Raw genomic sequence first — 144,179 nt, forward strand, 5'->3', positions numbered from 1 at the left:
ACGACTAAAACTAAAATGGCATTTTAGTCTTAAGACTAAAATACGACTAAAACTAAAATGGCATTTTAGTCAAAAGACTATAACTAAAACTAAATCGAAATTTGCTGCCAAAAATTAACACTGGTGCATGCTCAAAGCATAAATAATAACATATTAGATTTTTCACTCCAGGACCAGCAGTGGTATATAATGAGTTTGGAAATTGTAGAGAAATGCTTAAATAATGCATTATAAATTACAATTGAACTACACCCATTCGATTATAGATGACTAAAATGAGTTTTAGTCGACTAAAATGTAGGGCGTTTTAGTCGACTAAAATAATACTGGAGTTTTAGTCGACTAAATACGACTAAAACTAAAACACTTGCAGAAGACTAAAATAGGACTAAAACTAAAATGCCATTTTAGTCCTAAGACTAAGACTAAAACTAAATTGAAATTTGCTGCCAAAATTAACACTGCTCTGTACTCCACACAGATGCAGAAGGATTTTACCACAAATCTGTATTTTTGAAGGGATGTAGAGAAGGGAGGGCTGCATATAAACAAGTAAAACGTATGTAGGAGAATTTGTTTAATCTCTGTGCATCACCTAAGGCCATTCACTTCACTGGGTATATGAGAGGGTTTACAACTACTTTAAGGAAAGGAAAAATAAGGAGCAGACAGCGCCGGTGGGGGTACTGCCTAAGAGCAGTGAAGTGACCGCTCTGTGCAGTATCCTTACACAGAGCAGGTAAATATAACATCCTTTTTTATTTTAATAACATTTTAATGAAATCTTTCTATCAGAACAGCAAATCAAGAAATAAGCTGATAGAGGTTTCAGCCTTACCCTACCTGTATGTTCTCAGCTTTAAGTGGTTCTACAAGGATCATAGCTGTAGATCCAGTGATGCTTCATGAAAAAGTGATCTGAACAGCTATATAGCTGTCCAATCACTTTTACAGGGGATGGAAGGTAGTGGCCTTCCCCTCCAACCACTGCCTTTAACTGGCTCTCCCTTTCCACCAGGAAGCCGGAGACTGATCTTTGTGGTCGGTTTGGCACACCATAGAGATGGAGGAACGTCCATTTACCATTTATTTATATAGTGTATGACACCTAGAAGCGACAAGGCGTTTGTCACTTCTTGGTTTGGTTTGATGTTTACAAGCCATTTCTGGCTTTCTAAAGCATCTGATCAAAATGACTTCAGTTGGATCAGATGCTTTCTAGGGCAGAGAAGAAATCTCAGTAGAAAGGACCTATCACTGCAGAGCTATCGCAAGGGATATATTGGTTATCCCTTGTGATAACGATAACTTTGATAGGGGGAGGGGGGGGAGCATTACCAAAAAAAATTAAATAAAAGTAAAAAAAAATCCCCGTCCCGCCTCCTGTTTTTTTTTTTTTTTATCAATGTTGGATGATTTTGCATCAACATGCAGAGATGTATACTGTTGTGTATTTTTGTAAAAGGTGAGAAAAGATAAATTTTAACAGACATTTAAAGACATTTAAAACTGAAGTTTATTTATTTTTCTTTGGTATATAGCCTCATTAGTTATGTGTATTAATGTGCATCTCATTCCCTTCAGGTGGCTGCTTCTGATAAAATGTTCCTGCAGTTCCTTTACAGCTGCCAGATAACTATCTCCATATACAATTGCTACACAAGCCATATTGTAATTAGGGATGCGCCAATACCAGTTTTTTAAGACCTATACTTTTTCTCAAATACTCGCTGATGGGCAATTACTGATAACTATTGTTAGTGTGATGTGACAGTTTTTTTAGACGAATGAAAAATTACTTTACACTTTGCCCAGGTTCACATAAATGCGTTTTGTTTACGCATCTGATTCGCATGACGTGAACCCCCCCCCCCCCCCCCAAGTGCGATTTCCAGTGTCATACACTTTAAGAATGCACACCTGAACTGCTGAACGAAATCGCATCAGACTCTTTTTAAAAAAAAAAAAGCACTGACCCGGCTTCCCACATATATGTGAATCTGGTCTGTGGACTTGAAGGCGTCAGTTTTTAGTATCGGAGCGTTTTTAATGAGTACAAGTACTCCTGCAAATGCTTAGTATTGGCAATGATACTGGTATTGGTGCAACAACGCTAATTGTAATTGTTATTAAAGTAGAACTATAGCCACTTTTTTTTTCTTTTATAATTTTAAATGGAGTAAAGGAGGGTTATAACCAATGTTCCCTCTAATTTACTGTGCTGAGCAAATAAAAAGATTTCTGAGTGCAAACTTTTAGACTGAGCAATGGGGGGGGCACGTCAATGCAGAGTGCCCGCAGCATTGCCCCCAGTCAATGCAGAGATGCCAGCATACCCCCCCCCCTTGAGACCCGTGCACTTAACTCACGGCAGCTTCTCTTCAGTCCCTGCGTCTCCTCAGTCCTCCCGCTTCCTCCTCGGACCTCGGCCAATGTCATGGGGTGGTTTGCCTTTCGGCCAATCAGAAAGTGGGAGGACCCGCTCCCTGATTGGCCAGGAGGAGGATCCGTGTGACAATAGCGAATTTTCATTCGCTATTGTCACACAATGGACGGGCTCTCGGGGCGCACTGCTTACTTCCTTCACCGTCTTCACGCGGCAGCGCAGTCTGAATTTGTGCTGCGCCGGACCGTCATTTAGACTGTTCTACCACGCATGTGCGCAGCTTAAAGGGAACATTGGTTATAACCTCTATCAGTTTTTTTTCCATCTGTGTCCCATTGGGGAGATTTCCCTTTTACCTCCTGTCCCAGAACCAAAACAGTACGAGGAAATCCTTGCAAATTACAGGTATCCCCCAGGTTACCTGAACTAGTTTCCCCATTGGAAGATTTCCCCTCTATTGCTTTTCTGGGAACAACACAGAATTTGGGATTTTCTTTTACTTTCACTTTCAATGATAATGGTAAACAGAAAATAGAGAAAATTAGCCTCCCTAATGGAGGCACAGACAGCAATAAAAACTGACAGGTGTTCTAATCCCTCTCCACTCTATCCAAAACTAATTTTTTTTTCCTTTGGCTGTCCTTTTTAAAAGGATCTTTCCTGTTTTCATTTTGCAGCGCTTTAATTTTCTGTAAAATTAAATGCAATATGGCAACCTGGAGGTGTCCCATACATCACTGGTGTATGGAACACCCCCAGAAATGTCATTCCTGCTTTTGTGACCGGCTCACTGATTTTCCCAGTTAGATTTTAGGGACCCTCTGCAACAAAAATTTCATTTTGGGCGAGATACTCCTAAAGGTTTAACAAGTAGGAATCTGAATGTAAATTGATCACCCAGAGGGTTTTTTTTTTTCCTCAAAAGAAGTGGAGTTACTCTTCGTGAACAAGTGGGGCAGATGCTCTCATTTTACCAGCTCAATACTGGGTACTTTCACCCCCTTCATTCCCAGACCAATATTCAGCTTTCAGTGCTCTCGCATTTTGAATGACAATTACTCAGTCATGCTACACTGCAAATGAAATATTTATCATTTTGTTCACACAAATATAGCTTTATTTTGCTGGTATTTAATCACCACTGGGTTTTTTATTTTTTGTGATAGCGAAAAAAAGAGCAAAAATTTTGAAAAACAAAACCAATATTTTCTACTTTGTTTCCAAAAAAATCCAGTAAAATCAAATTTCATCATAAATTTAGGCCAGAATGTATTCTGCCACATGTCCTTGGTAAAAATAAAAATCCTAGTAAGTGTATGATGATAGGTTTGTGTGAAAGTTTTATAGTATTTTTTTTTTTTTTTTATAGAGCTTACAAGCTAGGCTACGTATCATTGAAATTGATCAATCATGATGTACTGACTACCTATCTCAATTCTTGAGGCCTCCCCCCCTTAAAAGACCCATTTCTTGTAAAGAGTACAATCCAAGGTATTTAGTAAGAGGCATAGTGAGTTTATTGAAGTTGCATTTTGTTTGCTCACAATGGCTTAAGTAATGAAGATTTTTTTTTTCCCACAAAATTGTCATATTGGCAAGTTATTTCTTACACATGGCATAGATAAACTTAATGTGAAATAGATACGGTAAAATTAAAACCCGCGCTGCTGGTGCTAAAATAACTCAGTATTTGTGCAAAAATAAATTAATACAGCTGCTGTGCATCTAAGTAAATCTTAGAAACAATGGTGAAGTAAAATTAAAACAGCGCTAGTATTTCATATCGATATATATAACAATATTACTGGTGAATATACAAATGTAACACACATATATTTCCAAATAAATATAAAAATATATAAAATTCTTATATGTGTCCAATAAAGTGCAAGGTGATAAATATAAATAGAAACCAGCAATATGGTGCAAAAATTATATCAAACAGTCCTTAAATATTGTGTCCAAATAAAGTGCTCAGGTGCAGAAACCGATCGATCAAAGCTGTGCTCATGTGGGTGACCAGACCCTCTAGGTTCCCTACTCACCACAGATAAGAGTCTCACACTTGATTGAATCATAGATGGTTTTGGCAAACCAGCTTATGATGAGAATAATTCCAGGATAAGAGATGGCCTGTATGGGATCGCTTCCAATACGTCTCAGTTGTTTCCCAAATGAAAGAAAAAAGGGGGGGACCAATAGTGTAGTATGTTTTTCAATAATTTATTCCCCCAATGCATAAAAACATACTTAGTGTTAAAAGTAAAGGATCGCTTTGAATACAGATCAAACAGGCATAAGGAACGCCGCTATTGGCGTGCGTTCCACTGAGATCCAGGAAGCAAAACCGGAAGTGACAATGCGTTCCAAAAATATATTTGGATGAGAAATAAAATACTGAACGGAACGAGATCATGCATAACCACCCTATCACATATAGAATAGAAGATAGCGATAAGATATTCCCTGTATGATAAAGTTATTCATGTTTAGTATCTATTAAAGCCAAATGACATGCTGAGTTATAAACTAGCAGTTTAAAGAATGTAACCGTTGCATATTTCGAGATATGAATTATGTTATAAATCTGTCTATACGGGAGGTTCCTTGGTATTATCTAAAAACCTTAGGGCCGCCCATGGACACTGTGTTTGTTGGTCAGGGACCTCTGGTAACACCCCCTGTGGTCTCAGAGAAAAAGAGAGACAGATGGGGGTTAGACAGTTCTCATGGTAACATCTACGAAGAAACATCTATCATGTTTGAGGACCGATCACCCTGGCTCAGCTTCTGAAATCTGATAAATACTCAGGACATTGAATGCAAGTATTTTCATTTCTCAATTCTATCTTCATTTTCAAAATTGCTGAAATATGTCGCTATTTCTTTGAAACACTATTTTCTGTAACTATTTTATTTGCACCAATTTTAACCTTTTTATTAAACCTTATTTTGAAAAGTGTTAATCTTGTCCCTAAGCTCTTAATGCAAACTAGCAACGAACCTGCCTCTTGAAGAGTGCTACTGTATAGAATAAATCCTCTGAACATTCCTGTCTGTGGTGACAGCGCGTGTTGCCAATGATTATTGTAAAGTCATAATTGGTATTGCTAAAATTACGAGCGTCCGCTGGGCTCATAATAACGTGGTGGCGGCAGTGAAAGGGTAAATTGCTTAATTAGCCCGGTGACAATCGCTCTCAGCCTGCTGGCATCTAGATTGTGGTCCCGCAAGCTGGAAAATCTAAGTGCCGGGTGCAGCTGAGAGTGGCATTGTTACGCAAGTGACGGCAGGGTGTGAGATTGGTTGGTCCTTGGTCACGAGTTAGTGAGAAGGGCAGGGATCTGATACCCGCCACCGTCAGTGATATTTTTCCCTAAAACGTCTTTCAGGACAGCACCTTTAGAGAGATGGCTCCTCCCTCTCCTCAACAGGAAACACCCATCCACCAGATTTTAAAAGGAGGCATCTCCCACCATTCACCAGTTTTTGTGTTTCCTCCGGCCGAGGAACACCTCTGTGGGGAGTCTGGGCTCTTAAGGTGCTACCTGAGAGACCGGGCTTCCTACGTCCACCTTACCCTATATTGGATTGGAGACTTTTCATCCTCCCATTCACGCGACCGACTGCAGTGCATGGGCTCCTTCTTCCCCCTTCAGTGCTCTAGGCTGAGTCAGGACCCTGCAGAGCGCAACCCCTGGACGGCATTTCGGGCTGGCGGTACAGTACTTTTTTAACTCACCGCTACTTTTCAAATTTGCCGCCGCTTTCCCGGATCGAGTGACGCTCGTCTGCCCGGAAGTGAGGTTTCCGGGAGGGGCGGCGTTCGGCAGGGGGCGTGTGGCGTAATTTCCGCCTAAGCAGGGGAAGAGGGGAGGAGCAAGCTGGTGCCTATTCCGGTGCGCTTTTGGTCTCCAGAACCAGTACCGAAAGCCACGGTGATACCGCTGCCAAGCAAATGGATACAGCTTCAACAGCGAGTGGGACAGGCACAGGCACCAGTAAGGCCCAGGTAAGGGGTAACTTTGTTATTGCCTATCTTACTGTGGGGTCTCTCTCCATCCTTTTTTCTATCCCCCCGGTGGCTGGGGGCCTGTCAGGGCACATGGGGCTTTCCTTAATGTCTTCCTGTGCGCCTAGGTGGCCCTGAGAATCAGGCTGACTCATTAGAAAGAATGTGTATGTTTTTTCTTTCATGTCTTCCAGGCTAGAAGCTCTGAAGCAATTGTCAAGAGGAAATGCCCCTCATGCAAGGCAAAGTTGTCTGAACTCTGGAAAAAGACACTTTGCCAGGGATGTATTGATGCCTTAGTAAAAGAAGAAGCATCTGCAGTATGTGGCGATTTGGTCGCATCTGTAAGAAAGGAACTGGATGCTACCATTCAATCCTTTCGGTCATCCCTGCAGGATCCTACCCTGAGTCAGCCATCAGCCTCACATTCTTCTCAGGGATCACAATTGGTTCCTTCGGTAGAAACAGAAGGTCCTCCCACCCAAGGACACAATTCCCCCTCGCATTCCAAAGAAGATTCAGAGGAGGAAGGGGCACAAAGTAGGCCCTCTAAATATAAACTGTCATTGGAACAGGTGGATGGTCTCTTAAAGGCAGTTTATATCACCCTGGGTCTAGAGGAAGATGAGAAGGAACTATCCCTGCATAATAAAATGTATGCGGGCCTGGACGAGCCTAAGGGTCGTACCTTTCCAGTGCATAAGACCATCTCAGATGCTATCAAAAATGAGTGGGCTGATCCAGAGAGAAAAACCTTCTTCCCTAAAGCCTTTAAAAGGCGGTTTCCCTTTGATGAGGACCCAGGAGCCCCCTGGAATAAGGTGCCGAAGATTGATGCAGCCTTCTCCCAGGTTTCTAGGTCAACTGACCTAGAATTTGAAGACATGGGAGTCCTGAGGGATCCCATGGATAAGAAGATGGACCAGCAACTTAAGAGATCCTGGCAATCCATCATGGGGAATCTTAAGCCTGCCATGGCAGTTACTTGTGTTTCCAGGAATCTGGAGTACTGGCTTGGCCAGCTAAAGGCACACATTACAGCAGATTCCCCTAAGCAAGAAATTTTGGATTCTTTTTCCACTCTCTCCTCGGCTATAGCATTTATTGCAGATGCTTCAGCAGAGTCAGTGAAGATGACGGCAAGGTCTGCAGCATTAACCAATTCGGCCAGAAGAGCTCTTTGGTTAAAAACATGGCCTGGAGATTCAGCTTCCAAGAACAAGCTGTGTGGAATCCCGTTCCAAGGGGATCTCCTATTCGGTCCTGAGTTGGACTCTGTTCTAGATAGTACAGCGGACAAAAAGAGGTCTTTTCCCATTAAGAAAAAGCAGCCAGACCTCAGCCCAGGAAAGGAGGAGAAATTGGTCAACACAAAGGCCTAAAGGAAAAGGAAGTGTTCTCTTCCATCCTCCTGCGTCAATCAGCAAAACGCAATGACATGACATTGCCGGTGGGAGGAAGATTGAGGGAATTCCTCCCCTATTGGGCAGCCATGACAGAGAGCCAATATATTCTAGATATGCTGTCCCAAGGCTACAAGATAGAGTTTTCAGAGACACTGCCCGAAAGGTTCTTTGTCACAAACCTCCCAAGAGATGCAGCAAAAGCCCTGGCTATGATGGACCTACTAAAGGACCTAAGACGACAGGGAGTTGTCTGTCCAGTACCAGTGGAGGAACAACATCAAGGATTTTATTCCCACATATTTTTGATAAAGAATCCATCCGGGGATTTCCGTCTTATCCTAAATCTGAAACCACTGAACAGGTCAGTTCTGTACAAGAAGTTTTGGATGGACTCGATTCTTACAGTCAGAACTCTGTTAATCAAAGGATGATTTATGGCATCAATAGACTTAAGGGATGCTTACCTGCATATCCCTATAGCCCCTCAGTCGCAGAGATTCCTAAGGTTGGCGGTAAATCTAGGGAAGGAAATGCTTCACATTCAATTCAAAGCACTCCCTTTCGGCCTAACATCTGCCCCTCGTATTTTTACGAAAGTGATGGCAGAGTGTCTAGCGCCCCTCCGCCTTTAGGGAATCTCTGTGGTGCCATATTTGGACGACCTACTTTTCTTTGCCCCTTCCAAAGAAAAGCTTCAAGAGGATCTGCACAAAGCAAGAGGTCATCTAGAGTCTCTGGGCTGGATAGTGAATGTCCAGAAGTCGAACCTCACACCGGCTCAGCGGGTTCAGTTCCTAGGATTTCAGATATGCTCAGTGGAACAAAGAATCTTCTTGCCAGAAGACAAACAGGTCAAGATCCAGAATATGGTAGCAAGACTACAAACAAATCAGTGGTGGTCAATCAGAGAGATCATGTCAGTTCTGGGGAACTTGACTGCATCAATACCAGCCATCCAATGGGCAAGGCTTCATTTTCGACCACTGCAATATTTCCTCCTCAGAATCTGGGATCACAATCCAGAGACTTTGGATTTAAAGGTAAAAATCCCCACCAAGGTCAAGAGATCCCTCTGGTGGTGGAGGAACCAAATAATCTTGTCGCAGGGACTGGCCTGGGCCTTCCCGACAGACCAAAGATTAACAAAGGATGCCAGCAGAGGGGGGTGGGGAGCCCACTGGAACCAAAACCTGGCACAGGGGATTTGGTCTCAGACAGAGACAACAAAATCCTCAAATTGGAAGGAGTTGAAAGCAGTCGGCCTGTCTCTAGCTGCCTTTTCTCAAAACCTTCAGGGGACTCATGTACAAGTCCTTTTAGACAACGCCACTACAGTGGCATATCTAAACAAGCAAGGGGGCACAAGAAGCCATACCCTACAGCTTTTGGCAACAGAAATTCTGCAGTGGGCAGAAAGTCGGTTGCTTTCCTTGTCAGCAATCCACCTAAAAGGTACACTAAACAATGTGGCAAATTACTTAAGCAGGCAGAAGATCCGAGAAGCGGAGTGGATCTTAAATCCAGAAGTCTTTATGTTGATAATCAAGACTTGGGTAAGACCAGAAGTGGATCTGTTGGCAACAAAGGAAAATGCAAAGCTACCACTTTACTTCTCACTCCACAGAAACAACAACTCTCTGGGAGTGGATTCTCTAGCACATCCCTGGAAGTTCAGTTTGAGGGTATGCCTTCCCTCCCTTCCAACTTATTCCGCTGGTGTTGAGAAAGATCCAAACGGAAAGAGCCTCAGTGATCCTGATCACTCCATATTGGCCCAAAAGGGTCTGGTTTTCAACTGTCCTTCAACTGACAGCCAAACCTGCCTTTCAGCTCCCTCTTTGTCAGGACTTACTGCTTCAAGGTCCAGTCTATCATCCAGAAGTGGAAAAGCTAAAGCTCACCGCCTGGTATCTGAGGAGCAACTGCTAAAAAGGAAAGGACTTTCAGACGCAGTAATTGCTACTCTATTTTCCAGTAGGAAAAAAAGTCACTAGGGAGATATATATGCAAAGGTTTGGAAAACTTATAATATCTGGTGTGAATCAAAAGATCAAAATCGTTTCAATTTTGGAGTTTCTTCAGGAGGGGGCAGTAAAGGGTTTGGCAGTAAGTAACAAGTAGCAGCTTTGGGAGTATTACTAGAAAAGCCCATTTCCTCAGAATCTCTGATCATCAGATTCTTCAGGGCCCTTACCTGCTACAGACCAGCACCTATCAAGAATTTCCCCAAACGGGACTTGTCAGTAGTTCTTCAGGCCTTTACGCAGGAACCTTTTGAACCACTAGAAACAATTACACTAAGAAACCTTTCCCTCAAGACTGCTTTCTTGGTGGCAAGAAGAATTCGTGAACTGCATGCTTTATCGGTTATTGAACCCTTTTTGTCCATATATCTGGACAGGATAACTCTCAAGACGAATCCAGGGTTTCTCCCAAAAGTAGCTTCAACGAGAAACCGATCACAAGAAATTGTATTACCGACCTTCTGTCCTAATCCATCAGGAGATAAGGAAAGAAGTTTTCATTATCTAGATGTAAGAAGAGTTCTTATACACTACTTGGAGGTTACTAAAGAGTTTAGATCCTCAAATTCTCTTTTTGTTCTTTTTTCTGGCAACAAAAAAGGTTGCCAGGCATCAAAGGGATCAATTGCCAGATGGCTTAGATCTGCTATTTTAGAGGCTTGCTCCCAAATGAAATTGTCTCCCCCGCAGGGGATTAGAGCTCACTCTACTAGAGCGCTAGCCACTACATGGGCAGAGAAAGCTGGTGCCACTCCAGATCAGATCTGCAAAGCGGCTACGTGGTCAAGTTACTTTACGTTTGCACGACACTATAGGTTGGACCTTTTGGCAGCTGAGGATCAGGCTTTTGGCAGAAAGGTCCTTCAGGCTGTGGTCCCTCCCTAAACTAAGTAAGTCTCGATAATCCTCTCTAAGGTGCTGTCCTGAAAGACGTTTTAGGGAAAATTCAAGTTAAACTTACCGGTAACTTGTTTTCCAATAGTCTTTCAGGACAGCAGGAGTCCCGCCCTATTGTATAAAATTTTTTGCTGTGATTAACCATATCTGTTTGTGTTCCAGCATGGGCCGGAGGTACTCTTCTACAAACTGGTGAATGGTGGGAGAAGCCTCCTTTTTAAAATCTGGTGGATGGGTGTTTCCTGTTGAGGAGAGGGAGGAGCCATCTCTCTAAGGTGCTGTCCTGAAAGACTATTGGAAAACAAGTTACCGGTAAGTTTAACTTGAATTTTTTTTTCCACAAGTGTTTGGAAAATGTAGAAAGAAAATGAAACTTTTTCAGTGTTGTCAATTTTATAAGATATTTCTAACACATAGCATGTACATAGCAAAAATTACACCCCAAAATACATTCCTCTACTCCTCCTGAGTGTGGTGATACCCATGTGTGACACTTTTCCACAGCCTGGCCACATACAGATGCCCAACATCCAAGTAGCACCTAGGAGCATAAATTACACATTTAATTTCCTGAGTAACTATCACATTTTTGAAGGCCCTGTGACAAATGTTGATCACTGGGACAGATGTGACAGATGTTGATCATTGGGACAGATGTGTGACAGGGGTTTTTACAGTGTTGGGGACACTGTTGTGGACTCTAGCAGGGTGATCAGTGAGTAAAGAGCAGTAAAACAGCTCTATACTCACTGATCGCCGCCTCCCAGCACTGATCGGCTCTGTTTCTCACTAGGTGAGGAGAAGCAGAGCCGATAGCCATGACAATGGCTCTATTGACATCACATGACAGCTGTGATTGGACACAGCCATCATGTGATCAGGAGGGCCAATCACAGGACCCTCTTGCCGAATGGTGTTGCGCTATGTCCAGAGGGGACACAGGCACACTGAGGTTGCCCTCACCAGGCTGTATATGTGCATTGGGTGGGAGGAGGTTAACTCCACCTCCTCCATTCACAGAACTATGTGATAGCAGTAGGGTGAGTTTTATGATAGGAGTAGAGGACTGGAGGGAGCAGTCAGGTGTCAAAACTTTTTTTCAGTATCGGCTGTTTTTGTTAACTTTCATAACACCAGAGGACAACCACCCAATGCAATAGGCAGCTGTGAAGGAGCAACTGCAGAAAGATTTTCTTCTTCTTTTTTTTTTTTTTTTTTTGAAGCAACAACCTGTAATAAATAGGATACACACTATTACACACAAATACCCGCCTACAATAAAAATATAATGAAACCTCAGGTTTTTGTTAAAATAAAAATACTAAACATGTTATAGTTACCTCCTCAATGCAGTTGGTTTTGCACCGAGCAGCACAAATCCTCCCCTTCTTGGGTCCCTCTTCGGCTCTCCTAGCCCCTTCCTCCCTTTGAGTGCCCCCACAGCAAGCAGCTTGCTTTGGGGGCACCCGAGCTGAGTCACAGCTCTGTGTATCCATTCAGACAGGGAGCTTTGGTTCGGCTCTTCCCCACCCCCCATTGGCTAACTGACTTTGACAGCAACAGGAGCCAATGGCACCACTGCTGTCTTAGCCAATAAGGAGGGAAGATGGCTGAGACAGTCCTGGACATCGCTGGATCGAGAGGGATCTCACGTAAGCATTAGGGGGGGGGGGGGGGGGCTGCTGCACACAGGTTTTTTTATCCTAATGCATAGAATGTATTAAGATAAACCTTCTGACTTTACAAGCCCTTTAAAGTGATTGCAAAGTCTTCTGTTTTTTATTTTTAAAACTAATAAACATATTCTACTTACCTCCTCTGTGCAGTGGTTTTGCACAGGGCAGCCTGGATCCTCCTTCTCGGGTCCCTCTTCCCTGCTCCTGGAAACTCCCTCCTGACAAGTGCCCTCACAGCAAGCAGCTTGCTATGGGTGCACCCGAGCCAAGCTGCAGCTCCCTGTTTCCATTCAAACATGGAGCTTCTGTTCGGCCTCACCTCCTCTCTCTCCTAATGGCCAACTGAGTTTGATTGACAGCTACGGGAGCATTGACGCGGCTGCTGTGTCTCAGCCAATAAGGGGGGAGAGTCCCGGACAGCGGAGGGACTTGTGGACATCGCTGGACAGAGATGGAACTCAGGTAAGTATTAGGGGGGCTGCCGCACACAGAAGGCTTTTTATCTTAATGCATATAATGAATTGACATAAACCTTCTGCCTTTACAACTCCTTTAACACCAACTCCTCTTAAAATTGTGCATAGGCAGGCTAGATTGAAATCCACCTGTACTTTCAGAGCTATACTTCCTAAAATAAGCCCATACCAAGTACCTTGTGATTTATCACTTTGGCCTCATGCACACTGGACTTTTTTACAGCTGCTGTTTTTTTTTTTTTTTTTTTTTTCTGCAGCCAGTAAACTAAATGAATGTTTGGATGTACCTGCGCTAAGGAATTACCAAATTTATAGTTATCAAATCTGTGCACTACCGTAAAATTTTCAGGCTGCTGATAAAAGAACAAAAGGGTTCCTTACTAAATGTGTATAAAATATATCGGCGCTGCTGTCTGTGCAAATAAATAAATTGTGCTTCTATAATCCGTGTAAATGGTGTGACTGTGTAATAACTAAACATATATTGCACACGATGGCTTATAACATGCCAATTGCAATAATTTCCCCAATAAATACCATATATGATGATGTGCTATTCAATATAAAATATAAAGTGCCCTCTATATAAAATATATATACACACACACTCAAAAATAAATATAAAGTGACAAGTGCAAAAATTACAAAAAGTGTCACAGCTTGATAATGATATCCAATCTTATGCAATGTACTGTTCAAATGACAAATCAGTCTCTCTGTAAGCTGAAAAATGTCCACATGAAAGTACTTAATGAAATCTTAAATTGATTGTCCATCTTCCAGTACATGCTAGTAGTGAATAAAGTGCTCAAAAAATATCAGGTGCTCCCCTCTTTACCACACTCACCAAATCGTGGAGAAATGTAGGCACAAAAGGTGAACCAACATGCAGCAATACACAGGATTCTTCCTTCTCCTTCTGGGCTCCTCTACATCTATTCCTTATGCTCCCACATAGGTAATGCCATAAAGGAAAAATGCTCCCTTGTGTAGTAATTGAATCCTTCATTAATAACATAAATATCGCACTAACAAATAAAACCGCGTGATACACTTCTTCCTGGTTAGTGGTGGACGCCACACTCAGCTTGCGTTCCAACCACCGGATGCGGAAATTACGTCAGACGTAAGACTAGCAGCTTGACACGTTTCGCCCCTCTTACTGGGCGTCTTCTGAATCCCCAACTCCCCAGCATGTTATCCTATGTGTCAATGCACACATAGGCTGTTAACAGTTTTTGGCAGCAGCGTTTTCTGGCTGGAAAAAACCCCAGAACTAGAGGGTTTTAAGAGGCGTTTTTCAGCTGTAAAAATGCTCTAACTTTGATAAAAGCTTAAAAACACTGCAAAACGGCAAGAAGCATTGAAAAAACACAGCTAATCTGCTTTTAGCTACAAATTTGAGGCTTAAGCTTTTGTGGAAGTATAGTTTTGCTGAAAAAAGCTAAAAAACTCCTACAGCTTTCTACTGGTGTTTTTGATAACATCCAGTGTGCATAAGGCCTTTAGGTTACTTTGCTTTAGCAAGACTGTTCTACTTGTATTTTTATACAAGAAAGCTTTGTATGAGAAATGTATCCTGCTTGAGCCTCGATTCACACTAATGAGTTTTTTCATGCATTTTGCAGAAATACCTTTCTTTTTTTTAACATGGGTTCCTATGGAACATATTCACATCAATTCATTTTTGTGCCCCTGCGTTTTTGGAAAGGGTCGGGGACTTTTTTCATGCAAAATGCAGCGTTTTGCATGTAATAGACTTCAATGGACCTGCATCCAAAACGTATTGTGTTTTTACTGCGATTTTGCTGCAATTTGCGTTTTTGCAATTTTAAATCTGCTCAGCAACAAATTTTCCAAAAAAAAACAAACGCAAAACCGTGTTAAAAAGCACTACAGAAATGCTCAAAAGCAACATGCATAGGTGTGAATCAAGCCTAACACAGGATTAGAATCTGCTGTTTGCATAGGCGTTTTATAATGTCTATTTGTGGGGGAATGCTTTCTCAAACTTATGTGTTTAGATTGTACATTTTCAGTTTTTGTTTGCCTTACCTTGTAGTGGTGGATTTCAATGTTGTGGCTACAGTTTGCAGTGTCATGGCTGATTGATTCCCCATGTCCATCCATGGATCAAATTACCCTGTCCCTATTTCACCAGAAGGATTAGCAACTTATTGTTTCAGGTCATAGGCATGCCTTGCCATTTCTCAGTGGGGATCAGAAATGTTTTATGAAACAAACCCATTTGTCTCAGCATGGTGATTTCTGTTAATTGGTTTCACCGCCACCTAATCCAATCGAATCACCATTTCGTTTTCTCTATCATATTTTGATGGACACAGCTCCTGGCATGCATAACAATTGGGTTATACTGCCCCCTACAGAAGTAGTACACTAGGCAGAAGAAAATTCTGGGTACACCCATGGGCAGTCCCAGGTGGTATACTCCCTCTCTCTGCTATAACCACTCCTAGTTCCTTGCTGGGATCTTTGGTCCTGGCAACATTTTTTAGATAGTTTTTTTTTCTTCCTGGATTTTTCCTGTAAGATCTACAATCAACTGGGCGACGGGCTAGATAACGAACATCCAGTGGTCACCTCAGTCTGGCCAGCGAGTGCGCGCAGGGGCTGTTGGAGATTAAACACCCGCTGGCTCAATAATGAACAAGTCGCAGAAAATATGAAAGGGAAAATCACTCAATTCTGTAAGTTCAACGAAAGTGGGATAGCTCCACTGGTCACTCGGGATGCCTTTAACGCTAATATCCAGGGGGGGGGGGGGTGGTGGGGGGGAATACATGTCAGCTATTAAGTAGGGCTGAAACAACTAATCGACAACTAATCGACTATGAAAATAGTTGTCAACTATTTTCATAATCGGTTAGTTGGTCAGCCGATTAGTTGTCTTGCTTACAGAATGCATTATTTGTTTACATATCGGGGGAATACAGTGCAACGCACATATAGCTCCGTACACCATCCATACATGTATGTAGATGGCAGAGAACTTGTGAATGTGTGAGGAGCAATGCCTCATGGGAAATGTAGTCCTGGGCAAGAGAAGGAACCAAGTGATTCTAAAGGCAGAGGTTTTCTTTTTTAACCTTGCTATAAGGACATTATACAGTACTATACTTTGCTGCTCCCTATAGGGGCACTTTGAAGGCAGGAGGAGCCAGAAGCTTGCTTTTTTTGGTGGTATTTGATCACCTCTGCGGTATTTAGATTTTGCGCTATAAACAAAAAAAGTGAGAATTTTGAAAAAACGCCATATTTTTTACTTTCTTTTTTTTTTTTTGCACTATAAACAAAAGCAGAGCAACAATTTTAAAAAGAAAAAAAACAATATTTTTGACACTTTTGGGGGGACCAGTGACATTACTACAGTAATTAGTGCTAAAAATATGCACTGTTACTGTAATAATGACACTGGCAGGGAAGGGATTAACACTATGGGTGATCAAGGGGTTAAATGTTAGCCTAGGGAAGTGATTCTAACTGTGGGGGGGGGGGGGGCGTGGCTTCTGAAATTACCATAGAGACATGTGATCCTATATAGAAGGATCACATGAGCTCTGTGATCATTTCAGGGAGAAGGACGGTCGGCTGTGTTTACAACAGCCGACCCTCCTTGTTTCTCAGCGGGGAACAATCGCGGGTGTCAGGCGGCAATCGGAGCCGTCTGACACACGCATCGGCTTCCCCGCTGACGAGTGGGGGTGGGAGCACACTCGCCCCCTAGCCTCCTGAGAGTGAGCGACGTAGACCTACATCACTTTGCCCAGGAGCGGCTGCCTGCTGCAGTAAATCTGCGGTAGGCGGTCGTTAAGTGGTTAAGGGCTCTGTGCAGGGAAAGTCCGCATCTGAACCCAGAGCAGGTGGAGGCTGATAGACTAGAGGTGATATAAGGCATTACATTTAAAGTAAAACTACCACTATTGTGCATTATATTATTATATCCATGAAAAAAAAGTCTCAGCTTTTCGTACTACTTTAATATGAAAATGGTATTTTCCCCCCTTCATATAGCTTTATGTCTGACTCCCAGTTAAAATACCCTGCATATCCGACTTCTGGACATATTTATTATACACGTACACAGGATACAAGATATAATACTTTCACTGTTTCACAGTAGAAATTATAATTATAGAGCTATTTTTATTTTTTAACCCCATCATGACAGGTGATAAAAAAAGCCTGCTGCTGCTACTAAATGTCTTGTTTTTCAAAAAAAAAAAAAAATTATTGGAGTTTTCACTTCATTTTATAAATGTGTTACAAAGCAGCTTGATCTGAACTACAATACTTAGAAACAAATTTGCAACAACAGTGACAGAGAAGTGTATAGCAAAAACCCTCAATTATCCATGTAGGGACTGGGTGGAAAGGGGGGGAGGAAGAGAGAGAGAGAGAGAGAGAGAGAGAGAGAGGTTGTGGGAGGGTATTTTTTGGGGGGGGGTGTTGAGAAATTGACATTCGTAACAACTAAGACATTACATCCGGTGAGTATCTGCACTTCTTGACTAATGCAGGCCGCCTAGTCCAATCCAACAACCAACTTGTATGCTGGAGGGGAAATGCAAGTTTTGGAGTTAAGTCCGTATCAACGCCATTTTATAGGTAAAGATTTCATTCAATCATTAAAATGAAATGCAAATTTGGCAGGATATAGCTAATGGTGTTGGCCATGGATCAACCCTTGTTAGTGTTAAAGTCAACTGTGGGTTCTGCTGATGTTCCAATTGAAATTATGATATAATTGAGGTTTTAGTGAGAGCGCTTTTGTAGTAAATGAGTCCCATTTGAGCCACGTAGTAGCCGGAGGTGGTTAAAGCGGTAGTATCCCGCTTTTTGGCACTTTAACCTACAGGTAAGCCTATAATAAGGCTTACCTGCAGGTACAAATAATATCTCCTAAACCGGCACGGTTTAGGAGATATTTACAGTGCATGCAGCCGCTCGCGCGAGCGGCGCATGCGCTCTAAAGGTCCAGGGGGACCTTCAATTAACTTGCCGGGAGCTTGCCGGAAAAATCACTCCCGCGCGCATGCTCCGCCGGAGCCATCTCTTCTGGCCAATCACCGCGCCGGAGCCGTCGAACCCGGAAGAGACGGCGAGGGATCATGGCAGCGCCCGCAGCGATGTCCGGGGGTCCGTGTCGGGGCTTCGGTCTAAGGTAAGTAATACATAATGGGCTAGTATGCGATGCATACTAGCTCATTATGTCTTTGTCTTGCAGGTTTTTTTTTTTTTTTTTTTTTTTTTTTTTAGGGTTTACAACCGCTTTAAGGGTTAGATCTAGCTTCTTCCACATCAGTAACTGTAGATCATGTTTTACATCTTTGAAAGAAGGGGCAGAAGTTGCTGTCCAATTCTTGCGCTTTTTGTAAGGAAGAGAGATAAACATTCAGGTTTCCGAAGAGTAAAGAATGGATATCTTTGTGAGGTTTGAGGCCCATAACCCTGGCTACCAGAGTCTCCACCTGGCCCCAGAAGCGAGAAATAGGGCATGATCATAACTTGTAGAACAAAGATGGTCTGAATTCCTTACAGAGGGTGCAGAGTTGATGGTCGAGAGATTTAGACCATTCTAGATGTGAAATATGTGCTTGATGCATAATTTTGAACTGTTGTTCTCGCCAGAACTCGTTAGGCTCCATGTACACGGACGTTAGAAAAAACGTGCTGCAAAGCTAGTTCTGACGCCGGGAAAAAGCAGCTGTTAAACGTGCTTTCAGTAGCTTTTTCCATTTGCATTCTTGCACGTTTGGCCACGTTGCTTTTAGCAGCGTTTTTTCTGCCTCCATTCAAAATCAATGGTTCCCTGTGGGAGCCTATTTGAATGGAAGTCGCACTGCAAGTCGGATCAAGATGATCCGACTTGCGGCGCGACTTGCGCTGTGAGAATCTTGAGGGGGAACTCCACGCCAAAAATGGGGAAAAAAACTGCGTGGGGGTCCCCCCCCAGGTTCCAAACCAGGCCTTTCGGGTCTGGTATGGAATTTGAGGGTAGCCCCACGCTGAAAAAAACGGCGTGGGGTCCCTCCCAAAATCCATACCAGACCCTTATCCGAGCATGCAGCCAGGAAGGGGGAGGGGACGAGCGAGCGGCCCCACCCCCCGGACCATACCAGGCCACATGCCCTCAACATGGGGGGGTGTTGGTGCTTTGGGGCAGAGGGAGCTCTGCACCCCCCCACCCCAGAGCACCTTGCCCCCATGTTGATGAGGACAAGGGCCTCATCCCCACAACCTTGGCCGGTGGTTGTGGGGGTCTGCGGGCAGGGGGCTCATCGGAATCTGGAGACATTGTCGGAGGACCAGAGGAAGAAGAGAAGAGCCGAGGGCAAAAGAGCAGAAGACCAGAAGAGCGGAGAAGACCGGATGAAGATTTTAACAAACTTTCCAAAACGTCTCCTGTCATTTCCATACACTGCCTTTTATGGGGTGAATGGGTAGGGGTACAGTGTACCCCATACCCATTCACATAGGGGGGGGGTTCGGGATCTGGGGGGCCCCCTTGTTAAAGGGGGCTTCCAGATTCCGATGAGCCCCCTGCCCGCAGACCCCCCACAACCACCGGCCAGGGTTGTGGGGATAAGGCATTTGTCCTCATCAACATGGGGGCAAGGTGCTTTGGGGTGTGCAGAGCTCCTGTACAGACCAGCAACTAAAACCATGAATATACATAGTCGTACATCATTGAAAGGTGGGTAGGCAGATTTATAATGCCTTTAAAGGATAGGTTTTGTAACATGTTACATCCATATTCATATGTGCATCACGATTTGGAACAGTTACAATTTAATGTAAATCATATCTCTTTATGTGCACTTACCATTTCTTTGTCAGTTGTAGGGTTTCCTGCACTAAAAGTTGTGATAAATGCGAGAGAGGCTATTTTAGGAACAGCACAGTAGAGCAAGGTACCACATGCAAACTTCCATTTCTGCTACAGTCCAAAAAGTTTGTGGAGCTGTACTCCTTCTAAACCATGCACAGAGAAAACAAAGCGTAGACACGGGTAAATATTTGTTCAGGATGTATTATACTACATTTTGTATGGTGAGATTTTTCTTAATGTTTTTTTGCTAGTGTCTTTAGGTGGTGGATGATCTCTCTTTGCTGAGAAGAGGTTCTATCCTCTAATTCTATTTTCATACAAAGAAGTCCTTTCTCTACCTAGCTGTACTCTAGCCACTGCAGCTTTCACATGGGTGCGCTATTAGCAAAGGCAGCGTGGGTCTGGCCTCTGGCACTGGGCTCTGCATTTGGTGGGCACACTTGGTACTAGACATATGCCGGTTTTCGGTAATTCGATATATCGCGGTATTGCATAGCCACGGTATTGTTATTGTGGCATTTTTAAAATACCGAGTTTCTCTGTCAAGTCTGCCTGACTTGTGAATTGATACATTTCAGTGAGCTGGATGACTCATTCACTCACACAGCTAACCCCTTTCAGCATTAAGTCTCCTAACTATAAACAAAAATGATTACATTTGTATCTTTTCCTTCCCTCTGCCAGGGAGAAAGGAAGTTTAACCTCTTAAAGACTGGATCTTTTTCTGACACTTGTTGCTTGCAAGTTAAAATCAGTTTTTTTTTTTGCTAGAAAAGTACTTAGAACCCCCAAACATTTTATATATTTTTTTAGCAGAGACCCTACAGAAAAAAATGGCGATTGTTGTAATATTTTATGTCACACTGTATTTGCGCAGCAGTCTTTCAAACGCAATGATTAGACTTTAATGAATAAAAAAAAAAAAAAAAAACGTAACAGTAAAGTTATCCCAATTTTTTTTTTTTGTTACACAGAGAATCGTGAGAGAATCGTGATCTTTATTCCAAGCTAAAAAATCGTGATTCTCATTTTGGCCAGAATCGTGCAGCTCTAATAAATTATATATATATATATATATACACACACACACGCATAGCAGCCCACATTACATTATTATATAGCCATCAAGCAGTGTCTACAAAAAATGCAGAAAGCTTGCCAGAGCAGGAACTGCAGGTTAGTCGCAAAAGCAGGATGGATTTCAAGGCCACTGAATATTAAAAAAATGCTGCATGCACCTTTTTTCTGTGGAAAATGAGGGCATAGCAGCCCAAATCAGTGGGCTGCTATGCCTGTGCAAATGTGGGCCGCCAACCCGCATACATGTGAACCGCCAACCCGCATACATGTGAACCGCCAACCCGCATACATGTGAACCACCAGCCCGCATACATGTGAACCACCAGCCCGAATACATGTAAACCAGGCCTAAAGCAATAGTAAAGTCATTTATAAACAACACCTCCTTCAGGTTTAACCACTTCTTGACCACAAGGATTTGCCCTCTTAATGACCAGGCCATCGGATCGGAGCCGAGCGCCAGGACCAGTTATCACCAGTTAGGCCAGACACTGCTTGATGACCTATTTTAGGCTTGGTTCACAGAGTCTGTACTGACTGACTATATAATAATGTGTATAAGTGAACCAAAGCCCCTAAATTCAGCAATGAAATTGAAGTGAGGTGGAAATTTAATAATTTAAATTTAATAATAGAATACCGTGATAATACCGTATACCGTGGCAAAACCTTAATCAATTAATCGCAGCATGAAAATCTGATACCGTCACAAGCCTACTTGGTACAACAAAGTGCAGTTAGATGCAGGGTGCTCCACAGGTCGGGCAGTGGCAGTCCACAATGGTGTAACCCAGTCCCTGAAGACCCCTTCAGTGGAGGAAAAGGTGTATACCCTCAAGAATCTGAGAGTCCCCATCTGGTGGGTTTTTCCCTTGTTAGGAGCCAGTACCATGGATTGCTGAATCCGCATCTTTGCCTTTTTCCTCTGTGGCCGCCCTCTGAAACCTACCTCTCTCTCCCATCCCCTACCATTTCTGGGGCTAGTCTCTGGATTCTGAGTCAGGAGCAGTGCGTTGCAAGGCAGCGATGGGGAAAGGATAATAGCAAAGGTCAGGGGTACAGTAGCAATAGGGAATTTGCTGCTAGATGTCAGAGTGTTAAGCACCAGGTACTTTTAATCTCAACTACCTCTTGAGAAGTCTGAGCTATACATCGGTTAACATGGTTTCTATACAGTAGTTATTTGTAAAGGGGTAGCTTTCGATGACACTTCTTGACAAAGCGGGTAGTTGCATTGGAGAGACTTAGGGTTAGACCCGTTACTTCCCTTTCACGGAGGAGAAATAAATCGTTGGTCAGTTCGGTGAGCGTGGGTGGGGAAGTGTCCATCCAGTGCTTAAGTATCAAAGTCCGGGCTATCATAAGGCAGGATATCAGCCATGGCTTGTGGCTAAAGAAGAGTTTCCGAGATTGCTCAGACATGTTCAGGCTCGAGTGGGGTAGATTTCCAAACAAAAATAAATATCTTTTGGGAGCATCAGGTCTCTGTGTCTGGCCACATAACGTATAACTTTGTCCCAGAAGGAGGATATTGAGGGGCATAGCCAAAATTTGTGAAGTAAGGAGGGGTAGCGATCGTTGCATAACGTGCAGAAGTGGTGAGAGACATCTGAGGACCACCGTATATGAGGAATGTAGGCACTATGCAGGATTTTAAATGGTTGCTCTCTCCAAAATTCATTTGTGATATATTGGCGGGTGGTTAGGTATCCTGACAGGATGTGTTGCTGAGCGGTTTCCGAATGAAGCATCCTGTTCCAGGGTTTTGCTACCTGTTTGGAAAGCCCTTGGAAAATTTCTGTGTGGAGGGCTTTGTACAAGTGGGATATCTTGTGCTTGCCTTGTTGTAGCCAGGAGTCCAAGAGAGAAGATTGGAAACGGTGTTGAGAAGATTGGCAGATGGAGTCCACAAAACTGATACATTGCCGGAAGTATAGGTAGTGGCCAGTCGGGAGATTATATTTATCCGAGAACGCTGCAAATGAAGGAGGTTTGATCATTAAACAATTGTTCAAACTTAGTCACTCCCCGCTTTGACCATTCCCCATAAGCGGAGCACTGCTGGGCCTGTGGAAACATGGTATGATTGCAGAATGGCAAGTGTTTGGAAAGACGTTGGGGCATGCCCACACGCTTCCGCATCTCTCTCCATGCTAACACAGTATCCCTGAGCAACAGGTTATGGCGCAAGGTCAGAGGAAAGTCCCCGTTTCCACAGTGCAACAGTGCTGCCAAGTCATAAGGAGCGGCCATTTGTGTTTCGAGAGTGAAGTTAGTATACCTTGATTCACAGCTCAACCAATCCATACAACCCCTCAGGAGACAAATTATATTGTAAATGCTAGTATTTGGGAGGTCTAGACCCCCTTCACGTTTGGACAAATGCAGTTTGTGAAGTGATATTCTGGAGCGTTTCCCCTTCCAAATAAAAGAGGAGGCCGCTTTATGCAGTCTGTGTATATTGGTATGTTTGAGGAGGAGTGGGATTGTTTGGAGGGGTAGAGAAGTTTGGGGAAGGGGGCCATTTTGTATAAGTGACATCTGCCAATGAAGGACAGAGGCAGTCGCCCAATTTTTCAATTCTGCTATCATTTTATTGATGACTGGGGTGAAGTTCAGTTGGTACAGGGAAGATGGGAAACGCCCTATTTTTATCCCAAGGTATGTGATGTGTTGTCGAGTCCCCTTATACAATCGGAATGACTGCGAGATATGTCCTGCTATTACAACCTGTGCCTCGGGGGAATCATACATAGTCCTGATCAAGTGTAGGAAGGGACCAGAAAATCCTAAGTGTACTAGTACTTTATCTAACCATTGGATGTTGACATTGTCAAAAGCCTTTTCGGCGTCAAGGGTGATTATGGCGGCCTGATTGTTTGGATCCCCTTTCGACATTTCGAGCGCCACCAGGACCTTCCTAATATTGGATGTGGCTGATTGGCCTTTGGTAAAGCCCGATTGGGCCGGGTGTATGTGGGATGGCAATATGGATGTCAATCTGTCTGCCACTATTTTGGAGAGCAGCATGGAATCCACGTTCAGTAACAAAATGGGTCTATATGAACCTGGGTCTTTTGGGTCTTTTCCCTTCTTGTATATCAGTTTAACCACTTGCCGACCGCCGCACGACTATCTACGGCGGCAGTCAGCCCCTCACAGGCAAAGTGACGTAGGGCTACGTCACTAGCTTGTGAGGGTCTAGGGAGCGAGCGCGCGCGCCGCCGGAGGCGCGCTCCCACGTGGTCACGGACCCCCCCCCCCCCCCCCCCCGCGCGTGTGACCGGCGGACCCGATGTCCGCCGGCCACTCTGCGATCGGCGGGGGAGAGGGAGAAAGTCAGGCAGCTTGTGTAAACAAGCTGCCTGTCATTCTCCCCTCTGTATGAGAGATGATCATATGGATCTACTATGTAGATCCGTTGATCACTCTGCATACAGCTGAAGCCACAGCCAATCACAGTTAGAATCACGCCCCTAGGGACACACACAGCCCCTCCCTCTCAAATAAAGTTAACCCCTTCACTACCAGTGTATTTTTACAGTAACAGTGCATGTATATAGCACTGATTACTGTAGAAATGTCACTGGTAACCCCAAAAGTGTCAAAAATGTCAGTCAAGGGTCCGATCTGTCTGCCGCAATGTCGCAGTACCGCAAAAAAAAATCGCAGATCGCCGCCATTACGCGTTAAAAAAAAAAAAACAACAAAAATGACAAAAATCTTTACCTTAGTTAGTAAACGCAATAACTTTTGCGCAAACCAATCCAAATACGCTTTCTGCGATTTTTTTTTTTTTTTTTTTTTTTTTTTTACCAAACATAGGTAGCATAAAACAAATTGGCCGAAAATGTTAAAAAATTTTGATTTTTACATTTTTTTTTGGGGGGGGAATTTCATATAAAAAAAAAGGGAAAAATATTGCTATATTTGCAAAATTTACGCTCTTTTTTTGTTTATAGCGCGTGATCAAAAAATCGCACAGGTGATCAAATGCCACCAAAAGAAAGCTCTGTTTGTGGGAAAAAAAGGACGCCAAATTAGTTTAGGTACAGCGTCGCACGACCGCGCAATTGTCCGTTAAAATCACGCAGTGCCGAATCGCAAAATACACCCTGGTCAGGAAGGGGGTAAAATCTTCCGGGGCTTAAGTGGTTAATATGGGCTTGGTATCCCGTGGGCAGGTAGGGGTGTCCAGAAATAATGTGGTTAAATACTAGTTGTAGGGTAGGAGAGATGTCGTCTAATGCTAATTTGTAAAATTCTAAAGGTGTAACCATCTAGGCCAGGGGATTTCCCAAGTGACAAGCATTGGATTGATTGTTGTACTTCTAGAGTATTGGGAGCATTCAAGAGGGTCAGTTGGTCTTGGGAGATTTTAGGGAGATCAAACGAAGACAGCCATCGCGAAGCCGCTGCCTCGTCACATGACCCGTGGCCATATAAGGTGGTGTAGAAATTTTCAAATACCCTGTTAATTTCCAAAGGTGAGTCCACTAGCTGGCCATCAGTATATTTTAGTGAGGGCACGTGTAGGTACAAAGGGACCTCTGCATAGAGAGGCCATCAGTTTCCCAGGTTTATTTCCAAATGAGTGATATTTCCAGTCTAGGTGCGATTTGTAAAGGCGCTCCCTGGTCCCAGTCCACTCATCAAAGTCTGCCTTCGCTTTACGCCACAATTCTCTGTTAAGATGGGAATTGGTTTGATTCAGTTTGGCCTGGGCCCTCCTCAGAGGTGCTGGCAGCCAAGTAGGCTTTGGCTATATTCCTTTTATAAGTTGATGCATAAGATATGATGCGACCCTGAGGACCGCTTTCCAGCTTCCCACAGTAGAATGGGAGGGATGGAAGGGGTTGCATTATTTTTCATAATTTCATTCCATGTGTCTTTGACAAGCGAGGCGACCCCAGGTTCTTTGGCCAGGTAGGAAGGAAACCTCCAGTGTTTGAAGGAAGGGGCGTTGGCGTAGAGAGAAATATCAATTGAAGTGGGGCCATGGTCGCATATGGCTATATCGTGAATGTTGGGTGAGCTGGTGTAAGGGAGTAGTTTGTAATTGGAGAAGATATAGTCTATCCTTGTGAGTGTGTGGTGGGGGTGGGAGAAAAAAGAATTTCTCTTACGTCCTCCGACAGTCGCCGCCTCTTCATATTCGTCACATATGGGGTATTAGACTTTGCTCCGAAGGAGTAGCTAGGCAACAGAATATGTTAACAATAAAGCTTTTAACATATCCCACCCTCAAGGGGTGGTCCCCTCAGTCAATACCCTCCTACTTCCTGCAACCATATCTCAGTTTTAATGTCTAGCTTGTCAGGAGTGGCTGGCTCTCTCTGTGCTGGGACTTTCTGTCCCAGACTCTTTCTTCTTTTTAAAATTTTGTTTGAGTTTTCTCTCTACCTTTACTTAGCTGTTATTTTGTCAGCGTTAGTTAGTTCTTCGGATGAAGAGGATCATGCGGACTGGGTCTCGGGCTGATCCCCCTGGTCGCAGGTCGTGGGTCAGTGGCTTCCCAGTCTGCCATCGAGCGTTCAGCCAGGTAACGCTCCTGGCACAGTGAACGACCCATCCCTGTTCGGTGCAGGGATGATTGGTGAGGTGGCTACCTCACTGGACGCTGTGCGGTTTCTTAACCCCCCTTGTGTGCGTCTTGAATGCGACTCTCCCTGCCTCATGTGCAGCGGCTTGTTCGCCTGTGCGGGTCCCCCACGCCATGTGAGGTAAGTGTATTTATGTGGGGACCTGTCTGTCTGGGGGGGGTGTCAGTCTGGGACTGTGTAACCTGCCTCTATTCACACTGCTTGTCTCCCTATCTCTCGGCTGCATGCTGTGGGCTGCAAGGGGGGGGGGAGCTGTATGACACTGTGTGTGTCAGACTGGTCAGTGTGAGAAGCTGTGTGCTGTGGGGCATGTTTTTTTTGGCATGTTTGGGCATATACAGCGATCGCTGTGGCGATCTGACGTGTATTCTGATATTGGAATGTAATGTGTGTTTTAATGCACTGTGAAGCGGCGGTTTCGGCGCCAAACGACGCCATTTTGCCTACACTCGCTCCGGCCGCATGTTTTACATGCATGGCGGCCATTTTCTTGTAGCCTCCATAGGCTTACATAGAGCGCCCTGGCAGCATCACTTCCTCTTTCCAGGAACACCGATCGAGGCAGCAACAGCGGCGAGGGTCTCCTCAGGTTTTATCCTTCTGTTCTTGCTATCCATTGCCTGTGTTCAGTTTGCATATTCCCTGTGGGGGTCTCATTGTGCTTGAGTGTGGTGCGGTGGGCTGCGCTTGCCGCGCTTGCTTAAAAGGGGCAGTTAACCCTTTGTTGTCTGGCATTACAGGGGCAATGGATTCTCAGGAGGGCAAATTTCCTACAGTATTGGTGGAAAGCCAGGGGACCGCTGTTTCCCCCCCAGGGGGGGATTTAGCCACTATTGTGGCTGGCCTTGCTGCTCAGGTGCAAATGCTGGTGGCTGCTCAATCTACTAAAAGGCCCAGAGTTGCTCTTTCCTCTGATTCTGAGGGTGAAGGTGATGGGGCTGTTATGGCGGGGGCCTCCTTATCGGGGTCCCGCTCCTCTCTTGATCTAGTGGGGTCTGAGGTGGAGGCTGAAGTTGAGGGGGTTGATAATTCTCCCCCTGGCTCGCCTGAAGAGCTTGCAATCATGGATGAGTTGATTGCTTCCATTAAGCAAACGCTGCGTTTGCAGGACGAAGTGTGTCCCCCCGCTGCCTTGGCGGCTTATGGGACGCAGAGGAAACGCAGGACGCCGCAGGTTTTTCCCTGCAATGATGATTTTCAGCGCGCTGTTAAGGGTCAATGGCGCAATCTGCGCAAACCTTTTGCGGTACCAAGTAGATTCAAGCTGCGTTATCCTTTTTCGCCTTCCACTGATGAAAGGTGGTGTGTGCCTCCCCCAGTGGATCACGGAATTGCGGTTTTGAACAAAGCCACTGCGATTCCTGCAGAGGATTCCCCCTGTGTTCCGTGATGCCACGGATAGGAGACTGGAATCTCTTGCCCGTCATACTTATTCTGTTACGGGTTCTATGCTTAAGGCTCTGTTTGCTTCTCTCATGGCGGCCCAGGCGATCGCAAGTTGGATGCAGATGCTTAGGCGCGTCCTAGTGGCCGACTCGGCCTCGCCGGCGACCCTGGATATGGTGGATCAAATCCACCAGGGTGTCATGTATCTGTGTGATGCGGACCTGGACCTGGTTCCGTTGGCTGCACGTGTGCACAGCGTGGCGGTGTTGTCTCGCCGCCTGGTTTGGTTAAAATGTTGGTCGGTGGACCAATCTTCACGTAAGACCTTGGCCAATCTACCTTATGATGGGTCTCGCCTTTTTGGGGAGTCCCTGGATGTGTTGATTAAGGGGATCACCGGGGGTAAGAGCACTCTCTTGCCCCATTTCCCCAAGGCTAAGGGGGCTTCTGGGAAGAAGCATGCTAATTTTCGACCCCCTCAGGGGTCCTTTCGTGCCTTTCGGCTGCACTACAAGGGCAAACCGTTCAAAGGTCAAGGCTCTCAGAAGAAGCCCTGGTCTGGTAAACAGAAGTCCGGCCAATCCGGATCTGCAGCCCATAACAGTTCGGCCTGAAGGGGCGCCCTCACCCAGTTTTGGGGTGGGGGGACGCTTGCTCGGTTTTCTTCAGCCCTGGTTGGCCCGTGTGCGGGACAGATGGGTTCAGGAAATCGTTCGATCTGGTTACAAGATCGAGTTTCTCTCTCGGCCGGAGAGCAGATTTTTTCCCTCAAATCTTCAACTGTCTCCAGAGCGCTTGCGGGACCTGCACCTGGCGGTGCGGGACCTGAGGGCTCAGGGAGTGGTGGTTCCGGTGCCTCATCGGGACAGGTTTCGGGGGTTTTATTCCAATCTGTTCACCGTGCCCAGAAAGGAGGGCAAGGTTCGTCCAATTCTGGACTTGAAGGCTCTGAACCGCTCTGTGCGGGTTCGCAAGTTCCGCATGGAATCCCTGCGGTCGGTGGTGGCTGCCCTGGTTCCGGGGGAATTCATGGCCTCCATCGATTTGAAGGATGCGTATCTTCACATCCCCATTTTCGAGGGTCACCAGAGATACCTTCGATTTGCCATTGCGGAGGATCACTACCAGTTCGTGGCGTTGCCCTTTGGTCTCGCCTCGGCTCCGCGGGTCTTCACCAAGGTGCTTGCACCGGTTCTGGCATTATTGAGGGCACAGGGCGTTTCTGTCCTGGGGTATCTGGACGACATTCTGGTTCGGTCTGCGACCAGCCAGGGTCTGGAGAAGGACCTGTCTGTCACGATGCAAACTCTGCAGGAGTTTGGTTGGACGATAAGTTTTCCAAAGTCGACACTGAGTCCGTCGGTTCGCCTTCCCTATCTGGGAATGATTCTGGACTCGGTGCAGGCGAAGGTCTTCCTGCCGGAAGACAAACTCAGGACTCTCCAGGAGGAAGTCAGGTCCCTCAGGGACGTTCCGCACTCGTCTCTGCGGACGTGTATGAGATGTCTGGGATTGATGGTCTCGGCCTTCGAGGCGATTCCATTCGCCCAGTTTCACACGCGGGGTCTCCAAACGGAGATCCTGTCCAGGTGGGACGGGCGACCTCAATCTCTGGATCTTCAAATCTCGTTGAGTCATCGCACCAGAGAAAACCTTCTGTGGTGGCTCCAGTCCCCGTTGGTGTCCGGGGGCAAGTCGTTTCGTCCGATCTCGTGGACGGTAATCACCACGGATGCCAGCCTGTCGGGCTGGGGTGGAGTTCTGGGCGTTCTGTCCGCCCAGGGGACTTGGTCGGAGGGGGAGTCTTCCCTTCCGATCAACATTCTGGAACTGCGTGCGATAAGTCTCTGTCTTCATCGCTGGACGGACCGGCTGCAGGGCTGCCCGGTTCGGGTGCAGACGGACAATGCCACGGCGGTGGCCTACATCAACCACCAAGGGGGCACCAGGAGTGCCCGAGCGGCTCGAGAAGTGGCCGACATTCTGTCTTGGGCCGAGACTCATGTCCCGGCGATAACGGCGGTTCACATTCCGGGGGTGGAGAACTGGCAGGCGGCTCCAATCTGAGTCGCCAGACCCTGGATCAGGGGGAATGGTCTCTCCACCCGGCTGTCTTCCAGATGTTGTGCGCGAAGTGGGGTCTTCCAGATGTGGACCTGTTCGCGTCTCGTCTCAACAACAAGGTGAGAAGGTTCGTGGCAAGGACGCGCGACCCTCGGGCAGACGCGTCGGACGCGTTAGTGGCCCCGTGGCATCAGTACAGGCTGATGTACGCGTTTCCACCGATTCAGTTGCTGTCCAGGTTCCTTCGCAGGTTACACTCGGAACGCAGCACGGTGATTCTTGTGGCACCGGACTGGCCTCGCCGGTCCTGGTACGCAGACCTCGTGAATCTGGCGGTCGACGCCCCGTGGCGTCTGCCTCTTCGAGACTATCTACTGTCTCAAGGACCGATATACCATCCTGCTTTACAGTCGCTGGCTTTGACGGCCTGGCTGTTGAAACCGAGGTCCTGAAGGAGAGGGGTCTCTCTCCGGAGGTCGTTCATACTTTAATCAACGCGAGGAAGTCTTCCTCGGGGAAGGTTTATTACCGTACTTGGAAGGCCTATTTTGCCTGGTGTGAGTCCAGGGGGTTTTCACCCCGCACGTACTCGGTTTCCCGTGTGCTGTCTTTCCTTCAAACGGGTGTTGATCAGCGTTTGGCGCTGGCTACGATAAAGGGTCAGGTGTCTGCACTGGCCGTTCTGTTTCAACGTCCCGTGGCTTCCAACTCCTTGGTTGGCACCTTTGTTCAGGGTGTGCGGCATCTGGTCCCCCCTAGGCGGGATCCTCTGCCCCCTTGGGACTTGAATCTCGTTCTATCTGTGTTACAACGTGCTCCTTTTGAACAGATCAGGGAGATCTCGTTGTCTATGTTGTCCAAAAAGGTTGCCTTTTTGGTGGCGATCACTTCGGCTCGCAGAGTGTCGCAGCTGGCGGCTTTGTCCTGCAAGTCTCCGTACCTGGTTATTCATTTGGATAAGGTGGTCTTGCGACCTAATCCTTCGTTTCTTCCGAAACGAGTTTCGGAATTCCATCTTAATGAGGATATTGTCTTGCCTTCGTTGTGCGCGAAGCCTAAACATCCAAAGGAGGTGAGATTGCATTCTCTGGATGTTGTTCGGGCTATAAGGGTTTACCTTAAATCGACTGAGTCTTTTCGAAAGACGGACTCCTTGTTTGTTCTTCCAGAGGGTCCTCGGAAGGGCATGGCGGCTTCGGCCTCTACCATCGCCAAATGGATCAGGCAGACCATTGAACAGGCCTATGCTTTGCAGGGGAAGGTTCCCCCTGTGCCTGTGAAGGCGCACTCTACTAGATCTCTGAGTACGTCTTGGGTCTGTCGTCATGGGGCTTCTGTAGCCCAGGTGTGTAAGGCGGCGACTTGGTCGACCGTGCACACTTTCACAAAATTCTACAAAGTAGATGTTCAGGCATCGGCGGATGCTTCCTTTGGCCGCAAGGTTCTTAGTGCGGCTGTTCCCTAGGGTCCCTTGTTGGGGACTCCTGGCTGTTGGGATAGTTTTTTGTATCCCCTGGTTTTTTTGTCTTTTCCTGGGTTGTTGCTCCTGTTGAGCACTTGTTTTTTGCTGTTGCCCAGCTGGTTTCCTTCCTTTGGTAAGGTTCCTTTCTTTGATGCGGAGACTGCGTTGCATTTCGGCGCGGATGCGTTTCCCACCCCTCATGTTTGCACTGCTTTGGGACGTCCCCATATGTGACGAATATGAAGAGGCGGCGACTGTCGGAGGACGTAAGAGAAAACGGAATTTTTGTAAAATCTTACCTGTAAAATTCCTTTCTCTGAGTCCTCCGACAGTCGCCGCCCCCGCCCCTCTTTTGGGGTTTGGTTGTATACTCTACTGCTATTCCACTAAAACTGAGATATGGTTGCAGGAAGTAGGAGGGTATTGACTGAGGGGACCACCCCTTGAGGGTGGGATATGTTAAAAGCTTTATTGTTAACATATTCTGTTGCCTAGCTACTCCTTCGGAGCAAAGTCTAATACCCCATATGTGACGAATATGAAGAGGCGGCGACTGTCGGAGGACTCAGAGAAAGGAATTTTACAGGTAAGATTTTACAAAAATTCCGTTATTCCCTGCCGGTCAGATTGGACAGGCGCCAAAGGTTTGAGAACCACCTGGTGTGCAAAGTAGGGGAAGGTACATCTAGCAACGACATTTGGAGAGGTAAGGGGAGCAGTAACCCAACAGGGGCTTGGGAAAGAAGGTAAAGGGCATGAACCATAAAAAGCATAGACTTCGTATGTATTTTTACATGAGGAAAAAAGCGGACGGACAGCGTTACCGGTTACTCGGATGATCGGCGTCCATTTCAGACAGCGATTGTACGGCAAAGGCCGGCTCTTTGACTTTTCTGAAATGTAGACCATAGGAGTCTGGGGTAGCGCCGAATTCTAGAAAACAGGAAGGCTGTGTTTTCTGGAAATATCAGTAACAACCTAAATAGATGGATGAGAAAGGAACATTAGTGGCAGCTGATACACTGGGAATACACTTATCACTTAATAATATCAGAAATAAACATCACCCACAGAACCCGTGCATATCGGAGCATACTAGGCATGAGTATGAGCACAGGTAGTCCAACTACACAATAATAAAAAAGGATATGAAGCAGTTGAAGGAGCTTCTGCCGCGGCAGAGTTCACCATAAGAGAGATGGGCAAGCACAAGATAACCTGCCTGTGGCGGGATGAGGAGCCATTGCTGCGTTGCTTTTTCACCGGGTCTTTCCTTGTGCTCCTCTGTTCTCTGGCACCCTGGGGGCGCTGGGGGGAGGGAGTAGTTGGAGGTTCCACTTGGATATTGAAGTGGCGGTGGAGAAACTGGGAAGCTTCATCGGGGGGGGGGGAGGGGGGGGTGTGTGGAGTTTTGTTCCCCTGACAAGTCCGACAGACGTTAAGTGGCAGGATACACCAGGGTGAATTTGATGGCCTTGTGGTATAGGGCCTGCACAGTGGTTGGAAAGCCTTTCTACGCTTGGTCACCTCCTGCTAGTAGTCTGCAAAAACCAGCAATTTGTGGCCATCAATTTGGAATGATTTCGAGTTCCGAAATGATTTGAGGACATTTTGTCTGTCCATATAGTTGAGGTATCTCACTATGACAGGGCGAGGGGGTGCGTCTCTCTTGCGATGGGACCCCCAGGCGATGAGCCCGTACCACGGTGCATGTGGTATTGATCCCCAGGGCCAGGGGAAGGCGAGTCATGGCTAGATCCAGCAGGGTGTCAGCTCCATAGGATTCAGGGAGACCTATGATCTGGAGGTTATTCCTCCTGGATCGATTCTACAAATCATCCAATTTGTCCAGGAGATAATGTTGGGTCTGTCTGGCTTGTTGGTCCATGGAGAAAGACCCCTGTATTTCATCTTCCATATCAGATACCCTGTGCTCAAGGTCCGTTAGTCTGCGAGAATGTTCCCACATTTCCATTTGCAGCTGAGCCATCCCCTGAGCAATGGCTTTATCCACAGCCTCAGTTATGGTGGGAGAGAGGAGGCTAGCCACTGCCTGCTCCAGGGAGGCTATTTTGGGTGTCAGGCAATGGAGTTGGGGACTAATCTTGTAAAGCTGCCGAGGACAGAGGGGCAGCATCCGCTATGTCCGCTTCCATGTAGGCCGAAGTTGAAGCCGCGGGCTTTATTTGCGGTGGGGCGGAGGTGCCGCTGTGGTGAAGGAACCGGTCCATCCTGCGTGATCCCCCAGATGAAGGAGGTGAGTATCGCAGGGTTGGGAGGCTCGTATGGACCGCGGTGAGCGGTTTTATATGCGGGTGTTGCCGGAGCCGCAGTCCCACGCAGCCTTTCACATGGGCGCCGGAACCGGAAGTCTATTTCGGAGCTTTTATTCAAGTTTCTCAACACCTTCTTGTGGTTCTAAAAGTTCCAGTTGGAATCTGCCTGGTCTTTGATTGCATTGTTGCAACAAGGGGGGTGAGTAATGAGCCTCACGGTGGCCTTCTTCAAGGTGTGATTTTGTACCCAGTTTCACTCCAGACCTCTGCAGCTCAGTGTGCATGGGACAAACTACCTCCATCTCTTCACTGGCCCATGTGCCTGTCTCTTGAGGCCGGGATATCATGGCCACCTAGCCCTGCGCTAGAATCGTGGAAGTCTTCTTTTTTTTTTTTTTTTTTCTCTCTCTCTCTCTCTCCTGTCATCGTGGATGGTTCGTATGACAAATGCCAGTCTTTTGGGTGGCGTCCGTATCGACAAAAACAGTCCATAGAAAATTGCCCTTGAGGGGGTCCTCATGGGACTAGCCATTAACATTCTCAAGCTAAGGGCTATTAGCCTTTTCCTGCTGTAATGGACTGACCAGCTTCAGGGACAACCAACGAGAGTTCAGTCAGACAAAGCCACAGCTAAGGATATCAGGGCAGCACCAGAAGCTGCATGACTCCTACAGAAGCAGACCTAATTTTGTCTTGGGCTCAAAGGCTTGGCCACGTTCCCAGAGTAGACAGACTTTCTCATTGTCTGTGAGGGAATGATCTCTTCATCCCAAAGTGTTCTGGGACACCTTATCAACATTGGGGAACACTGGCCATCGATCTGCTGGCAGCCCACTTCAACAAGATCGATAGGTTTGTGGCCAGGATTAGAGGATACAAGGGCCTTTGCAGTGGATGCAATGGTGACCCCCGGGAGCAGTTCCAACTGATATTTGACTTCCCTCGACTGTGGATTTTTGCTTCGCGAGGGACAAAACTACTCTTGATGGACTTGGTACTTTCTTTGACTCCTGGTCACTGGTTTTGATGACTTGGCTGTTAAAGCCCGAAGTCCTGAGAGTTTAGGGTCTCTGACTCCCCTATTGCTATGCTGCTTAAACCTAGGAAATCGACCTCTTCGAAGGTCTATCATCGCACTTTTACAGAGCTTTTTCTAATTCTGATGGTGCCATTAATAAGTTGAGTCCCATGTACCGGTTCAAAAATGACAAATGTAATGAAAAATTACTCCTGGTGTCAGGGGTTTCCAGGGCTCCTAGTGGGGCGGGGGATACTGTAGCGCTGGCTGCTAGTGGCAGCTAAAGTTTTTAGCACTTAGCCAAAAGCTGAATTGATCAGCTCCTGGGCTTGAATAATTGCTAGAAAGCACGCATTAAAACTGGTGCATGTGGAATCACTAAACAAGTGGGGAATGGTACTGTTCATGTGGCTTTATAGTAGTGGCTGCTGGGGGATATGCATAATGTGTGTGGCCATTATGGTTAACATCCGGCTTCAAGGCGTGCAGATCTGCTTCTCATTTGGCTGGACCATTGTGGCACTTCTCCTCCCTAGTAGTCTATATTATGTCGGCAGTTTTTTTTTTTTTTTTTTCACTGTAGTAAAAAAAAAAAAAATGCTTGGTACGCCATATTGATGAAATCAGCCAGAAAAGACTATTAATTACAATTGATTTCTCCTAAATGTTTGTTTTCCAGAACTGAAAAAAGAATGGAAGGTTTGGAGGCAGATACAAGCTGTCCTAAACAACTAGAACAATCTAGCAACATTGAAAATGAGAACAAGGGAGAGGAAAAAGTTAAAGCTGAAAAGGTGTTCAGCACAGGTGATCCGGGACCAGATGAAGGTGATGATGGGGAATTTGCTGCAGTATCTGACAGTGCAGCTACAGTAAATAACAGTACCATGGATGCTGATGACACTGGAATTTACAGATATATCAAAGATGATCTGTTCACATCCGAGATTTACAAAGTAGAAATACAGAATTTGCCAAAGTATATAGGCTTTAACGATGTTAAGAAATTTCTTGCCAAATATGGATTAAATCCTCATAAAATAAAGCTCATTAAGAAACAAACCTTTGCATTTGTGACTTTTAAAAGTGAAGAGGAAAGAGATAAAGCTATGAAGGTCATACATGGAGCAATGTGGAAAAACCGAGCCCTAAGTGTTCGGCTTGCAAAACCAAAAGCAGATCCCATAATGAAGAAAAGAAAACGGGAAGATGACAAGGAACAACCTGCTTACAAGCGTCCTGCTGCACAGGAGAGTGCCGAAGAGGAGCCTCTCAGTAAACACATTGCTGATGTGGTGACACCTTTGTGGCAAGTTCCATATGAAGAGCAACTTAAAATGAAGGAACAAGAATGTGAACATGTTCTCCAAAGGCTAACAAAGTAAATGTTTCCACTGCCTTGTTTTTATAAATCATGTTGCAAACAGCATGGCTAGGGATGTTTCTGGCATGAAGTCAAAACCTGGTCTCTGGAATTAAAATTTAAGGCAGGCCATACATGGCTAAATGTACCAAGTTGATCAAACAACTTGGGGTACAATCAGCATGCCGGGTTTTACCTGCTATAGCCTCTGGCAATAATCACTGTCTTCTCCTGGCAGGGAAGGCTTCCCCCGCTCTCCCTCTAACCCCCCTCTCCTGGGAGAAGACGGTGGCCTGGCAGGAAAGGTTCCCTCATCAACACTCTAGGTGTTAATGGGGGGCTCAAGCAAATTTCTTTCCTGCAACAAATTCACTCTGTGTATGGCCAGCCTTAATCTTGCTGGGGTGTGTGCATGTCTATCATTGAAATGGGATGAGACATAACTGCCTTGCCTCCTGCCTTGCAGGAAAAGCTGTCATGTGACCCAAGATTAAAGAGCAGTGCAAGGTGGCAGTATTTTTTTTTTTTTTCCATTTCAAGCAGAACTTTGAGCAAGGAGCTAGATCCACAAATTAAATCCATAAATGGAAAATGTCTTGCCTGAAAAATGATTTGTAATTCTGTTCAGGCCATCTTGTAATCCAAGCAGCACTGCCATGCAGTACACCTAGGTCCTTAACTTCTACTGCAGCAACAGGGCTTGGTCCAGAACACACTTTTTTCCCCTGCTGATTGGACAGTGATCGAGCAGCTGCAAACTGATGTGGTCATTCCTCTTCTCTTTCCAGCTACCATAATGTTCATGTGGTAGTGGCAGAGCCTAACTGGCTCAGAGTGCTCTCCATCCTTTTCCCAGTTTAAGTGCTATTGTACAGGGGAGTACAGAAGTATAATATAGAGTCAAATTCAAGTGCTCTTTCTAGTTGAATTAAACACAAGCTTTAGCATACAGATCGCTATATTAACTAGGATTTTTTATTTTCTGCCTAAAATATTGAATGTGTTTTTTTTCTTCCTCCAGGGAGATAGGAAATACTAACAAAGCCTTATTGCCATGGCTGTTTGTGCAGAAACAGAAGTATAACAAAGTTTGCTGTCCTTTGGAAGGAGTGAAGCCTTCTCCAGCCCAGGTACAGATAATAAATGGATAGCGTAAACCTATTTATACATTTTAAGACAGTATGGTGTTGTGTAAGCATCTCCTCCTGCTTTTAAAGGTAATGTTTCAGACTCAAAGAAGGCATAGGTGATCTTTAGAAAACATATAACTTTACATACTAAATATAAGATTGATTTTGAAGTTCATACTGTTTAAATAAATTAAACTTTATTTGCCTGGAGTTTCACTTTAACTTGTCAGCAGCATGCCAGTTTTAAAGCTGAAGTTTGGTTATATTTTTTTTTGCTATACAGCAAGGTTGTTCAGCTGAAATGGGGAGAACATTTCTGATCTTCCTCCCCTTTTGCATGCCTCTTTCATGGAACTCATTCCATTCTTTTGCAGGATGCAAAAATGAAGCAAATCATGTCATTCATCTGCCTGTCCTCCAGTCACAAAACATTTTGTATTTTGGGAAGGAATAGTATATGCGTTCTATGAACAGTGTGGATTTGATTCAAATCAAGTCAATTTGAATCACAGTTCAAGCCTTTTACTTGGGATTTAATTTTAATCATAATTTCTCTTTCGTTCATTGATGGACACAGCTCCAGAATCTTCTTGACCATTGGGTTATGCTGCCCCCCACAGGAGTAGCACACTAGGCAGTGAATTTTTTTTTTACCACGCCTATGGGGCAGTCTCAGGGGGTATACTGTTCCTGTGACAACTTCAATCAAGGCGACAGACTGGATAATCGAGATCCTGAGGGTCTCCCCAGTCTGGCCAGCAAGCACGCCCTGACCTCGGCTCCGCTCTAGGTCGGCTGTGACATAGCCTCTCTGGACGGGGGCTGGCCTGCGAGTTAAACGTCCCGCGAGGGCGCATACAACCTGGTCTCGGCCTGGGTCGCAGCACGCCTCCTGGCCCGACAGCACCCCCATTCCGATGGAGTGGTGATCTGTCCGAGGCGGGGCCCATCCAGTCCCATGATATGGTAAGTGGTGGTCCTCTCTCCTTTGGTGGTCTCTTGGGGTGGACGTGGGCCCCTTCCTGGGACCCCCGGGTTCCCCTCCTTCCCGCCATCGTTAACCCCACATGTCAATCCCCCATTGGCCTACACCGAGCTCCTCCCACCCCTATGGGGCCCATACCTGTCCAGGTGTGGTTTTGGGGTGTCAAATGGGTGATGCGGGGGGGGGGGAGACGCGCCTCCAGCAACAGATCGCACGATTTGTAGGGGAAGTTGCCCTGCGGGGGGCCCCTACCAGGGTCCCCCCTTGCTGCTTGATTGCTTTTTCTGGAGTCACCTGTGGGCCCCTAGGAGCCGTGTGTGCCGCCATTTTGCCGTGGATGGCTGGCTGTGTAGATCAGGCGGCCATGTTTTTGAAGTCTGGCAGCCATTTTCTTGTGGTTTCCCAATAGTAATAGCGGTGGCCATGTTCTTGGAGCCCTGTGGGTGGTGAATTCAGTGGTGGGAGCCCCTCCTTGGCATCTAGTGCTAACTCCAGGACTTCTTTTTTCTCCTTTGGATTGCAACATGGTGTGCAGTATTCTGATGCCTTGTCTGTGCCTAACCGGTGATGGAGTCCCTGTGGGTGCCCTTGGGCTCTCCCTCTCTGCTGGGGCAGTGGCTGGTTGTGCTGGGACCTGTAGCGCCTCTAGTGCGGCTTGGGGCACATTGCAGTGCTATTTTTTTTTTTTTTTCTTAAACTGTTAATCTGGTTAACTTTATGGAGTCCCTGGAGCACATTTCACCACCTGATCCCCTCTGAGGCTGCGGGCCCCTCCTAGGTCCCAACAATCCCTGTTTGCACTGACAGCGGTCCTGCAGTCTTTAGTGTCCAAGGTAGATTAGGTCCTGACCAGTCGGGCTAGTAAAAAGCGTCCCCCCCCCCCCCCTCCTTCACCTGCGGCCTCCTGTCTCCTCATATTCGGAGTCTGATCTGGCTGCCGCGGACGCGAGTCACCCTGCTGGATCCACACACCCTGAGTGCTCGGATAGTGAGAATGATTCCCCTTCTACTACAGCCGCGCATGAAAAGGCGCTGGTGGATGGACTGTTTATTTCGATGCGGGAAACTTTAAAAATGGAGGATGCAGCTGCTGCTTTGTCAGAGGGGCCGGTATGCTTTGGTACCCATAAAGGCTCAAAAACGGCGAAGGTTTGCCTGCCTACTTTGACAAAATTGTCGCGAGTCAGTGGGGTTGTCCAAAATGCAATGTGGCAGTGCCTAAGCGTTTCGCTAGGCGATATCCTTTTGAACCTTTTAAAAAAGTGGAATGTACCACCTGTGATGGATTCTCAAGTCTCTAGGCTGAATAAATCCACTCGAATGCCAATGGAGGAGTCTCCGGTGTTTAAAGATCCCTTTGACAAAAGAGCTGAGGCATTGACCCGCCATATGTTTTCTATGGCCAGTTCGGTCCTTAGGCTGGTATTACCCATTTACCTTGGTGACCCAGACTCTGACAGAGTGGGCTAGACTTTTGCACCAAGACCTGGAGGGGGGAACCGCTTTCTCCTGCCTTTTGCAGAGCCGGCGGACCAGTTGGTCCAGAGTTTGCAGTTTATCTCTGATGCCTCTCTGGATGCTGCTTCCCTAGTCTCCAGGCTGTCTGTGAAAGCAGTGGTTCTTCAGCGCATGATCTGGCTGAAATACTGGTCGGCGGACCAATCTTCTAAGAAGGCCTTATCTCCCCTTTGTTGGGGGATTGCTTATTCGGCTCTTGCCTGGATTACCTCATTAAGGGTCTTACAGGGGGGAAGAGTACTCTACTTCCACAGGCCACCAGGGGCAAAGAGTCTTGTCGCAGACGGGGTCCTTTTTTCTTGGCTCAAAAGCATCCTTTTCGCCCCACAGGATCTCAGGACAAAGGATCTAAGCCTATCTGGACCTCCACAGGTGGTTCCAAGAGGACCTGGTCTGGTAAGCTGAGAGCAGGTCCTTCCAGACCTGCAGACAAACCCCCCTTGTGCCTGAAGGGGCGCCCTCACCCGTGTCTGGGGGGACGTCTTTGCTTTTTTTTCCGGCTCCGTGGACCTCCTTGATTGAAGACAAATGAGACAAGTGGTGTGAGTCTTTTGGGGTTCATCCTCGCTCCGTTTCAGTGGCTCTGATCTTTGCCTTCCTCCAGCAAGGGGTTGAACAGCTTTTGGCCTTGGGTACCCTCAAGGGCCAGGTTTCGGCATTGGCGATCTTCTTCCAACGAACGCTGGCCACCCATTCCTTGGTTCGCACCTTTATTCAGGGGGTTCACCACCTGGCTCCCCCTTTGCGGTCTCCGTTGCCTCCTTGGGACCTGAATTTTGGTGCTGTCTGTTCTCCACAAACCTCCTTTTGAAAATATTCGGGAGCTTCCCCTGCTTACGCTGTCACAGAAGGTAGCCTTTTTGGTGGCTATTCCTTCTACGCGCAGGGTGTCAGAGCTGGGGGCGTTGTCATGTCCACCTTATCTGGTGGTTCACAGAGATAGTGGTGCTTCGCCTTTGTCAGTCGTTCCTCCCTAAGGTTGTTTCTGATTTCCATCTAAATGAAGACCTTGTACTGCCTTAATTTTACCCTAAGCCCAAGCATCCTTAGGAAATTGCTTTGCATTCCCTGGATGTGGTTCAGGCTGTTAGTGTACCTGGCGGCTACGGAGTCTTTTAGGAAATCGGACTCGCTATTTGTCCTTACGGATGGACCTCAAAGTGTTGGCCGCGTCTGCTGCGACCATTTCTAGATGGATCAGACAGACAATGGTTCAGGCCTATTCAACTAAGGGTCAGGTTCCTCCTTTCCTTGTTAAGGTGCATTCTACACTGGCTTTTAGTGCCTCCTGGGCCTTCCGCCATCAGGTGTCAGTGATGCAGGTGTTTTGTAAGGCGGCCACTTGGTCGTCTGTGCACACTTTCACAAAATTTTGCAAAGTAGATGTGCTGGCATCTGCGTATGCTGCTTTTGATTACAAGGTTTTGCAGGCTGCTGTTTGAGAGGACTAGTCCTCTTTGAGGGTGTATGTTTTCAGGTGAGCTCCAGTTGTTCCTGGTTGAGCTCCATGTTCACTGTTTAGCGTTTGGGAATTGCATTATCTGCTGTGTCCTTTCCCACACCTCATGTTTACCACTGCTTTGGAACATTCCAATGGTCAAGAAGGTTCTGGAGCTGTGGCAGTCAATGAGAGATAGAGAAAAGTGGATTTTTGTCTTCCTGTAAAATCCTTTTCTCTGATGTTCATTGACGGACACAGCATCCACCCTTCTATTGAGTTGGGTTACTTTTTCTTCTGACAATGCTTGCAACAAAACAGAATGCCTATATAGCAGAGTGTGGGAGTACACCCCCCTGGGACTGCCCCATAGGCGTGGTAAAGTTTTTCCTGCCTAGTGTCCTACTCCTGTAGGGGGCAGCATAACCCAATGGTTAAAAAGATTCTGGAGCTGTGTCGGTAATGAACGAAAGAGAAAAGGATTTTACGGTAAGGCAAGAATCCAATTTTTTGAAGAGCAACTGTCATCTCTGTCCCGCAGCGGCTCCTCCGGCCCACTGTTGACTCGCCTACAGTCCCATTCACTTTAATTGGATGGCTAATGATGGGGCAGTCACCCAACAAGGTGAGGGATGTGGCAGCAGCAGGTGAGGGGATGCCCACTAACAGGCGCTGCCATGATGGATTTGAAATGACGGGTGCGATGTAGAATGTAAGGGCTTATTCTTGCTGGTAGTTAGTGTTAGTTTGTGTGAATGAATCAATACAGTGCATGTTATTTCAGTTTGCGGAGCTTGGATTCATTAAATGAGTTCACCAAAAATTAAAATATTGCAAATATACAGCTTCATGCAACATACAGTAACTAAGCTCCATTTCCACAAATGGTGCTTTCTTTTAGTGGTATTTGATCATCTCTGCGATTTTTAATTTTTTTTTTTTTTTTTGCGACAATTCTGAAAAAAAAAAAGCAATATTTTTCACTTTCTGCGTTCCCAATAAAAAAAAAAAAAAAAAAATTAAATACAAATTTTTTGATCAATTTAGGCCAATTTGTATTCTGCTACATATTTGTGCTAAAAAAAAAAAATCCCAATAAGTGTATTTTGATTGGTTCGCGCAAAAATTATCGCGTCTACAAACTGGGGGGAAGATTTGCCGTTTTTTATTTTTTAAAGGTTAATTTTATTGTACATATACAAAGAAGTACAAAACATATCATCAAAAGTATTACATAGAGAAGGAATAGTCGAATCAGTGCATAATCCTATAATACATTGTGAACGTTAGGGATTAATCATAATATTCACATATAACAGCAAGGGTCATGTAAGCTGTGAACAAGTTATCTACCATTAACATAGTATTATGGCAAAATTAATGTTACTCTTTTATTGATAGTATCTCATCTCTGTCTATGTATTAGGATATATAGTGGGAGTTCACCCAAGTATCCCAAAATTTATGGAATTTTCAAGGACAGCCTCTAGCTTCATAAGTCGATTTGTATAGTGGAAGTGCCTGATTGACCAATGTCAGCCAAAAGGCTACAGTAGGAGTGGAGGATTTCCACTGCATAAGTATGGATTTCTTGGCATAATAGAACACCAATCTCCAAAAAAAGCTGAGCATTTTTAGATAAGGATTTCATCATCAATATACTCTAGAAGGCATCTCAAGGGATTGCATATGATGGGTATCAGGAAAATAGATTTTTTTTTTTTTTTTACTAGTAATGGCAGTGATCAGCGATTTTTAGCAGGACTTCGACATTGCGGCGGACAGACCGGACACCTGACATTTTTGACACTTTTTGGGGGGGACCGGTGACATTACGTCAGTAATCGGTGCTAGAAATATGCACTGTTACTGTAGTAAGGACACTGGCAGGAAAGGGGTTAACCCAGAGGCGATCAAAGGGTTAAATGTGTTTTCTAACTGGGGGGTGGGCTTATGGAGTCAACATAGGGACCTGTGTTCCTAAATAGGAGGAACACAGGAGCCCTGTGATTGCTGAGAGAACAGCCCGCTTTGTTTACAGCAGCAGACCGCCGTTCTCTCTCCAGCTATCGCGGGTGCTTTGGCGGCAATCGCGGCCGCTGGCCCCGCGGTTCAGCTTCCCCGCTGGCGAATGGGGGGCACATGCATGCCCCCACGATCGCTCTCGACAAGCGCCGTACAGGTACGGCGATGCGCGGGAACCTTCCTCCATATACAGTGGGTACGGAAAGTATTCAGACCCCCTTCAATTTTTCACTCTTTGTTATATTGCAGCCATTTGCTAAAATCATTTAAGTTCATTCTTCTTCCTCATGAATGTACACATAGCACCCCATACTGACAGAAAAACACAGAATTGTTGACATTGTTGCAGATTTATTAAAAAAGAAAAACTGAAATATCACATGGTCCTAAGTATTCAGACCCTTTGCTGTGACACTCATATATTTAACTCAGGTGCTTTCCATTTCTTCTGATCATCCTTGAGATGGTTCTACACCTTCATTTGAGTCCAGCTGTGTTTGATTATACTGGTTGGACTTGATTAGGAAAGCCACACACCTGTCTATATAAGACCTTCCAGATCACAATGCATGTCAGAGCAAATGAGAATCATGAGGTCAAAGGAACTGCCTGAAGAGCTCAGAGACAGAATTGTGGCAAGGCACAGATCTGGCCAAGGTTACAAAAAGATTTCTGCTGCACTTAAGGTTCCTAAGAGCACAGTGGCCTCCATAATCCTCAAATGGAAGACGTTTGGGACGACCAGAACCCTTCCTAGAGCTGGCCGTCCGGCCAAACTGAGCTATCGGGGGAGAAGAGCCTTGGTGAGAGAGGTACAGAAGAACCCAAAGATCACTGTGGCTGAGCTCCAGAGATGCAGTCAGGAGATGGGAGAAAGTTGTAGAAAGTCAACCATCACTGCAGCCCTCCACCAGTCGGGGCTTTATGGCAGAGTGGCCTGACGGAAGCCTCTCCTCAGTGTAAGACACATGAAAGCCTGCATGGAGTTTGCTAAAAAACACCTGAAGGGCTCCAAGATGGTGAGAAATAAGATTCTCTGGTCTGATGAGACCAAAATAGAACTTTTTGGCCTTAATTCTAAGCGGTATGTGTGGAGAAAACCAGGCACTGCTCATCACCTGTCCAATACAGTCCCAACAGTGAAGCATGGTGGTGGCAGCATCATGCTGTGGGGGTGTTTTTCAGCTGCAGGGACAGGATGACTGGTTGCAATCGAGGGAAAGATGAATGCGGCCAAGTACAGGGATATCCTGGACAAAAACCTTCTCCAGAGTGCTCTGGACCTCAGACTGGGCCGAAGGTTTACCTTCCAACAAGACAATGACCCTAAGCACACAGCTAAAATAACGAAGGAGTGGCTTCACAACAACTCCGTGACTGTTCTTGAATGGCCCAGCCAGAGCCCTGACTTAAACCCAATTGAGCATCTCTGGAGAGACCTAAAAATGGCTGTCCACCAACGTTTACCATCCAACCTGACAGAACTGGAGAGGATCTGCAAGGAGGAATGGCAGAGGATCCCCAAATCCAGGTGTGAAAGACTTGTTGCATCTTTCCCAAAAAGACTCCTGACTGTATTAGATCAAAAGGGGGCTTCTACTAAATACTGAGCAAAGGGTCTGAATACTTAGGACCATGTGATATTTCAGTTTTTCTTTTTTAATAAATCTGCAACAATGTCAACAACTCTGTGTTTTTCTGTCAGTATGGGGTGCTATGTGTACATTCATGAGGAAGAAGAATGAACTTAAATGATTTTAGCAAATGGCTGCAATATAACAAAGAGTGAAAAATTTAAGGGGGTCTGAATACTTTCCGTACCCACTGTATCTGCTGAGGCTGGTCGGCAAGTGGTTAAAGTAACGCAGTACCTTATCGCAGAAACTGGCCTGGTCAAGGGGGTTAAACCTTCTAGAGCTGAAGTGGTTAATCACTTACTGCAAAAAACTTACCCAATATACCTGCCCATTGATGCGGTATAAATAAAAGCATAGACCTTTTAAGAGCAAAGCAATTAACAGGCTGTGTAAGCCAGACTAAATGCAGTGGTAATGGGTTTAATAAGACACACAGTACAAATTGGCAGCTCACGTTTGAGTAGATAATAAGCATGTACTAATTCACACGAGTGGGATCAAGGGTGCGATGTCCCTGGGACCTCTTGTCTGAAGAAGAAATGCGGTACCGCCCATCCACAGCATCAGGTTCCCTGCTGACGTCCGTTCCGGTATTTGTGCCATTTGCCTTCCACAATGGCTCCACTGTGGCCGAGAGCTTCCCTTATGGTCCAGGGTACCTTACCATGCCGCCTCAAAATACTGATGCCAGCATCCCAGGGACACCCTTGATCCCAGCCATGTGAATTAGTACGTACGTACATACATGCTTTTTATCTACTCAAATGTGAGCTGCCATGTTTCTAATGTGTGTCTTATTAAACCCGTTATCACTGCCCTGAGAATCGATGACAATCTGGATTGAGATGGGGGGGGGGGGGGTTGAATGGAGATCACGATTTTATTAAGATTATTTGTGCAGCTTTACTATGTCAGACTGCTAGAGATGAACCGGTGCTGTTACACAATGAGCATTGGTCTTTATCAGCCCGATGCTGGAGTGCACATAAAAAACGAGACCTTTAACTTTTTAGTTTTATGCTCCCTCAGTTTGCCAAATTTGTTTAATACGAAACTACAATTAGGCTTGAAATTTTGTAGCCCTGTATTCTTTGAAAATATGTTGAACACAATGCAAGTCAATTATAAACTTGTAGTAAATGGTTTTGAATTGTTACTTTCTTCAATTAGTAATTTATTTATTTATTTTTTTCCCCTTTTTTCTATTTTTCAGACAGAATACCGCAACAAAAGTGAGTTTCTGATTGGCATTGGTGCAAATCAGGAGGATAAAACGATCGGTTTCCGTCTTGGAAAATATAAGGGTGGAACATGTGCTGTTGTGGAGCCATTTGATACTATTCACATTCCTTTGTCTGTAAAGAACGTTGTAAAGTCTTTTCAAGAATATATCAGGTACTGTCACTTTTTGATGCTCTGCCACTTATTAGAAAAATCCAGTTGCTTGGACCCCCCCTTCTAGGTACTTTGTACTATATTCCCTTGTGTTTGTAATTCTTTGCTGTCTATTTGGGTTTGAACTAGAGGTAAATGTGATCTCGTATCTCTTTGTAAAGAAAAGCCCATTGTTCACAGAGCCCAGTAGGTCAAGCTGAAATATACCCGGGAAAGAGTCCAAGCAAATGACTCATCACTTATTAGGGCTCTTGCACATGCCTGATATTGTGGTCCCAGTGAGCCACAGCTGCAGTGTAATTTAGCCCATTGGAATACATTACAGAATCCACTGTGTGCACGCAGCACCACCTGCACTGGTGTTTGCATGTTATGAATGTATTTTTAATGAATTTTTTAACTTAAAATTTTAGGTTTTGAAAAATACACTTGTGCCTGTGGAAATGCAAATGCCAGTAGTTATGCACACAGTACATTCCAGTGGGCAAAATACACTGCAGCTTTGGCTCCTGGGTTCCACAAGAACAGCCCTTTTATTCTGTATGGCTGTATGCCCTAAATTAAAGCTGTGTGCAAAAGCCCTTAGACTTCTCAGTCTAAAGGTTCCATCATGGTGAAAAATTGTGCCTCAAAGCAGGCAGCACAGTCTATGCTTTTTATTTATATATAGTTCACAAAACAATTTGTCAGATTATTGTTGTTATTAATATAGCTCCAACAGTTTACGCAGTGCTTTACAAAACAAAGGCAGACATTTACAGTTATGCAATTTTTTACAAGAGGAATCAGAGGGCCCTGCTTGTTGGAGTTTACAATCCTAAGATGGTAGTTTTATGTTATCTGCCTTAGTGTTCTTTTTTAAGAAAAGGTATTTTATTAATCCAAAAACAAAGCATTAACAAACCAGTGGCTAGATTAGTGTTCCTAATACAAACAACCTGTTTGCAAAAATTCAAAGCAATACAATACCATACTTTCTATTTAAGGAAATATGTTTGTAGCCTGGTGCTTGATTGATTAAAGCAATTGCTTTTTTTTTTTTTTTTGGAAACCTGCAAGGTAAAGCTATAATGTGCTAGTATGCATCATTGTTACACTTTCCTTAAAACAAAGCCCTCCTGCGCCGAGAAGTCAGCGCTGCAGGGGCTCCCATCTCTTTACCCGTTTTGCTTCCAGGTTTGCGGACTCCGGCTCTATGACCGGCGGGAGCTGCGATGTCGCCACTCCCAAACATACCACGGGTGCCTGTTCCTTCAGAGTGCATGAACCAGTAATGTCACTGGCCGCATGTAGTCTAAATAGTAATTATAGGCTTACCTATAGGTAAAAGGAAAAGATGGAAGTTTACTTCCACTTTAAGCAAATAAAAACCGAGAAGATGAAATCCTGCAAGAGAATGATATGGCTCCCACAAAGCCCCAATTCTAACATCATTGAGCCAGTCTGGGATTATTTGCAGAGATAGCCAAAGTCTTCTGTGCAAATGCAGCAAGTTCTGCTACCACTTAAAGTACCTTCAGAAACTGCAAGCAAGAGTAACTTACTGAATTGCTTCTGTTTTTAAGGCAAAGGGTGGGCACACCAAATATTTAAATTTGTATACCGGTTACTGTACTTTCTTGGAAGTTTAATTACTTCAATCTTCCAGGGCCATTTTAAAACAAAACTGGGTAAGTGGTCTTGTGAGTTTAGGTGGTAATTGAGGCTGGAACCGCCAACTGTGAGTAATTCCCAGCATCCAGCCAGCACGAAGCCCAGAATGTGAAACAATCAGCTCCTTCCTGTGCTTCCAACGCTTCTACAGGTCGATCCATAGGAGCGTTTTCTAGAAGCAAATGAAACACCATGCATGTACGCTTGTCTATACATGGGGAATGTAGTGACTTCATGGCACTTCTTGTCAGTATGGAGGCTTGGGAAAGCTGCTGCAGCTCTGTCTAGCCCCTCCCTACAGCAGTGGATCAATACTATAGTGATCTAATGCTATCCAACCAGCTTATTAGAAGTGAAGAAGAAAATACTAAGGTGTGTGTGTGTGCGCTGGACTGATAGAAGTATAAGTTGGTTCTGATGGATCTACCGTAAAGTGATTTTTCTCTAGCGCTCATTGACAGACGTAGTCCTCGGTGATACACCACCTTCGGGTTATGTTGCCTCCACAGGAGCAGGACTAGACAGGAAATTAAAAAGCTCTGGCCACACCCCAGGGGCAGTCCCAGAGGGTATATCCTCTCTCTCTCTCTGCCTCAGCAAATCAGTTATTTTCTGTCTAGTTAGGAGTAAGGACCTAGACACCTTGCTGGGATCTTAGGTCCTGGCAAGAATTTTTTCTTAAAGGATTTTTTTAGACAACTTTTTTCTCCAGTGTTCCTGTGAGATCTTCAAGCAAGAAAGCTGAACTGGGCGACGGGCTGGATGTTGAGATCCGGTGGTCACCCCAGTTCAGCCTACGAGCGCGTGCAGGCCATAGCTCCGCGCTGGGTCGGCCGCGACAAAGTCCCATTAAAGGACTGTCCACGCGAGTTAAACGTCTCGCTGAAACGCCAAAGACCATGAGTCACGGCGTCCGTATCGGTCGACAGCCCTCCCGCCCCGGTGGAGAGGGGTACTGTCAGGAGTTGGTGCCCGCCTGGTTCCGGTATGGTGAGTAGTATGTTCCCCCTTTCCCCCTGACTGGTTTTGTGGTGAACGCGGGCCCCTCTCTGTATGGTAAGATGGAGTCCCTTTCTATCCTACAACATGACACAGATCCTCCTACTTTGAGTGTGATTTTATGTGTGCAAAAAGCCAGGAGGCTTGGTTTGGGAGCTAACAATCTAATTGTATACATGTTTTAAAGATGTAATCTGTGGCATTCTGGGAATCTTATGGGTTAAGAATAAGCTACCTACCAGTCAGAAGCCACGGACATGTAGACTGCCTTCCTAATCAGATCTCCAGCTATTAGCAGGCCTCCCGAACGGCCATGCGGTCCGCCAGGGCCGGTACCGCCAACCACGCCATATCCCCATGCAGTGAGAGTGTTGTGTGCCCTGCAGCACACCGCTATTCAGTACGGGCCGCCGCCATTTTTTTTGCTGGATCGCACGAGCCGCCATTTTGGCGTAGCCTCGTGTCTCCTGCATGGGGGCGGCCATGTTTGAGGTGATCCAAACACCTCGTGGAGCTTGGGGGAGGCGCCGGAAGGCGTACAGAGGGGCGGAGCCGCCTCCTTTCTTCCTGGGCAGCCAGCCAAAAGACTTCCTGTTTGTTAAGACAGTGCTGTAACCTGTTGCAGTTAAACTCTGAGCATCAAGTGGTGAGCCTGGGGGTCTATCTCTCTCTCGATCGATAGGGATCCCTAGCAGGTAACACTAAGGGGCTTTTTGTGGCGCTGGGGGTCGTAAAAAAAAAAAAAAAAAAAAGAAAAGTTTTATTTTTGAATTATATTATCCAGGAAGTAACTGGAGTTATCATGGACCCTGCCACACATATTCCCCCACCTGTTTCCCTCGAGGGGGCCACGGGACCCGCCGGTGCACAGAGTATAGAGTCATTTACAGCAATTTTGGAGTCTATGGTGGCTCGGGTGGAGGCGGCCTGTCAGGGACGGGGGTCAAGGAAGCGACCCCCGCCTACCCCTATACCATCTGACACCTCTGACTCAGATTCAGAGGTGGTCACGGCAGTTGCAGGTTCCTCTGCAAGGGCTGTTATCCCAGGTAAAGCCCCCTCAGACAGTGAGGAGGACGCTTCTTCTCCTGCTATTATTCAGGAAGAAGCATTGGTGGACGCACTAGTTGTGGCAGTGCAGGAAACCTTAAAACTTGAGGCTTTACCGGCAGAGGCAACTGAAACAGAGATTCCTTTTGGTACTAATAAGCCCATCAAGACGATGAAGGCTTTTCCTGTACCTAAATGTTTCGGTAATCAGATTAAAGAAGAATGGGAGCATTCTAAACGTACCTTTACTATTTCCAAGCGTATTGCTAGACGCTATCCGTTTGAGGAATCCATCATTAAGAAATGGACGGTACCACCAGTCGTGGATCCGCCTATTTCCAGGCTAAATAAAGCCACGGTTATTCCAGTGGAGGACACTTCGTCCTTTAAGGATCCGGTGGATCGAAAGATGGAAGCAGAGTCCCGCACCATCTTCTCTCTGATAGGGTCAGCTTTTAGACCAGTAATTGTTATTGGTCTAGTTTCCCAGACACTTACGGAATGGGCGAAAATGGTACGCCAAGATCTTAGGGGAAAAGATATTCCCCAGGAGACATCTGATTTGATGGAACAGATTATACAAGGGCTACAGTTTATCTGTGACGCAGCCTTGGACACTACTCCCTTATTAGGGTATGCATCTAAGACAGCGGTGATCCTCAGACGTGTGCTATGGTTAAAATGCTGGTCAGCTGACCTAGGTTCCAAGAAGACCTTGACAAATCTCCCCTTTCAGGGGAATCGTCTATTTGGGGCCAACCTAGATGAAATCATTAAGGATGCCACTGGGGGCAAGAGTACTTTTTTGCCACAGGCTGCTAAAGCTAAGGGACCTCGCAACAAGCGAGGACCTTTCTTTACCGCCCATAAAGGGCGCCCGGCTGGTACTAGCGGGAAAGGCAAGACTCCTCCAGGAGGGTTCAAGAAGGGCTGGTCGGACAAGCAAAGGACCAACCCAGCCAAACCCGAAGCTAAGGAGTACACAGCCTGAAGGTGCGCCCCCACCCGGTTTCAGGGTGGGGGGACGTTTTCACCGGTATTCAGGACATTAGATCGAGCATCAACCACTACTACCGGTGCGATTCTTCCCTTCCAACATTTAAGTACTACAGGAAGCGGTAATTACCGTTCCCTGAATAGATCTTTTCCTTTACCTTTTCCTAAGATTAGTCCCGATACCTCACAGGAATCGGATCTGGTTGACCAGATAGGCCAAGTAGCCTCTAGTCGGGTGACTTCGGTCCCTGAGGTTCAACCAGAAAAGATCACCTTTCCTGATAACTATCAGGTATCTGATAAATGTGTGGGAACAGAAAACGACCAGACTTTCTCGGATGGTCGGGGCCAGATACCTCTAGGGACGCCTGGTTCAGATCCAATCAGCGCCAGTGGTCCTAGAAATTCTAGGCTGGCCTCCTCAAGCCGGCCTGGCCGACTTGGACATGTTAGTCGTAGACGTTCCGTGGGAACTTCGTCTCAGGGAGTGTCTGTGGTCTCAAGGACCAATTTACCATCATGCTTTACAGTCGCTGGGTTTAATGGCCTGGCCATTGAGACCCAAGTACTGAAGGACAGAGGTTTGTCAGCTTCAGTCATTCCTACCCTTATTAAAGCAAGGAAAGCGACTTCCAGCAAAGTCTATTATCACACATGGAAAACTTATATTGCGTGGTGCGAATCTTTAGGATTTCCTCCACGTACCTATTCGGTGTCTCGAATATTGGCCTTTTTGCAACAGGGGGTTGAGCAGAAGCTAGCCTTGAGCACCATCAAGGGTCAAGTTTCAGCATTAGCAATCTTCTTTCAGAAGCCTTTAGCTACCAAATCCTTGGTGCGGAATTTCATCCAGGGGGTGCGGCACCTGGCTCCTCCAGTCCGCGCGCCCTTACCGCCTTGGGATCTTAATTTGGTTTTGTCGGTTCTACAGAAACCTCCCTTTGAAAACATCAGGGAGATTCCCTTGCTTACTTTATCCCAGAAGGTGGCCTTCTTGGTGGCTATTACTTCTGCTCGCAGGGTGTCAGAACTGGCTGCATTATCATGCCAGTCCCCATACCTAGTGATTCATAGGGATAAGGTAGTACTTCATCCTAAGCCATCTTTTCTTCCCAAGGTGGTTTCAGATTTTCATCTGAATGAAGATATTGTACTACCTTCCTTGTGTCCTCAGCCCAAGCATCATCGGGAACATGCGTTGCATTCCTTAGATGTGGTTCGGGCAATCAGGGTATACCTGAAAGCTACGGAATCATTCCGTAAGACGGATTCACTTTTTGTGATCACGGATGGCCCCAGAAAGGGTTTGCCTGCATCTGCCGCGACCATTGCCAAATGGATTAGACAAACGGTGGTACAGGCTTATTCTATTAAGGGTCAGAGTCCTCCGTTCCCTGTTAGGGCACACTCCACTCGAGCGCTCAGTACTTCCTGGGCCTTTTGCCATCAGGCGTCAGTGGTCCAGGTATGTAAGGCGGCCACCTGGTCGTCAGTACATACCTTTACAAAATTCTACAAAATTGATGTGACGGCATCGGCGGATGCCTCATTTGGCCGCAAGGTTTTGCAGGCCGCAATTTGAGGAGACCGGTGGTCTACCTCGAGGGTTTTTTTCTGTTTGAAAAAAAAAAAAAAAATTGTTTTCTCTTTTTTGTTGAGTCTCATCATTAAGGATGAGCATTGTAAACTTCTAGTTGGCACCGGTTGGGCCTTCTAGATTGGGATTTGATTTCCATTTTCCCACCCCTCAGTTGTGATACTGCTCTGGGACGTCCCGAAGGTGGTGTATCACCGAGGACTACGTCTGTCAATGAGCGCTAGAGAAAAATGGATTTTTGTAAAATCTTACCGTAAAATCCTTTTCTCTTAGCTCATTGACAGACGTAGTCCCCGCCCCTCTGTTTTTTTGAGTTGGGTTAAAATCTCTAAAGACTGCTTTTTCACATAACTGATTTGCTGAGGCAGAGAGAGAGAGAGAGGATATACCCTCTGGGACTGCCCCTGGGGTGTGGCCAGAGCTTTTTAATTTCCTGTCTAGTCCTGCTCCTGTGGAGGCAACATAACCCGAAGGTGGTGTATCACCGAGGACTACGTCTGTCAATGAGCTAAGAGAAAAGGATTTTACGGTAAGATTTTACAAAAATCCATTTTTTTTTTTTTTTTTTTTTATATATACATCTTTTAAAGAAGCGAATTTGTGGTTGAAATATAGTGTAGGTGGGCTCTGTTTTGGTCTGGCCACAGGAGAAGCACTCGCCAAAACTGTAAAGTTTTGGGTTTGTACTGAGAAGCTCTTAGTGCAAAAATAAATCTCACTTGAAGGAAACAGTGGTTTACACCTTCCCGCCTGGCCTATAGCAGATTGGCGGCCAAGTGGTGGCTTTACCGTTCTGACTGGGCATCATATGACGTCCTTCAGAACGGGACCCTCGTGCGTGCCCCCGGGGGGGTAAATGGCCTATGGCGAAGTGTAAATGGGAAATGGCAGTTATCTGCATTCCTCTCCTCACATTGACAGCGCGTAAGGAGAGGAGAGCTGATAAGTCGCTTTTCTCAGTGGGGTCATCTTCACTGATAATCGGTACCCTGATTGTCAGTTCAGTGGTGCCTATCAGTGCCCATCAGTGATGCATGTTAGTGCCCATCAGTACCTCTTCCATCAATGCCACCTGTCAGCGCTCATCAGTGCTGCATATAAGTGCCGCCTCATCAGTGCAGCCTATCCATGCACATCAATGAAGGAGAAAAATTATCGATTTACAAAAATGTTATAACTGGTCTTCTTTTTTCCTTTGTTTAGAAAAAAAATTAAAAAATACAGTGGTGATTAAATACCACCTAAAGCTCTGTCAAAAAAAAAAAGATAAAAAATTTTGTTTGGGTATAGTGTTACATTTTTAGAAATGTATACTGCGCCAAACACTTAAAAACAGTAGCCAGCAAAAAGAAACGACAATTTGTGAAAACGAATAACTAAATCAATGCAGCGCTGATAAAACAATATAAAGTGTGAATCAATGCTTACATAAAAGCAAACCCAGTAAATTGTGCAAACAAATGCAAAAATTTTGCAAATACGCATGGGTGAAAATCAAACCAATATACACTTTGCAATGATAAGTGAATGCATATACAAAACTTTGTTAATAAAGTGCATCATGTGCATATATATGAAAACATATACAAAAATTGTTTTTGCGCGAACACGTGCAAAAATATGCATGTATAAAGTGCATATGTTTAAGAAATGATTAGTCCATGGAAAAGTTCATATACCATCCACCAAAAAGTGCAGATGAAGCCTCCTTAGATGATCCTAGATATGTGACCACCACCATATATTCTAAATGAATCGGAGGCTTACCAGATAATAGGGACCCAACAAAGCGTATACTTTTTGGGTCAATCAGGCTGACACAAAGGTAGATGATCCTTATGGCAGATGTCACAGATCTTCTATAGAAAGGTATAGACTCATCTTTCACAAATCACGATAGGAAAATCTTTGGTGCCCACAGCAGGAAAATACTATCCATGAAAAGCTCAAGGAAACAAAAAGCTCACATAGTGTGTACCTTTTTTAAGAGCAAATAATATCAAAGGAAAAATACTCTTAAATCCAGTGTAAAAAGCACTTATACAGATAAATATCCTAAACATATACAGTAAACCCGATGCGTTTTGTCTAAATAGACATCATCTGGGGTGTCCTGCTGCAAATGCTGATCTTTTATATACCATTTAGGGAGTAAACCCCAATTGGAGAAGTGTTCTGTGTCTCCCTGTTGAAACAGCCTGCACTTCATGTTTATAACAAAATGGCGGCGAGGCGCGTGTTCCAAGCCTCGTTTTCAGTACAATGGCTTGCTATGAGTAACTCGATCCACTGGCCAAGCCTCATTTTGGAATGCGGATCGGAAATATAGGAAGTGTTAACCAAGCCTCCTATTTATTTACATTGTTCCAGGAACCAAGCCTCATTTGTAAAACACAACGGGCTACCTGGAACCTTAATAGACGTAATATCACACTCATCGATTTACAAATCAAACCTTATAATAGGGATCACATTGTAAGTGTGAAGATATATCCAAAAACTAAAATGACTGGCCGTAACTGATATATATTTTATGATTGAATAAATTACATATGAACAAACTGGATAAATAAAGCCGAATTATATGAACTATTCATTCTTAATATGGAAGAGTTTATCGATAATGGGGTTGACACCCTAAGGTATTTACATAATTTAATGTGCATAGATCTAATATAACATATGCAATGAACAATAAAAATATCTAAAATATCCATAGAAATAAAATCAAGCATTATTGATAAAAGCATTAATATCCCATTCGATGTTTAACCCATAGGGGGAGTAAGCTCTCCAAAAAGTCTCCAATCGGAAGACTCCTCTGATTCTTGAACCTCCTCTCCATGGGGCAACATAACGATCGATAATGGTGAATTCCGTACCACACGGATCTCGACAATGCCTAGACACATTATGGCTAATATCACCTTTTTAAAAATTCGCAATGTGTTGGTTCATTCTGATGTTGAACGAACAAATGGTTCTGCCAACATATTGTTTTTTGCAGGGACAGGTTCTAAGGTAGACTACACATTTAGTAACACCTGTGAAACTGTTTAATATTATATGTGCGATTGGTGATTGTGGAACTGATATTTTTAGTCTTAATTCTTCCTCTTACATTGTGTAAACAAGTGTTACACTTCTTGCACGGATAGTAACCAGTCATCTGGTGGTAGAAAGACAGCTTGACAGGAGGATTAATGACATTAGAAGAGACCTTATGTTTGAGTGACGGTATTCCTCTATAGATTATTTTAGCTTTGTCTGGTAGTAGTGGACCCAATACACAATCATTTTTTAAGACATCCCAATGCCTACTAATAATTTGGTGTATGTGCCTATGCAGCTAGAATAGGACGTACTGTAAAGAAAGCCCATCTCGAGTTACCATCATCATTACTTTTAATTTTAGTTGTTAACAAAGACCTCCTATCTACATTGAGTGCATTTGAAATTTCCAGATCCACCATATTGTGAACGTAACCTTTAGCAATAAACCTTTCTTTTAAAATATTACATTGTTGTAGGAAGGTTGAAGTGTCAGAGCAGTTCCTTCTAAGACTTGGGAACTGATTACGTGGAACAGATTGTAGCCATTTCGGGATAAAACTATTTAGATCGTTTGGTTTAAAATATGTTTTAAACGAAAAACGCTGATCTTTCCATTCTATTTCCAAATCTAAAAAATGTATATTGGTGTTCGCACAATTTTGATATATTTTATAACACTTATGCACTTTATATATGCATATTTTTGCACGTGTTTGCGCCAAAAAAAATTTAGTATATGTTTTTATATATATATATATATATATATATATATATATATATATATATATATATATATATATATATATATATATATATATATATATATATATATATATATATATATATATATATATATATATATATATATATATATATATATATATGCACATGGTATAGTGAAAATTGGCCTTGGCAGGAAGGGGGTAAAAGTACCCTGTATTGAAGTGGTAAGAACAGCAAATACAGCCAAAACATTTTATGGGGCAAAAATTCTGCTGTCATTCTTCACTTGATGATTAAAATAAAAAATTTAATAGAATGCACTAGAGGACCTGTGTTACAACTTCATGAATACGAACGTCTCCTGACTGCACTAAAGGCAGCTCCACTAGGTACTAAGAGACCTGCAAATTCTTAAGACGTTCACAAAAGTGGACTATGACAGTAGTAAACCCTGCTGTATTGATTATAAATAAATATTTTACTATTTCTATAAAAGCTGTTCTTTATATTGAGGTTCTGCGGAAAGAAAATTTGAGATCCTCTTAAATGCTCTTTGCTCAATTAGGTCCAACCCTGCATAAGGCCATTGCTGCAATTTATGTTAAAGTGCAGCTAATTGGACTAGGACAAACAACAGGATCCTGTATTCAAGTGAGTTTTGGCAGAACACTTAGTCTTCCCCCTACTTTTTCTGTTTTGATGACCTAGAACAAGTCATGATGTAAATTTCCAAAATGACCTTTATTTCTGTCCATTTGTTTTGGCTAAAACCTGAAGCTGGCTGTAAAAAGATGCCCCATTCATATGTCTTTTGAGGGTGAACCTCTTTGTCAATGCACTTGACAGGTTCATAAAAGAGGTCACAGGAGGGAAAATCTTTTATTCACAAGGGAAGATGTCCGGCCCCCCAGGGCTTTTACTTCCTGTCAATGAAGGGTGCCCCTTCTCTCTCCCTAGTTTTATCCTTCTAAGCCGAAATGTAGCCTTCCACAAGACATAGAACACAAATTCCACCAGGTCTACCTCAAAGCCCTCTTCACAATGAAGGGACACTATCACTGTTTAAAGGATAAGTTCACGCTAAAAAAAATGCACATTTTTTTTTGCAGGTATAATTATCTTTTTTTTTTTTTTTTTTTTTGTGTAGGAGCCTGGAAAGGATTGCACCTGCAGTCGCTGGTGCAATGGTTCCTTCAGACTGTCAGTGTAAGCGGTCTGCCATACATCATACGAGCAGGCAGTTTCACAAAGACAGAATCAATAAACCGCAGCGCCCTGGTAGTTCATTGAGAACTACAAGCTAACAGCCCCAAAGGCTGGTGATACTTGTAGTTCATTTATTCACAGAACTCTGAATGAAGGATGCGGCCGTGTGTCTCCAATCCCAGAAGACAATAAAAATTAAAAACCAAAAATAACTGCGCTTAGTCAAAGGCAGCCAGTACAATCAGTAAGATCAGACCATAAATAGAAATAAAAAGGTGTACAGCGCCATATAAATACACCAAAGAAATATTCATGTGTCTGTGCAAATAGGTCAAAGGTTTAACCCCAAGAACAGTCCATAAGTCCACACCAAATAGATCTTTTTCATGTGTTGAAACCAGTTGGTGGAAATAGAGGGGAATCCAGCACCAAGGGACTCTGGTCCACAAACAGTACAACACCACATGCTCTAAAAAAGTCTCCTTACCAGAACAATTGACCCTCGGTTAGGAGTGGTCAAACAGGCATGTGTTAAGATGACGGACTGGGCTTGTAATGCACACATCCAGGCTCAGATCAGTGGTCCCATGTCATTGGGTCTGTAAAAATGGTGACTCCACAGCACCTCCCATTCCTAGTACTCATCAGTTGGAATGGTTAAACATACCTCCAAAACAAGGGAGACTCCAATGGTGTAGTATGTACGATTTATTGATAAAAAGTCACAAATTGGAAACTCACATGTCAGTAGAATAAACGAACATGAAGCACAAGATGGCTACGGCAGTTGGCGTGTCTACTTCTGGGCAGGTGTGAAAAAAATCCTGTCAATTTAAAGTAGTAAAGTCAGAAGGTTTTTTTTATCTTAATGCATTCTATGCATTAAGATAAAAAAAAAAAAAAACTTTTGTGTGCAGCAGCCCCCCTAATGCTTACCTGAGCCCGTCTCAATCCAGCAACATTGCAGGAGAGCATCGGCTGCCCGGGACTCTCCCTCTTCTTTTGCTGAGGCAGCAGCATGGTGCCACTGGAAGAGAGAGCCAATAAAGAGAGAGCTGGGGTGGAACCGTAACTCCGTGTCTTACTGGACACCTGAAGCTGTGGTTCGGATGCCCCAGCGCAAGCTGCTTGTTGTGGGGGCACGCAGCAGGAGGGAGGGGCCAGGAGCACCAAAGAGGGACTCGAGAAGAGGAGGTTCCGGGCTGCTCTGTGCAAAACCACTGCACAAAGCAGGTAAGTATAACCTGTTCGTTATTTTTAAATAAAAAGAAAAGTAAGACTTCAGTGTCACTTTTTAAGAATACTTTTAGATATAGTAGTGTTTAATAGTTTTTTATTTTTATAAATGAAAGCAAAAAGTAAATGAAATGAAGAGAAATCCAAATCAAATCAATATTTGGTGTGACCAAATGGTGGAGCCAATCACACCCCCCTCCCTGATGGTATGGCATGATGGATAAGTAGCAGCCTGTATCTCTCAGGATTGAGGACACCATTGATCCTGACCAAATTTCCAACTCAATTTGCTGAAATGTAGCCCCAAACTTGCAAGGAAACCTCCACCATGCTTCACTGTTGCCTGCAGACATTTATTATTGTACCACTCTCCAGCCCTTTGAGAACAAACTGCCTCCTGCTAACGCTAAATATTTTAAATTTTGACTCCTCAGTCCGGAGCACCTACTGCCATTTTTTTGCAATCCATTTCCTATGTTTTTTTGTGCATAGTTGAGTCACTAAGCCTTGACCATTCCTGCCAGTATAATATGGTTTATTTCAACTGTCTAAATGCCACTTTTGGTGGACAGCTTAGCTTACTAGAATTGGCAAAATACCATCTACTTGCAGGTAATAGACTTGTTACAGGGAAGCTCAAACAGAAAAACTGCAGTATTATTGCTAGCAACATACTGCAATATGTGTCATTGCTTGTTGTTGCCCATAGTTACACGTTAAACTTAATGCAATATAGGAGTTAATGAGAACTTTGGACATTTGTCTACCTACTGTATGCTAACAGGTATGTCATTTTATTTTTCTTATTTCATTCAGGTCTACATCATTTGCAGTCTACAGCCCAGAGACATACGAAGGCCACTGGAAACAGCTGACTGTCCGTAGCAGTAGAAGGGGCCATGTCATGGTCATTGTATACTTTCATCCCCAGGTATACAATCAAATGTTTCTGTTCTGTGAGGTGTTACTACATGAGAATTTCTGTGAATAGCCATTTTTCTCTTTCGTCCACCGACGGCCGTAGCTGCTGCTTTAAATCCTAGACGGATGGGTAATAAGCCCCTCCCACTAGGAGTGACCAGGTAGAGCCAAAGGCTTTGACACGCCCAGGGGGCATCTACAGGTTTAGCTGCCTGGTCTTAGGAGTGGCCAAACTGCTCCATGCTGGGACCTTTGTCCTAGCTCTGTTTTTTAAACCTCTTAAAGGGAACCTTTTTTGTTGCTGCTGACTCCAGTTCCTGTGGAATGCCGGTTCGGTTTCGGACTGGCTATATGAGAGCCTTACGGTCTCCCAGTTTGTGCTAGCGAGCGCTTGCAGACCGTAGCTCCGCGCTGGGTCTCCATAGCAACTATAGTCCCACGGATGGGGACTGGCCTGCGGGGGAAAAGCCTCGCCGGGACACACACACCTGGCATGCCAGTGTCGCAGCATGCCCCTTGGCTGACAGCGCCCTCACTGTGGTGCAGAGGCAGTCTGTCAGGATGGACACCCACACTCAGCAGCGTGGTCCGGTAAGTACAGTTCCCCCCCCCCCCCCCCCCATCTGGTTAGCGGGCCTGAGGTGGACGTAGGACCCTCTGGTACCCATACCTCCTCCACTATGAGGGTTCACCTGCGACCTTCCCCTCCTACCCTGACCTCTCCCTACCCTGGGCTCCCGACCGCCAAGGACACTTTCAGTGGGGGGTCCCTTATGTTAGTCTCCTCAGGTGCAATACCGGGTAGTGGACAGTGGGGGGAGGCCTCAGAGGGTGGTACATGGTTGCGCCACATACTGCTACCTTGGGGGGGGGGGGGTTTCATCCGCCGGGATGACCCCCATAGGGCCCTCAGGCCTGTTACTAGGGTAGGCCTCACTAAGCCCAAGGTCACGTGTGCTTATCGGCGCGAAGCAGCCATTTTGCCATGGCCGGCAGCCTTAACAGGCCTCAGCAGCCTGCCTGGGTATCCCTATCACTGTAATGCCGGTGGCCATTTTGCTGGAGCCAGAGACAAAACAGCACAGGAGCTTCTGGCTCTTGTGGGCAGGGGCGTTTCCTTCTACTTCTCTTCTCCATGCTGCTGATGGACTTTGCTGTGTCCTCCATGTGGTAACTACTCTAGAGGAGTTTAATTACCCTGACCTTCACCTTTTCATCTTCAGAGGGGTTTCAGGCCGTTAGGGGGCTTAGGATTATCCCCCGGAGTAACGCTGCGTGCATCGTGACTGCCTCCTAAAGCTGCAGTGCACGCCAGTGGCGGCGGACTTGCTGGGACCTATAGTGCCTTTGTAGCCTCACTTAGCCTCAGGGGCGTTAATATTTGGCGATTGGGCGAAGATTGCTCCCTCTTAGGCCATTACTCCTGTTTTCAGGAGAAGCTTCTGTTTAACCCCTTGCGGTGCAGGTTCCGGTGTTTCCCTGTCTGCTCTTTACATTCTTACTGTTCAATCCTACTTTATGGCCATATGTCTAAAATGGATTCTCCAAGTTTGTCTGCGACCCCCGATGTATAGTTGGAGCCCGCTTCTAATGCTCTTGATGTGACTTTATTGTCTGTGATGCAAGAAATGTCCAAAAAAATGGACAAAGTTATTGCGGCAGCATTTACTAAAAAACTCCCTCGGCCCTCGTCTGTCTCATCTCAGACCTCAGATTCTGAGGCTGATATGGCCGCCGGCGACGCAGACCCTTTTGGAGGATGCGTCCCCGCATTAAGACTTTTCTGAGGCGGAAGAGGATGTCACCACACCCGCCTTGGCACAGAAAAAGGCGCTTGTAGATGTTTTGATATCCTCAGTGAGGGACACCCTAAAAGTCACGGATGCGATTTTCTAAATCGCAAGGAGCCTCGGAATCCTTTGGATCCCTCAAGGCAAAGAAATCGGCCAAGGTTTTCCCTTGTCCCGAAGTCTTGTCCGCCTTAGTGGAGGAACAATGGCGGCGACCTAATCGCACGCTTGCAATTAACAAACGTTTGGCTAGACGCTGCCCATTTGAGGAAGAGATCTTGGACGGTCCCCCCTCAGATGGACCCTCAGATATGCGGTATTCACAAGGCATCGATTTTACCGGTGGCAGAATCCTCATCTCTCCCTGATCCGGTTGACAGATGTATTGAGGTCTTTTCCCGACACCTGTATACAGTAGTGGGATCTATTCTCAGGCCTGCCCTGACTACCATTCTAGTCTCTCAGACTATGTTTGAATGGGTAAAGGCTCCGAGAGAGGCACTGACGGTTACCGTCATCTGCCCTGGAACTCGCTGACCAATGATTGCAGACTCTGCAATTTGTATGCGATGCTAACCTGGACGTTCTTCCGCTCGCGGCCAGAGCGTCAGGGGTAAGTGTGCTCATCAGACGTGCGATCTGGCTAAAGTTCTGGTTGGCCGACGAGGCTTCTAAGAAGCATTTGGCAGATCTTCCCTTTCAGGGTGATCGCCTTTTTGGTTCCTCCTTGGATGACTTGATCAAGATGGTAACTGGGGGAAAGAGCACACTCCTTCCTCACTCAGCTAAGGGTAAGTCTCCCTCGCATAAGTGAGGTCCTTCCTTTACAGCACAGAAGCATCTTTTTCATGCGACCGTGTCGCAGAAAACCAAACAGACTTCGGGCGGAAAAGGATCCGGGAAATGGTGGGCTGGTAAGCCTAAATCCTCTGCCCCCAGCACCTCCAAGCAGACCTCTTCTGCCTGAAGGGGGTGCCCCCACCCACTTCAGGGGTGGGGGGACATCTCCGTTTCTTCCCAGATCCTTGGACCTCACTGTTGCACGACAGGTGGGTCCACAAGGTCATTCAGTCCGAGTACAAGATAGTTTTGTTCCTGTCCGCCAGACAGATTTTTCCCTCCAATCTTCAGCTGTCCCCAGACCGCCTTGCGGGGCTGCAGGAAGCGATTCGGGATATGCTGTCACAAGGCGTGATTGTACCGGTTTTTCATCAGGAGCGCTTTCAAACCTGTTTACCGTTCCATGGAAGGAGGGCAAATTGCATCCAATCTTGGACCTCAAAACTCTGAACCACTCTGTGCACGTCCAGAAATTTTGCATGGAGTCCCTGTGGTCAGTGGTGGTGTTCTTGCATCAGGGGGACTACTTGCCTCGATCGATATTAAGGATGCCTATCTCCTTGTCCCTATTTGCCAGGGTCATCAACAATTCCTCCGCTTCGCGGTAGGCAAGGACCATTTTCAATTTGTGGCGTTACCGTTTGGCCTTGCCTCTGCTCCCAGGGTCTTCACCAAGGTGTTGGCTCCTATCCTGGCTCTGCTACGACTAAAAGGAATAGCGATTCTGGGGTACCTGGACAATCTTCTTCTCCGAGCGGACTCGTCTGTGACAGAACGGGATTTGGAGGTGACCATTCACACTCTGAAGCAGTTCGGTTGGAATCTCAACCTTCAGAAATCTGCCCTGGTTCCAAACCCCAGACTGGAGTATCTAGGGGATGATCCTAGATTCAGCTTCGGCAAAGGTATTTCTACCTCCTGTGAAGTTAAGGGAAGCGATTCTGTCGCTGCTGGCCTGCAACCTGATGTCTCTCGGGTCATCTATGCAGGTGCTGGGCCTGATGGTGTCCTCCTTCGCGGCCGTACCATAGGCTCAGGCCCACACAAGACTTTTGCAACAGGAGATCCTTGTCAAATGGGACAAGGATCCTCTATCCCTGGACAGTCTAATTTGTTTGAGTCTGAGATCCAAGGACTCCCTGAATTGGTGGCTCAGCTCTCCGAATCTTCTCCAGGGGACATCCTTCCTTCCAGTATTCTGGATGGTGGGGATGACAGATGCCTGTCTGACTGGTTGGGGGGGGAGTGCTAGGCACCCCTGTTCAAGGGACCTGGACGTTTGAAGAGTCCAAGCTCCCGATCAACATTCTGGAACTAAGAGCAATCAAGTTGAGCCTGTTCCACTGGACGGACAATCTCAAGGGGTGTTCTGTCCGAGTCCAGTCCGACAATGTCACGGCCGTGGCATATGTAAATCATCAAGGGGGCACCAGGAGTGCCCTGGCCGCTCTGGAGGTAGCCGAGATCCTGCATTGGGCAGAGGACTACGTCCCAGCCCTATCCGTCTTTGTATATTCCCCACATAGACCATTGGCAGGCGGACTACCTGAGTTGTCAAACCCTGAATCAGGGAGAGTGGTTCCTGCATCCACAAGTGTTCCACCAGCTGTGTCTCCGGTGGGGGATCCTAGATGTGGACCTGTTCGCTTCCAGACGAAATCAAAGTTTGTGGCTCGGTCCAGAGATCCTCTGGCCGATGCAGTAGATGCCCTGGTGGCTCCCTGGAGCCAGTACGGGCTAATTTATGCGTTTCCTCCACTGAAACTTTAATCTCACCTGCTACGCAGGGTCGTGTTGGAGGGGTTTTCTGTTATTCTGGTTGCTCCAGATTGGCCCCGGAGATCCTGGTACGCCGATGTGATTCGGCTCCGTGGACACTTCCTCTGTGGGAAGATCTTCTATCTCAGGGTCCAATCTTCCATCCTGGTTTACAGTCGCTGGCTTTAACGGCTTGGCTGTTGAGAGCAAGGTGATAAAGGACAGGGGTCTGTCCAATTCTGTGATCCCTACCTTACTCAAGGCTAGGAAGTCCACTTCTCTGAAGATTTATCATCGTGCGTCGAAAGCGTACATTGCTTGGTGCGAATCGCTGAAGCTGCATCCTAGATCCTTTGCTATCAGCAGGATCCTGACCTTTCTACAGAAAGGGGTTGACCAACGTTTGGCGTTGGGCACTCTTAAGTGTCAGATCTTGGCCTTGGCTGTGTACTTCCAACGCCCTTTGGCTATGCACTCTTTGATTCGTACGTTTCTTCAGGGGGTTTGCAATTTGGCCCCCCCCCCAGGAGGTCTCCGTTACCTCCTTGGGACCTTAATTTGGTTTGATCGGTTCTTCAGAAATCTCCTTTCGAGAACATGACACATTTCCTTGCTCGCCTTGTCGCAGAAAGTTGCCTTTTTGGTGGCTATCACTGCGCAGGGTTTCTGAACTAGCGGTGCTATCTTGCCGCTGTCCTTATCTGATAATACACAGGGATAAGGTAGTATTATGACCTAATCCGTAGTTTCTTCCTAAGGTGGTTTCAGACTTCCATCTGAACTAAGGCATAGTGGTTCCTCCACTCTGTCCGAAATCTTCACATCCTAAGGAAATTGCCTTGCATTGCTTGGATGTGGTTTGGGCGATACGGTGTATCTGGAGACTACGGAGTCCTTTCATAAGTCGGACTCTGTTTGTGAATACGGATGGACCCCCGTAAGGGTCAGGCTGTGTCTGCGGTGACCATCTCTCGATGGATCAGACGGACGGTGGCGAAGGCGTATTCTCTTAAGGGCAAGGTTCCTCCTTTCCCTGTCATGGCTCACTCTACGTGGGAATTGAGTGCCTCTTGGGCTTTCCGCCATCAGGCATCAGTGATGCAGGTTTGCAAGGCAGTCACTTGGTCATCTGTACATACGTTCACCAAGTTTTACAGAGTGGATGTGTTAGCATCCTCGGATGCGTCCTTTGGCCGCAAGGTTTTTCAGGCCGCCATTTAAGGGGCAGTCTACTTTTCCTTCTCCTTTATGGTTTTGCTACGATTGAGCCCCAGTTGTTGTTGCTTGTTGAGCTCCATGTTATATAGTTGGCTATGTTGGCCGTGGGAATTGCATTCTTTTAAGTTTGTCCTTTCCCCACCCCTCAGTGGTTACTGCTTTTGGACGTCCCATCCGTCTATAATTTAAAGCAGCAGCTACATCTGTCGGTGGACAAAAGAGAAAATGAGATTTTTTACTTACCAGAAAATCCATTTCTCTGAGTCCACCGATGGACGTAGCTCCCACCTCTTTTCTCTGGAGAGTTGGGTTTTAGTTATTCACTGCTTGCAACTTAACTAAAGATGCATCGGTGAGGCCAGGGGTAATAACCCAGGGACCCCGCCCCCCTGGGCGTGTCAGCCTTTGACTCTACCTGGTCACTCTTAGTGGGAGGAGCTTATTATCCATCCGTCTATGATTTAAAGCCACAGCTACGTCCGTCGGTGGACTCAGAGAAATGGATTTAACGGTAAGTAAAAATCCAATTTTTCACCAAATATATCAAATGCAATACACATGAACACTTTATCTACTCCGCAAGCAGCAATAATCATTTTTTTCAACCAAAGATTTTCTCCCCATACACAAAGATTATCACACATTTGAATTGCTGTTCTGTGTCATTAAACAATATATAATGCATTTGTTATTTTCCACAGAAACTGACCAAGGAAGCCCTGACAGATTTAAAATCCTCTCTGGCAGCTTTTTTTTCAGAAGGACCTGGGAAAAATAGTGGTATCACCTCTCTTTATTTTGTTGAGGAGGGTCAAAGGTTAGTTTTTTGAGTAAATGTGTTTTTTTTTTTTTTTTTGTGAATTGGTTTATACAAACGTGTTACCTCTAGTGATGCCTATCCCAGAATCCAGATTGCTGCTGTGTTCCAAATGAATTGGTCTGTCTCGGACTTGACTACCTTGTTCAACAACCGAATGTCATGTTGTAGGGGTCCGGTTTGAAATTGGTTAAATGGGACTGCTTCTAAAGAATCTAACATCAGCACCAGGATTCTCATGCAGAAGCAAAGAGTCAGGCTGATCCAGGACTAAAGAGTATCAGTCTGGTAGTTAAAACGCTAGCTTGTAGCCCCTGAAAACCATCTCCTGCATCCAAGCATCTGAGATGCAGGCTGTCAAAATGTACGCAAAAGCTAATGCATTTCCCCCTACTTTGGAAAGTGTGGATGCACCCTGAAGTTGAAAAAGAGTGGCCTGCGGATTTGGAAGACTTGGAGGTTTTAAGGGCAGAATGGGAACCATACTTCGAACTGGATTTGGAGTTTGAGGCCATGGATTAATGAGATCTTTTCTTGGCCCCTAGTGAGGGTTGAACCTTCCCAGACAGAGCCTTAAAATTTGTGGCTAAAGAAGGAAAGTAGTGGCAGATCGATGCGGATTAAGCACAGTCCTACACTGTAACCAAAGTATCCTCATGTTCACTGACAGGAGACTCCTACAGGAAGTCTGGGGGATAACCTTCAAAATCTGCCCATGCTTTAGCTCAGGCATGTCCAACCTGCGGCCCGGAAGCCGCAGGCAATGCGGCCCATCGACTGCAGAACTCCAGACCAGGGGTGGGCTGGGCCGGGGGCAGGGTGGCAATTGTCCCCCGGGCAACACTAAATTATATTCAAAACGGCCGGTGGCTGCCCGCTGCCGTTTTTTTTTTTTTTATATTTGGAGGAAGTCGGGCCAGGGGCACGGCTGCGGCGGCCGACTATTGCATTCTGGGAGTTGTAGTCCATGCGCGATCAAGCTCCCAGTGAGTGAAGAACTTAGAGCAGCGCAGCTATCAAATTACAACTCCCGGATCTCTGAGGCAGGCAGAGGAAGGGCCCCCCAAGGAGTCCGGACGCATGGAGAAAAGACCTTGATCCTCGGAGACTACCAAAAAACGGAGGCATGCTGGAAGTGGGAGAGGTTATTCTGGGCTGGCCTACAAACACTGCCAGTGTCCAATCCTCAAATAGGAGGCAGTATAAACCCAACAGTATATAACTGTGTCTATCAATGCATCAGAAATTTGCATTTGGAATTGTACAGTCATTGTAGAATGACTGTTACAAATATTCAGCATTGAAAACATTCAGCATAACATAGAAAACAGAATTATGTATCCTTAAGGACTGAAACACACTATTGCCACTCTGTTGCATGTTATGGTGCCATTCATTTTGAACTCCACCTCAATGCACTAAGGTAACTCTTAGCTCTGAAGATGCATAGCAGCAAACCACAAAGCACATTAAACACATTACCATAGGTTGTCGTGCATTGCATCATAAAAAGCTACAGGTAAATGTGTATTGGCAGCCCATTCAGAATGAATGCGCTGCCTTATGCAAAGCATTTTAACCACTTAAGCCCCAGCCCTATTTCGGACACTTTTTGTTTACAAGTTTAAATCAGTATTTTTTCCTAGAAAACTACTTAGAACCCCCAAACATTATATATATTTTTTTAGCAAAGACTCTGGAGAATAAAATGTCGGTCATTGTAATATTTTTTATCACGCTGTATTTGCGCAGCGGTCTTTAAAGCGCCATTTTTTTGGAAAATTTTTGAAAAATCACATTTCACTAATTTTAAAAAATACTAAACAGTAAAGTTAGCCCATTTTTTTTGTATATTGTGAAAGAACATGTCACGCCGAGTAAATAGATACCCAACATGTTACGGTTTAAAATTGCGGCCCCCGTGGGATCGCGACAAACTACGGTCAAAAGAGATCTCAATCTGCGACGCTTTAAATTTATTTAACGGTTACCAGTTTTGAGTTAGAGTGTAGCTCTTTTTTTTAAATTATTGCTCACGCTCTGGCGATCGCGGCGATACCTCACATGTGTGGTTTGAACAGCGATTTCATTTGCGGCTCGACTTCCGTATACGTTTTTTTTTTGTGCGCGAGCTAACGGTGACGGGGGCGGCTACATTTTTTTTTTTTTTTTTCCCATTTATTTTATTTATTTTTTTAACTTTATTAAAGTTTTAAAAAAAAAAAAAAAATCTGATCACTTTTATTGCTGTCACAAGCAATGTAAACATCCCTTGTGACACCAATATGTGTGACAGGTACACTTTATGGAGGGATCGAGGGTCTAAAAGACCCTAGACCCCTCCACTACACTTCCCTGTATGCAAAACGCCGAAAACGGCATTTTTGCATACAGCCGTTTTTCAAATTTGCCGCCTTTTGCAGCACAGTAACCCGGAAGTGACGTCATGGACGCCGCCTCCGGGTTACGTCATCGGAGACCCGATCGATGCTGTTTCCGGCATTCATCGGGACTCCATCCAGCCGGCGGACGTGCCGGCTGGGTGCTCGGGGCTCCCGGTGGAACGGGAGCCCCGGGCAAAGCCACGGAAGGCGGCGGGAGGGGGGGGGACGTCCCCTCCCGCCCCCCCCGGGTACCGATCGAGCGGCTCCCGAGCCGCATCGGTCGGTACCGACGGAAAGCCAACCGTCGGCTCTAAACCACGGTACCGGGATGGTGCCTCTAGCTAGAGGCATCATCCCGGTACACTACCGCAAAGTTTACTGACGTAGACCTACGTTAGTATGCGGTAAGTGGTTAATGCATGACGCAAAGCACGTCAATGCAACACACAGGAACAGAAATCTGAATTTTTGTACAGAAAAGTTAAAGGATAGCTAAACCTCAAAACAAAAATGTATTTTTTTTTTTTTTTTTTTTGAAAAATTCTTTTTTATTGATTTTATAGAATAACAGAGAAACAAAAACAGACAGTCCCAAACAACCAAAAAAAATTAAGGCAGACAATAAAACATCAACGTCCACCCCTAAAACCCCCCAACCCCCCACCCAAACAAAAGCATCCACCAGCACCTTAATAAGACCAGGAGAGACGAGGTCAGGGGGCCTACCCCTGACCCCCGGAGAAAAGCATCCCCCGGTCCCATACTAACAAAAAATCACAGCATCCCCCTTCCCTGAGAACGCATCATATCAACACAGTACCAACAAGTCCCATTGCCTGGTTGTACAGTCAGAGCTGCAAAACTGTAGTATAGAATGTTACATGCACAGATTTAGAGGTCATTCATCTCGCCAGTGTCTTGGCACATACATAACAATAAATGCTTTAACCTACAGTTTCCGAGGAGTCCACCCATGCCCTCCAAACCTTTTCAAATTTTTTGGGGCAACCCCGTGAAATTTAAGTGGCCTTGTAAAGGGGTAGCACTGCATTAACCAAGCCCTTCCAGAACAACAATGATGGCGGGGATACCTTCTTCCAATGCAGCAAGATAGCCTTTTTAGCATAAAACAGAAGGATGCCTAGCAGGGTCCTGTGTGCCACCGAGGGAACTACTTCCTCCACCAAACCCAGGAGACAAACTTGCTGGGTTCGCGGAATCTGAGTAAGCAGCACCTCTGTGAGACAGGAAGTCACCGCAGTCCAAAACTGTTGTATCTGGCTACATTCCCAGAAAATATGAGTTGCATCAGCGGGGGAAGCGGAACACCGCCAACACTCAGCAGACGAAGTTGGAAAGATTTTGGCTAGACGGGCCAGCGTGTAGTATATCCTGTGGAGGAATTTAAATTGTATTAGTTTGTCCCTGGCAGCAACTAAATATTTGAAAGGCTCAGTCCATACTTCATCCCAGTCATCCCCCTGCAGGTCCGCTACCTCAGCCGTCCATTTTTCCCTACATCTAACTATGCTAGGGGGTGTAAGTCGGAACATATCTTTATACACAGTGGAGAGTGTTTTTTGCGTGGTATCACAAGCCAACACACATTCCAAGTCCGAAGGAGACCGTTCCACAGAAGAAGTGGCAAATTGGGCCTGAAAGGTGTGACGCAACTGGATATATCGAAATATGAAGCCACTGGGTATGTCAAATTTTTCCCGCAGACGTTCGAACGGTAGGAGAGCCCCCGCCGCTGTTATGTCCCCCAAGATTTTCACACCCCGTGTCGCCCACAACATCGGATCAGGCAAGCGACGAAAATGGGGAAAAGTAGGCTTTATCCACAGTGGAGCGGAGGGAGAGGATCCGACATAACTGGGACACGTCAATTTCAACGACTGGGTCCACGCTCTAACAGTCGCCCTCATGGAGAGTGTCAGAGGGAGATCTGAGCCCAGACCTCTAAACAGCGCCAACCTGAGGGTCTCGAAGGAGCCCAGGTGGGCCGCTTCCAAGATCGTAGCCGAATCCTCCTCATCCGCCCGCAACCAGTGCCTTGCAAACACCATCTGCCCTGCCAAACAATACTTGCGCCAATCTGGCAGCGCCAGGCCTCCATTACCCCAAGGTTCCTGGAGGGCCCGAAGGCCAATCCTGGGAACCCCGGGCGACCAGAGGAAGGAACTGACAAGACTGACGGGAATCCAATTTCTTAAAGGACATCGGAACCCATAACGGAGAATTTCTAAGAAAATATAAGACTACGGGCAGAAATTTCATTTTAAGAACACTAATACGACCTAATAGGGAAAGCTGGAGTCGTTTCCATGCTAGGATATTTTGTTGGAGTTTAGGCAATAAAGGAGCTAGGTTCAAAGAGAAATAATCTTGAGGGCGCCTAGTAATCTTAACCCCCAAGTATGTGAAACTATCCACCCAGCGAAGCGGCAGGTCCCCAGCCGTAGAAGGTCGAGCACCCTCATCAAGGGGCAGAATGGAGGACTTACTCCAGGTGACACGAAGTCCTGAACATTTGCCAAAATCATTCAAGATAGACAGGGCCGCTCTCAAGGAGGGGCCCGGATCCTCCAGGAACAATAACCTATCATCGGCGTATAACGCCAGGCATTCTTTAATGGAACCGACTTTAATCGACCCCACGGCTGAGGAGCTGCGCAGCGCGGCCGCTATAGGTTCAAGCGTGAGGGCAAATAGGAACGGAGAAAGGGGACACCCTTGCCTCGTCCCCCGCCCTACCCGGAAGTACGGAGAGGTAAGGTAGCCAAACCGTATGGTCGTTCTAGGGCCTGTGTAAAGGAGTCGGATACAGGTCTTAAAGTTAGGCCCAAACCCCATACGATCCAGCGTCTTGAGCATAAAGGCCCAATCGACCGAATCGAAGGCCTTCTCAAAATCTATGGAGACCACCACCCGCTGGCCCGACGTCTCCCCAGGGAGTTGAAGATGAGTGAACAACCGCCTAATGTTAGTATCAACTGACTTACCCGGCATGAAGCCCGTTTGATCCGGATCTATCAGTGAGTGAATGACCCCAGCCAAGCGAATGGCCAGGACCTTCGTCAGGATTTTAAGATCCACATTTAAAAGGGCTATAGGGCGGTACGAGGAGCAGTCCAGGGGGTCCTTACCCGGTTTCTGAAGCAGCACCATATAGGCATCCAACATGGAGGGAGGAAGTTCCCCCACCTCTAAACAGTGCTGCAACAGAGAGCTTATTCTAGGCGCCAAGTGTTCCCGAATACTGCTTGTAAAAGTCCGTGGGGAAACCGTCCGGACCCGGGGCTTTGTGTGGCGGGAAGGCCGCAATGGCTCTTTCGAACTCCAGAGCCGTTATTGGTGCGTCTAAGAGGGCGCTATCCTCAGCCGACAAGGACGGCAAAGTAACGCTCCCCAGGAGGTCATCCGTGGTCTCAGAGTCACTATCTGGCAGCGGAGCATACAGGGCCTCAAAATAGTCTGTAAACGTCTCCAAGATGTCACGAGGATCAGTCCGAAGCACAACCCCAGCGGTCCTAATAAGCGGGATATTAACCGGCGGCTGCTGGTCAGCCACCATCATTGCCAAGAATTTGCCATTATTGTTGCCTTGTGCAAATATAGAAGCCCGTAAATTGTTAGCTTCAGTATGAGCAAGATCAGAGACGTGCATAGAGAGAAGGCATCTTGCCTCCAGCAACGCAGCATAGCTGGAATCAGACGGCGAAACCGCGTACTCCCCCACCCGCCTCCGCTCCCCCTCCTGCAATGTCCGAACCTCGTCGTTGTGATCTTTTCTAGCAGTTTTAATGGCCGATATACTCTCTCCCCTCACCACTGCCTTAAACGCCTCCCAGACCACTCTCTGATCTCCCGAGTCCACGTTTTCTGCCCAATACGTCTGAATCGACTTGTCAAGGTGAGAGGTGACCTGATCTTGTTGGAGCCAACCGGCAGCCAGGCGCCAACCCCGCACTCCAGTCCCCAATTGGAGGTTCACTGTCAAGAGTAGCGGGTTGTGATCAGACACCCCCCCGGACCTGTACTCCGAGGCAGCCAAAAGGGATTGCATTTGGGCATTACCAAACGCTTAATCGATTCGAGCAGATGAGTGGTGGACAGGTGAGAGTATTCCCTCAATAGCGGATGCTTCCATCTCCAAAGTTCAGTCATGCCCACCGTGGAAGCCCAGGCAAGCAGATCCACAGAGGGCGGCCTATTGGGGTTGGAAGTATCCAGGGCAGCATCCAGGATGGCATTGAAAGTCACCCATGAACAACACCGGTAAATGCATATATTCAGCTAACTTATCAGTTAAATCATACAACATTTGTATCTTAAATGGAGGAGGCATATAAATAGCTACTAATAGCATGGTAACAGAATACACATCCAAAAGCACGGCCACATATCTGCCCCCTGGATCAGAGATCACCCTTTGGATTGAGCATGGGATGGATTTACTAATGAGGATGGAGACTTCTCTAGCATACGTGGAGTACGTGGCATGGAACGCCCTCTGTATCCACGGCATCCGAAGAGCTAAAATCATGTTTCCATCAAGGTGAGTCTCCTGCAGGAGGATGACATGTGGCTTAATGAGCTTCAAATGCTGAAAGACACTGGCCCGCTTGAATTTATTATTCAAGCCCCTCACATTCCATGAGAGGAGTCTTATATTGTCAGCCATGGGAATCAAGGAAAAAATGGTGCAGAACCCAGGTAGGGGCCGGAAACACAATGAAAAGGAAGTGGGACCCAAAAACAACCACCTCGAAGTACCTAGGAGTGAGAAAAAACTGGTGCTGAAGTCCCCGTGCCATTATACCAAAAACCAACTTAACTAACAAAAAAAAAAAGGGAGACAAAAAACGTTGTCCCAAAAAACAGTCTGGTATGTGGCTTTAATCCCAAACTGCCCAAAAAACCGAAACGTGCGACGTTCTTCCAGTGTGAGCAACAGTCTGGTAGAGAAGATGTCCCTACTGTTCCGAAGGGGCCTCTGAAGATACCGGAGCAACTGGTGTGCAGAGAGGGCAGCAAGACACCCCCCCCCCCCCCCCAACGACCAGTCACCAAAACCACCAGGCCGGGAGACCCCAACTGCAGGCATCATGGCACCATCAACAAACTGTAGGCATCCAGAAGGGAAAGTAGGTCAGGAGTATAGTGCCAACATCAGGGCAATCAGGGGCAGCATTCAACTGGAAAACAGAAAAGGACCACATCCAGAGGGCAAACACCCAGGAGCAAATCCGCAGACAGCCAGAACTCATCACAGACCATCCAGCCAGTCGGAAGCCTCCTGTGGAGTGTCGAAGAATTTCACCAAGCCCTTGTACTGCACCCTGAGCCTACTAGGATACTGCATACTGTAGATGATTTCCTTAGCTCTCAAGCGCTTTCTGACATCCATATAGGAGCGCCGACGGCGTTGTGTCTCCGCCGAAAAGTCGGGGAACAGCATGACACGAGCATTCTCATAGCGTAGCTCAGGGTGTTTCCGCACTTCCGACAGGAGCAAGTCTCTGACTCTGTAGTTGAGGAATTTTACCAGGAACGGGCGGGGGGGGGGGGCTCCAGGAGGTCTAGCCCCAGCTGGCACTCTATGAGCCCTTTCCACCACGTAGGTGGGGGGTAGATTCTCGAGAGAAAGAAGCTGCTTGAAGAACTGTTCCGCAAATGGAGCAGGTCTCTTTCCCTCCAGTCCCTCAGGGAGCCCCACCACTCTCACATTATTCCGGCGCTGTCTGTCCTCCGCATCGTCAGCGCGATGTTGCAGTGATTTCACAACCTCTTGTAGTTCAGCTAATTGAGCACTGTGGGAATGTGAGCTGTCCTCCACCTCCGAGATACGGTCCTCCGCAGCAGTGAGCCTCCCCCGGAATTTGTCCAGGTCATGGCGGATGAGCGTGCACTCTGACACCAGGTGATCTATGCGCACCATCAACGCTGCCTTGCAGGCATCAATGGCTTCCAGGATCGGGGTGGTTATTGCCCGCTGGTCCGCAGCTACCTCCCGGTCAGGTCCCCGAGAAGCTCCGGGAAGCAGGGGGGTCCGCAGGCCTCTGTGGCTCCATACCAGCACACGCATCGCCACTCCGCTGTGAAGACGTCGGCGCCAAAATGGCGGATGCGAGCCCGGGCTCTGACCTTTGGTGGAGCAAGTCTGACGCTGGTCCCGGGGCGGCTGCCGAGCCGGTTTGGGGGTCGAGGATGGCATTGTTGGAGTCCTGGGAGCTTCCCCCACAAGATAGGATAGGATAGCAGCCCCACCGCACACCGAAAACGGAGGTAATTTGCAGGATTAGCAGAGAGCTCCGGTCCGGCACGTCTACCCTCGCTCACATCCGTCCACGCCCCATTTTTTTTTTTTTTATTTTAATGACTGAAGAAACTAAGTGAGAAGCTAAAAAGCTGTAGCTGCTGGATTTTAATAAAGGGGCACTTTTTCCTAAACTCAGGCTGGTTTATTGCCAGTCTTCAGGTCCCCAGCGTCGGCATGTTTACTGTGGGAAGCTGACTTTGACTCCTTGCGGCTTCACAGTTGGCTCCCCACTATGCATGCGTGAGTCACACTGGCCTTTGTGAATGGACCCGCAGCCTCCTGGGACTGATGAGAACTTCTGGTTGAATCGTCTAGGCCTTCCCGCGGAAGTGTGAACGGCTACCAGACAAAACTAGGTACCCATTTGTCAAAAAAAAAAAACAAGTTTCAAAAGTGGAAGAGGAGGATGGGGGGGAACGACGGGGAAGTAGAACTTCCCCTTTTTAGGTGACGTTTCTGCTTTACCATTTGCAGCTTGCATTGCAGCTGAATTTGTTTTTCAAACTTTTTGGCCTTTATTTTCTGGTGATTCTGCCACTAGCACACTTCTGTCCTAGGGAGAAAACCTATAGAAAAATCTCCACTCCTCTTTTCCATAGCATAAAGAGGGAGGGTTTTAGTAGTCTTAGCAGATAATGTAATAATGTAAGGCTGCTGCACATGAATATATTAGCTGGAAAAGTTTCTGACAGAATTTTAAGTTTTTTTTTTTTTTGGTTTGTTTTGCACTTGCCATATATTTAAGAAGACCTTTTGAATTGTTTATTTAAAAGACCAAAAACAAATTCTGTCTTCTAGAAAATCCCCAAACCTGGAGGATTTACCTGTGGAGCATGTGAGTGGGGAGCAGTACATCCACGAGGAACTGCTGGGCCTCACTTTCCGCATTTCACCCCATGCTTTCTTTCAGGTAAATAGTTTTGATCAGATATTACAGAAATATTAACAAATTTGAAAGTGAAGATATACTTGAAATTTGATTTAATGCAGGCAATTGCTTTATCTTTAATTTGAAATCCTACATGAGGTTTTACATAACAGTGTTAGCTCTCACACTTTGAAAGTCCTACATTGCAACACATTTTATTGTTCAATTTTGTCTTTTTTTTTTTTTTTTTTTTTTTGGTACATGTTTTCACCAGAAAAGGGATTTTTCTTCCTTCTTATCAGGCCTAGCTATTTGACCTCATTCAATATCTGTCTCAAATTATACTATGTTTTCTGTTTTGTTTTTTTGTTTTTTTTAATGTTACTATGATTGCTTTTCACATGTTTAAAGTGGTTCTAAATGCTAATTATTTTCCTAAAATAAGAAAGACGTTATACTTATCTGCTCTGTGTAGTGGTATTGCACAAAGCAGTCTCTTCTGGGTCCTCCGCCTCATCCTCTTCTGTGAGTGCCCCCACAGCAAGCTGGCTGCTATTGGGGTATTTGTGCAGGCCCACTCCCTAGCCAGTCTATTCATAAACACACACAGCGCAGCTTGGCCCCTCTCCTTCCTCACAGGGTATGATTGACCGTAGCACAAGCCAATGACTCCTGCTGCGGCTTCTGTGTACTGTGAAAAGTGGAAGAGTGCCGCTGTGGAGGGACCTATTGATGGATCGAGAGAGGACTGGGGTGTGTGTTTTTAGGTAGATTTGAAGGGGGGGGTGGAGCTATACTACTACCAAGACATTTTTACCTTAATACATAGGAATTACTTGAATTTAGAACCACTTTAAGCAGAGTTTGAGCTGTAGAATTTAATTGCTGTGCCTAAATTAAACACAGCCTCCACATGTAATGAACAATATAGCTCACCCATTAACCCATAGAATGAAAATCTATCATCTTGTTTACAAAAAGCCAGTTACATTTATGTTATGCAATAAGTAAAATTCAGATTCTGTAAGAGCTGTAAATATTACCTAGGTTACCAGATGGATCCATTTTCATTAGCTTTTAAAGGAGGACCATTTATATATTTTAGGTTAACACACCTGCAGCAGAGGTTTTGTATTCAACGATTGCAGACTGGGCTCAACTGGATCAGAACAGCACTGTGTTAGATGTTTGCTGCGGGACAGGAACCATTGGCCTCTCCCTGGCTCAGGTAAAACCTTTCTGCCTTCCAGTAGTATGCTTTTACAGGTCTAACAGTACAATCCCACACATCCATTGGCTATTTAATTTACCTGTCAATTAACATTTTTTTTTTTGTGTCTTGGAAAAAGAGAGTGAAGAAAGTAATAGGAATCGAGCTGTGTCAGGAGGCTATTGCGGATGCCAAGGCTAATGCCAAGTTAAACAGCAAGTACCATTTTCTGCTACTTTTTTGCTTCCACAGAATTTTAATCACAAACCGCAGTACTTTGAAAGCTCACTAGCTACAGTCAGGTCCATAAATATTGGGACATCGACACAATTCTAATATTTTTGGCTCTATACACCACCACAATGTATTTGAAATGAAACAAGATGTGCTTTTACTGCAGACTTTCAGCTTTAATTTGAGGGTATTTACATCCAAATCAGGTGAACAGTGTAGGAATTACAACAGTTTGTATATGTGCCTCCCACTTTTTAAGGGACCAAAAGTAATGGGACAGATTAACAATCTTAAATCAAACTTTCACTTTTTAATACTTGGTTGCAAATCCTTTGCAGTCAATTACAGCCTGAAGTCTGGAATGCATAGACATCACCAGACACTGGGTTTCATCCCTGGTGATGCTCTGCCCAGGCCTCTACTGCAACTGTCTTCAGTTCCTGCTTGTTCTTGGGGCATTTTCCCTTCAGTTTTGTCTTCAGCAAGTGAAATGCATGCTTAGCCTGATTCAGTTCAGGTAATTGACTTGGCCGTTGCATAACATTCCACTTCTTTCCCTTAAAAAACTGTTTAGTTGCTTTCACAGTATGCTTCGGGTCATTGTCCATCTGCACTGTGAAGCGCCGTCCAATTAGTTCTGAAGCATTTGGCTGAATATGAGCAGATAATATTGCCCGAAACACTTCAGAATTCATCCTGCTGCTTTTGTCAGCAGTCACGTCAGCAGCCATACATGCCCATGCCATGACACTACCACCACCATGCTTCACTGATGAGGGTGGTATGCTTTGGATCCCGAGCAGTTCCTTTCCTTCTCCATACTGTTCTCTTCCTATCACTCTGGTACAAGTTGATCTTGGTCTCATCTGTCCATAGGATGTTGTTCCAGAACTGTGAAGGCTTTTTTAGATGTTTGGCAAACTCTAATCTGGCCTTCCTGTTTTTGAGGCTCACCAGGGGTTTACATCTTGTGGTGAACCCTCTGTGTTCACTATGGTGAAGTCTTCTCTTGATTTTTGTCTTTGACACACATATACCTACCTCCTGGAGAGTGTGCTTGATCTGGCCAACTGTTGTGAAGGGTGGTTTTCTTCACCAGGGAAAGAATTCTTCGGCCATCCACCACAGTTGTTTTCTGTGGTTTTCCGGGTCTTTTGGTGTTGCTGAGCTCACCGGTGCGTTCTTTCTTTTTAAGGATGTTCCAAACAGTTGATTTGGCAACCCTAATTTTTTTGCTATCTCCCTGAAGGATTTGTTTTGATTTTCAGCCTAATGATGGCTTGCTTGACTGATAGTGACAGCTCTTTGGATCTCATATTGAGAGTTGACAGCAACAGATTACAAATGCAAATAGCACACTTGAAATTAGCTCTGGACCTTTTATCTGCTCCTTGTAAATGGGATAATGAGGGAATAACACATACCTGGCCATGGAACAGCTAAGCAGCCAGTTGTCCCATTACTTTTGGTCCCTTAAAAAGTGCGAGGCACATATACAAACTGTTGTAATTCCTACACCTTTCACCTGATTTGGATGTAAATAACCTCAAATTAAAGCTGAAAGTCTGCAGTTAAACCACATCTTGTTTGTTTGATTTCAAATTCATTATAAAGCCAAAAAGATTGGGATTGTGTTGATGTCCCAATATTTATGGACCTTACTGTATTGTCAGCTAGTAATGACCTGCTGTTGTGGTATTCTTGTAGAATATTGGTGTATTGCAGGGGCTACCTTTTTTGTATCGTTGGTAATTTTTTAATTTCTTTTTAATAAAGCTAAAGTTTGGGTATGAATTTGGTTACATAGTTACACTGGCCCAGCTTGGATCAATGTAAGTATGCATATCCCATACTTAAGTGATCCTAGTGGAAGCTGCTAATCACTCTTGTAGTCATTACTACTACAGTAATCACAGCAGTGTTTTATATCCATTGCTAAGCGACTGTTCTGAATGGTAACCACAGGCGATCACTCACTGAGCACTGCTGCCATTACCGAATGCCTTGTATTTTTTTCAATGAATACAAGGTGTACTGTTATTGGATGAAGTGGAGATTGTGAGATCACCGCCATGCTTCTCCACCTCATTCAATCAAAGGGGCTTTGTATTCATTAAGAAAAATAAAAGGCGTTTTGTGAATGGTGGCAAACTGCTGCTAGCACTGTATTCGTGGCGACTACTACAACAATTTGAATAAAACTCAAGGCAATATGAAACGGCTCTACAACAGTGTAAAAAGAAAAAATCAAATACCATACAGTATCTCACAAAAGTGAGCACACCCCTCACATTTTGGTAAGTATTTTATTATATATTTTCATGTGATATCACTGAAGAAATTACACTTTGCTACAATGTAAATTAGTGAGTGTTCAGTTTGTATAACAGTGTACATTTGCTGTCCCCTCAAAATAATTCAACACAGCTATTAACCACTTGCCGACCGCTCACTGAGCTGGTACTGCGGCAAAGTGGCTCGTTATCATCCAGCGACGTAGACCTACGTCGCTGGACTCCTCCCCTTCTCGGCGGCGTGCTCCCACTATATTCAGACACAGCGGGAGTAGGGCCAGGGGAGGAGAGGCAGTGATCACCGCCGCTCTTCCCCAATCGTCGGGGATCGAGTGAGGAAATCCGCCCGCTTGTGTAAACACAATCCCCTCCCTCCACACACGTCCATAAGCACCAGGCATACATTTAACCCCTTGATCCCCAATAAAGTTAACCCCTTCCTTGCCAGTGTCATTATTACAGTAACAGCGCATATTTATAGCACTGATTACTGTAGTAATGTCACTGGTACCCCCAAAAGTGTCAAATGTCAGTTAGGGGTCCGATCTGTCCGCCGCAATGTCGCAGTCTTGCAAAAAAAAATCACAGATCGCCGCCATTACTAGTTTAAAAAAAAAACTAAAAATGACCTTATTTGCGTTTTTTTTTTTTTTCCAAGAATATGTAGCAGAAAACAAATTGGCCTAAAATTTTTTAAAAATTTTGATTTTTACATTTTTTTGGGGGAATTTCATATAAAAAAAATTTGAAAAATATTGTTATTTTTTTTCAAAAGGAACACGCAATGATATTTTGTTTTTAAGGTGAGCAGCCACTGCACTTAATGTTAGATTTTGTTGTGGGAAAACTGCACTGCTGTCACCATATTTTTTGAATCACTACATCCATGTAATAACAGACCTTTTTATATCACTGTTGCACATCACATTTTGGACATTTGTTTACAGTTTGGTTTAAGTACCATATTTTTTTGGGACTGTGATTCAATATTTTCACTTGTTAAGGCTCCATTCACACCTGGGCGTTTTCAGCTCCAAAAACGCTCAAAAGAAACGCTTCCAAAACGCCCAACAAGTAAAACCCCATTCATTTAAATGGCCCCTGTTCACATCTGAGCGTTTTGCAAAACGCCTGTAACTGAAAAAAGTACATGAGCTTCTTTTTGGGCTGATTACCAGCGTTTTTGATAGATGTCAATGAAAAACGCCTGAAAAAATTGCGGTAAAAATCGCGGTAAAATCACGGTAAAAAACGCTACGCTCAAGTGTGAATGCAGCCTTAATGGTGTGCATTAATTCGTATACACTGTTTTGCACATTTACTTTATTACTGTTCTATTATAATATTATGATCATTTGCACATGCACGTATATTTGACGCACCAGTGCACTTTATATGTATCATATATAGTATATATATATATATGTACTGTCAATGGTAATTGAATGTTTTTTTGTTTTTTTTTACACTGTTGTAGCACCGTTCCATATTGCCTTAAATTTTATTCATATTGTACGTGGAAACACTACAGGGATTGGCTGCTATGTTGCAGATATATAATCCTTATTATCTACTTTTCATTTTTGTATCATATACTAATATTTTTTCTGGTAGCGCATTGGTTCATTCGTTTTAAATACTACAACTTTTTTTGAAACTTCACAGGGATCGTTCAAGTATGAGATGGTGCACACTTACATTGGTCAAAGCTGGACCAATATAAGTATGCTATAAAGTTTTTATACCTAGACTTCAGCTTTAAAAGCCTAAGTTTAATCAAAAAACAAAAATCAGCACAAGAGACTTGCTATTGAGCTGATGTGTCCCTTGTGCTGCTGGCTCCTGCTTTCCTTAAAATCTTCATCCTCTGCCCCCAGCTCCCCAATCCCGCTGCTTTAAACTTGCGTTGCAGAGGGCACTAATAACTTGTGGATCTGCTGCGGGCACTAGCCAGCTATGCTTGCCTTTTCTGCCCAGCTCCTTCATTCATAGCAAACGTACTACAGCTTCCATGATTGAAACTTGATCTGTGAATGGAGGATACGCAAATGATTAAAAGGTCTGCCCACAAACGCGTTTTGTGATGATTTAGACTAGAATATTGCCTTTTGGCATGGAAAAGCTGATAACCGCAGTATGATGTTTACACATGTATTGATTATTGGCAGTGACAGTGATTTTTTTTTTTTTCCTTCTCCTCTGGTTAGTAGAAAAAGACGCAATGTATCTTTCTCCTTTCAGAAGGAAAAAGTACAGAGGGAAAAAATACAGGGATGGGTTTTACAGAAAAATCCCTGTGATAACCAATCACAGGCCTCCACAGCAATCATATGATTGGAAGCCGATCCTTCCGGCTCCTGATAGGTCATACAAGACCTGGAGCTGTTGACGGCATTCTCTGTACTTGAAGTGCGCTTTCGGCACAAAAGCATGAGCGCACATATGCTGCCCCATGGAAGGAGGCCTACTTCGGGGAGGCCACATTTGTGCATACACTCATCAGCAAGGGGTTAAACAAGCTAGCTGGCTTCAGCAAGTTTCAAGTAATTCTGCAGTTTACCAAGGTTTTTTGAAGTGACAATCAGCAGTCCTATTAAGATCTGTGTTTACCTGCCCAAACAGGAACTGTATTTGGTAATTTGACTTCAAAGAGAAGTATGGGTTTTACAAAAAAAAATTATACTCTCCTAGGGGGATGCATCATCAATCCAATGCTCCATCTGTTCCAAGCTGCCTCTTCATGGAGAACTGAGTGATCAAAGTCCACTGATCGCTGATTTCACCCCTCCGTTCCGAGCAAAGAGCCAGTGACTGTCAGTTGCCGCTGTCTGCTCTGCCCCTCCGGTGCTCACTGGAGCATCAGGCTGGGAAGAGAAAGGGAGCAGCTGGCTTAGTGTCCCGTCGGTGCAGCTGAGAGTCTGAGCCAGCTGCCAGTTTAGGCATCTGGATGGATCTCAACTGTAAGGTCGGGATCGATAAAGATCCTAGACCGGCTGAGTAACGCCAGCCGACAGCTGACTTCAGCCTGCTCTCGGCTGAAAACTGGTCACAGGAATGCAAAAATAACTGCACTCCTGTGATCCATAGGAGAAATATAGCCAAAAAAGCTTTTGCGATACTTTTCCTTTCCACAAAGTTTGCTGAATAGTCTATAAATTCTTTGTAAAAGCTTACTGTTTTTTAGTAGTAATCAATGTTTCTCTTACGTCCTCCGACAGTCGCCGCCACTTCATAATCTTCACTAATGGGGTAATTGACCTTTGCTCCACAGGAGTAGCTAGGCAACAAGATTTGTTAATATCAAAGCTTTTAGCATATCCCACCCCTAGGGGGTGGTCCCCTCAGTCAATACCTCCCTGCTTCCAGCATTCTCAACTCTGTTTTCAATTGCCTAGCTTAGGAGTAGCTGGCTGTTCCTGTGCTGGGGCTTTCAGTCTCAGCCTTCTATCCTCTTTTGGATTTTATTTCAAGTATTTTTCTCTTTCTTTTACTTAGCTGTTTTTTTCTCAGCATTAGTTTAGTTTTCTTCGGATGAAGATGATCATGCGGAGCTGGGTCTCGGTCTGGCCACCCTGGATCCGAGGGCTGTGTGCCAGGGGTTTCTCCAGCCTGCCATCGAGCGTTCAGCTAAGGTTTCCCTGGCATATTGAACGACCCATCCCTGTTCGCTGCAGGGATGCTGCCTGTGAGGTGGCTACCTCACCGGACGCCATTTGCGGTTTTGCACCGCAGTCCACTGCGTCCTGGCTGCGACACTCCCTGTCCTCAATACAGCGGTTTGGTCGCTAAAGAAGGCTCCCCACGCCATCCGGAATGGTAAGTAAATTTCTATGTGGGGTCCTGTCTGTTTGGGTGTCAGTCTGTGACTGTGTGACCCGCATGTCTGTGTCAGATTCCTGTGTGGAATAGCTGCCTTTCTGTGGGCTGCGGGGGGGGGGGCTCTCCCGCTCTGCTGTGTGAGATGTATGGGGCAGACTGGGATCAGACATGCTGTGCGGCGACCGCTGCTGCGGCCCGCCATTTTTCTCGGCAAATTGTGGTGACCGGCCCTGTGTGATACAGCGCGGTGTTTTGGCGCCAAACGCCGCCATTTTGGCGGCGATCGCTCCTGCATGCACATGTCGGCGCCATTTTCTTGTTGCCATGTTTGTGAAGCCTTCATAGGCTATATAAGGCGGTCAGTCATTGCATCACTTCCTTGTTCACTGGAACAGCGATCGGTGGCAGCAGCTGTGTGCTCTCTCCAGGTTTTTACCTTCCTTATCCTGTATTTCCTTGCTCAGTGCTCCTTATCCCTGCGGGGGTCGGTACATACAGTAGTGTGCGGTGGGCTGCGCTCGCAGCGGTCTTCAAGGGGCAGTCCTTTATTTCAGTTGATACTGGGGCATGGATTCTCAGGATTGCAAGTTTCCTCCCACCCTGGTGGGGGGCCAAGGGGCTGCTGCATCCCCCGAGGGGGCTGATCTGGCTGCTGTTGTAGCGAACTTGGCTTCTCAGGTGCAGATGCTAATGGCTGATCGATCCGCAAAGCAGCCCAGGTTATCTATTTCCTCTGATTCAGAGGGCGATGGGGCTGCTATGGCTGGAGTGCCCTTCTCAGGGTCTCGCTCATCTCTGGACCTTGTGGGGTCTGAGGGGGAGGCTGAGGTAGAAGGAGTTGATACTTCTCCCCCTGGCTCGCCTGAAGAGCTTGCACTCATGGATGAGTTGATTACTTCTATCAAGGAAACACTGCATCTGCAGGATGAACCATGTCCTCCTGCTTTGATGTCCTCTTATGGGACTAAAAGGAAACGCAAATCAGCGCAGGTTTTTCCCTGCCCTGCGGAATTTCAGCGCGCTGTTGATGAGCAATGGCGCAATTTAAAGAAGCCCTTTACTGTGCCAAGTAGGTTCACGCTGCGTTATCCATTTACACCCACCACTGATGAGCGTTGGTGTGTGCCGCCTCAGGTGGATCAAGCGGTGGCAGTTTTGACTAAATCTACTGCGATTCCTGCTGAGGATACCCCGGTGTTCCGGGACCCTACGGACAGGAGATTGGAGTCTCTGGCCCGTCATACTTATACGGTTGCTGGTTCTATGCTGAAGCCTATTTTTGCTTCCATTATGACAGCCCAAGCTATTGCGGATTGGACGCAGGTGCTCGGGCGCACCCTGGTGGCTGACTCTGCTCCGCCGACAACGTTGGCTATGATAGATCAAATTCATCAGGGTGTCATGTATTTGTGCGATGCGGACTTGGATTTAGTCCCTTTGGCTGCACGTCTCTCCAGTGTTGCGGTGTTGAACCGTCGCCTGATATGGCTGAAATGTTGGTCGGTTGACCAATCCTCTCGCAAGACTCTAGCTAATCTTCCCTACGCGGGATCTTGCCTTTTTGGCGAGTCTTTGGATACTCTGATAAAGGGAATTTCCAGGGGTAAGAGCACTCTTACCCTAAACTCACAAGAATAAGTTTGTTCGCGGTAAGAAGAATACCTCGTTCAGGCCCTCTCAGGGGTCCTTTCGTGCCTTTCGGTCACAATACAAGGGCAAGCCCTTCAAGGGCCAGGGCTCCCAGAAGAAGCCGTGGGCAGGGAAGCAGAAGTCCGGCCAGTCCGGGTCCGCTGCCCATACCAATTCGGCCTGAAGGGGCGCCCTCTCCCGGTTCTGGGGTGGGGGGTCGTTTGCTCGGTTTTCTTCGACCCTGGCTGGCCCGCATTCGGGACAGTTGGGTTCAGGAAATCGTTCGATCTGGATACAAGATCGAGTTTCTCTCTCGGCCGGCGAGCAGATTTTTTCCCTCAAATCTTCAGCTGTCTCCGGAGCGTTTGCAGGATCTGCACCTGGCAGTGCGGGACCTGCGGGCCCAGGGAGTGGTGGTAGCGGTGCCTCATCGGGACAGATTTCGGGGGTTCTACTCCAATCTGTTCGCTGTGCCCAGAAAGGAGGACAAGGTACATCCAATTCTGGACTTGAAAGCTCTGAACCGCTTTGTGCGGGTTCGCAAGTTCCGCATGGAATCCCTACGCTCAGTGGTGGCTGCCCTGAGTCCAGTGGAAGTCATGGCCTACATCGATTTTGAAGGATGCGTACCTTCACATCCCCATTTTCGAGGGTCACCAGAGGTACCTTCGATTCGCCATTGCGGAGGATCATTACCAATTCGTGGCGTTACCCTTCGGTCTCGCTTCGGCTCCGCGGGTTTTCACCAAGGTGCTTGTGCCGGTCCTGGCTTTGAGAGCCCAGGGCGTCTCTGTCTTGGGATATCTGGACGATATCTTGCTTCGGTCTGCGACCAGTCAGGGCCTGGTGAACGACCTGTCCACCACGATGCAGACTCTGCAGGAGTTTGGTTGGACGATAAATTTTCCAAAATCAACGTTGTGTCCATCGGTTCATCTTCGCTACCTGGGGATGATCCTGGACTCTGCTCAAGCGAAGGTCTTCCTGCCGGAAGACAAGCTCCGGACACTTCAGGACGAGGTCAGGTCCCTCAGGGACACTCAGTGCTCGTCCCTCCGGACATGTATGAGATGTCTAGGTCTGATGGTCTCGGCTTTCGAGGCGATTCCCTTCGCCCAGTTTCACACGCGGGGTCTTCAGGCGGAGATCTTGGCCAAGTGGGACGGGCGTCCGCAATCTCTGGATCTGCGGATCTCGTTGAGCCGCCACACCCAAAGGGGTCTTTTGTGGTGGCTCCAGTCCCCGGCTGTGTCGGGGGGCAAGTCCTTTCGTCCCTTGTCGTGGACGGTGCTCACCACGGATGCCAGCCTGTCGGGCTGGGGTGGTGTTCTGGGCTTTCTATCCGCCCAGGGAACTTGGTCGGAGGAGGAGTCCTCCCTTCCGATCAACATTCTGGAATTGCGAGCGATAAAACTTTGCCTTCTGCATTGGTCGGAACGGCTTCAGGGCCATCCGGTTCGGGTTCAGACGGTCAATGCCACAGCGGTGGCCTACATCAACCATCAAGGGGGCACCATGAGTGCCCGTGCTGCTTGGGAAGTAAACGACATTCTGTCGTGGGCCGAGACGCACGTCCCAGCGATAACGGCTGTGCACATTCCGGGGGTGGAAAACTGGCAGGCGGACTATCTGAGTCGCCAGACCCTGGACCAGGGAGAATGGTCCCTTCACCCGGATGTCTTCCAGATGTTGTGCGCGAAGTGGGGTCTTCCGGCTGTGGACCTGTTCGCGTCTCGTCTGAACAACAAGGTGGAGAGGTTCATGGCAAGGACGCACGATCCTCGGGCAGACGCCTCAGACGCGTTAGTGGCGCCCTGGCATCAGTATCGTCTGATGTATGCCTTTCCACCGATACAGCTGCTGTCCAGGCTCCTTCGCAGATTGGCCTCGGAACCGCACGCGGTGATTCTGGTGGCACCAGACTGGCCTCGCCGATCTTGGTACGCAGACCTCGTAAATCTGGCAGTCGACGTTCCGTGGCACCTGCCGCTTCGGGAAGACCTTCTGTCTCAAGGGCCGATATTCCATCCTGCTTTACAGTCGCTGGCTTTAACGGCCTGGCTGTTGAAAGCCAGGTCCTGAAGGATAGGGGTCTCTCCCCTGAGGTCATTCCCACTTTGATCAAGGCTAGAAAAGCCTCTTCGGGAAAAATTTACTACCGTACTTGGAAAGCGTACTTTGCCTGGTGTGAGTCCAGGGGGTATTCCCCTCGCTCATACTCGGTGTCGAGAGTGTTGGCTTTCCTCCAAACTGGAGTGGACCAGCGTTTGGCGCTGGCCACAATTAAGGGTCAGATTTCTGCGCTGGCCGTTCTTTTTCAATGCCCTGTGGCGTCTAATTCATTGGTTAGCACCTTTGTTCAGGGGGTGCGACATTTGGCCCCTCCTAGGAGGGAACCTTTGCCTCCATGGGACTTGAACTTGGTTCTGTCCGTGTTACAACAGGCTCCCTTTGAAAAGATCAGGGAGATCTCGTTGTCTCTGTTGTCCAAGAAGGTTGCCTTTTTGGTGGTGATCACTTCGGCTCGCAGGGTGTCGGAGCTGGCAGCATTGTCCTGCAGCTCTCCCTACTTGGTGATTCACTTGGATAAGGTGGTCTTGCGACCTAACCCTTCCTTTCTTCCGAAGAGGATCTCGGAATTTCACCTGAATGAGGACATTGTCTTGCCTTCGCTTTGCGCGAAGCCTAAGCATCCAAAGGAGGTGGCTTTGCATGCCTTGGATGTTGTTCGGGCGATCAGGGTTTACCTGTCATCGACTAAGTCTTTTCGCAAGTCGGATTCCCTATTCGTCCTTCCAGAGGGACCTCGGAAGGGCATGGCGGCGTCGGCTGCTACCATCGCCAAATGGATCAGACAGACGATTGTGCAGGCCTATGCTTTCAGGGGGAAGGTTCCTCCTTTCCCTGTGAAGGCGCACTCTACCAGATCTCTGAGTACGTCTTGGGCCTATCGTCATCAGGCTTCTGTGGCCCAGGTGTGTAAGGCGGCGACTTGGTCGTCCGTTCACACCTTCTCCAAATTTTACAAAGTGGATGTTCAGGCATCGGCAGATGCTTCCTTTGGCCGTAAAGTTCTTAGTGCGGCAGTGCCTTAGGGGCCCTTGTTTGGGCCCTTGGCTGTTGGGGTGTTTTTACCCCTGGGTTACTTGTTCTTCCTGGGTTGTTGCTCCTGTTGAGCACGTTTTCCGGTTGCTAGGTTGGTTCTCTTACTTTGGTATGGTTCCTTCCTCTGATATGGGTACTGCGTTGCTTTAGGCGCGGCTGCGTTTTTTTCCCACCCCTCATGTCTACACTGCTCTGGGACGTCCCCATTAGTGAAGATTATGAAGTGGCGGCGACTGTCGGAGGACGTAAGAGAAAAACGGAATTTTTGTAAAATCTTTCCGTAAAATTCCTTTCTCTGAGTTCTCCGACAGTCGCCGCCCCCTCCCCTCTTTTGGGGTTTGCTTATGTACTCTACTGCTATGCTACTGAAACTGAGTTGAGAATGCTGGAAGCAGGGAGGTATTGACTGAGGGGACCACCCCCTAGGGGTGGGATATGCTAAAAGCTTTGATATTAACAAATCTTGGTGCCTAGCTACTCCTGCGGAGCAAAGGTCAATTACCCCATTAGTGAAGATTATGAAGTGACGGCGACTGTCAGAGGACTCAGAGAAAGGAATTTTACGGTAGGATTTTACGAAAATTCCGTTTTTGTTTTGGTTTTTTTTTTTTAGGTTTTACTATAAAAAAAAAAAAACAAAATAGTTTTTTAAAAAGTGTTTCACTTACTTTTTGTAATAAACATAGCAAAAATGCCTGACCGTTATTGAAATCCCCAAAATGACCTTTTCTTTGAAAGTAGACACCCCTAAGGAGATAAAAAGAAAACCGAGCTTGGTAATAGTACACTAGATATGACATTACAGGTCATACATGAAGGAGGTGAACAGGGTAAAATACAGGTCACATATAGTGGCAGGATGGAGAGTGAGGGGGTTATAATACAATTATAGATAGAGATAGAGAGATAGAGATATATATATATATATACAGATACAAAATTTCGATCATTTACCTAGGAGAGGCGGGGTAATGAAGGGTGGAAAAAAAAAAGGATCCCAGTGTCAGTGAAACTAAATGAATAAATCAGCAGCAGTTGCAGATCTATTATGATCTCTCTTTTGTAAAAGGAAGAGGAGGGATCAACCGTGCAAACTATAGCTGCTCTATATTCATCAAATAGCAGGCAAAATTACTTCCCAAAGATTATTTATTCAGTGCTGTTTATAAATGGAGCCCAGTAAGAATGCGACCAGTGGCAATCCAGTTCCTGGGACACAGTGAGAGGAACTTATGTTGTTCTTCCCACTCTGTGATGTCAGAAACCGGAAGTGATGAGGATTTTGTCACTTCGATTTTCAGTCTCATGTAAGCCAGCAGTTACCGGCTTGAACAAAGCATCTGATCAAACCGATCTTGGTTTTATTGGATGCTTTGGAGGGCAGAGGAGCGATTTGGGGTCTAATAGACCCGGGGTGATTCCGTAAAGAGTACCTCTCTTATCCTTTGTGATAGCAATGACGGTGATTGGAAAAAAAAAAAAAAGACTGTGCAAAAATAAAAAAAATGTTAAAATAAAAAATGGAATTCATTTTCTTGTGCTCCCGTGCAAAGGCAAATGCATACGTAGAGTGTGTTCGCACCACACTTATAAGGTATTGCTGCGAGCGTTATAGTGAGAGCAATAATTCTAGTACCAAGACCTCCTGTGAAACTCTTAACTGGTAACCTGCAAAGGTTTATAAAGTGCCACCTGTGGAGATTTTAAGTACTGTAGTTTGGCCCTGTTCCACGAGCATGCACAATTTTTAAAGCTTGACAAGTGAGGTATCTGTAGTCGCCGTCACATCATATTTTATGTTTTACCATACATACAAGGATGTCCTCCCGTTCTCGAGCTCTGTGATCACTGAGTCCTTGGGTCTTGGCTAATCACTCTTCAGGGTAAAGTGCCAATCACAGCAGGCCCTTTACTACGTGATCAGCTGTGAGCCAATGACAGCTGATCACAGAAGTAAACGGAAGTCGGTTATTGTTTTATTTTATTTTTTTTTTGTTTTTTTTTTATCATGCAGTCGGCCCAGCAGTGCTGCCAATCAGTGCCCATCAGTGAAGGAGAAAAATTACCTGTTTGAAAAAGATTTGCAAAGTTTTGGGGTTTTTCTTTCTTTCTTTAGCAAAAAAAAATAAAAACCAGTGGTGATTAAATATCACCAAAATAAAAAAAAAATTCATATGGCTACAATTTTGCATGACCATGCAGTTGTCATTCAAAATGTGAGAGTGCTGAAAGCCTAAAATTAGCCTGGTTAGGAAGGGGGTATAAGTGCACTTAAGTAAGCAAGTGGTTAAAAAGGGTAAAAAATGTTATTTTAATTGCATTAGTCTCCATTGACAAATGCAATGAAAGCTATAAATGGTTGTGAAATTGTTACTGGATGCTATAAATGGTTGTGAAATTGTTACTGGATGCTATAATAATCATTCTATAATAGTGTGGTACTGCAATCCTCTGAGAAAACGCTCTCACCCATTACCCAAGATTTCTAAATTTGGGGTCGCACATTTGCATGACTTGTACTGAATTTAAATGGATCACAAAATATTGAAATTGCATGGACAAGACCAGTTTATAGCATGTCAGAGGCACCAACATTCCTTAACCACTTTACCACCGGAGGATTTTGCAGCTTAAAGACCAGACCCCTTTTTTCAACTTGGCACTTCGTGACTTTAACTGATAATTGCTCGGTCATGCAATGCTGTACCTAAACGAAATTTACGTCCTTTTTTCCCCACAAACAGAGCTTTCTTTTGGTGGTATTTGATCGCCTCTGCGCTTTTTATTTTTTGCGAAAAGTTTGCAAAAAATGACATTTTCAACTTTGTCTTTTAAAAAATATCCAATATACTCAATTTATGTCATTTTTTTTTGGCCAAAATATATTTAGCTACATGTCTTTGACAAAAAAAAAAATCAATGAGCGTATTTTTATTGGTTTGCGCAAAAGTTATAGCGTCTACAAACTATGGTAAATAGTGAAATTTACGCAGCTTTAATTTCTGACTGCCTATTTCATTTCATGAAGTGCTAAAATGGCGGGGCAGTACAAACCCCCCCCCCCCCCCAAACTACCACTTTTTGGAAAGTAGACATCCTAAGGAATGTCCTGACAGGCATGTTGAGCTCATTGAATATTTCATTTTTTTTGTCACAGGTGTTTGAAAAATGACTAAAAAAATGTATTTATTTTTTTTACACAAAGTTGTCATTGAAATGATATATTGCTCACACATGCCATGGGTATATGTGTAATTACACCCCAAAATATATTCTGCTGCTTCTCCTGAGTACAGGGATACCACTTATGTGGAACTTTTTGGGAGCCTAGCTGTGTACGGGACCCCGAAAACAAATCACCACCATCAGAATTTCAAAGGGCGTACATTTTTCATTGCATTTTCTCACTACCTATAACGGGTTAGGAGGCCCTGAAATGTCAAGATACCACAAAACCCCCCCAAATGACCCCATTTTGGAAAGTAGACACCCCAAGCTGTTTGCTGAGAGGCATGGTGAGTCCATGGAATATTTTATATTTTGCCACAAGTTTTGGGAAAATTAAAATTTTTTTTTTTTTTTTACACAACGTTGTCACTAAAAGATACATTTCTCACACATGACATGGGTATATGTGGAATGACACCCCAAAATACATTCTGCCGCTTCTCCTGAGTATGGGGATACCCCATGTGTGAGACATTGGGAGCCTAGCTGTGTACAGGACCGCAAAAGCCAATCAACACTCTCAGGTTTTATAATGGCGTAAATTGTTCATGTCACCTCTGCACTACCTGTCAGTTTCGGAGGCCCTAAAATTCCAAGATAGCACAAAACCCCCCCAAATGACCCCATTTTGGAAAGTAGACACTCCAAGCTATTTGCTGAGAGGCATGGTGAATCCATGGAATATTTTATATTTTGCCACAAGTACAGGGATACCCCATGTGTGAGACTTTTTTGCAGTCTAGCCGAGTACAGGTCCCCGAAAACCAACCCCCACTTTCAGGCTTTCCAAGGGCGTAAATTGTTGATTTCATTCCTGACTACCTATCACAGTTTTGGAGTCCATGAAATGCCAAGACAGCACAACCCCCCCCCCCCCCCCCCCAATGACCCTTTTTCGGAAAGTAGACACCCTGAGCTATTTGCAGAGAGGCATGTTGAGTGTTTTGCAGATCTCACTTTTTGTCACAAAGTTTTGGAAATTGAAAAAAGAGGAAAATAAATGCATTTTCCTGTTTTTTCTTCATTTTCCAAAAAAGAGAGCTGCAAAATACTCACCATGCCTCTCCGCAAATAGATTGGAGAGTCTACTTTGCAAAATGGGGTCATTTGGGGGGGTTTTGTGCCATCTTGGCTTTTTATGGACTTCAAAAGTGTGATAGGTAGTAAGGAGTGAGATCAACAATTTACGCCCTTAGAAAGCCAAAAGGTGCGCATTGGTTTTCCGGGTCCTGTACGCGGCTAGACTGGCAACATGGGGTATCATTGTACTCAGGAGAAGCAGCAGAATGTATTTTGGGGTGTCGTTTCACATATACCCATGGCATGTGTGAGCAATATATCATTTTTGAAAACTTTGTGTATGTGTGAGCAATATATCATTTACTGACAACTTTGTGTAAAAAAAAAAAAAAAAAAAATTTTCCCGAAACTTGTGGCAAAATATAAACTATTACATGGACTCACCATGCTTCTCAGCCAATAGCTTGGAGTGTCTACTTTGCAAAATGGGGTCATTTGGGGGGGTTTTGTGCTATCTTGAAATTTCAGGGCCTCTGAAACTGTGACAGGTAGTCAGGGGTAAAATCAGCAATTTACGCCATTAGAAAACCTGAAGATGTGGACTGGTTTTCGGGGTTGCGTACACAGCTAGGCTCCCAAAAAGTCTCACACATGTGGTATCCCTGTACTCAGGAGAAGCAAAAGAATGTATTTTGGGGTGTCCTTTCACATATTCCCATGGCATGCGTGATATATCATTTAGTGACAACTTTCTGTAAAAAAAACAACAAAAAAAAAATTAATAATTTTCCCGAAACTTGTGGCAAAATATAAAATACTCCATGGACTCACCATGTCTCTCAGAAAATAGCTTTGGGTGTCTACTTTTCAAAAAGGGGTCATTTGGGGGGTGTTTGCACTGTCCCGGCATTTTATGCACAATCTTAGCCACACATCACCCACTCTTCTAGCCACTTGAAAACCAAGCCTTTTCTGTGCCTTTTTGTTTACATGAAAAAATATTTTTTTTTTTACTAGAAAATTACTTTGAACCCCCAAACGTTATATATTTCTTTAAAGCAGAGGCCCTATAGAATAAAATGGTGGATGTTGCAAATTTTTTTGTCACACGGTATTTGCGCACAGATTTTCCAAACGCAATTTTTGCGAAAAAAATACATTTTTTTTTAATTTATTGCACACATACACTATATCATTCCAATTTTTTTTGTAAAATTTAAAAGATGATCTTATGCCGAGTACATAGACACCTAACATGACATGCTTTAAAAATTGCGCATGCCTGCGCAGCGGCAAAAACATATGTACATTTTTAAAAACCTTTAAAAGTCTCTACAGGTTACCACTTTAGACTTACAGAGGAGGTCTACTGCAAGAATTACTGCACTCGATCTGGCGATCGCGGCGATACCTCACATGCATGCTGCAATTGTGGTTTACATATGACACTAGACCAACGCTTGCGTGCGCCATTGCGCGCAAGCACGGGGGGAAAAGGGGGGGGGCTCAATTTTCTTTTTGCTTTTTTTTTTTTTTTTTTTTTGCTTTTTTATGTTATTTTGACACCTTTCCTTTTAATTTTTTTTTTTTTTTTTTTTTTTTTTTAATCATTTTTATTGTTATCACAGTGAATTTAAATATCCCCTATGATAGCAATCTGTAGTGACAGGTACGCTGTTTATTTCTGATCGAAACAGAAGTCATGGAATGCTCGTAGCCTCCGGCATCTTAGGCCATAGAGATGATTGGAGCCATTCTCATCTCCAATTAGCTCTATGGTTAGATAATTGAACCACCGGCTGCACTCTCGGGTTAACCGGTGGGACAGGAGAGCCTGAGAAAAACCACGGAAGGTGGCGGTGGGGGGGGGGGGAGGCCCCTCCCACTGCATGTTAAAGCAGTCTAGCGGCCAATTACCTGCTAGGATTGCTTTTACATGTAAGCCGACCGCTGGCTGTAAAAAACGATACCAAGATGATGCCTAAATCTGCAGGCATCATCCTGGTATAACCACTCAAAGTCCAGCAACGTACCAGTACATTGCTGGTCCTTGTTTGGCATATAGGTTTTTTTTTTTTTTTTTTTTTTTTCATGCAGCCTGTGGGCTGAACGGAAAAAAAGAGAACCTATCAGAAATCAGCACAGGAATAATGCGTAGTATTACTCATCATTAACCGCCCAAACAACCACCCACTGAATTTAATGATGGGTATACACGACACTATCCACGTATACCAAAATAGGATTTTAACTGCAGTGCTGAAATCAGAAAATCACCACAGCTGCTATCAGCAAAGGTATCCATATATGCTGAGCGCAAACACTGTTTGTGTCAGAATATATAAAATCAATGCGTGGTAGCCGACGAGTACCTGCAAGACGAGTACCTGCAAGAGAAACCGGTCACAAAAGAATGAAAAAACAAACAAAGGACATTAAAAGTACAGTAAGAAGAGTAGAAGGACATATAAAATGACTGACACAACAACAGTTTTTGGATCCTTTTATTTTTATAACTGTTTCTAACTGTTTCTTGATGTCTTGATTTGGGACTGCGATCTTCCAGCTTGGGTCTCTCAAAATGTCGATGGACATCCAACATCCTTCGAGACCCTGTGTTTGTGTGCCCTACACTGTGTCTTGCTGTACCCTACACTAATACTCCACTAGTGTATGGTAGCGCTCAAAACATTCCCCGATGCAGAGACCAGGTTGGTCAGGACATTTGGGACAATAACGGGTGTCACGCCTACATCCACGCCTGCTACAGACACGACCTCTTTTTTGGGGGTATCTTTGGGTAGGGGTACTCGGGAGGACATAAGAAAAATGCCTCTCATGCAGCCGGCTCAATGCATCTGGAAGGGGAAGTTGGGCAGGCATGCCTCCTGGGTACAGGTAGGCAAGGATGATCTCTTCCTGGAATTCCCGGAAAGATCCAGTTCGTCCTGACGCCCTGTATAGGACAAAGGCGTTCAGCATAGCCAATTGGTAAAGGTAAACAGATCCTTTTTTGTACCAGCGTCTGGCTTTACGGGCAACTAAATACGGCGCCAAAAGCTGGTCGTTAAGGTCCACCCCTCCCATGTTAAGGTTATATTCGTGGACACAGAAGGGTTTCTCCACAACGCCAGTTGCCGTAGTGATTTGGATCGTCGTGTCTGCGTGAAGGGAGGACAGAACATAAACATCCCGTGTATCCTTCCACTTCACCGCAAGCAATTTGTCCGTTTTCAAGCAGGCTCTCACCCCCCGACTAAGACGGGAATTTACAAGCCGTTGGGGGAAGCCCCGGCGATTAGGTCGCACGGTGCCACATGCGCCAATTTGTAAATCGAGAAGGTGACTAAATAGTGGCACGCTTGTATAAAAGTTGTCCACGTACAAATGGTACCCCTTTCCGGATAAGGGTGACACCAAGTCCCAAACAATCTTACCGCTGCTCCCTATGTAGTCTGGGCAGTTCGGGGGCTCCACACAGCTATCTTTTCCCTCATAGACCTGGAAACTAACTGTATAGCCTGTGGCCCTGTCACACAATTTATACAGTTTGACCCCGTACTTGGCACGCTTGCTGGGGAGGTACTGTTCCTTAGCAAGGCGGCCAGTAAATTTAATCAGGGACTCGTCAACGCAGACAACTTGTTCGGGGGTAAACAATGCTGCAAACCGCTGATTGAAGTGGTCTATGAGGGGCCGAATTTTGTGGAGCCGATCGTATTCAGGGTCTCCCTGAGGACGACAGATTTCATTGTCGCTGAAATGCATAAATCGCAGAATTTGCTCGTATCTCCCCCTGGACATGGAGGCAGAGTACATGCGCATATGGTGAAGTGGGCTAGTGGACCAATATAGCCGCAATTCACTCTGTTTAGTTATGCCCATGTGGAGGGAAAGGCCCAGAAAGATTTTAAATTCGGAAACCGTTATAGGTTTCCAGCCGAATTGTCTGGCAAGGGGCGAATTTGGGTTGGCGGCGATGAACTGTTGTGCATATAAATTTGATTGATCCACAATAGATCTGTAAAGATCTTCCGTGAAGAACAGCTCCTAAAAGTTCAGGGGCGTAAAACCAGCTGTCTCTACGTGGATTCCAGGTTGGGCGGTGAATGGGGGGAAGTACTGGCGCTGTAGAATCAGTGGGTTGCCAATTGGGATATGCCAGCGCATCAGGGAGGGCACTATGGGCTCTAAGGGCCTGTCTACGAATATGCGGTGGCTGCGGGCCACTACTTGTGCTAGCCACCGCACCAGCTTCAACTGCACTTGGGGGACTCGCCACGTCACCAGGTGATACTGCAGTGCTGGTTGTACTAGGTCCAGGGTGTACTAGGCCGCTGGCGCTTGCCAGGTCGCCAGAAAAATGAGCGCCACTAGTAACCACACTCTGCTCCATACGAGCACCCTGCGATTCCTGCATCTCAACAACTCAAGAATGGGGTCGGGTACGCCTGGGTCTAACAGGGACCCATCTGTCGTCGGAGCTATCTGTCAGGGAGCCGCTGCTGTCATCTGGTTCGTATACTGACAGTAATTCGGTCACTGTAGCTTCCCCATCGCTATCAGATGACACGGCCAGCATACTATAAGCCTCTTCACCACTGTACAAACGTTTAGACATTTTGGTAACTAAATTTACCTGTACAGTGGTGTTGACTCACAGGTAATAAAAGCACCTGGTTGTCAAGGACTATTTCAAGCGCTACCAAAAAACTGCTAATGCTAGCAGGGATCAGGCCTGACTCTGCTAACACAGCGGTTTTGTGTGTTGTGTTTTTTTGTAAGTGATGGAAGTGTATGTGCGTGCGTGCGTGTGTGTGGTAATCAAGGGGTATTTCTAACTATGCGCCGGGGATCTGGGGGGGGGGATGGCGGGGACCCTAAACCTCCTTTGGGAAAGAAACTAACTCGCTAGCGCAACCTCAAGTCACAATCGCACTAATACAAAATACAGTAAAAACACTATATTATGTGTGTATTAGTGTGCAATGTGACAGGGGGAAGGGGGTTAACTGGATGTGATCAGGGGGGGATCAGGGGGTTAAATCTTTATTGGAAGGGGCTGGCGGGTATCCTAAGGATAAAAGGAACGTGGCAAGCGCTAAACCTGGTCACAAATCACACTTATACGGGTATATAGCAAAATGCTATATACTGTATATGGTGTGTGTTATGGCAGGGGGTGTAGGGGTGATCAGGGGGGGGTCAGGGGGTTAAATCTTTATTGGGCGGGTGGCGGGGACCCTAAACCTTCTTGGGACAGAAACTTAGTCGCCTGCGCTAATTCTGATCACAATCACACTAATACAAAAACACTGTATATTACGTTTGTATTAGTGCTGATTTGACAGAGGGTGTAGGGGTTAACTGGCAGTGATCAGGGGGGGGTCAGGGGAGATCAGAGGGTTAAATCTTTATTAGGGGGGGTGGCGGGTAATTCAAGTGGAAAAGGGGGGGTCGCAAGCGCTACACCTGACCACAAATCACACTTATACAGGTATATAGGTAAATGCTATATGCTGTATATAGTGTGTTGTGTCAGGGGCTGTAGGGGTCAATCGGGGGGTAAATGTGCCTATCTAGCTGTGTGTGACTGTGTTTGGTGCAGTACTTACAGTTAGATGTGCTCTCTTCTCCAGATGAATCCAAAAAGGATCATGGGAGAAGAGGGCACATCTTTTCTGAGTCTGTGTTTTACATTTCACAGACTCAGAACAGAAGCTGATTGGGCAGGACCGATCTACAGGTCCAGGCCAAAAATCATTGGCCTGGACCTGATGACTGATTGGTTCTGAACCCAATCGAGCCATCGGTGTCGGCGGGAGCGCGCACAGGACCGGCGGCAAGTAGCGACGTAGACCTACGTCACTCTGCCTGGCCGGGGCTGACTGCTGCAGTAAATATACTGTGCGCAGTCGGCAAGTGGTTAACCACTTCTGGACCGGAAGCTTTTCCCCCCTAATGATTAGGCCATATTTTGCAATTCGGCACTGCATTACTTTAACGGACAATTACGCGGTCGTGCGACGCTGTCCCACAAATAGAGCTTTCTTTTGGTGGTATTTGATCACCTGTGTGATTTTTATTTTTGCGCTATAAACAAAAAAAAGAGCGATAATTCTGAAAAAAATATATATATATTTTTCACATTCTGCTATATAACATTACCAAAAAAAAAAAATGTAAAAATCAAAATTTTTTTTAACATTTTAGGCCAATTTGTTTTCTGCTACATATGTTGAGTAAAAATCGCAATAAGCATATTTTGATTGGTTTGCGTAAAAGTTATTGCGTCTACTAACTATGGGAAAGATTTGTCATTTTTATTATTTTTTTTTTTATTATTTTTTTTTTTTTTTTTTGCGGGACTGCTTTATCCTATATCTACATAGAAGGATCACTGGGGCTTTGTGATCATTCCAGGGAAAAGAACGGTCAGCTATGTTTACAACAACTGCCCGTCCTTCTCTTTCAGCGGGGAACGTTCGCGGGTGTCAGGCGGCAATCGGAGCTGCCTGACCCGTGCATCGGCTTCCCCGCTGATGAGCGGGAGCGCGCCTGCCCCCGCCCCCTACCTGCAGACACACAACCAACGTAGCCCTACACATTGCCACAGTATATAGGCGGCGTGTGGTCAGGAACTGGTTAATAAAGAACTAAAAGAAAACGGGGGAAATCTGGGATTTTTCAGGTGCATGGACACATAAGTACACAGAAATAATTGGTATAAAATGACAGTTTTTTTTTTTTTATTATTATTACAAAAATTTAGATTAAAAGCATACTGTACAGTCTTATATCATTCATCACTCATGTTGTTCAACATGTTTTGCCTATTCAGGCTTCTTCGAGAAAATGCGTAGTGATGCTACTGGTGAAATAAACTGAAATAAATCAAAACAATGTCACACAAACATTGTTCTATCCACATAATTGGTTTACTATACATGTGTGACAATAAAGGCTACGTCCACCTATCGAAAAATAGTCTCCCAAAAGAGGAGGCAAGGAGTACAATATGAGATGTGTCTGTCCAGGAGTCCCAAAGTGCATCCACCAAGTGGGGTCAAAAGCCGAACAGCTAGGCCTCGCACAGAGAAGAGTATAGAACCTCAATTTTAATCATACATTTCCCAAAATGGTCCTAGTATTTTCTCTCTTTATATAATACTGCAAGCTTAATTTCCTGTGTTTGTCAAATCAGTAATGAGCATTCCCCTTTTTAATCTGCGTTGAAAAGCATGCAGAGGGAGCCTGTATGTCCACAATATAGCAGCGAATCTAATAAAGATGCACACACATCACAGCCAAATAAGTTGAACAAACTTGCCTGCAATAAAGTCACTTAATGAATTCAAGGCAATATGATTTACTTCCACACTAAACATTCCACCAAGGTGGACAGAGCAAAAACAAGAATAAAATTAGCGGTAACAAGTTAGTCTGCAAGAAATAAGTTGTACTTGATGACCTTTCACTAGTTGAGCAATCAAGTCTCCCAGCAGTTGGTTAGACAATTCAGTAATGGTGCAGAGGCAAACCCCACTATTTGTAAAAAGCAATAGCACAGCATCACCAAATATGCTTAAATACACAGACAGACAATCACATAAACTCTAACAACTGACCTTAAACATATATGTTTGGACCAAAGGCATCCTGGGCTCCAGCAGCCAGACTGCTGACCTGCAGGTCTATATGTACCCCTCTCCACCTCACCCACATCATACAGGACAGAGTACAGACGCTAATTTGGGGGCTGCGCCAGCACAGGGCGGGCTACATCTGCTTCGTGACGCTCCCACAACCCCTTATCACCCCTCCATATACAGGCATGGCCAAACAGAGGGCTCCACCCACCCAAGGGAGAAGGCCATGGCCCCAAAGGATGGAGCAGCCAGAGACAGATCCTTAAACCCAGGCACAGGAAGCAAGGGGGCACAAGAGGCAGAAAGTGGAACATGCTACCGGCCTGCTACAGTCCCCCCAGGTGAGAGGTCGACCCACTCCAGGCTGGCAAATACCAGGCCGAGGTGCAGACCCCATTCACCAAAAAGCTACCCAGACACCCCTGGCATCTGTATGGTGGTCCCTGGCAGTATGGTCGACCCCATCTGAGGGAAGATACAGCAATGGACAGCCCAGCAGACAAAAAAAAAGGGCTAACTAAAAAAGCTTATACGTAAATGAAACCTTAATCGGCAGGTGGACATCCGCCTCATAATTACAAAAGCAGAAACCAAAACTGATATATACATGAAATAAACCCCATCACTCCTAATACAGTGTTGATGATAACACAAATTGTGTAAAGAATTTTTATACATACAACAACCAATATAAAGCCTGTTTCAACTAAACTTGAACACCATACATTATGAGGAAAAAATTAGCCAAAACAATTAGGGGGGAGATGCTTTGACGGGAATGCATTCTTCCGGAGATGTTATGTTTTTTATATTTGACTGCTTATGCTCTCTTTGCAAGAGAGCTTGCTGTGTGAAGCCTGTGAATTTTCTATTTTGTTCAATAAACTTTTTTTTCTGATTTAAAAAAAAAAAAGGGGGGGGAGATGCAAAAAGGTTAGTAGCTAATCCCTTCATTGAGCCCAGGATATCGGGTATCCTGTAAGCAAGATATTCACCTGGTCTCGATCTGTAATAGCTTTCTGTCTATTTCCCCTCCCTGTTAATTCAAGGGAATGTGTTCCAATGCAAAAAAGGCAATGGCATTTAGATCAAAACCGTGATATAAACCCACATGTCTACTGATGGGAGTCTCTGTCTTTTTTTTTTTTTTTTTTTTGGGAAATTTAGGGAAATGTGGTCCCAGATTCACTTGACAATGGATATCTACATTTAATGAATATGGTTGTTACATTTTACTTACAGACCTGAGCAATGTTGAATTCCGATGTGGCAAAGCAGAGGACATCTTTCCTACTTTGATTAACACCCTCATATCTCACAATCCTGTTGCTATTGTTGACCCGCCAAGAGCAGGGCTTAGTAAGTAATTGTAGAACTATTATCTTTGTTACTTTCTCTCCTTTTTTTTTTAATCTTTAGGCAACAATTACTGCTTTAGAAACAGATCTGGAATACAAAGCCGGTTCCCTTTCTTTCTTTTTTTTTTTGCAGTTGCCTATTTAGTAAAGGGAAAACATGATTATTAAAACAAATAAATAGCCAGTACACTATGCAAAAAAATTATACTTTTCTTGGCAAATTGTTTTAAAGAGAAGCTGTCACAAGTGATAGTAGAGGCTGCCATCACTGAACTCTATTTTTAATAATGTTAGTACACTGGCTTTGATTTTGATGCCTTAGCTTTTATTTTAATGCCTTGGCTTTGGTGCTCAGTCGCTGACCTGGAATAAGTGTAGGGATAAGGAGTTTTGAGTCGCATACCAAGGACTAGCATGCTGAAAATGAGTGCCAAAAGTACTGAAATCAAACACAGCAATGCATCTAGAATTTTCAGTAGGCAAAAATGACAGTCTCTGTACTCCCATAAACGTCACTTTTACAGTTTTTTTTTTTTCTTGTGCAGGTTCCATACTTTTTTCCCCTCTAGTTTTATTCAGGACTCTTGTATTGCCACATATGCTTCTTTGTGTAGATATATCATAGACCATAGACATCACATGTTTCTCACCATTCATCTGTATGTGTGTAAAATTACCCCCTTTTTGTGTTGCTATTTGTAGATTCCAAGGTAATTATTGCAATTAGAAGAGCAGAACATCTCAAACAGTTGATCTACGTGTCATGCAATCCGAAGGCTGCCTTCAACAACTTTGTAGAGTAAGTTTAATGCTATCGATGCCTTTGCAGTGAATTTTCGAAGCCTCAGAATCCAAAAAGCATGTAGTGCTAGGCACTTTAAGCTCGGTTTGTAATGGTGACCTTCCTTCAATTAGCCTTTGACTGTTCTAACTCCTATGCACCTCATAGCTCTGGGGCTGTGGTATTACTTGAAATGGAGCTTATTAGGCTCATCTTCAGTGTCCTTGGAATAATATATATCCCAGTGAGGATGAAAGTGGTTTTGTTTCAGGTATTGTCCATCATGATTGATGTGTTTTTTTTTTTGTTTTTTTTTTTAAACTACTGAGATAGTTTCCCCAACTCTGATTGAGCTCACGGACCAGATGGCCTAGGCCCTGGTGTTCTTGTGTGATGCGGCCCTGGAAGTGGCCCCTCTGGTTGCCAGAGTGTCAGCGGTAGGGATTGCCATACGCTGCATGGTGTGGATTAAGAGCTGGTCGTCGGACCAGGCTTCTAAGAAGGCCTTAACAGATCTCCCCTTTTTGGGTGAATGTAATTTTGGAGACCCCTTGGATGAGTTGATCAAAGGTTTAATGGGAGGGTAAGAGTACTATTCTCCCCCAATCCTCAAAAGGTAAGGCGCCCCGCAGTAAGCGGGGAGCCCACTTTCACGGCTCATAGGCATTTTTTTCATGCCTCCGGGGCACAAGAAAAAGGTAAACCGTTCAGAGCCTCTTCAGACAAGAAGGCTTGGTTGAGTAAGCCCAAGACTAGCCAGTAAAGTTCGGCGACCAAATCCTCTTCGGCATGAAAGGGTGCCCTCACCTGATTCAGGGTTGGGGGGACGTCTGCGTTACTTTCAGGAACCCTGGACATTTCTGATTCAGGACACATGGGTTCACAAACTGATTGGTTCAGGGTACAAGATCGAATTTCGGTCTCGCCCAGCAGACAGATTTTTTTCCCTCAAATCTTTGTCTGTCTCCGGATCAAGTCACTGATTCGCTTTGTGCGGGTGTAGAAGTTTTGGATGGAATCCATTCGGTTACTGGTAGCATCTTTTAAATCAAGGAGGCTTTCTAGCCTCCATTGATATTAAAGATGTGTATCTGCACATCCCTATATACATCAGAGGTATCTCCGTTTTGCAGTGGCTGAGGAGCACATTTAATTTGTGGCATTACCCTTTGGTCTAGCCTCCGCTCCCAGAGTCTTCACCAAGGTTTTGGCTTTGCTCCGCAAAAGGGAGATTGCGATCGCCTTGTTGGGCGACCTGTCAATCATAGTCCAGACACTTAAAGCGGAGTTCTGGCCTCAAAATCTTTTTAAACGATCCACTTGCTGTACTGTCGCTGAAAAAGAATAGGATAATTTCAATTTTTTTATTTTTTTATTTACTTACCTTATTATTAAAGAAAATATACTTACCTTCCTTCCTCTTCCTCCCTCTTTGGCCGCGGCCCACGCAGTCTCTTCCTCCCTCTTCGGCCTCGGCCCGCGCAGTCTCTTCCTGCTTGCATTGACTCCTGGGAGCCTAACGTCATCGCTCCCAAAGAGTCAATGCGCCTGCACCGGCCCTGCTCATCACTTCCGGTTCATGCGCGTTATTCCCTGCTGAACAGCTTCTGGGTATGCAGGGATGACGCGCCTGCACCCAAAGTGACGAGCAGGGCCGGTGCAGGGCATTCTGGGATTCCGACGTCACCGAAGAGGACGTTCTGGCTTCAGCTGCCCACACCTGAGATGGCAGCGCTGGACAAGACATTTTCAAGGTAAGTATTCTTCTAAAAGGTAAGTGAACCCGGGGATAGTTCAGAGGCCATCATTGCTGAAATGCACTAGCCCTGACTGTCCCGGGGGTATTTTTATCAACATATATATATATATATATATATATATATATATATATATATATATATATATATATATATATATATATATATATAATTTTTTTTTTTTTTTTTAAGAACTCCGCTTTAAGGAGTTCGGGTGGACCATCAACTTCAAAAAAATCTGCGCTGACCCCGTCGATGTGACTGAATTACCTGGGTCTGACTTTAGACTCCTCTGACGAGGGTCTTTCTTCTGTCGCCCGCCCTGAGCCAGGGCAAGTCCTTTCTGCCGCTGTTGTGGACGGTGGTCACCACGGATGCCAACCTGTTAGGCTGGGGTGGAGTGCTGGACAGTCTCTGTGCCCAGGGTGTCTGGTCGACAGAGGAGTCCTCTTTACCGATAAATGTCCTTGAACTCAGAGCAATCAAGCTTTGCCTGCTCCACTGGATGAATCGGCTACAAGGTTCCCCGGTTCGGATTCAATCCGACAATGCCACGGCTGTGGCCTACATCAATCACCAAGGGGGCGCAAGGAGTGCCCGGGCAGCCCAGGAGGTGGCCCGAGATTCTGACTTGGGCAGAGTAATATGTTTTGGCTCTTTCAGCAGTTCACATTCCAGGAGTGGAGAACTGGCAGGCGGATTACCTGCGTCGTCAAGTTTTGGACCAAGGGGAATGGTCCCTGCATCCAGAGATATTTAATCTCCTGTGTGTTTGGTGGGGCACCCCGGAGGTCGACCTGTTTGCGTCTTGTCTGAACAAGAAGGTACGAAGGTTCGTGGCCAGGGCTCGAGACCCTCTGGCCGACGCCACAGATGCATTGGTGGCTACTTGGAGCCAGTATTGGCTGCTTTATGCCTTTCCTCCTATACAGATGTTGTTGAGGTTCCTCCGCAGATTGGCAGCGGAAAAGGTGCCAGTAATTCTGATGGCACAAGACTGGCCTCACCGGTCTTGGTACGCAGACCTGGTAAAGATGGTCATCGAGCCTTCATGGCGACTGCCTCTGAGGGAGGACCTGCTGTCTCAGGGGCCGATCTTCCATCCTGCTATACGGTCGTTGGCTTTAACGGCATTGCTGTTGAAGGCAAGGTGCTGAGAGACAGGGGTCTCTGAGTCTGTGATCCTTACCCTGCTGAGGGCTAGGCAAGCGACTTCCAGAAACATTTATCATCGTAGTTGGAAGATGTATATTTCCTGGTGTGAATGGCAAAACTTGCACCCTCGCTTGTTTTTGGTTTGCGAGGGTCTTGGCTTTCTTGCAGAAAGGAGTTGAGAAACGGTTGGCCTTGGGCACGATCAAGGGCCAAGTGTCAGCCTTAGCTATTTACTTCCAACGCCCATTGGCAACTAATTCCTTGATCCACACCTTCTCCTCCTCCTTCTTATTCAAGAGTTGCGTCATGGGGCTCCTCTGAGAAGATCCCATTTGCCTCCATGGAATCTGAATTTGGTTTTGTCTGTTCTTCAAAAGCCTCCTTTTTGAGAATATTAGGGACATAACTCTGCCTTTTGTTATCTCAGAAGGTTGCCTTTCTGGTGGCTATTACTTCTGCCTGCAGAGTGTCTAAATTGTCGGTGCTTTCCTGTCGTTCGCCTTATTTGGTCGTTCATAGAGATAAAGTGGTTCTCCGACCTAATCAGTCCTTTCTTCCTAAGGTGGTGTCTGATTTCCGTTTTAAATGAAGACATTGTTTTGCCTTCGCTCTGTCCTGAGCCTAAGCATACCAAGGAAATTGCCTTGCATTCTCTGTATATGGTTTGGGCGATCAGGGTTTACCTGTCGGCCACAGAGCCTTTTAGGACATCAGATTCTCTTTTTTTCCTTACTGAGGGATCTCGTAAGGGTTTGGCTGGGTCTGCTGCGACCATATCCAGATGGATTAGGCAGACGGTTTTTCAGGCTTGTCCATTGAAGGGTAAGGTTCCTCCTTTCCCTGTAAGAGCGCATTCTACTAGAGGGCTGAGTGCCTCTTGGGCTTTTCGTCATCAGGCATCTGTTGCTCAAGTGTGTAAGGCGGCGACTTAGTCGTCCGTGCATACTTTTACAAAATTCTACAAGATTGATTTATTGGAATCTTCCGATGCCTCTTTTGGCCGCAAGGTTTTGCAGGCTGCTGTGTAAAGAGACTTGTCTTTTTCTCTTTAAGGGGTCAAACTTTGTTCTTGGGTAAGCTCCTGTTACTGGTTGAGATTTCTAATTACTCAGTTGGCTACGTTTTTAGCTTTGGAAATAAGTTTTTTGGTTGTGTTCTTCCCACCCCTCATGCCTTTACTGCTTTGGGACGTCCCAATGGTAAAGAAGCATTAGTGCTGTGTCTGTCAATGGACGATGGGGAACTGGATTTTTTTAAGAACTTACTGTAAAATCATTTTCTCTGAAGTCCATTGACAGACACTGCACCCACCCCTCTATTATGGGGATGGTTTGTCTTCCTTTCACTGCTTGCTACGGAACTGATTTGAGAGCACAGTGTGTGGGGGGTTATGCCAAGAATCACAGCCCCTATAGGCGTGTCAGTGAATTTTTTTACTGCCTAGGTCTACTTCTGTAGATGGCGCATAACCCAAGGGTAAAGAAGCATTGCTGCTGGGTCTGTCAATGGATTTCAGAGAAAATGATTTTACGGTAAGTTCTTACAAAAATCCAGTTTTACCTTTTTAAAGTGATTGTAAAGTCTTGTGTGTTTTTGTTATTTAAAAAAAAAAATACATGTTATACTTACCTGCTCTGTGCATTTGGTTTTGCACAGAGTGGCCTGGATCCTCCTCTTCTTGGGTCTCGCTTCTGTGCTCCTGGCCCCTCCCTCCTGTTGAGTGCCTACAGAGCAAGCAGCTTTCTATGGGAGCTCCTGAGCCGAGTCACAGCTCTTTGTGTCCATTTAGACACGGAGCCAAGACCAGGCCTCGCCCGCTCTCTCTCTCCTGATTGGCTGATGGACTTTGCCTCTTTCTCTTAGCCAGCGAGAGGGGAGTCCCGGGCAGCTGGGATACCCCTGCAACATCGCTGGATAAAGATAGGCTCAGGTAAATATTAGGGGGGCTGCTGCAAACAGCAGGTTTTTTTTATCTTCATGTGTAGAATTCATTAGGATGAAAAAAAAACTTCTGCTTTTTCAATCCCTTAAATGCATTCCTTGCATTAAGGTAAAAAAAAAAAAAAGTTTTGTTCTCTTACCTCCCCCTCCACTGTGTGAAGGGGAAGAGCGGGGAGAAGAGATCCAGTGCTGTGCACAGCTGCATCTTTTTTCCCCTCTCTTCCTCTTCACACAGGGACTCAAACCATTGGCTCCTGCTGCTTTCAATGAAATGCAGTGAGGAAGCGGGGGCAGGGCTAAGCCATGCTGTGTGTGTGTGTGTGTGTCTCTTGTCCCAATGTTGAGACTGGCCATGGTTGTGGGGGTCTGCAGATAGTGGGCTTGTTGGAATCTGGTAGTACCCAGATCCTGCACCCCCCCCCCATGTGAATGAGTATAAGGGTACATTGTACCGCTACCTATTCACCAAAAAAGTGTCAAAAAGTAAGGAAAACCCAGAGACTGTTTTTGACAAGTCCTTTTATTGAAAAAAAAAAAGTGTTCCCCGATGTAAATCCATAGTCACAACGCCCGCGCACCGCCAGAACCTGGTAAAAAAAAAAAAAAAGGGTTCCAGCTCCCGGGGACAGCTGGCTGCTGAATTCCTCCTTCGCCATTTTGACAGTTCTTATATAGGTATGGGCGCCAGGGGGCTGGTGGCACCACCCCCCTTGCGACCTCATGGACCAGTGGCTGGCTTTCCGGCACGCTCCTCAGCAACCAGCTATTTGTACAAGAAATTATGTCACCTGACCCCCCCCCCCCCCCCCAGGCTGTTTTTTAACAAATACCGAATTGATACCGCCAGCTAAACCCTGGTGGTAATTATCGCATGCTTTTTAACGCTCTGCTCTGTTTGTGAATTGGACCGCAGAATGTGTTTGTTTGTTTTTTTGTGAATTGGACTTAGTTTACTGCATGTGAGAATTTATGCAAATGAGTAAAACTATACCCTTATCGCATGCAGTAAACGGTGAATCGACCCCTAAATACAGCATGGTCAAAAGGGTTGAGGCATTTGCTTAGTTTCTGTGGGGATTCAGCCAGCCTGTGTGTTTTTATTTATATATTTTTTCTTTTTAGTCTATGTCGTGCGCCTTCAAATCGCGTAAAGGGGCGTCCCTTCCGGCCAGTCAGAGCTGTTGCTGTGGACCTCTTTCCTCAAACACCACATTGTGAACTTCTCGTTTTGTTTGAAAGAGTGGAGTATACAGACATGGATTCCACCTCAGAACCACCTTGTGAAGACACGGAGCATCAGAAAGACATCCGCATGGAAGACGAAAACAAGACTGAGGCAAAGCCAGTAGTTTAGGTGGATGTTTTCTATCTGCAGAAATGTAATAAAAGTTGGATTTTTAAATTTTTTTATACATATCAGTTACAATACTAATCTGTTCCTAGAAAAGGAACCGCGCACCATTTGGATGGGTGATGGCTCAGTTATCCTGCTACAGTCCATCCCATACAGCAGATGTTAGTTGACCACAGTGGATACTTGTATAGTGCTACCTTTGCTATCTTACCTAAGCTGTTAAATATTTCTAGGTGGTGAAGCTTTATTTGCAATAGGACTAACAAAAATACATTGAGGATTCGATTAGAGACTAATACACTCCTTAGCGGATTGATTAATTTTTTTTCCATAGTTTTGAAAGCTGCACAAAGCCAGTAAATGAGAATGGCTCAGCCTTTCTACTTTGTATATAGCATGGTTTGTCAATACTTTCCATCAAGTAAAGAAGTAAACATGTACAGTATGTGCATAAAGGATATTTAGCTTCATTTAAATTGTATTAAAAAAAATATTTTGGCAGCTTATGTATTTGATCTTGTATACTGCTAGAGACATGGCATTCTGAAACAAATAATTGGCTATGTTGCTCATTGTTGAAAAACAATTGCTGACCTAGTATTACTTTTTTCTTCAATACCTGAAGGTATGTAGTCAGAAATTTGCAAGTTATGCACTACTATAAATGACCATTCTCGTGCTGTAAAATAGTAATAAATACTGTACTTGAATATTATCTGTTGTAAATTGTGTACGGTTCTATTAATTTTGGATAGAAAGAGCGCTGCTGCTCCAGCTGACCTGTGTAGTATGGGAATATAGAATGGTCTATGACAGGGTAAAACTCATCAGAGCGTCGTTTGTGGAAAAACGTAGGCTAAGGCTTTCCATACTACGTGGGCAGGCTGGGAGAGCGGCGTTCTTTCTATTCATGTGCCTGTCTCTTTTTGGATGCATACACTCAGACGCTGGCACCCTGTCTCCTGAGGGAAGAGTCTCCTCTTCAGGTTAGAGTGGCGCTCCAAGCTCTCTATATTTTCTGGAGTTATTTGGCAATGTTAAATAAGAAATGAATGTCCCAGTGTTTTGGTAATCTCTTCTAATTTAAAAACCGGATACTGTGTTTATTTAAAATGACAAGCTTTTGAAATAAAGTTAAACATTTTACCTACTTCATTTGCAATTGGAGATTTGTCAAAAAGTTCTGGTTTTGTCAATGAACACCAGGGGTATGGGGGTGATGCGTTCTCAGAATATGGGAGCTTAGTTTATTCCATTAATAGAAGACTGTTTACACAGCACTGTAATTTTTGGTATGTAATGCGTAGGCAAATCCCCATCAAACACTTTGCCCTAGATATATACTGGATCAAACAATCGCAGACATCTTTAGATTCTCCAGCCAAAATCTTTATGGCCACACCTCTGCATTAGAGCCCCATAGACTTCCAATGAAGAAGTGAAGCAGTAATCCATTAACCTCTTCTATGGAAGACTATGGGGGTTCTACTGAACAAAGACCTGGCCAGAAGAAAGAATGGTAGCTGTAGAATGTGAAGATGCCTGCAGGTTTTTTATGAATGTACCATTTTTTAGTTGGACTTATTTTTATTGTTCTCACTGTGCCAAGGGCGTTTCTGCCTGTGCTTGAAAATGTCTCCCTTCTTTATGGGGAGCATTATATACAGAGGTCGTGTTTATCTTACACCATAGTAACTGATCTGCTTTTGTGTTTCTTCTGGCAGTGATAGGCACAAAACTTGAGCCCTACCCAGCATATACTGCTTTACCCCCTCTTTATTCATTATTCTGTAGGTTCTCACATGTTAGTGGTCTAAAATGTTACCAATACTTTATCTGAGTGATGAAAAGAAATTGAGGGAGAAGAAAAACAATGGAATATACTAGTTAGTGCTAGTTTCTAAAGGTGTTTGCTTTGTAAGAATAAATCACCTCTAATGTTGTCCTAAATGTGTGGATGTTTGCTGCATTTTGTAAAACTGTTTCGTTTTTTAAATTTTAACCACTTGCCGACCGGTCACGTTGACCGTACTGTGGCAAAGTGGCTCGATATTGTCCAGCGACCTACGTCGCTGGACTCCTCCCCTTGTGGGCGGCGCGCACCGCCGGAGGCTCGCTCCTGCTGTTTTCAGTCACAGCGGGAATTGGGCCAGGGGAGGAGCGGCTGTGATCACCACCGCTCTTCCCCGATCGTCGGGGATCGTGTGTGGAAATCCGCCCGCTTGTGTAAACAAAGCGGGCGGATCTCCTAATTGACAGGCAGGGTCAGATTGCAGGATTCAGCATAGCTGAACCTGCGATCTGTCCCTGTCACTCAGTCCCCTCCCCCCCACACACGTTAGTAAGCACCAGGCATACATTAACCCCTTGATCACCAATAAAAATTAACCCCTTCCCTGACAGTGTCATTTTTACAGTAACAGTGCATATTTCTCTGTCGCTCATTGACAGACGTAGTCCTCGTTGATTAATAACAACTCGGTTATACTGCCCTCTACAGGAGTAGGACTAGACAGGAAAGAAAACATTCTGGCCACACCTTAGGGGCAGTCCCAGAGGGTATATCCTCTCTCTCTCTGCTACAGCAAATCAGTTTTTTCTGTCTAGTTAGGAGTAAGGACCTAGATGCCTTGCTAGGATCTTCGGTCCTGGCAGGAATTTTTTTCTTAGATTTCTTTAGACAGCTTTTTTCTCCAGTGTTCCTGTGAGATCTTCAAGCAAGCAAGCTGTAACTGGGCGACGGGCTGGATGTTGAGATCCAGTGGTCACCCCAGTTCAGCCTACGAGCGCGCACAGGCCATAGCTCCGTGCTGGGTCGGCCGCGACATAGTCCCACTGGACGGGGACTGACCCTGCGAGTTAAACGTCTCGCCTGAACGCCAATGACCAACAGAGTCACGGCGTCCGTATTGGTCGACAGCCCCCCCACCCCGGTGGAGAGGGGTTCTGTCAGGAGTGGGTGCCCGCCTGGTTCCGGTATGGTGAGTAGTATGTTCCCCCTCCCCCCCTGTCGGGTTTGTGGTGGACGCGGGCCCCTCTCTGGAATGGTAGGATGGGTCTCCCCTCTATCCTATAACAGTCACAGATCCCCCAATTTGAGTGTGATTTTTTGTGAACAAAAACCAGGAGGCTTGGTTTGGGAGCTGACGATCTAGGTCATTGCAAAACTGTAAGGGTGACTGAAGTCAGTGGCAGTACTATAAGGGGCATTACTATTGAAGTAAAAGGTATCCTACCTGTCAGAGGTACACAGACAGGCCGATGCCTAATGGGGAGGTGCCTGAGTCACTGCAGTCCAGATCGCCATTCCTCCAGCAAAGGTTCACTTTGGAAGGACAGAGGGCTGCCTCCCGACGGCCCACGGACCGCATGCGGCCCGCCAGGGTCCGGTACCGCCGGCCAGGCTTATCACCATTCAGGGTGAAGGTTGTGGGGCCGAGATACTCCCCCAGGCCGAACATACAGGCCGCCGCCATTGTCTTACAGATCGCACGAGGCTGCCATATTGGCGTAGCCTCGTGTCTCCAGCATGGGGGCGGCCATGTTTGAGGTGACCAAACACCTCGAGGAGCTATGGGGAGGCGCCGGAAGACGTGTAAAGGGGGCGGAGCCGCCTCCTTTTACCCGGCGTAGCCTCGTGCCTCCAGCATGGGGGCAGCCATGTTTGAGGTGACCAAACACCTCGAGGAGCTAAGGGGAGGCGCCGGAAGGCGTGCAAAGGGGCGGAGCCGCCTCCTTTTACCCGGGAAAGCCAGCCAAAGACTTCCTGTCTGTAATAGACAGTGCTGGAACAGGTTGTATTGAAACTTCTGAGCATCAAGTGGTGAGCCTTGGGGTCTCTCTCTCTCTCTCTCGCTCTGTAGGGGTCCCTAAGCAGGTAACACTGAGGGGCGCTGGGGGTCTAAAGAAAAAAAAAAGTTTTTATTTTTTTGGCAAATTTATTTTTTCCAGCAAGTGTCTGGAATAATCATGGACCCTGCCACACAGGTACCCCCACCTGTTTCCCTCGAGGTGGCCGCAGGACCCTCCAGTTCACAGTATGGATGCATTCACAGCAGTTTTGGAGTCTTTGGTGTCTCGGGTGGAGACGGCCTGTCAGGGACGGGGGTCAAGAAAGCGACCCCCGCCTACCCCTATGTCATCTGATACTTCAGATTCTGAGATGGTCATTGCAGCTGCAGGTCCCTCTGCAGGGGCTGTTGTTTCAGGTAAAGTTCCCTCAGACAGTGAGGAGGACGTTCCTGCCTCCGCCATAGCACAAGAAGAAGCATTGGTGGACGCACTAGTTGTGGCGGTCCGGGAAACCTTAAGACTTGAGGTTTTACCGGCAGAGGCAACTGAGATGGAAATTCCCTTTTGGTACTAGTAAACCTACCAAGACGGCGAAGGTTTTTCCCTTACCCAAATGTTTTGGTAATAAGATTAAAGAGGAATGGGATCATTCAAAACGTACCTTTGCTGTTTCCAAGCGCATTGCTAGACGCTATCCGTTTGAGGAATCCCTCATTAAGAAATGGACCGTACCACCAGTGGTGGATCCACCTATTTCCAGACTGAATAAAGCCACTGTTATCCCGTTGGAGGACGCTCCGTCCTTTAAGGATCCGGTGGATCGGAAGATGGAAGCGGAGTCCCGCACTATTTTTTCCCTGATAGGGTCAGCCTTTAGACCAGTGATTGTCATTGGTTTAGTTTCACAGACATTAACGGAATGGGCAAGATTGGTACGCCATGACCTAAAGGGGAAAGGTATCCCCCAGGCAGCATCTGATTTGATGGAACAAATTATACAAGGACTGCAGTTCGTCTGTGACGCAGCCCTGGATGCCACCCCCTTGTTAGGGCATGCATCTATGTCAGCGGTAATCCTCAGACGTGTGCTGTGGTTAAAATGCTGGTCAGCGGATCTAGGTTCCAAAAAAGCCTTGGCGAATCTCCCCTTTCAGGGGAATCGCCTATTTGGGGCCACCCTAGATGAGATCATTAAGGATGTCACTGGGGGCAAGAGCACTTTTTTGCCGCAGGCTGCTAAAGCTAAAGGACCTCGTAACAAGCGTGGACCTTTCTTTGCCGCTCATAAAGGATTCGTTCGCTCCGCTGGGGCGAGCGGGAAAGGCAAAGCCCCTCTAGGAGGGTTCAAGAGGCGCTGGTCGGGCAAACAAAAGGCCGACTCAGCCAAACCTGAAGTTAAGGCTAATACAGCCTGAAGGTGCGCCCCCACCTGGCTTGAGGGTGGGGGGACGTCTTCACTGGCATTCAGAGCTAGAGCCTTCCTGAATCTCGGACTAAGGGGTTCAGGAGATCATACGATCAGGACACCAGATCGAGTATCGATCACTGCTACCGGTGCGATTCTTCCCTTCCAACATTTAGGTGCTACAGGGAGCGGTAGTTACCGTTCCCTGAACAGATCATTTTCTTTACCTTTTCCAAAGATTAGTCTCAGTTCCCTACAGGAATCGGATCCGGTTGAGCCAACAGACCAAGGAGCCTCTAGTCTGGTGACTTCGGTCTCTAATGCTCAACCAGGAGAAATCATCACTCCTGATAAGAATCAAGTTTCTGATAAATGTGTGGGAACAGAGAGCGATCAGACTTTGTCGGATTGCCTGGACCAAGCAGCTCTAGGGCAGCCTGGTTCGGATCCAGTCAGACAATATCAGGGTGATGACTTAGGTCGATCACCAAGGATTTCACCATCTGTGTCTTCATCAGAGCATCCCGGAGGTGGATCTGTTGGCATATCGGCTCAACAGAAAGGCGCGGAGGTTGGTCACGCGCAGCCGCGTTCCTCTAGCGGACGCAGCAGACGCGCTGAACGGCCTACTAAGGCAGTATCAGCTACTATACGTCTTCCCCCCTCTCAAGTTGCTGCTGAGATTTCTCCGCAGGATAGAGATGGAGGGAACTCCAGTTATCCTGGAAATTCGAGGCTAGCCTCGTCAGGCCGGTCAGGCCGACTTGGACATGCTAGTCGCGAACGCTCCTTGGAGACCTCCTCTCAGGGAGGATCTGCGGTCTCAAGGACCGATCTTCCATCGTGCTTTACAGTCGCTGGTTTTAATGGCCTGGCCATTGAGACCCAGGTACTGAAGGGCAGAGGGTTGTCAGCTTCAGTTATTCCTACTCTAATTAAAGCAAGGAAAGCGACTTCCAGCAAAGTCTATTATCGCACATGGAAGACTTATATTGCGTGGTGTGAATCTTTGGGATTTCCCCCACGTACCTATTCGGTGACCCGAATCTTGGCTTTTCTGCAAAAGGGGGTTGAGCAGAAACTATCCTTGAGCACCATCAAGGGTCAGGTTTCAGCATTAGCAATCTTCTTTCAGAAGCCTTTGGCTACTCATTCCCTGGTGCGGAATTTCATCCAGGGGGTGCGGCACTTGGCTCCGCCAGTCCGCGCGCCCTTACCACCTTGGGATCTTATTTGGTTTTGTCGGTTCTGCAGAAACCTCCCTTTGAAAATATCAGGGAGATTCCCTTGCTTACATTATCTCAGAAGGTGGCCTTCTTGGTGGCTATCACTTCTGCACGCAGGGTGTCAGAACTGGCTGCATTATCATGCCATTCCCCATATCTAGTGGTTCATAGGGATAAGGTAGTTCTTCATCCGAAGCCATCCTTTCTTTCTAAGGTTTCAGACTTTCATCTGAATGAAGATATTGTGCTACCTTCCTTGTGTCCTCAGCCCAATCATCCTCGGGAATATGCGTTGCATTCCTTGGATGTGGTTCGGGCAATCAGGGTATACCTGAAGGCTACGGAAACGTTCCGTGAGACGGATTCACTTTTTGTGATCACGGATGGCCCCAGAAAGGGGTTGCCTGCATCTGCCGCGACTATCTCCAAATGGATTAGACAGACGGTGGTACAGGCTTATTCTATTAAGGGTCGGAATCCTCCGTTCCCTGTTAAGGCGCACTCCACTCGAGCGCTCAGTACTTCCTGGGCCTACCGCCATCAGGCGTCAGTGGTCCAGGTGTGCAAGGCGGCCACCTGGTCGTCGGTACATACCTTTACGAAATTTTATAAAGTTGATGTGATGGCATCGGCGGATGCCTCATTTGGCCGCAAGGTTTTGTAGGCCGCAATTTGAGGAGACCGGTGGTCTACCTCAAGGGTTTTTTTCCGTTGGAATTTCAGTTGAGTCTCATCGTGTGATTGATGAGCCTTTAAAACTTCTAGTTGGCACCGGTTGGGCCTTCTAGATTGGATTTTGATTTCCATTTTCCCACCCCTCATTTGTGGTACTGCTTTGGGACGTCCCGAGTTGTTATTAATCAACGAGGACTACGTCTGTCAATGAGCGACAGAGAAAAATGGATTTTTGTAAAATCTTACTGTAAAATCCTTTTCTCTTAAGCTCATTGACAGACGTAGTACCCGCCCCTCTGTTTTTGAGTTGGGTTGGGTTAAATTCTCTAAACACTGCTTTGTGACATAACTGATTTGCTGTAGCAGAGAGAGAGAGGATATACCCTCCTGGGACTGCCCCTAAGGTGTGGCCAGAATGTTTTCTTTCCTGTCTAGTCCTACTCCTGTAGAGGGCAGTATAACCCGAGTTATTAATCAACGAGGACTACGTCTGTCAATGAGCTTAAGAGAAAAGGATTTTACGGTAAGATTTTACAAAAATCCATTTTTATAGCACTGATTACTGTAGTAATGTCACTGGTACCCCCAAAAGTGTAAAAAATGCCAGCCAATGGTCCGATCTGTCGGCCACAATGTCGCAGTCCCGCAAAAAAATAAAAATGACAAATTTCCCGTAATTAGTAGCTGTGATAACTTTTGTGCAAACCAATCAAAATACGCTTATTGCTATTTATTTTTTTTATTTTTTTTTTACCAAAAATATGTAGCAGAAAACAAATTGGCCTAAAATGTTAAAAAATTTTGATTTTTAAATTTTTTGGGGGGGAATTTCATATAAAAAAAATGTGAAAAATATTGTTGTTTTTTCAAAATTGTCGCTCTTTTTTTTGTTTATAGAGCAAAAAGTAAAAATCGCACAGGTGATCAAATACCACCATAAAAAAGCTCTATTTGTGGGGAACAAAAATACATCAATTTAATTTGGGTACAGCGTCGCACGACCACGCAATTGTCCGTTAAAATAACGCAGTGCCGAATCGCAAAATATGGCCTGATCAGGAATGGGGTTAAATCTTCCGGTCTTAAAGCGGTTAAAAAAATGCTCATTGAGAATTTTTTTGTCAAAGACATGTAGCTAAATACATTTTGGCCTAAATATATGACAAAAATTTTATATATTGGATATTTTTTAACTGTCAAAGTAGAAAAATATTGTTAGTTTTTCAAAATTTTCGCATTTTTTTTTATTAACCACCTCAATACTGGGCACTTTCACCCCCTTCCTTCCCAGACCAATTTTCAGCTTTTGGTACTCTCACACTTTGAATGACAATTACTCAGTCATGCTACACTGTACCCAAATGAAATTTTTATCATTTTGTTTGCACAAATAGAGCTTTCTTTTGGTGGTATTTATTCACCGCTGGGTTTTTTATTTTTTGCGATATAAGCGAAAAAATAACGAACATTTTGAAAAAAAAACAATATTTTCTACTTTCTGTTATAAAAGAAATCCAATAAAATCAAATGTGGTCATAAAATTTGGCCAGAATGTATTCTGCTACATGTCTTTGTTAAAAAAAAATCCCAATAAGTGTATGATAATAGGTTTGTGTAAAAGGTATAGAGCCCACAAGCTAGGCTATGTATCATTGAAAATTGATCAATCCTGATGTACTAACTACCTTTCTCATTTCTTGAGGCCCTAAAATGTCAGGACCGTACAAATACCCCCCAAATTACCCCTTTTTGTAAAGATGACAGTCCAAGGTATTTAGTAAGAGGCATAGTGAGTTTTTTGAAGTTGCATCTTTTTTTGCCCACAATAGTTTGTGTAATGAAGAAAAATTTTTTCGTACAAAATTGTCATATTAAGTTATTTCTTTCAAATGGCATAGATTAACTTTTTTTTCTTTTTTTATTAGATTAAACAATTACACCCCAAAATATATTCTGCTACTTCTCCTGAGTATGGCGATGCCACATGTGTGGGACTTTTCCACAGCCTGGCCACATACAGAGGCCAAAAATGCAGGGAGCACCGTCAGGTGTTCTAGGAGCATAAATTACACATTTCATTTCCTGAGTACCTATCACATTTTTGAAGGCCCTGGAGCACCAGGACAATGGAAATACCCAAAAAATGACCCCATTTTGGAAAGCAAACACCCCAACGTATATTCTACAGGGCATAATGAGTCTTTTGAACATGCCATTATTTTCCACAAGTTTATGGAAAACGTAGAAAGAAAATGTAAACTTAGTTTTTTTTTTTTTACACAAAGTTGTCAATTTATAAGATATTTATAACATATAGCATGTACATAGAAAAAATGACACCCCAAAATACATTCTGCTACTCCTCCCGAGTATGGCGATACCACATGTGTGAGACTTTTACGTAGCTGGCCACATACAGAGGTCCAACATGCGGGGAGCACAGTCAGACGTTTTGGTGCATAAATTACACATTTAATTTCCTGAGTACCTATCATATTTTTGAAGGCCCTGGATCATTTTTTAGCCACGTAGACAGATGTGTGCAAATGATTCCTGGGACAGATGTGTGGCAGATGTGGACCAGATGTGCACTAGATTACAGACAGATGTGCGCCAGATGTGGAAGATGATGTGTGACAGCTGATCTGTGGCAAATAATGTGTGCCAGATGTTGATCACTGGGATGAAAGATGGGGCAGATGTGCGCCGGATGATCACGACAGAAGTGGCAGATTGATCACTGGGATGAAAGATGTGGTAGATGTGCGCCGGATGATCACGGACAGAAGTGGCAGATGATCACGGCCAGATGTTCACCGGATGATCACGGACAGATGTTCCAGATGTGTGCACCGTATGATCGCAGACAGATGTGGCAGATGTGCGCCAGATGTGGTAAATGTGTACCAGATCAAGGTGAGACAGATGTGCGGCAGAGGATTACGGACAGATGTGGCAGATGTGCGCCAGGTGCGCACCAGTTGATCAGACAGATGTGGAAAATGTTTACTGGGATAGAATATTTTATTGGGACAGGTGTTTTTTATAGCATGACACTTTTTTTTTTTTTTTTTTTTTTTTACAGCAATCCGATCCACTTCTCCTCTGACAGAGGCTGTCAGTGAGGAGGAGAGCAGATCTTAGCTGCCAGCCAGGGATCAGTTTGTATATAGCACTTTTTCTGCTTTTTTACTCACTGGTTACCCAGATCAGTGAGTAAAAGCAGTAAAAATGCTGTATACTCACTGATCCCTGGCTGGCAGCTGAGATCTGCTCTCTTTCTCCTCACTGACAGCCTCTGTCAGAGGAGAAGCAAAGCCGATCACTGTTAGAACGGCTTTGTTGACATCACATGACAGCTGTGATTGGACACATCCGTCATGTGATCAGGAGGGCCAATCAGAGAGCCCTCCTGCCGAGCGGAGATGCTCTGTGTCCTAGGGACACAGACACATCAGGATCGCGCCGCTGCGCGTGCATGCGGCGGCGCGATCGCCCTCCTTCTGAAGGACGTTCTGGAACGTCCACTCAGAAGGAGGAAGCTCCCACCCGGCCGTATATGTACAGTGGCCGGGTGGGAGGTGGTTAATATTGCAAAATATAAAAAGCGCAGAGGTGATCAAATACCACCAAAAGAAAGCTCTGTGGGGAAAAAAAGGACGTAAATTTTGTTTGGGTACAGCATTGCATGACCGCGCAATTGTCAGTTAAAGTCGCACAGTGCCGAATCGCAAAAAGTGGCCTGGACGTAAGACAGCAAAATCCTCCGGAGGTAAAGTGGTTAAAATGAGGCGACTACAGATTTGTGCTAAATTTTAAAAGGTTGCTTTGACTGAACAACGGTTGAAAAACACTGATCTAGTGTAACTTGGGACCTGCTGACAAGAGGTGCCTACTTGGTATAGGCCAGAGGGCGAGTGTTCATTCTGTAAGCAGAGTATAGGTCTCCCAGTGATTAAGATATCTAATCTTCTCTACAGGTTTCATGGCAGTTAATCAGGCACTTGCACCCCATGCAAAGGTACTTTAAAAGAAAGATGCAAAGTTATCATTGGATTCCATCATGTGGCCTTTGAAGTGCACCATAGTGCCTTGGAGACATAACAGGCTGGATCTTTTAATCCTCTGGTTCTTTTCTAGAACCTAATTTCTTCAACTTTTTGTTTTTTTAATTTGAAAATTTTACAGACAAAAGAAACAAGTATATTATAATTTGAGATACAATATATACTGTGTGTGTGTATATATATATATATATATATATATATATATATATATATATATATATATATATATATATATGCTTTTTACATCTTTTCTTCTCATGCAGCTCAGTGGTGCTGATCTCTTGCAGTCTTTCTCTACATGCACCAGTAAAGGGCTGCCCAGCGTTGTGTGAGGGGGGTGGCCTGTCAACTTGTTTCTATATATATATATATATATATATATATATATATATATATATATATATAATTTATTTCTCTTTAGTTCATTACACTTCCTACTATAGGTCTTCAGTTTTTTTTTTTCTGCTTAGTCAGGAGTAAGGACCTAGTTCCTTGCTGGGATCTCTGGTCCTAGCATTTTTTCCTTTTTAAATGTTTTTTTTTTTTTTTTTTTGCTTCATTTATTATTTTCTGTTCCTGTGAGAACTACAATCCTGTTCCTGTGAGAACTACAATCACCTGCTGGACTGGGCATAGGACTGGATATTCTAGGTCCTTACGGTCTGGCCAGCAAGCACGACCCGATCTCAGCTCCGCACTAGATTGGCTGCAACATAGCCCCAATGGATGCGGGCTGGCCGGCAAGTAAACGCCTCGCGAGGACACAGAGCCCTGGTCACGACCTTAGTTGCAGTGTGCCTCTGGCCTGCAGCACCCCCATTCCAAGATGGTGCGTTGGTCTGCCTTGAGTGGTGCCCGCCCGGTTCCAAGGTGTGGCGAGTGGTGTACCCCCCCTCCCTTCTAGTGGTTTTTCGGGGTGGACATGGGCCCCTCCCTGGGTTGGTTGTACCCCTGAGCGCCCTTCCTTCTCACATAACGCTATCCCTCGCTGCTACCCTCCCCTTTCACCATCGCCTAGCTCCGCCCCGGACTGGCTATGCCTGGTGTTGTTTTGGGGCATGGTGCGGGGAGGGGGCCCGGGCGCTGCATGCAGCCGCCATTTTACCGTGTGTCTCTTCTCTCTATCAGCGGCAATGTTTGTGTAGCCCGGCGGCCATTTTCTTGTAGTTTCCCATTGCCATCACCCGGCAGCCATGTTTTTGAAGCCTATGGAGCGGTGAATTAGCAGTGGGCCTCTATTGTCAGTTCCTGAACTTTCTCTCTATGATTGCTGCAGGGCGTGCAGCTTGGCACTTTGTCTCTGTACCTGAGTAGGAGGTGGTGAGCCTCGGTGGGTGCTAACAGCTCCCTCTTAGTAGTCTCCTGGTGCGCTGGGACTTGTGGTGCCGCTGGTGCAGTGGTGTTGGCAGTTCCCAGCTTAACCCATGGAGTCCCTGGAGCATGTGTCACCACCTGACCACCACCAGTCTGCCTTGTCTGCTATAACGGCGGTCCTTTAGTCACTAGTGTCCAAGGTAGATATGGCCCTCCAGAATAGAATGAGCAAAAATCGCCCTCAGCCTTCACCTGCATCCTGTTTCCTAAGATACTGAGGTTAATTTGGCCGCCCCGGACGCAAGTCACCCTACTGGGTCTGCGTCCACACACCTGGAGTGCTCTGATAGTGAGGATGAATCCTCTTCCACTACAGCCACGCATGAAAATGCACTAGTTGATGCACTGATTTAATCAGTACAGGAAACTTTAAAATTGGAGGACACAGCTATGGCACTTTGGTACCTCAAAGGTATTCCCCTTTCTTGCTTATTTTTACTGCATTGTCGCAAGTCAGAGGGGTTACCCAAATCGCACTGTCGGGGTACCTAAGCATTTCGCTAGAAGGTATTCTTTTGAAGAGTCCCTGTTAAAGAAACTGACAGTACCACGACTCTCAGGTTCCCAGGTTGAATAAAGCCACCCTTCTCCCGGTGGAGGACTCTCCATCCTTTAAAGATCCTTTTGACAAGAGGGCTGAATCTCTGGTCCGAAACCTTTTTTTTTTACCATGGCCGGTTCCATTCTGCAGCCAGTGATTGCCATAACTTTGGTTTCACAGACTTTAACAGAATGGGCTAAGCGAAGAATTTGGAAGGGGGACAACCTCCTCCTGACCTGGCGAAGCTGGGGAACCAGTTGGTCTCGGGGTTGCAATATATCTGTTTTGCTTCTCTGGATGTGGCCCTCTTAGCTTGTAGGGTGTCTGTGACAGCGGTGACCCTTTGCCACATGATATGGCTGAAATACTGGTCTCCGGACCTGGATTCCAAGAAGGTACTGACTGATCTCCCCTTTGTAGGAGACCCGCCTGTTCAGAGCTTCCATGGAGGAGAAAATGACGGGTTTTACAGGGGGTAAGTGTGCTCCTGGTAGCCTGCGGAAGAAGAGTACTGTCTCGTCGCAGACGTGGCCCTTTCTTCTCGGCCCATAAGCGGTCCTTTCGTCCCTCGGGAACTAAGGACCAGGGGTCAAAATCTGCCCGTAATCCCGCAGAGGTTTCCAAGAGGCCCTGGCCTTGTAAGCCGAGAGCAGGTTCCCCCGGGACTACAGACAAGCCCACTTCTGCCTGAAGGGGCACCCTCACCCTTATCTGGGGAGGGAGGGGCAACTTCACTTCTTTCCTGATCCTTGGACCGCCTTGATTCAGACAAATGGAATCTGCTCTCACAAGGGGTCATTGTACCGGTTCCAGGATCTGAAAGCTTTCAGGGGTTTTATTCAAACCTATTTATTGTTGCCAGGAAGTACACCCTGTTCCAAATTATTATGCAAATTCTATTAAAGTGTCACAAAGATTAACATTTTTTTTTTTTTTCAGTTTAACTCATGGGATTGCATTGTGTCTCAGGGCTCTTTTGATCACTGAAAACAATCTCGGACACCTGTGATAATTACAGTAGATTGCCAGGTGAGCCCAATTTAAAAACTACTAAAGGAGGGTGTTCAGAGCAGAGCACCATTTTCATGCAATATGGGGAAGAAAAAGGATCTCTCTGCTGCTGAAAAGAGTGAAATAGTTCAATGCCTTGGATGAGGTATCAAAACGTTAGATATTTCACGAAAACTTAAGCGTGATCATTGCACTTTTAAGAGATTTGTGGCTGATTCAGAGCAAAGATGGGTTTGTGCAGATAAAGGCACATTGAGGAAGATATCTGCCAGATCCATGCATCGGATCAGCAGCTGCTAAAATACCGTTACATAGCAGCAAACAGATAGTTGAAGCTGCTGGTGCCTCTTGAGTCCCATGGACACTAAGGTGTAGAATCCTCCAGAGTCTTGCAACTGTGCATAAACCTATTTGGTCACCACTAAGCAATGCTCACAAGCAAAAAACGGCTGCATTGGGCTGGTTGGTGGACAGCTACCCTGTTCCAACAAGGCTGCGACGTCAGTAAGGCGGTGGTGGAGTCATGTTTTGGGCCGGAATCATGGTAAGAGAGCTGGTTGGCACCTTTAGGGTCCCCGAAGGTGTAAAGATGACCTCTGCAAATTATGTGGAGTTTCTGATTGACCACTTTCTTCCCTGGTACAGAAGGAAAAACTATGCTGTCTGTAATAAAATAATCTTGATGCATGACTGCACCATCTCATGTTGTAAAGAATACCTCCTGCATCAATGGCTGCTATGGGGATAAAAGGAGAGAAAGTCATGGTGTGGCCTCCATCGTCCCCTGACCTCTATCCTATTGAGAACCTTTGGAGCATCCTCAAGCAAAAGATCTATGAGGGTGGGAGGCAGTTTACATCCAAACACCAGCTCTGGGAGGCTATTCTGACATTTTGCAAACAAATTCACGCAGAAACTGTCCAAAAACTCACAAGTTCAATGGATGCAAGACTTGTGAAGCTGCTATCAAATAAGGGGTCCTGTGTTAAAATGTTTAAAAAGTTAAAATGTTGTTATTTACTGAAATCAAAAGCTATTTCAATCAAACTTATATGTGGCAAACACAACAAATTACAATTTTCAGTTCTTTACGATCTATAAAGTGTTTTGAAACTTACTGTATGTAATAATTTGGAACAGTGCATTGTAAGATTTTTATGTTTAAAAAAAAAAAAAATACTGTTAAGAGGATTGTTCAATAAAATTTGATTTGTACTCTTAACAGTCAGCATAATTCACGTTATCAACCAATATTTACATCAATTATTTAGGTAAATGAGAAAAATATCATTTGCATAATAATTTGGAACAGGGTGTAAGGCAAGGTCCGTCCAATTCTGGTCACAGTAGGCAGTAAAATCTTTGCTGCTTCAGAGAATCTGCGAGCACCAAGGGCAGGGCTGTTGTTAGAAATCACGGGGCCCCATACAGTCTTCCTAATGGGGCCCCTGTCCCCAAATCCCCACCTACACATCAGCACCCCCAGGCTACTGCTGCTCCCCGACCCAGTCTTTATGGGTTAGTTCATACTATTGCTCTCTGAAGAGTAATCTGCACCTGGGTTGCTCTACAGAGAATATTTGGCAGGTAGCGAGGTGTTGCATCATCTCCTCACCACCCGGTATAACCACCTAAAAACCCTGATATGAGTTCAATGGGATTGTGCTCAGCAGGCAAAATTGTGGGTGGTGACAGTAGGGATAATTTTTTGCTGCACAGACAACATAGTGTTTGCGGCATACATCCTCCACTGCCCTTGCATTATAAGGGCCCTCCCATACTGAGCAACTCTGCTCAGCAGGGGATCCATGAGTGGAGTGTTAGTAAAGTTAGTGTTAGTAAAGATGCAGCTCAGCCATGTCTTTACTTACCCCCCTCCCCCCCCCAACACAAGTGTAAACTAGAATATCCTGCTAATGATAAACCTTGTTATAATGATCACAGCACAGCAGGTGCTCTTTGGCTCTGTGTCAGTGTCACATGGCTGTTGGGTACTGACTTTAAGGCTACTAGGTGTTTGACTAACACTGTACAGCCATAACAAAGTCAGTGCCCAACAGCCATGTGACACTGACAGACAGGCCTGGACTTGGCATTTTAGACTGAGCAGCTCGTTTTTTTTTTTTTTTTAAACTAAAATACAAATAATGACATATGGAGGCAGTCTATTCCACATTTTCACAGCTGTTACTGTGAAGAAGCCTTTCTGTATTTGGAAACATAATCTCTTTTTCTCCAGACCTGTTGAGTTGTTTAACCCTCAACTCTTTCAAGGCAAAGCAGCAGTGCCTTGACTACTAAGAATAAAATCGCACCAAAATGGCACAGAAGTAAAATCGCATCAAAAATGCCCACAAGTCGTAACTCAAATCGCCACAACACACATCACACTAGTGTGAACCATGCCTAAGTGCTGGACAAATACCCTACAATCTAAAACAGCCAGGTAAAAAACTCTGTATCCTCTTCTTACTGAAATTATATGCATCTTTACCAGGGGGAATTCTCATTTAGAAAACATTGCATGCTTACAGGCCGTGTGCACAGAATGCTGGAGGTTTGCAGTGAGTTTGGACAGTAGTCCTTGCTTAAAATAAAGTTCAGTGACTAGCAGATCTTGAAGCCCTTAAATCCCCCATAAGATCTATCTGCTCTTAGTAGACATAAAGCTGGCAATGTAAGGGTTCACATTGTCACACAATAGTAATGTTTTCCCCTATGCAGACACCATATCACTACAGCTTCCCCGAACAATTCTATACAGCCACCCCTCATCCCCTTCACTTTAGGCATCCGCATGACAAAACAGGAAAACAGACCTTGTAAATTTCAGTGCATGCTCTGCATTCTCTTCTACACACAGGGAGGGGGCGTGGCTGAGCCGGGGACATGGACAGCAGACATCCCACAAGATAAGTAACACAAAGGACAGTACGTGAAATCAAAGGGCTGCTCCACACTCCAGCATCACTTTTCATTTATGGGCTGCAGATGGGGGTGGTAGGAGAAATTCTGGAGGTGTTGAAGCACCCACCTGGTGCTGCTCCTGCCTGCTCCCAATTGCCCACCTTCAGGCATACTGCCTGTCAGTGTGTCACTTGCCTGTGCACCGCCACTCACCGCTGGGATTGCTGATTCTGCGCCCTCTCAGCCACCTCACAGAAGCCTCTCCCTCACTCCACGGCACCTGCTGAGGGAGAGGCGGTACAAAGAATCACTCCGCCAGGGAGGGCATAGCATAGGCAGTGGGCAGGCGGATGGCAGGCCGGAACTATAATGTGCAGCCAAGCATGCGACTGCACTTCAGCTACCTACACCCGAAAATGGAAAAAAAGTTCCTGCTCTGCTCCAGCCTCCTGGGACCCTCATTTGACCTGATGGGGCCCAGGGAAACTTAATTTAACCCTGGGTAGTAAGTAGAAGCAGGAGTGTGAGCTATGGAAATCAATTTATTATTATAGGCAGGAATGAACCATAAAGCTGCCCGGGCCCCCCTGTCTTGCTGATGAGGCCCGGTACAACAGGGCTGGTTGTACTGCCCTATCAGCGGCCCTGACCAAGGGGACCAGCGTCTCTGACGTAGCTGCATCCCCCCATGTTTTAAAATTTCCCGCACTGATACAATCAGTGCATCAACCAGTGCCTTTAATGTGCATATGCGGTAAAAAAGGACTCATCCTCACTATCAGAGCACTCGAAGTGCGTGGACGCAGACCCAGTAGGGTCACTATATACTAAGCTCACCCTGAAAACATAACAAGCAGGGGAGGCCGGGGGCCTCAGTCTCGCAAGGAGATGCCGGCCAAAGGTCCACAAAAAGACCACCTATTAAACCCAGCAACAGGGTCACCCTCCATGGAGGACATAATAGTACATAGCCCCCTTAAGGGGGGGGCACATGCCATGATGCAGACACGCAGGCAGAGTACCCTCACCCACACAATAATGGCTGCTACACTGTCACTAAAAATGAGGTTCCTCCCGGATTAAGGGAGGCGCCAGGATGACCATATGGCCCAGCAGGTCGCAGGCTAAATTTCAGTGAAGGCCCAGCCACATTTGCCTGGATTCACAGTCCGACAGATGCCAAGGACAGAGTTGAGGGCTTCAGCTAAATGTACTGAGGTAGCACCCAAAGTGGCCACGTGTCCCAGTAGGCCGCTGCCTAAATTTAAAAGGCGCCCAGCCAGGACGTGAGCCGCTGCGGAGCCGACCACCCAGGGCAGTGATAGGAAGGGAGGCGGATGCCCGTTAGCAGCTCAGTCAGTTCCAGCAGCTTGGACAGCTTGATCCATCAGCCCTGGCCTAAATTTTTGGCCTGATCCAGCCATGTGAGGCGTGTACCCGTGGATGATGAAAACTTCCGCTCCCCAGCTTGGTCAGTAGCTCGGATAGCTTGGTCCATCAGCCGCGAGTAGGACGCAAAGCCACGGCCTCAATTATTGGTCTGATTTGACCGTGTGAGGCGCGTTCCAGCGGATGATAAAACATCCGCACCCCCAGCCCAACCACTGCCGCAGGGAGCCCAAAGGACATCCCTGCCCCAGTCACTAAACCCCAGGAGGCAGGGACCCTGCTCAATGTGCAACCCAGTCAGCAGCAAACACATCCAACCCTCCCCCCCCTTCTGTAGCATGTGGCAAAGTGGGAGGAGGTTGGGGGCCAAAAGACCCACAGTGACTGTTCCGAGAGGCTGGGGGGAATGGAGAGGAACCCGGGGGGTCTGACCATCCCAGGGAGAGTTTCACGTCAACCCAAAAGACCACCAAGGGAGAGGAGGGACACTACTTACTACACCTTGGAACTGGATGGGCACCACTTTAGGCAGACCACCCCACCATCTTGGAATGGGGTTGCTGCAGGGCAGAGCCACGCTGCGACTCAGGTTGTGACCAGGGCTATACGTCCTCGCGTGGCATTTACTCGCCGGCCAGCCCCCCTCCAGTGGGGCTATGTCACAGCTGACCTAGCGCGGAGCTCAGGTCGGATCGTGCTCGCTGGCCAGACTGAGGAGACCGTAAGAATCTAGAATATCCAGTTCACAGAAACATGAAAATAAAAGCAAAACATTTCTACTAAAAAAAAAAAACTACTCCTCTAGAGAAAAGCATAAACCTAAAGGTCAAGAAGATATGGAGCTGTGCCCGTCAATGAACAAAAGCAAAATGGGATTTTTGACTTCCATTTCTCTGATCATTGATGGACACAGCACCCACCCCTCTGTGGAGTTGACAACTGGCGCTTGATGGTACCCCAGGCCAAATTCTGTTCAACCCCAGTTGAAGAAAGGTCAAGATCCGAGCCACCGAGAAGGAGCGAGGATGAACTCCAAGAGACTCACACCACGCAATGTACCTCTTCCACGTACGAGGGTAGATCTTCCCAGAAGTGGATTTCCTAGCTTTCAACAGTGTAGGAATCACAGACTCAGATAAATCTCTATCCTTCAGCACGTGGCGTTCAATAGCCAAGCCGTCAAAGCCAGAGACTATAAAGCCGGATGAAAAATCGGTCCTTGGGACAGCAGATCCTTTCTGAGAGGAAGCGTCCAAGAAACATCGGCAACCAGCCACACCAGCTCGGCGTACCAAGCCTGGCGAGGCCAGTCGGGAGCCACTAAGATTACCAGAATTCCTTATGCCTCGCTCATGCGTAGAAGTCTTGGCAGAAGCTTAAGAGGAGGGAAGGCGCAAATCAGACAATACTGGCCCCATGGGACCACCAGCACATCTTTGGCATCAACCAGAGGATCCCTTGACCGAGCCACAAACCCTCTGCACCTTTCTGTTGAGCCGAGACGCCAACAGATCCACCTTGAGACACAGCTGATGAAACACATCCAGATGAAAGGACCACTCCCCTTGGTCTGACGACTGAGGTAATCCGCCTGCCAGTTTCCACCCCGTGAATGTGTACGGCGGAGAGGGCTGGAACGATCCATTCTGCTCACTTTAGAATGCTGGCTACTTCAAGACCTGCCAGGACACTTCTTGTGCCCCTTTGGTGATTGACAAGCCACGGCACTGGCATTGTCCGATTGAATGCGCACTGGAAAACCCTGAACATGATACAGCCAATGGTCCAGACACAGTCTGATCTCTTGGAGTTCCAAGAAATTGATCGGTAGTCTGGACTACTCCAGCATCCAGATCCCCTGAGCAGAATGCTTGCCGAGGATGCCTCCCCAGCCAGACAGGCTGGCATCCGTGGTGACCATTGTCCAATCCAAGAGGAGAAAGGATTTGCCCAGCAGAAGCTCCGGAGAACCAAGCCACCATATCAGGGACTCTTTCGTTCGCCGATTGCACAGAGACTGCTGTGTCTTGTCCCATTTGGTCAAAATCTCCCTTTGCAAGGACCTTGTATGGAACTGTGCAAACGGAACCGCCTCGAAGGTGGACACCATCAGGCCCAGCACCTGCATGCAAGTCCAGAGGGATGATCATCTGTTGGACAGCAGGAGATGAACTGCAGCCTGCAGTTTCTGGAGTTTGTCTAGAGGAAGGAGCACTCTGGCTAAGGCCGAGTCCAGAGTCAGGCCCAGATAGTCCAGCTTTGTGGACAGAACCAGGGCAGACTTCTGAAAAATCCAGAATCCAACCAAACTTCCGCAGAGTTCGTATTGTGATCTCCAGGATTTCCACCAGAGCAGAAGGAGATTCCGCTCTCAGGAGATCGTCCAAGTAGCCCAGTCCTGCAATCCTTCATTGGCGTAGCAGAGCTAGCACTGGGGCTAACACTTTTGTGAAGACCCGAAGAGCAGAAGCGAGACCGAAGGGTAACAGCACAAGCTGATAATGCTCCTCTGTCACGGCAAAGCTGAGGAAGTGCTGGTGACTGGCACATATTGGAATGTAAAGGTAAGCATCCTTGATGTCGATGGAGGCAAGGAAATTCCCCTGAAGCAGGGATGCCACCACCGTGCGAATGGACTCCATTCTAAACTTCTACACCCCCACAAAGCAGGTTCAGTGCCCTGAGGTCCAAGATTGAATGCACTTTGTTCCGGTTTCGACTTCAGAACATTTTCAGGGTTTTAACCAGTGGCTGCCTGTCCATAGGGGGCGCAGCCCCCCTAAAAAAAGAAGAAAAAAAAAGATTAAAAAAAATTCAATTTTTAGCCCACTAGGGGCGCCGGACCTAGTGGTGGTTATGGGGGGGGGTGGGGTTTTCCACCCCACGTGCGGCGGGCAGAGGTGCTGATTGGCGGCCTTCTGGGGGTCATCGGGCGCAGAGCAATGCGCCCCAACACTCCCCCACTAGTCCTGTCCTGGCAGTGATTGGTCCAGACTCCAGCCTGGACCAATCATGCAGGACATCCTGGATGACGTCGCGATGTGTGCGTCGGGTCACTCTCACCGAGTCCTCGTCCGTCACCTTCCCACCCACCGTCAGAGCGAAGAGGAGCAGCGGCGTGGTCGGACGCTTCAGCAGCACACAAGCGAAGCAAAAGACAAGCGGAGCGCCTCTAAGTGCAATACGTTTATTGGATTAAAGCATACAGTAAATGGTAACTCAGTAGAGATAAGATGAATGTAGGCTCAAATGCGAAGTCATGAGGTCAAACTGTCCATGATGCTGCTGCCGAGAGGAAGGATATGATGGTAATCCTATCCGGTAGATGAATAGCGGGGAGATGCCGGCTCTCTCTTCCGAGACCGAACTCTCGAGGCAGGCTGGGACTCAGCGTCGACCGCGTGACGTAGGCAGGGTCAAAGTGCACACGACGCGTTTCAGAGCGTGCGCCAAGCTCATGGGGAGCATGCGCGCTCTTTTCTCAAGTGTAAATGCAGGGACCACTTAGAGCCAGAAGATTTATATGCACGCAATTTGTGAATGGGAGTATACAAAGACCGAACAACCAATGGAGTGACATGGCGGCCATATTAGGAGACACAACCCATACAAGATTGCGAAGTAATTTATAAACATAATATATACTTATGATATGGAAATGAAACATGGCAATGTGTAAAAAGATATAGACCAAAGAACTACAGTATAAACATAGCCCCAGCACTGATCTCTCAATGAACTATAAAGATGTATAATAAATGGTATAATAGATTTAACCATTTAAAATTGGATAATAAATAAATGTACATGTATAAAAATATATATGTATATATGTAAGGATAAGGAGGGCAGATGGAGATATTCATGAAGATATGGTCTCACAAGGACTATGCCTAACCAAAAAATAGGGGAAGTTAAAAATAATAAAATGAGAGGAATAGCTAAAAAAGATATAAAATATATCAATGATATAGATATGTATATAAGGGATATTTTAAAAATATTATAAGATATATATTAAAAATATATTAAAAAAGATGTATATGTAAGGAAAAGGATTAAAAATGATTAGCAATATAATTAGGGACAAAGTAGTATGTTAAAATGTCAAGACACATATAATAGTGCACATAGCTGATATAAAAAACCGCTATAGAAACCTCTGATAAAAAATATAATAATTATAAAATAGTGCTGATTTCAAGTTCCTCGTTTAAACCGTGAGGCTTTAATGTGTTCAAAGAAAAAATCCAAAATGTCTCACGTTCACAGTCTAGAGAACCGCTGGGCCTCTGGTAATTTATTGGATATGGCCTCAATAATCCAAACTCTTAACCTCTCAGTGGATTTGTTGTGATATTCTAAGAAGTGTCTAGGGACACTGTGTTTGTCGGATCCTTCCTCAATAAGCCAACGGTGTTTGCCAAAACGTTGGCGCAGGGGACATATGGTACGGCCCACATATAACAACTTACATGGGCAAGTCAAACAATATACCACATGATCTGTGGAACAGTTATAAACATTGTCCAACGAGTATGTGTGGCCATCATGGGAGAAGGATTTTTGTCCATAAGTTATAAAATTACATGTTTTGCATAGTTTTTTCCTACACAGATACATTCCCTTGAGGGGAATGAGATTATTATTATTATTATTATACAGGATTTATATAGCGCCAACAGTTTGCGCAGCGCTTTACAATGTGAAGGAAGACAATACAGTTACAATACAGTTCAAAACAGGAGGAACTAGAGGGCCCTGCTCGTTAGAGCTTACAATCTAGAAGGGAGGGTCAAGTGAAACAAAAGGCAATAACCGTGGGGAATGGGTTGATGGAGAAAATGGAGGTATATTTGTTAGGTGTGGGTAGGATAGGCTTCTCTGAAAAGGAGGGTTTTCAGAGATCGCCTAAAAGCTAATAGAGTGGGAGATGATCGGACAGATAAGGGTAAGGAGTTCCAGAGGATTGGAGAGGCTCTGGAAAAGTCCTGGAGGCGAGCATGGGAGGAGGTGATGAGTGAGCTAGAGAGCAGGAGGTTTTGAGAGGAACGAAGAGAGCGATTAGGTTGGTATTTTGAGATGAGGCTGGTGATGTAGCTGGGGGCTAGGCTGTGGCTTGCTTTGTAAGATGTTGTAAGTATTTTGAATTTAATTCGTTGGGTGAGCGGAAGCCAGTGGAGGGCTTGACAGAGAGGAGCAGCGGACACTGAGCGATTGGTGAGGTGGATGAGTCTGGCGGCAGCATTCATGATGGATTGAAGGGGGGATAACCTGTGTAGAGGTAAGCCAATGAAAATGGAATTGCAGTAGTCGAGGCGCGAGATGACCAGGGAGTGAGCTAGGAGTTTTGTTGTGTCTTTGGTTAGAAAGGGGCGTATTTTGGAGATGTTGCGGAGGCTTAGGCGGCAAGATTTGGTTGTTCAGATCGGTTGGATCCAGTGAGGGCTTTTTAAGTATGGGGCTGACTATTGCATGTTTTAGAGAGTTGGGGAAGATGCCAGAAGAGAGGGAGAGATTGAAGATGTGGGTTAGAGAGTGTAGAATAGGGCCAGAAGGTGACCATAGCATTTGCGAGGGAACAGGATCCAGAGGGCAGGTTGTTAAGTGGACGTTAGCAAGTAGTTTAGCAACCTCGTCTGTAGTGGCGGGGTTGAATGAGGGAAGTAATGATCGCACTTGTGGGCGTGAAGCGTAAGGTATGGAGGAAGGTATCTGAACAGCAACGATCTCCTTACGAATTGTGTCAATCTTCTGTTTGATGTGGTTGCCAATCTCCTGGGCAGTGATTGAGTCGGTGGGAGGGGGCAGTGGAGGACGGAGTAGAGTTAAAGGTAGCGAAGAGTTGCCGGGGGCGTGATGACAGGCTGTTAATGAGAGTGATAAAATAGGTCTGTTTGGCAGTGTGGAGAATGGAATTGTATTTTTGGAGGGCAGATTTATATTGTTTGAAATCCTTCTGAGACCGAGTCTTACGCCATAGGCGCTCAAGAGCACGGCTCTGCTTTTTCAGACTTCTAGTATCATTGGTTTGCCAAGGTTGAAGGGGTCGGGGCCTGATTCGGTGTGTGGTGAGGGGGGCCAGTGTGTCCAGGGAGGCTAAGAGTGAAGTGTTGTAGACAGAAGTGGCTAGGTTGGCGCAGGACAGGGGTGCAATTTTGTCATAGAGATGGTCGGTAGCGGAGTAGAGAAGAGAAGGGTTGAGATGGCGTAGGTTTCTGCGGGTAACTGTATGGTAGCTGGAGGGAGAGGAGGTGGAGGAGAGGGAGAGAGTGAAACTAATAAGGTAGTGATCAGAGAGAGGGAAAGGATTGTTGAAAAAGGTTGTGCGGGGTGCATAGGTGGGAGAAAACAAGGTCAAGGATATTGCCTTGAGAGTGAGTAGAAGCATGTATCCATTGCTTCAGGTCAAAGGAGGAGGTTAGATTGAGAAGTTTGGAAGTGGTAGGAGTGTTAGTATTAATAGGGATGTTGAAGTCGCCGAGAATGATTGTGGGGATTTCAGAAGAGAGAAAGTAGGGTAGCCAGGTGGAGAAGTCATCAAGAAAGGTTGATACTGGTCCAGGTGGGCGGTAGATCACAGCTACCCTTAGAGAGAGAGGGGAGAAAAGACGAATGCAGTGTACCTCAAATGAGGAGAGTGACAGAGAGGGAGGCGGCTGAAGTACCTGAAAGGAGCTATGTGGGGCTAGAAGGATCCCGACACCCCCTCCCTTGCGTCCGTTGGGTCTAGGGGAGTGAGTCCATAGAAGACCACCTTGGGATAGGGCAGCAGAAGACGCAGTGTCTGATTCGTGCAGCCAGGTTTCGGTGATGGCAAGTAGATTAAATGAGTTAGCGATGAAAAGGTCATGGATAGAGGTGAGTTTATTACAGACAGAGCGAGCGTTCCAAAGGGCGCAAGAGAAAGGGAGTCTGGTCTTGGGAAGAAGAGAGATTTGAACTAGATTGTGCTGACTGCGACTGCAGCCAGAGGTTGTAGGGTAGGTGGTGTATTGAGCATGGGTAGATGGAGGCCCAGGGTTTGGGGATATGTCTCCAGAGGCCAGGAGAAGCAGAATGGTGAGGGTGGTAATATGAGAGTGTGATTTATATGAAGGGACATGCCCCAGTGTCCTTGAGGATTTGTGTGCATGTGGATTTAGGAATAGCGGGAGATGGTGAGTGCAGTAATAAGGTGAGGACAGAAGTGAGGGTGATATATATAAGCTGTGGGGTGGAGAAGAGGGGTGAAGTAGAGAGAATTTAAGGATAGAGGACAGGGCTGTCAGAAGAAGTGGCAGAGAGTGCATTTTTCAAGGAGAGAGTTGAAGGGGTGAAAAAAAGGAAAAAAAAAAAAGACATCACCTACAGTTTCAGTGGTGTATATCTCAGCCTTTCCTGTGTTCCTTCACTTTGTGCATTCTCTGAAGTGCAGAATCAGAAGTGCATGCCACTTGTAGAAATCGTCCCCCACTTAGAGAAGAGAGCCCCCCCAAAAGCAAATGTGCCCCCTTGCAAATGTGCTGTCCCCAAGTGATGCTGCACTTATATACTCTTAGACCTGGGGTGGGGGCTTATCCAATTAAACAATCAGGAATTGATAAATTAGGGCTGCTTCACTAGCACTGGGTTTCACTTCAGAAAGATCTACAGATAACCGGGGGATACCTCTAAAGGTTAAAGGCTCTAATGGTTATAAATTTAAGGTAAGAAAGCATATAGCAGCACCAGTATACAGCTGGATAAACAAATACACATACCGCATTAAAAACAAAGTCTAAAAACGCAGCTACAGTCTTTCAATGTTGAATGCTTGCACGCAAAGTTGGACACATACCACATTAAAAACAAAGTCTAGAAACGCAGCTACAGATGCAATGGTATGGCTGTACGATTCTCGGGTAATTTACTTGGAGCAATCTTGTTCTTCAACGTTGGTGCTCTCCGATAGGTGACTATAGGACGTGGGTTTAAGATCGTCTCGGAAGAGAGAGCCGGCATCTCCCCGCTATTCATCTACCGGATAGGATTACCATCCTATCCTTCCTCTTGGCAGCAGCATCATGGACAGTTTGACCTCATGACTTCGCATTTGAGCCTACATTCATCTTATCTCTAGTGAGTTACCATTTACTGTATGCTTTAATCCAATAAACGTATTGCACTTAGAGGCACTCCGCTTGTCTTTTGCTTCACTCCATCCACAGATTGACTTCCTGTGCAGCAGAGCCGGCCTTCGTGCAGACTTCAATTTTACTGATCATCATCCTTCCAGTCCATCCACCGTACGGACTTCACCCCTGCCTATTGTTATATAGGTAACCCATTTATTTACCCAGTCATGTTCTGACCCATTATTTTACCTTCACATTAACCGTATCTCAATGCACTAGAGCGCCAGCCTATCTTTTATTTTTGCTTCAGCAGCACACAGCAGCAGTCGGTGCGGTCAAGGAGGAGTGAGTCAGCCCGAGCCAGCCCAAGAGCAGGTAAGTGAAGAATGAATGAAGCAGCCGCCTCTGATGAGCTTCAGAGTGTCTGTCCTCAGCATCATCAAGGGAAGCAAGGACTAAACACAGTCTGGATCTGTCATCCCTGTCCTGTGTCAGTCTCTGTGTGATCAGATGTGTGCTTTTGTAAAGTACCTTGCTGTAAAGAATGAGTCCAGAGTCAGAGTACGTCAATCACTCCTCACTTTACCTTTCCCAGGACTAGTCTGTCTAACTGGCAGCCTGGATGGATCGGGTCGTTGTGAGAAGTTAGGGTAGAAGCACATGTGGAGTGATGAGAGAAGAAGCTGCTTACCTTTCAGGCAGGATGTGCTTTCCTAGAGGCAGGCAGGAGAGAGCAGTGCTCAGGAGGTACTCTGCGCCTATTGCCCAGACTGTCGCTTTTATAGTCACCATGACTGTCATCTGTTTGCACAAGCTGACGCAAACCAGGGATCACCACATGCTCAACTGGATGGCATCAGGTCATAAGAAATTAATTTCACTTCAAGCGAATCAGAGCCCACAGCTCGCCCTTCACTGTGCTGTGCTCTATCTCTTCTGTTATCTGTTTATTTCACTTTCCTCTCTCCGGTAAACACACATCATGTCACATTTACCTGTACTGGGCAGCCAGCCTGAGATGACACTTCTCATCATCTTCATCCTCCTCCTCAATGACCGCCCAGAGACCACATCTCCCCATACAATGTACTGCATGGCCCATTCATTCATGACCAACTCCTCTCCGATGGTCAGAGAAGTGCAGGAAAACACAGATCACTATTCTATAGAATATTCCCTTATTATCACCCCAGACATGACATTATTTAATCCCAGCTCTATAGATCGGATGGAGACCTGTCTGGGGAATAGATGTAATACATATATATTTCTATTTATCTCTATCTATCTATCTAAAACTATCCTCTAGCATGTACTGTAAGTACTATATATACACATCACTTACCTGTGTATCTAGAGCTACCTTTCTGAATTGCGTGCATTATATCTAGCTGGGTGTCTTTTGTACAGTATATGCCGACCAACAGTATCTGCTCACCTGTCTCTCTTTAGCACTAATGCAGACCAATTCATCTGTAATTTCTGTCTTCCTGTCATTTCACTGTCAAAAGGTGACTACCTAAACTTATGGACCTCCCCAGCATCTGTCGTCCTATCTACAGTACAGTGCTCCTATCTAAAATGCCTGTCTTCAGTACATGTCTTATCTACCTATCCTTAATATCTTTCCTCCTATGTAAAGTACCTGTCCTGTCTATAATACCCATCCTCAGTATCTGTCCTTCTATTTAAAATACCTGTCCTCAGCATCTGTCCTAACTACAGTACAGTGCTCCTATCTAAAATACCTGTCTTCAGTACATGTCTTATCTACAATGCCTGTCCTCTTACCTGCCCTGTCTATATTACCAATCACAGCCAGTTATCTGTCCTATGCAGAGTACCTGTCCTGCGTAAAATACCCATCACCAGTATCTGTCCTTCTATGTAGAGCACCTGTCCTGTCTATAATACCCATCATCAGTATCTGTCCTTCTATGAAGTGTACCTGCCCCCCTGTGTGCACCCTTCTGGGGGAGATCACAAGTCTAAGGTTATAGTGGAACCTGCAGAGAACCACACTGGTCTCTGTGCATTGAAAGGGGGCATGCTGGTCTCTGCATTGAAAGGGGGCACGCGGGCATCTCTGCATTGAAAGGGGGCACGCTGGCATCTCTGCATTGAAAGGGGGCACGCTGGTATCTCTGCATTGAAAGGGGGCACGCAGGCATCTCTGCATTAAAGGGGGCACGCTGGCATCTCTGCATTGTAAGGGGGCACAGTGATCTCTGCATTGAAGGGGGCACGCTGGTCTCTCTGCATTGAAAGGGGGCACGCTATAACTTAATTACCGAAGGCCACTTTCACACTTTTGTGACCTCAAAGTCACGCAATTTTTTACAGCGTTTTTTGGCGCAAAGCAATGCCTATTACATTTTTCTGTTTGCGCCCCCCCAAAAATTTTGAGCACCAGCCGCCACTGGTTTTTACTCAAAACGGTTTACAGTTCCCAGGAAGGAAGGCAATCACCCCTTGATGTAACAGGTCGTGTACCGCCCCAAACAGACCCTGTAAGCGGTCCGGGAATAGGCGCAGGTTGGAAGGAAAGAACCTTGCCGGGGGACAAGAGCGGAACTTGATCTTGTAGCTGGACAGAATGACTTTGTGGACCCAATTGTCTTGCACCAGGGAAGTCCACGGGTCCGGAAACCAGCGAAGACATCCCCCCGCCCCTGCTACGGGTGAGGGCGAACCTTCATGCTGAAGGAGCCTTGTTCGTGGGTCTGGAGAAGCCCGCTCTCGGCTTGCCAGACCAGGTTCATTTGGATCCTCCAGAGAAGGCCCTGAAAGGCTTCGAGCCGTTGTCAGTCGACCCCGAGGGATGAAAAAACTTCTTATGAGCCAAAAAGGAAGCCCCACGTCTATGACGAGGTTCCTTGCCCTTAGTAGCCTGCAGAAGAAAGCTACTCTTCCACTCTGGGACCTTTTATGATGTCATCCAAGGTAGCTCCAAACAGGCGATCTCCTTGAAAGGGAAGATCAGTCCAGGCCTTTTTAGAAGTCTCGTCCGCAGACCAGCATTTGAGCCAAAAGACACGCCCAAGGGCCACTGCCAAAACAGAGAGCTGAGCCACTAGGGGAGCCCTATCCAAAGAGGCATCACAGATAAACTGCAGCCCCTGAACCAGCTGATCCGCCAGCTCAGCAAAGGCAGGGGGGGGCTGTTCTCCCTCCAGGTTTCGGCGTAAAATCTTAGCTCACTCAGTCAGAGTTTGCGACACCAGGGCAATGGTGAATATCGGCCTCAGTGCCGAACCAGCCAGAGCGTACATATTGTGGGCCACAACCTCTGCCTTCCTGTCAGCCGTAGAAAGGCCGGGGCCTCTTCAACTGGAATCATGGTTGCCTTGTTCAACCTGGAAACCAGAGGATCCACAACCGGTGGAACAGTCCACTGCTTGAGAAGGTACTCCTCATAGGAGTAATGCCTAGTAAAGCACTTAGGGACCCCACGGGGACGCTTTGTTCGTCCCCACTCTTTAACAACAATGCTGTCAAAATAGGCGTGGAAAGGAAACACCTTTGCTGCTCTGGATGGTCTGTGAGTCCCAAAGGAAACCTGTGCCTCTGTTGCTGTTGCATCTTCCATCTTCAAGGTCTCACGCACAGATACAATCAGTGCTTCCACCAGCGCCTTTTCATGTAGGGTTGCAGAATCATCCTCACTATCAGAGGATTCCAGGTGCATGGTTGCAGACCACCTCCACCTGGGACACAAATGATTCCAGGACCGCCGTTAGTGCATGGATGTATAGTTGGGCCCCGCAGCCTCAGAGAGGGTATCAGGTGGGGAGATGTGCTCCAAGGACTCCATGAGTCACCAGGGGGACCCCACAAAAAGTGTGTAAAACACTCTGGCTGGTTCGGACCCAAAAAGTGTAATCCAGCATAGACAAACTGGTAGTCTCCATGGGCAGCAGGAAGCTTGTCTATGCTGGATTACACCTTTTGTGTCCACGCTCTTCTTAGACCCCAGCATTCAAGACAATGTGGCTGGCAATATTATAGCCTTTCTGTACATTCCAGTGTTCCCTTACAGTCTTATTACATCTGATGAGTGGGATGTATTGGTTTTGTTGTTTATGTATTGTTTTTAATTACGACATTGATTTTGTTTATACACCACCTACTGCTATAGGATGTCATCTCCCGTTATACCCCTGATGAAGGAGCTTTTCTGCCTCGAATCACGTTGGATGATGGATCTCATACCAGTGTATTGTATAATGTTATACTTATATTTCCATGTCTTTTTTCTTTGGTTGCTGAGGTGCAGGGATCGCAGTATGCTCGTATGCAGCAGAGTGCCAGTACTAGTGCCGCTCAAACTTCTGGTGAACTGGCAAGCACCAGCGGTCTAGTACACCCTTGTCATAGACAAACCAGCACTGCAGTAAGAATTGGTGATGTGGCGAGTCCTATAAGTGCAGTTGAAGCTGGTGCAGTGGCTTGCACGAGTAGTGGCCCGCAGCCACCGAGAATTCAAAGACAGGCCCATAGTGCCCTCCCTGATGCGCTGGCATATCCTAATTGGCAGCCCCCAGATTCTACAGCGCCTGTACTTCCCCCATTCACTGCCCAACGCGGAATTCAGGTGGAAACAGCCAATTTTACTCCCCTTAATTTTTCACAGAAGATCTTTACAGATCTATTGTGGACCAAAGCCATTTATATGCTGGTTAATTCATCGCCGCCAATCCAAATTCACCCCTTGCCAGACCATTCGGCTGGAAACCTATAACGTTTTCCGAGTTTAAAACTTTTCTGGGACTATCCCTTAACATGGTCATTACTAAAAAGAGTGAGTTGCGGCTATATTGGTCCACTAACCCAGTTCCCCATATGTGCGTGTTCCCTGCTTGCATGGCCAGGGCGAGATACGAGCAAATTCTGCGGTTCATGCACTTCAGTGAAAATGAACTCTGTCGTCCTCGGGGAGACCCTAGAAATGACCGGCTCCACAAAATTCGGCTCCTTGTAAACCACTTCAATCAGCGGTTTGCAGCCTTGTTTACCCCCCAACAAGTTGTCTGCGTTGAGGAGTCCCTGATTAAGTTTTCTGGCCGCCTTGCTATCGAGCAGTATCTCCCCAGCAAGCGTGCCAGATATGGGGTCAAGCTGTATAAGCTGTGTGACAGGGCCACAGGCTATACAGTTAGTTTCCGTGTTTCAGAGGGTAAAGATAGCACTGCGAAGCCCCCCAACTGCCAAGATTACATAGGGAGCAGCGGTAAGGTAGTTTGGAACGTGGTGTCACCCTTATTCAGAAAGGGGTACCATTTGTACATGGACAATTTTTATTCAAGCGTGCCACTTTTTAGTCACCTGCTCGAATCTCAAATTGGCGCATGTGGCATTGTGCGACCTAATCGCAGGGGCTTCCCCCAACGGCTTGTAGATTCCCATCTTAGTCGGGGGGGGGGGAGGGTGGCGAGAGCCTGCTTGAAAACTGACAAATTGCTTGCAGTGAAGTGGAGGGATACACAAATTGTTTTCGTTCTGTCCTCCATTAATATGGGTGGGGTGGACCTCAACGACCAGCTTTTGTCGCCGTACTTAATTACCTGCAAAGCCAGACGCTGGTACAAAAAAATCTTGTTTTTTTTTTAAATGTAATCATTTTTATTTATTTTTCAATCAAAATATAAGAAAAAACAAAATATACATTTTCCATGGAAAAGTTACCCTTTATACAGAAGTGATCATGAAAAAGGAGACAAACAAATCAAGAGGAAAAAAAAAAAAATTTTACACCATAAGTGTTTGCCTACAATATTTTAAATGTTGTGCTACAGTTGTGCTTATCAGGGAGAAATGTGGATAAAAACCCACATCATGATCAGTGAAAAAAAAGTGAATATTAAACATCGTGATAAGGAAAAAAAAAAAGAAAGGGGTGTTCAAACCGTATGATACACATTGTGATTTCCTCCTCGTGTCAAAAAATATTAAAATGCAAATTCAAACTTAATACAATGTGATAAGAATACAAACTCCCTAAGTGAACAAAAAACCTTATTTGATTGCGGTGTGAGAAATCATTGAAGAGAGAGAGAGAGAGAAAAAAAAAAGGGAGAGAGAATTTTCCCATAATAAGTCTCCTATCATCGTCATCCGAGTTAGAAAGGCACTCATAGACAATATGCTGGATTGTCTCCCACCTCGACTGCAGTCAGTTGCTTAATGACTGCCGCAACTTTAATCCAAAAGGGTCGCAGTAAGGGGCAAGTCCAAAAAATGTGGAGCATTGAACCCGCCTCCGACCCGCAACGCCAACACCTGTCTGAGCAATCTGCTCCCATCCTATGCATCAGCACGGGGACTCTGTACCACCTAGTTAATATTTTATATTAATAAAAAAATTTATATTTTTTATAACCCACCTCCTGATATTTGCAGTCCATAGAAGATTTATGCACCAGTGTTAGGATCTTATTCTTTTGTGTTTTCGTCAAAGTAATTGCAAGTTCCTGCTCCCATTGAGATAGAAACAACAGCTGTTGTTCCTCCTGTTCCTCCTCCAAGATTGAATAGAATAGGGATAGAGTATGCTTGAGGGGATCCCCTGCTCTACATAAAGATTTAAAAGGAGTTAAAGCCCTTGGTATATAGCCCCTTTGTCCAACAGAAAGGAGGAAATGTCGTAATTGATAGATACTCAAGTGGTCCAGATCTAATCCGGGCCATGCAGCGATCTCCCCATGGGTGGGCACAGGGCCCTGCTGCCATACTTCAAGTAATCATATCTTTCCAAATTGGGCTAGTCCGCGTATCTTAGCACTTGTACATCCCGGGGGGAAATCCGGGTTGCCAAGTATAGAGATAAGAGGGGAAGGCGCAGGAGCTATCTTTGGATGTTGTTGGAATCTCCGAGATTCTCGTAGAGTGGCACCTATCGTAGGGTGTGATAAGATAGGGTCCATAGGCGAAAAAGAGGACCAAGGGGCCAGGGGGGTCAACTGGCCAGCTGCACCTATCTTCAGACCCACCCATCTCTTAGAGGCCAAATTACAATGCCAGTCCAAGACACAGACGAGGAGCGAGGCGCAGTAATATCGGAGCATGTCCGGAAGGCCTACTCCCCCCTTTGATTTTGGAAGGGACAGGACTTGAAGCCTGATCCTAGGGGATCTGGAGGCTCATATAAAAGCGCAAAACATTTTCTGGATCTGTTGAAAAAAAGACATAGGGACAGCAATCGGTAATGCCTGCAATAAATACAGTAATCTGGGCAAGATGTTCCTCTTAAGCGCGCTACAGCGTCCAAACCATGTCAGGGTTAATGATTGCCATATATGAAGGTCTCTCTTCACAATCCCCAACATAGGGATATGATTCTTCCTAAATAAATCAGCTGGATCAGCTGTAATCTGGATCCCCAGGTAAGCTAACGATCCCTCAGCCCAATGAAATGGGAATGAGACTCGTAAAGCATGTTCCTCCTGAAATGATATTGATACATTGAGTACTGCCGATTTCGTGAGATTAATCTTGTAATTAGAGAGGATGCCATATTTGTTAATAGCAGCTAAGATGTTTGGAAGAGTTATTATCGGGTTGGTGACGAAAAACACAAGGTCGTCCTCGAAAGCGGCCACCTTGTGCTGATCGCCAGCAACCCGAATGCCTGAAATATCGTTAGATCAACGTATTGAGCACAAAAAGGGTTCCAACGTTAAAATATAAGAGGTGATAGTGGGCATCCCTGCAGGGTGCCATTCGAGATTGGAAAGTAATCCGAGCACCATTCGTTTACTCGTACGGCTGCCGATGGTCTGAGTATAGGGCCTGGATGCATTGCTGCATCCATGCTCCCAGGCCTATATATGACAGGGTGGCTCGAATAAAGCTCCAGGCCACCCTGTCAAAAGCCTTCTCCGCGTCCGTAGATAATAATACCATCGGAGTATGTGAAAGCCGTGCTTCATGTACCAGATCAATAGCCCTTATAGTGTTATCTCTTGCCTCGCGATGCAGCACAAACCCCACCTGGTCAAAATGCACCAGCCGGGGGATGTGTGGCACTAGACGATTCGCAAGGATCTTTGCAAACAATTTGGTATCGCAATTTAAAAGGGAAATAGGCCTATAGCTGCCGCAGAGCTGAGGGTCTTTCCCCTCTATGAATAAGGGCTATATAAGCCCTCAAAGAGTCAATAGGAAACATGGCACCCTCTCCTACATTATTAAAATGCTCCAGGAGGGGTTTACCTAAAAATGCCAGAAATTGCTGGTAATATGGCAAAGAAAGCCCATCTGGTCCAGGGGCCTTATGGGGTTTAGATTGTGAGAGGACAGATGATAATTCCTCAATAGTAATTGCCCCTTCCAAGGTAGATGCCTGCTCCGCTGTAAGGGTGGGCATTCCTGATTCTCAGAGGTAGATCTCTGATAATTCCCTCTCCTCGCTAGGGGAAGTTATTCTCTCAGGGGTTGTTATGTTATAAAGAGAATGATAAAATTAATAGAACTCGTCTGAAATAGCAGATGAGATATGAACCTCTTGTCCACCAGGCGTTTGTATATGAGATATATGTGTTATCTTTCTCGGGCCCCTTAAAGCCTGTGCAAGCATCGCACCTGGTTTATTTGAAAATTCATAGTAGTGTCTCCTAGCCCATGCCATACCTCTAATCGTCTTCTGAAACAGGAGGCAATTTAATTATTCTCTGGCTTGAGTTAAGGGGACAAGTTTTTCCACAGCTAGGGATTGCTTGTGTTGTTTACTAAGAGATTCTATCCGTGAGAAGAGGGCTGTCAATCTACTTTCCTGTTCCCTTTTACGTTGAGCACCTATTCGCATAAGGACCCCACGAATTACGCATTTATGCGCCTCCCAGATTACAGATGGGGATAGTGAGTCATCCATATTATCTTTAAAATAATTAGAAATCGTAGACTCTATCTCCACCCTGACTTCTGGGACCTGGAGTAATGACTCATTGAGCCTCCAAGTACATGATTTTATATGTCCAGATTCCCATGCAATAACTACGTGGACAGGAGCGTGGTCTGATATAGAAAATTAATCGATATGCAAGGAGATAACCACGGGGAAATCACTTTGAGGGAGTAAAATGTGATCTATTCGAGTGTAGACATTGTGGGTCGGAGAGTAGTAGGTATAATCCCGCTCACCTGGGTGCATCAGTCGCCAAGGGTCAGTCAGGTCAAGGAGAGACAGTTCCCGCTGCAGTCGGCGTAACCGGGTATGGGAAATACATGAACTTTCCCTGAAAGAATCCAGGAGGGGTTCAGGTATAAAATTAAAGTCTCCACCCATCACGAGGTGCCCTTCTCAAAACCCCAAAACTACCAGAATCAATTGCTGTAAGAAAGATATATGAATAAAATCAAAAAATAAAATCAAAAAAGATCCTGCGCTAAAAATTGAGTAATTGAATGAATGATGTGAGTGAGAAATTGGTGAAGGTTCAGTCAATAGATCTCAGAAATGGTAAAGGTTATCCATTTCTGAGATCTATTGACTGAACCTTCTCAGTGCATATGAGACTGACGCGGATTAGTTTTCTGTATTCGGTAAAGTTATAGCAAGCAAGATAGTGAACAGAAAATTACATTTCAGCCCTTCAGTCCCAAGCACTCCTGTCTTAACAGCC

The 144,179-nt window shown here is 45.8% G+C and overlaps 1 protein-coding gene across 1 annotated transcript; it reads left to right on the forward strand.

Annotated features, from left to right (window-relative positions):
- Positions 1 to 5,024: 5,024 nt before the first annotated feature.
- Positions 5,025 to 108,230, forward strand: TRMT2A (tRNA methyltransferase 2 homolog A; the record flags this gene model as incomplete). Its single annotated transcript, XM_082243886.1, is given in 17 exon segments — positions 5,025 to 5,057; positions 6,593 to 6,938; positions 8,492 to 8,673; positions 9,291 to 9,486; positions 19,736 to 19,800; positions 19,804 to 19,907; positions 35,296 to 35,997; positions 37,001 to 37,109; positions 45,926 to 46,107; positions 59,438 to 59,552; positions 65,850 to 65,965; positions 75,473 to 75,584; positions 76,648 to 76,770; positions 76,892 to 76,971; positions 100,980 to 101,089; positions 101,791 to 101,887; positions 107,845 to 108,230. Coding segments are annotated over 17 exon segments (2,904 nt in total). The 3' UTR covers positions 108,077 to 108,230.
- Between the last annotated feature and the right edge of the window lie 35,949 nt (positions 108,231 to 144,179).

This window comes from Pelophylax lessonae, assembly GCF_965119305.1.
Source record: "Pelophylax lessonae genome assembly, chromosome: 1".
Taxonomy (NCBI): Eukaryota; Metazoa; Chordata; class Amphibia; order Anura; family Ranidae; genus Pelophylax; species Pelophylax lessonae.